This window comes from Nicotiana tomentosiformis, chromosome 1 (assembly GCF_000390325.3).
Source record: "Nicotiana tomentosiformis chromosome 1, ASM39032v3, whole genome shotgun sequence".
NCBI classification, from domain to species: Eukaryota; Viridiplantae; Streptophyta; class Magnoliopsida; order Solanales; family Solanaceae; genus Nicotiana; species Nicotiana tomentosiformis.
The window spans coordinates 8,379,188-8,523,366 of record NC_090812.1 but is presented as its reverse complement, the minus strand read 5'-3'; the positions used below and the strand labels follow the sequence as shown (position 1 = coordinate 8,523,366).

Sequence of the window (144,179 nt, the reverse complement as noted above, 5' to 3'; positions counted from 1 at the left end):
TAGTCTCTCTAGCCACTTCATTTTCTGAGATTTCTTCTAACTCAACTGTTTCAGATGTTTGTATACTAATGCTGGTTTGTTCTATTTCAAGCTTGTCTTTGTACATCATATTCATTAAATGTGACATTCCTATGTCTTAGGATCTTTCTATTCTGATCATCCCAAAGTCGATAACCAAAATTATCATCACCATAGACAATAAAGAAATATTTCTTGGCCTTAGGATCAAGCTTATCTCTATCATTAGAGTTTACATGCACATAAGTAACACAACCAAAAAATTTCAGATGTGAGAGAGTTACCTCCTTTCCTGTCCATATCTCCTCAGGAATTTCAAAATCCAACGGTACAGAGGGTCCCATGTTTATGAGGTAAGCTATCGTGTTAAAAGCGTCAGCCCAAAAATACTTCGGCAATCCAGAATGTATTCTCATACTTTTGGTTGGTTCATTCAGGGTTCTGTTCATCCTCTTAGCAACGCCATTTTGTTCCAGTATTCCAGGAACTGTCTTGATCATTCTGATCCCATTCTCAGAGCAAAATGCTTTAAACTCTTGACTATCATACTCTCCTCCATTGTTAGACTTCAGACATTTTAATTTTAGACTTCTCTAATTTTCAACTTCAGATTTCCATCTTTTAAAGGTAACAAACACATCAGATTTATTTTTCAGAAAATAAACCCATACCTTTCTTATGGAATCATCAATGAAGGTGACATAATAGCGTGAGCCTCCCAGAGAAGTTACAGGTGCTGGTCCCCACACATCTGTATGCACTAGTTCCAACTTCTCTTTCTTTGGCGTCCTTCCTGCCTTTGAGAAACTAACTCTTTTTTGTTTCCCGTAAATGCAATCTTCGCACAAACCTAATTCAACATGTTTTAGGTTTGACAACTTTTCTTTGGATGCCAACAACTTCATTCCCTTCTCACTCATATGCCCGAGCCTCCGGTGCCATAATGTTATATCATGACCATGATCAACTATTGCTATAGTATCTCACTGTATTGCAGTTGCATACAGTGTTCCCTTCTTGAAGCCCCGTGCCACAACCAAATTTTCTTTGGTTATCTTCCACTATCCGTTATCGAATATGGTTGTATATCATTCACTGTCAATTTGACCCATATATATCAGATTTTTTTTAAGGCCAGGAACATGTCGGACATTTTGCCATTTCCATAGCGTGCTTTGTGAAATCTTTATATGAACGTCACCTTTCTCGATAATGTCAAGAGATTCGCCGTCTGCTAGATAAACTTTCCCAAATTTTCCAGCAATATAATTATGCAATAATTTTTTACATGATGTAAAGTGAAAGGATGCACCTGAGTCGAGAATCCAAGATTCGACTGGACTGACTGCACAACAAATTAGTGCATCATCGACTTGTTCAACAATTGCATTTGCTGAATTATCATCCTTGTATTGATCGTTCTTCTTCTTCTTTGGATCTCTACACTGACTACTGTAGTGACCCTTTTTGTCGCAATTCCAACACATAATATCTTTGCGATTTTTGTATGGCCCTTTTCTCCTTGACTTTGATCTGCCACGACCATGACTTTGTCCTCTTTGGCTTCCTCTCCCCCTACTTTCGGTATTCAAAGAAAATCTTGGGGAATCACTTGATTCTCTTCGGCGAATATCTTCGCTTAGAACCAAGTCTCTAATATCATTCAATTTGAGTTTGGTACTTCCCGATGAACTGCTAACTACAGTTATTATTGCAGACCAACTCTCCGGTAGAGATAATAGTAGAATCAATGCCCTGACTTCATCATCGAATGTTATATTAATATAAGTCAACTGAGTTAATATTACATTAAACTCATTGATATGTTCCGTAATAAATCCACCTTCTGTCATCTTTAAGTTGAACAATCGACACATCAATTAGACTTTATTTGAAGCAGATGGCTTCTCGTACATATTTGATAACGCCTTCATCAACCAACAATGGTCTTCTAATTAATGATGTTAAACGCCACATTTCGTGTTAGCGTCAAATGAATCACATCAAGAGCTTGGTGATCAATAGATCCCAATCCGCTTTGGCCATATTCTCTGGTTTTACCTCGGTCAAAGGTAAGTGTAATTTTTTCTGGTACAAATAATCCTCTATTTGCACTTTTTAGAATCCAAAATATTTACCATTGAACTTGCCAATCTTAACTTTTCCTTCTTCCGATGCCATTTTTCACAAAAATAATTTATGTGAATAGTGTCTGTGAATAGTAATGATTATCAATAATGTCGCACTATTCTTGTGAATAGTAACTGCACCGATACCGTACTTTTTTTACTAGGATTACACTGTCTATACTCTGATACCAGTTATTGGGAAACGTGTCAGGATAATAGAAGAGAAAAATATTTGAAAGAGAAGCAATAAATTGCACAAGACAAGACAAAACAAGATTTACGTGGTTCGGCAATTTTGCCTACTCCACGACCACACAAAGAATAACTCTTTATTAATTGAAAAGAAAAAGAAGAAGTTGATGGATGATTTGCAAACGAAAATGCATACCCCTTTTATAGGCATTTGAATGCCCTGCCGAGATAAGCGCTTACATCATAGGAATACCGATGTAAGCGCTTACCTCATACGGATGCCGATGTAAGCGCTTACCTCATATGAATGCCGATGTAAGCTCATACATCATAAGCCGATGTAAGCGCTTACATCATAAGTTCATCTCTTTTTGATTTTTTTTTCTTTTGTTTTGTCTACTTTTCTTTCTTTCACATACAATAACAGGTTTGCTACTATCAAGCCTGACATTGACAACTAGTAATATAATGATATTTGACATGGCTTACATCTTCGGAAAATTTTTCTTTTACTCTAGATTATTCCTCTTTTTCCAAAAATGATTTAAGCTGACTGAACGAGGAACTAAAGATATTAAATTATTTTAGATCATTTCAAATAGAACGATGAAAAACCAGAATTACATTGGATGTTTTATTCCTTATTCCAAACTAAGTAACGCGGGTCTTTTTATTTTGGAAAACCACTTAATAATTACAAGTTCACATATTTTAGTATTCGGAGGTAAATAAATTTCAACAAAGACGTGGGAACAGTTTTCAAATAAGATCCTAAGATAACTGGATCTTAAGGGAAATGCAGAGTCCAAACTATCATTAATATGAGTATTATTATGATAAAATATGTACTTTTTTTATTAAATTTTAAGAAAAGTGCACAGTCCATTGTAGATAAGTAAGAGTTAAGGGAGGGAGTATTTATGTGGCTATAGAACCAAGATCGTTCACCTTGCCTAATTCTGAAACATGCCCTCTTTTATTATTGTCTGGCATTTTTTTATATGGCCTAGCCCCTTCCAGTTTGACTTGCACGTTATTTAAATTTATGTCTTTTCGTTTTTTGTTTTAGGTGCATTGGCCTTAATTACACAAACAAACCACTATGGCAGCAACTAGTGACTAACATAATCACTATATGGCGTACCCAAGATTTTGAAGAAGAATTACCGTCCAATTATCACAATTCGTCTTGTAAGTGAATTTTAGCATAGGATTGTACATAGTTTTTGGTTTTGTGTAATTACCTTTTACACTCCAAAAATAAATTGTAAAGCAGTGTTGAATTAGCTGTTCACCCCTGCACCCGCATTTAGCCCCAGTTATTTATGTATATGACTCTCCTTCCTCATTCCGTAGAATATGCTCCTAACAACATGTCTAAACTTATCCCGGGATATGTCTTTATATTTATGTGCGCATAATTATAGACTAAACTCATGAATATTGGAAAATAGGGGACCGTGATTCATACAAAGAGGGAATCTTCATGTTGTAGGGGGAGGGGCACGTCATATGTATATGTTATTTTCTTCTGATTGAGCAGGCCTAATTAGAACATTTTAGGTCCAAGCTAAGCATAGCTAAACTTAGACTTAAAATAGTCTGCCAACACAAGGAGTTCCACAGGATAGACAAACTCTTAAGCTGAACCACTTAGTAAACTATACAAGAAAAATAATTTAAAAAGTAGTAATTTATCCAACTAGTAATTATAACTGGTGAGCTTAATCATCTGGGGGTTGGATCGGCTAGGCAAAAGTTGGTCAAGATATTTAGTCCAATAAAGACATAGAGCCTCAGGTCCAGACTGTGTTCTGTGAATTTTTTGGATGAAATACATACAGTAAGTGCATCTTAGGTAGAGAACCTGAAAGTGATGAATCTACCCCCTCTTATCGAGATGATTTAAAACACTATGCCTTAAAAATACACTTGACTAAAACCAGCTGGGCTAAGCAGTTTTGGCCTTAAAAAAACTGTTTTGCATTTAGACTCGAGTAAGCAAGGCACATTTGCAGCTGTTAAATGGACCTTGGGCCTAACTCAACCCCAAAAGCTAGCTCAAGAGGTGAGGATTGCCCAAGTCCGTATAAGGAGACCACCCATCCCCTTCATTGTCGATGTGGGACTCAACACCCCTTCTCACGCCCAGGACTGGACATCTGGAGCGTGGACAATTATGGGGGCCCAACATCAAAAAATCGGGATGGGTCCTGTTCTGATACTATGTTAGATTCATGCGCAGAAGAAGAGAGTAGAGGATTCATAATTGGAAAAATAGCTCAATTGATTAATTGGGCATAAACAACCGACTATATACAACTGTAATTAACAATTAGGTACTAAGTCTCTAAATTAACTCTAACATACCATAACTTTTAATATGTACACTTAGGCCCCATAGCTCTAACTAACTAACTAACTTCTATATACACTAAACATTTCTTCCTTACAATGGTAGATGATTACACTAGAGCAACTTGGATCTTTCTAATGCAGTTGAAAAGTGAAACCATTATTTTCTTGAAGCAGTTCTTCTGTATGGTTAAGACACAGTTCAACACATGCATTAAAGTGATTAGAACAGACAATGGTAGAGAGTTTTTTAATCATCAGTGGAGTGAGTTCTTGCAGGGTCATGGAGTAATCCATCAGAGTAGCTGTGTGCACACCCCACAACAAAATGGGGTGGCTGAGAGAAAACACAGGCACATCTTAGACACTGCTAGAGCACTGAAATTCCAAGCTGGGATACCAAGAAAATTTTGGGGAGTATGTGTTCAAACAACTGTTTATTTTATAAATAGACTTCCTACTAGAGTAATAGGTGGGAAAAGGCCTTTTGAATTATTGTATGGCATGCCACGTTCACTAGCACATCTCAGAACCTTTGGATGCCTATGTTATGCTACAAATGTGGTTAAGGAAGACAAGTTTGGGCCAAGAGCTAAAGAAGCTGTCCTAATGGGATACTCTACTACTCAGAAGGGGTATAAATTATTTGACAGGACTACTAACTCTTTCTTTGTTAGCAAGAATGTCTTGTTCAGGGAATTTGTGTTTCCTTTCATCACATCACATCATCAACAAGTTTCAAAACCCATTGCAGATGTTTTTGAATCCCAACAACAAGGAGAAATGCATACCATGGAGTCAGCAGGATCAATAGATATCACTGAATCAATAAATATCACTGAATCTGAAGGGCATGCAGATGCAGATTCACCTGGCACAACAAATCAAGATACACAAGATCAAGTAGCATCTGATTCAGATACTTATGAAGATGTAGCTGATGACCCATTAGAAGTACCAGCTCCAACAACTGATCATACAATTGCACCAGATACAGCTTCTCAGGCAGGTACACCAGGCAGGGCTTCTCCAACATTGCAAGAACAGACTGATTCAGCACTACTTCCTACTATGCTCACCAGACAATCAACTAGAACCAAAAATCCTCCAATCTGTATGCAAGACTATGTTGTTGGCACCAAACAAGACTCATATTGTCTTTATCCTATTTCCAACTTCTTGTCTTATGACCGTGTCACAAAGAAGTACAAGGACTACATAAGGGCATTCTCCATAACCAAAGAGCCACAAAACTTCAGAGAAGCAGTGCAGGATGATACGTGGATCCAGGCCATGAAACAAGAGATTGAAGCATTTGAGGACAACAAGACATGGGAAGTAGTGGACTTGCCTCCTAGGAAATCACCTATAGGGTTAAAATGGGTCTACAAGATCAAGGACAAAGCCAAAGGAGAGGTGGAAAGATTTAAGGATCGCTTGGTTGCTAAGGGATATAGTCAACAAGAGGGACTAGACTATCATTAAACTTTTTCACCAGTGGCAAAGATGATGACAGTCCGGTCAATAATAACATTAGCTGCTTCTAAAGATTGGGGCATTTATCAAATAGATGTATTCAATGCTTTCTTACAAAGAGAACTAAATGAGGAAGTATATATGGACTTGCCTCAATGTTTTCAAAGAGGAGAAAAAGGTCTGTAGGCTGTTGAAATCCCTATATGAACTCAAAAAAGCATCACGGCAGTGGAATCTTAAATTTACAGAGGCCTTAGTACAGGCTTCAGCCAAAGTATTTATGACTACTCCTTGTTCACTAAGAAGTCTGAGAATGAGATTGTCATTATCCTAATCTATGTGAATGATTTACTATTAACTGGAAGTAGTATAGAGCTCATTAATGAAGCCAAATCAGTACTGCATCAGAAATTTAAGGTGAAAGATTTAGGTGAACTAAGATACTTTTTGGGAATTGAAGTTTTGAGGTCTCAGCAAGGAATCCTTCTTAATCAGAGAAAATACACCCTGGAGCTCATCTCAGAGATGAGCTTAAGTGGAGCAAAACCTGCTATTACACCCCTAGAACACAATCAGAAGCTTACTTCACTTGAGTATGATAAGGGGATTGGAAGTAAAGTATCTGATCCTTTGATAGATGTCACAAACTATCAAAAGCTGATTGGAAAACTCCTGTACCGTACAGTCACTAGACCAGACATCAGTTATGCAGTACAAATTTTGAGTCAATTCATGCAGACTCCAAAAATATCCCATATGGATGCAGCCATTCGTGTAGTAAGATACCTAAAACAGGCACCAGGTATGGGAGTGATTATGAGAAGAGGACCAGCTGATGCCTTGATTGACTTCTGTGATTTAGACTGGGAAACATGTCCAATAAGTAAAAGGTCTGTTAGTGGTTATCTTGTTAAGTTTGGCGTTTCCCTAATTTCTTGGAGGTCGAAGAAGCAACACACAGTCTTTCGAAGAAGTGCTGAAGATGAATAAAGAAGTATGGCATCTGCAGTAGCTGAGATAGTATGGTTGAGAGGGATGTTTGCAGAATCAGGGTCTCTAATTCATCAACCAGTTATCCTATTTTCCGACAATAAAGCAGCAATCCAAATAGCTGCTAATCCCATCTTTCATGAGCGCTCAAAGCACATTGAAATGGATTGTCACTTCATCAGGGAGAAGCTCAAATAAGGGATCCTGCAAACATAATACATTTCTTCAAGAAATCAACAAGCAGACATACTCACTAAATGATTGGCCTCACCTCAACATCAGTTTCTACTTGGCAAGCTTGGTGTGTTAAACACTTTACACCCTTCAGCTTGATGGGGAGTATTGGCAAATATAGAAGTTAGTTAGTTGGTTAGAGTTATGAGGCCTAAGTGTACATATTAGAAGTTGTGGTATGTTAGAGTTAATTTAGAAACTTACTACCTAATTGTTAATTACAGTTGTATATAGTCGGATGTTTATGCCCAGTTAATCAATTGAGCTATTTTCCCAATTATGAATCCTCTACTCTCTTCTTCTGTGCATGAATCTAACAATATTGTTTATTATCATGTGTAGCAACTTTATAAGGTCCCCATACATCCATGTGAACTAGTTGAAATAGTTTTGTACTTAGGTACTCACTAACAGGAAAAACCAATCTACATTGTTTAGCAAAGGGACAAATGGAATACTTATTATGTATTGTATTGTCTACTTTATTATGCAAGAAATAAATATGTTGCATCACTGGTAATGCAGGATGTCCTAATCTACTGTGCCAAAGATCCCCTGAAACTTCATTCTTTTGCAATGTGCTGATAAGAGCAACTGCTAACTGTCATGTTCCTCTTCCCCTCAGCAAATAAAGTCCACCAGTTTCCTTAACAATTCCCTTCACCCTACCACTATAAAGATCCTGAAATACACACAGTTTGGGCAGGAAAAAAACACCACATTGTAAGTCCATGGTTAGTTTTGAGACTGATATTAGGTTGAACTTAAAGTAAGGAACATACAACACATTTTCTAGTTTGTTATTTGCTGATAATTGTGTGCTACAAATGTGAATAACATCAGTATTGGTTCCATTTGGCAGTCTCACTTTCTCTATTTTATAACTGTCCACACTCTTAACATCATTCAGTAATCCTAGTGAGGATGCTATGTGATGTGTGGCCCTTGAATCCACTATCCAGCTATCACTATAGATATTTGATGCAAGAGACACAATGTTACCTGCCATGTTGGCTTGTGTTTGATTGTAATTGTATGCATCCTTGTTGAGCAAGTGCATAATCTGTTGATATTGTGCCTCAGTGAAGAAAAAATCTCCTCCTTTAAGCTGTGATGTTCTCTGAGAATTAGAGGTTGTTGCTGGCCCTTCTACAGTGTTAGCTGCAGTAAAAGGCCCTTTAGGTCTATAATCTCTCCCTTGATGCCTTTTCTTTCCTCTGAAATCTTCAGGATATCCAATAATTTTGAAGTAATTTTCTTTAATGTGGCATTTCATGTGGTAGTGTTCGCATTGTAGGAATTGTTTCTTTCCCCTAAATCCTTGACCTCTTCCTGTTTGCATTGCCATAGGATCTACCTTCTCTGCCATTGCACTACCACCCAAGGATTGTTGACTTTCATCTTGTGTGATCATAGCATATGCTTAATTAAGAGTAGGCTCAGTTGTTTTCATTAATATCTGCCTTCTAGCTTGATCATATGTATCATTCAAGCCATCCAAAAACTGCATCAATCTTTGTTGATGTAAGTGCACTATATACTCCTTCGATTTCACACATCCACAGTTTGGAGATGGTACCAACACATCATACTCTGCCCATAGCTCCTTCAATTTTGTGAATTACACAGCTACAAAGTCAGATCCCTGTGACAGTCATGAAATTCCTCTGTGGAATTGAAAAATTCTCATTCGATTCACCTTATCAAAACGTTCCTTGAGATCCTACCACACAGCATGTGCATCTGATGCATAAATGATTCCACTCAATAGATCCTTCGAGACAAAGTTCATAATCCACGAATGCACTATTGCATTGCATGTCTCCCATTCCTCATGGAGATCAGCTTCAAATGATGCCTTAATGCATGTTCATACCAAAACATGCTGAAGTTTTGTCCTGCATTCAACAGTTTTGTCATGAGCTTTTTCCTAAACTTCAGTATAAACAAGTTGTAGCTAAAGCTTAGGACAAACATGCTGAAATTTTGTTTTATGCTGAAGTTTTTTAGTTCCAAACAAGCTGAAGTTGTTTAGTTTATTTTCTAACACTTCAGGACAAACATGCTGAATTTTTGTAGTATTATTCTGTTATTTTCTGAGTTTAAAGAGAATTAGTAATAAAACAACGCACAAAAAGATTAAAACAAAAACATAATATTTCATTAAACAAAATAAACAGAAATTAAAATTACATAAAAACAGAAATAAGATAATAACCCTTTAAATAAAAGGATTGTACAAAAATTACTAAAACATGCTGAAGTTATTTAGTTCATTTGCTAAAAGTTCATACCAAAACATGCTGAAGTTTTGTCCTGCATTCAACAGTTTTGTCATGAGCTTTTGTCACGACCCAAACATTCCTCCGAGACATGTCGTGACGACACCTAGTATGTACGACTAGGTAAGCCTAACAGATTGCGAAAATATCAATAATGGAAGCAAAACTAAATAACTAACTGCATTAGATACTGAATTACAAATAATAATGCCGCTCGGCATATACAATAACCAAAACACTAGACATACACGGTTTTCCAAAATCCGGAATATCGTGAATCACAAACTACAGAAGGAAACCTAGTATCTCTATACATTAGAGTCTAACAAAAGAAATACAGAAGATAATGGACATGTGAAAGAGTAAAAAGGGACTCCGAGGTCTGCAGACGCGACAGATGTACCTTGAAGTATCCAAAGTTGTCTCGACTTACTATAATGCGGCTGGTAAGAAGTACCTGGATCTGCACACGAAAACATGTGTAGAAGAGTAGCATGAGTACACCACAATTGGTACCAAGTAAGTGCCAAGCCTAACCTCGGTCGAGTAGTGACGAGGTCAGGTCATATAATAATATAATAAGAGACTGGAATTTAAACAAATAGAACATAGCAAAGTAGCAACTTAGAACACATGGATAAACAACAGGGAGTCTATCATGACCCGGAATTTTCATCGTCGGGGCCGTGATGGCGCCTAACATTTCACTTGCTAGGCAAGCCAACGTTAGAGAATCATTAAGCCACTTCTTATACATTTCAGTAAATCACAACAAATAAGCTATAACGAGTTTAAAATGAGTGCGAAAATACATAATAGCCTCAATATATATTTATATATACTACTACCCGGATCTGGAGTCACAATTCACGAACTTCTAAGATTTTTCTATAAGTAAATGTCTAAAAGAAATACAACTGTTTTTGAAAGGAAAGAAACAGTAAAATGCAATGGCTAGAAGGGGACTCCATAGTCTGCCGACGTCGGCAGATCTACCTTGGGTCTCTTGTCGGATGAATCCAGCAGCTAACCTCACGATCAACTCAGACCAGCACCAAAATCTGCACAGGAAGTGCAGAATGCAGTATCAGTACAACCGACCCCATGTACTGGTAAGTGCCGAGCCTAACCTCGACGAAGTAGTGACGAGGCTAAGGCGGGTCACTCACACTACAACCTGTACACAGTATATATAATAAAAGCAGAATAGGAAATGCAGAATAAAAGAAAGTAGTAAATTGCAAAAAATACAACAACTTCCGGAGATATATCAAGAGTGTTCAGAAATTATATCCTTAAGTGCAAAAGAGAATACCGTAAGGCTAACACAACTAAGGGAAACATACATACATAGGTTGTTGCGGAGCGCAACCCGATCCCACCATATCACAACAACACAGTCATAGTTCACCCTTATTCCACCAAACAATCCACCCTTATTACACCTGTTGCGGCATGCAACCCATTCCCACCGTACAGTATAAATTCACCCTTATTCCACCTCAATATTCCACCCTTATTCCTCCTGTTGTGGCGTGCAACCCGATCACACCATATCAATATTAATTACTTAGTATGTACAGAAACTTCACAATTTAAATCACATAAACCCTTCATAATACTTAAACTCCAAACTGAAACAAATAGGAAACTTGTACACCATGAAATTTCACATAAGTAATACTACACAACGAGACCAATTCAGAATCTACAACAGAAAGGTACCGATAAACTAGCTTAAGTAAGTAACATGAGATAATAAAACTATGGAAGAACTAATATCATTAACCGGAGGAAACAATGTCAAACACGTAGCAATTCGGCATGGAAACACAAGTAGAGTATGTAACAATTATGACATGGAAAGAGACAATATGAGAAAAATGGGAGAAATAGGGAAAATAGATAAATTGGTGGCGCATAAGTACTCGTCACCTCACATATACGCCGCAAACATGAATTTCACATAGCAAATAGTCCGAGGGTTCCTAATTCCCTTAAGTCAAGGTTAGACACAATACTTACCTCGCTCTAAAGGCCACTCAATGCTCAATTACCTCTTTTCCTCTAGAATCCACCTCTAAACCACTCGTATCTATCCACAAACGACTCAATAATATCAAATATTGCAAAAACAAATCAATTACAATGCATAAATTTAGATTCCCCAAACTTTCTCCCAAAAAGTCAAAAATCGACCCCGGGCCTGCTTGGTCAAAACTCGAGGTTCGGAGCAAATTCCATTCACCCATTCACCCCCGAGCTCGATTATATAATTTATTTCGAATTCCGACCTCAATTCGAGGTCTAAATTCCAATTATGCAAAAATCCCTAATTCTACCCAAACCCCTAATTTTCACCATGAAAAACCTAAATTTTAGGTTGAAAACTCATGAAAGGTAATGGTAATTGTAATTGAAAAAAGTAGGTTAGAATCACTTACCAACGAATTGGGAAGAAAATCTTATGGAAAAATCGCCTCTAGGTCTTTAGTTTTAAACTTTTTGAAAGAATGGCAAGAATCCCGTAATTGGGACTGTTTTATCACTGGGCGTCAGTGTTCATCATGTTCGCGTGAACACTGACACATTTGCGAAGAGCAGAGCCCTAGTGGCTTACGCGATCGCGGGAGAAACCATGCATTCGCGAAGGTATAGCCCCCCTCACTTTTGCGTTCACAAGACAGGGCTCGCGTTCGCATAATGTCACCTTAAGCCCCCTGCCTGGCCTAGCTAAAGCTACGTGTTCGCGTAAAGAAAAACCCCCAATGCTCCGCGTTCGTGACCATGGTCTCGCATTCGCGTAGTGAAAAATCCTCCCTCAACCCAGATCCCCTTCGCAATCGCGAAGCACAACGCACCAGAACACTAGCTGCAGCAAAACACCAGATTTTTCTAAGTCAAATTCACCCCGTAGCCTATCTGAAACTTACCCGAGCCCTCAGGGCTCCAAACCAAACATGCACACAAGTCCTAAAATATCATACGAACTCGCTCGTGATCAAAATACCAAAATAACGTCTAGAACTACAAATCGGACACCACATCAAAGGAAATTTTCAAAAAGACTTTAAAACTTTTATTTTCACAACCGAATCACGTCAAATCAACTCCGTTTCTCACCAAATTCGACAGAAAAGTCATAAATATTATAGTGGACTTGTACCGGGCTCCGAAATCAAAATACAGACCCGGTATCAATAAATACAAACATTATTCAATTCTTAAATATCTTAAATCTTTCAAACTTTCAATTTTCAACAAAAATCAATAACTCGGGCTAGGGACCTCCGAATTCGATTCCGGACATACGCCTAGGTCCCAAAATATGATACGGACCCACCGGGACCGTCAAAATATGAATCCAGGTCCGTTTGCTCAAAATGTTGACCGAAGTCAACTTAAATGAATTTCTAAGACAAAAATTCTTATTTTTATCAGTTTTTAACATATAAGCTTTTCCGAAGAACGCCTGGACTGTGCATGCAAATCGAGGAAGGCTAAAATGAGATTTTTGAGATCTCGAAACACAAAATTAGGTTCTAAAATATAAGATGACCTATCGGGTCATCACATTCTCCACCTCTAAAATAACAGTTCGTCCTCGAACGGACATAGAAAAGTACCTGAAGTGGTGAAAAAATATGGATATCTACTCCGCATATCTGACTCGGACTCCCAAGTAGCTGCCTCAACGGGCTGACCTCTCCACTGCACTCGAACTGAAGGATAACTCTTAGAACTAAACTGTCGAATCTGCCGGGCTAGAATAGCCACCGGCTCCTCCTCGTAAGTCAAATCCTTATCCAACTGTACAGAGCTAAAATCTAACACGTGGGACGGATTGCCATGATACTTTCAGAGCATGGACATATGGAACACCGGATGAACTGATGATAACCTCGATGGCAACGCAAGCTTGTAAGCCACCTCTCCCTCTCTCTCAAGAATCTCAAAAGGTCCGATATACCTAAGGCTCAGCTTGCCCTTTTTTCCGAACCTCATGACACCCTTCCTGGGTGATACGTGGAGCAACACTCTCTCCCCGACCATGAATGCAACATCACGAACTCTACGGTCGGCATAACTCTTCTGCCTAGACTGAGCTGTGCGAAGTCGATCCTGAATAATCTTGAATTTATCCAAGGCATCCTGTACTAGATCTATACCCAATAACTGAGCCTCCCCGTGCTCGAACCACCCAACTGGCGACTGACACCGCCTACCATATAATGCCTCATAGGGAGCCATATGAATGCTTGACTGGTAGCTGTTATTGTAGGCGAACTCTGCAAGGGGCAAGAACTGATCCCACGATCCTCCAAAGTCTATAACACATGCACGGAGCATATCCTCCAAGATCTGAATAGTGCGCTCGAACTGTCCGTCCGTCTGAGGATTAAACGTTGTGCTCAACTCAACCCGCGTGCCCAACTCATGCTGTACTGCCCTCCATAAGTGCGAGGTGAACTGCGTACCTCGATCAAAAATGATAGACATGGGCACACCGTGAAGACGGACAATCTCGCGGATGTAAATCTCTGCCAACCTCTCCGAAAAATAGGTAACTGCCACATGAATGAAATGCGCTGACTTAGTCAGCATGTCCACAATGAACCAAACAGCATCGAACTTCCTCTGAGTTTGTGGGAGTCTAACAACAAAGTCCATAGTAATACACTCCCACTTCCACTCAGGAATCTTTATCTGCTGAAGCAAACCACCGGGTCTCTGATGCTCATACTTCACTTGCTGACAATCCAGGCACCGAGCTACATAAGCAACTATATCCTTCTTCATCATCCTCCACCAATAATGCTGCCGCAATTCCTGATACATCTTGGCGGCACCAGGAGAATAGAATACCGGGAACTGTGGGCCTCCTCAAGAATCAACTCATGAAGTCCATCCACATTAGGCACACAAACACGTCCTTGCATCCTCAAGACTCTGCCATCTCCAACAGTAACTTGTTTGGTACCATCGTGCCGCACTGTGTCCATAAGGACCAATAAATGAGGGTCGTCATACTACCGATCTCTAATATGCTCAAACAAAAAAGATCGAGCGACTATACAAGCTAGAACACGATTGTGCTCTAAAATATCCAACCTCACAAAATGGTTGGCCAAAGTCTGAACATCTGATGCAAGCGGTCTCTCACCGACTGGAATGAACGCAAGGCTGCCCATACTTGCTGCCTTTCTACTAAAAGCATCGGCCACCACATTGGCCTTCCAGGGATGATAAACGATGGTGATATCATAGTCTTTCAATAGCTCCAACCACCTCCTCTGCCTCATATTGAGATCCTTTTGCTTGAACAAATACTGAAGGCTCCGATGATCGGTGAAGACCTCACACGACACGCCGTAAAGATAGTGCCTCCAAATCTTCAGTGCATGAATAATGGTTGCCAACTCTAAGTTATAGACATGGTAATTCTTCTCATGAACCTTCAACTGCCATGACGCATACGTAATCACCCTGCCCTCCTGCATCAATACCGTATCGAGCCCAACACGGGACGCATCAAAAAATAGCGTATAAGATCCTGAACCTATGGGCAACACCAACACCGGCCCTGTAGTCAAAGCAGTCTTGAGCTTCTGAAAGCTTGCCTCACACTCGTCTGACCATCTGAACGGGGCACCCTTCTCCGCCAAACCCAAGAAACTCCCGATCTCCGTAGATGAAGTGGGTCTAGGCCAATTCTGAACTACCTCAATCTTCTTAGGATCTAGCTGAATGCCCTCTTCTGATACAACATGCCCTAAGAAAGTGACTGAATCAAACCAAAACTTGCACTTTGAAAATTTAGCATATAACTAGCTGGCTCTTAGAGTGTGAAGTACAATCCTGAGATGTTGTTCATGCTCTTCTCGACTGCGGGAGTAGATCAAGATATCATCAATAAATACGATCACAAAGGAGTACAAATAAGGCTTGAACACTCGGTTCATCAAATCCATGAATGTTGCTGGGGCATTTGTCAACCCAAAGGACATCACCAGAAACTCATAATGCCCGTACCGAGTCCGAAAAGCTGTCTTAGGGACATCGGATGCCCTAATCCTCAACTGATGGTAGCCATATCTCAAATCAATCTTCGAAAACACCTTGGCACCCTGAAGCTAATCAAATAAATTATCAATTCTCGGCAATGGATACTTGTTCTTGATGGTAACTTTGTTCAACTGCCAATAATCTATACACATCCTCATCGATCTATCTTTCTTCTTCACAAACAACACAGGTGCACCCCAGGGCCAGATACTAGGTCTAATGAAGCGCTTATCAAGCAAATCTTGCAATTATTCCTTCAATTCTTTCAACTCTAGCGGGGCCATACGGTATGGTAGAATGGAAATGGGATGGGTGCTCGGAGCCAAGTCAATACAGAAATCAATATCCCTGTCGGGTGGCATCCCCGACAGGTCTACAGGAAAAACCTCTGGAAACTCACAAACAACTGGCACTAAATCCATGGAAGGAACTTCCGCACTGGAATCGCGAACATAAGCCAAATACGCTAGACACCCCTTCTCGACCATACATCGAGCCTTCATATAAGAGATTACCCTGCTGGTAGAATGGCCAAGAGTCCCTCTCTACTCTAATCGAGGCAACCTCAGCAAGGCTAAGGTCATTGTCTTGGCGTGGCAATCCAATATAGCATGATAAGGTGACAGCCAATCCATACCCAAAATGTCATCAAAATTGACCATATCGAGAAGTAAAAGATCTACACGAGTCTCAAGACCCCCAATGGTGACCACACATGAATGATAAACATGAACTATAACAATAGCATCCCCCACAGGTGTGGACACATACACCGGAGCACTCAAAAAATCACGAGGCACAATCAAATATGAAGCAAAATAGGATGACACATAGGAGTAAGTAGATCCCAGATGAAATAAAACTGAAGCATCTCTACTGTAAACTAAAACAATACCTATAATAACAACATCAGATGACTCAGCCTCAGGCCTAGCTAGAAAAGCATAACATCAGGGCTGGGCCCCATCACTCTGAACCACGTCCCTGGGATGGCCTCTAGCTGGCTGGACTCCACCTCTAACGACCTGACCTCCACCTCTAACAGTCTGGCCTCTACCTCTGGCTGCCTGACCCCTGTCTCTGGCTGGCTGAGCAGGCGATGCAGCAACTGGTGTCGGAACCATGGCACGAGAACCCTGGTGCTGTGGACGCCCAATAATCTCAGACAGGTCCTCCTGATATGCCCATAACCACCACACTCGAAACATCCATCCTGGTACTATGGTTGTGGAAACTGAGACTGACTCAAACGGGCCGGATAACCACGGTAATAACTCTGAATAGGAGGTGCACTGATAGGAGCTAGTGGTGCACTGTAGGTTAGCTGTCCAGAATGAGGCACATAAGGACCACGACTCCCTGAAGCACTGTGGGATGCCTAAAGCGCTGAATGAAACTGCCTGGGAGGATGGCCTCTACCAAAAGTACCCCTGCCTCTAGATAAGGCACATCTGAACCCACCGGAATGATGAGGTCTCTTGTCATACCCCTAACCTCCTTGTGCAAGAACCATCTCGACTCGCCTGGCGACATTGGCAGTCGCCTGAAAAACAATCTTACTCCCCGTCTCCTTAGCCATATGAAATCTGATAGGCTGAGCAAGTCCGTCAATAAACCTCCTCACCCTCTCTCTCTCTCTCTCTGTGGGAAGTAGAAGAAGAGTAGGACGGGCCAAATCCACAAAACGGGTCTCATACTGAGTAAAAGTCATACTGCCCTGCTAGAGACGCTCGAACTGACGGCGATGCTCCTCTCTCAGTGTGATAGGCAGAAACTTCTCTAGGAAGAGCTGAGAGAACTGGTCCCAAGTAAGAGTAGGCGACCCAGCTGGTCTGGTCTACAAATAATCCCTCCACTAGTTCATGCTGAAACATGTTGAAGTTATTTAGTTCATTTGCTAAAAGTTCATACCAAAACATGTTGAAGTTTTGTCTTGCATTCAATAGTTTTGTCATGAGCTTTTTTTGAAACTTCAGTATAAACAAGTTGAAGTTTTTTAGTTCATTTTCTAAAACTTCAGACTAAATATGCTTAAGTTTTTGTCCTGCAGTATGTAATTTTCTAATGAATATTTTCTGAACTTCATACTTAAATTTTTTTGTTCATTTTCCTAACACTTGACACTGAACATGTTGAAGTTTTCATTCTGCAGGATGAGTTCGATTTGCCTTGTTATTACTTTCAATGGGAGGTGGACTTTTGATTACAAATACTTGGATCATGATACAAAACTTGTTCTGCTTAATAAACAAGTATCATTCAATACTTTCCTGAAGAAAATTAGTGAAGTTACAAATTTTGATTCAACCAAATATTCACTAAAAATATGATTTGATATCAAACTAAATACAAGTAAAGGGATGCTTGTAACTTCAGATGAAGAACTCAGAACATGTATACATTTGTTAACAATTGATTCAGCCTTCAAAAATTGCCATTTTGTCATTGAAAAAATACAACTACTTTCTGACAGTATAGCTACATCAGACTCTGCAACATTCAAACCATCTCTTGCACATACAATAGATTCAGGACAACTTGTTGATTATCAACATGAACTAGAGCAGCCAATAATGGAAGTAGACAATGAGCGACAACCTTCTAACATTACAGCTGCTTCATAATATGGAATGCTGCAAGAATTACCTACCGCTACCATAAATTCATACCACTTTGGTGAGGCCTAAGAAGAAGAAGGACAACTGATAATGCAAATAGACAACCAACACATAATCCAACAAAGTTTTTTGTTATCTCCTGCAATGACAAGCAACAACGAAGATGAAGAAAATACAGAAATTATACCGATAACATAAGATACAATTCAAGAAATTACTGAAACTTCTACTGCTTCTAAGAAATCAAGAAAAAGTGTGAGGAGAAAGCTGAAAGAATCTCCACTATGTAAAATACTTAGGCACGATGCATTGCCTGATGAAGTAAAAGTAGGATCAATTTTTGAGAACAAAAAGAGCATGACTAAATTTTTCCGCAGCTTGGAGATAAACTAAAAAGTTGAATTCACCGTTGTTAGATCATGTTCAAAGAGATACGAGCTGAAATGCATCGTGGAGAAATGTGGTTGGAATGTACGTGCTACCAGAATAAAATATTCCACACTTTTCAGGATGATAAAATTTCATAACAACCATGATTGCTTGGTTGATGCAAAAAAATCAGATCAGAAGCATGCTACATCAATTTTAAAAGTGAGCAAATTTTAGAACATGTTCGGGATAAAAAGATTGAGGTTACACCATCCTTTGTACAAAGTGAAATGAAAAAGAAATTTAGAATTGACATTGGATATCACAAGGCATGGCGCGCAATTCAAAAAGTTATTGCTTGCATAAGAGGAACAGCGGAAGAGAACTACCAAATTCTTCCTTCATACCTATACATGATGGTGCATAGAAACCCAGGGACGTACACTAGCATAAAGAGAGATGAGCAGAATCGGTAAGCAAAAAAATAGTAACCATCAGTCTGAAGTTTCAAATGTTCCTATTTGAAAACTTCACACCTTATGATTTATTTTTTTGTGTTTCACCTGTACATGTTTGCTTACATGTCCTTTGCTCCTGCGACATTAATAGCTAGTTGATGTTACTGTAAACCAGTGATTGCAGTTGATGCAATATTTTTAAAGTTAAAATATCGTGGTGTTCTATTTGTTGTTGTATCAAAGAATGCAAACAATCAAATCTTTCCTCTATCTTTTGGTGTAGCAGATTCAGAAAATAATGATGCATACATTTGGTTCTTCGGGAAAATGAGAAAAGTAATTGAAAGTCCGCCATGAACTGATTTTCTTATCAGATAGAAACCAATCGATCGCAAATGAGATTAGACAAATTTATCCCGAAGCTCACCATAGTATATGCCTCTATCACTTTGAGAAGAATTTAAAGCAAAGATATGCAAAAAGCACTGCAAGGTCATATAGATGTGAAGATTTTAATCAATTAATGTCCCAAATCAAAAGTGTTGAAAAAAAACATACAATTACATAATGGAAGAGTCGCCAGAGAGATGGGCTCGATCGTGGTTCCCACGGCGACGTTATGATATGCTGACAATAAACATGATAGAACTAATAAATTTCGTGTTACTAAAAGCGAGAGAGATGCCTGTTTTAAGAATGTTAGATTTCATCCAAGAAAAGTTGGGAGAGTGGTTTTACGAACAGAGAAAAAAAGTACATGAAACTTTTCACAAAACATCAATATGGGCAGAAGAAGAGATGAATAAGAGGATGGACTTGGCTTACAAAATATTTGTAAGTATATTTATTAAGTTCAGAATTTACCAATGCATAATCACTTCAGCTTTTAATGTCTGCTGCAGTGATTTACTGCTTACATATAAAAAACTTCATACTTTTTCTTATTTAAGCAATAATACACTAATATAGTTTTTTTACTTTTTTTATTCCTTCTTAGGTGTTCAACCTTGATTCAATGTTGTTTAGAATAAATAATGAAGGAATGGAATTCATTGTGGACTTAAAGAAGAGAACTTGTGACTGCTTGGAATTCCAACTTGATGAATTGCCCTGTCCATACGCAATTGCTGCTATCAATAAGAGATATTTGCAAAAATATGATTACTGCTCAAAATGGTATTCAAGGAAAATATGGTTCAAAACATATGAAGGACATGGTTCAAAATAAAATAGCGCTTCAGAATCTTGCTCTCTCATTTAATTGGGTTTTCAACATTATGTGTTGTGATCCTCAAACCACACATAATATGAAAGTCTTCAAGGCTGAACGACACATCACAACCAAAAATCTTGAAACTAATAGAATCTCGATCATTGGTGAATACACGAGAAAGAATCAAACAATGAACCAACTTCATGCTGCAATGAAAGTTCCTCATAGCCATAATATACCGAAATGTACCATTATTCAACTTCTCATGTTGTGCAGCGGTCAAGAAAGTTCCAATTAAACCCTTCAAATCATGGTTCCCCTTCCATTAAGCACGACAATTAAACCAATCTCGAAACTCATAATATCGCTCCCCTGATTTTGTAGGTACATAAACAAGGACTGGAGGAGCTTTGCGTATTCTAGGTGCTTTAGGATCTTTAGGTGCTTTGGATCTCCCAGATGTCATCTGTTCAAAAACATTACAGGTGGAAAAAATAACTTCGGAACATTTTCAAAAAAATCATTAAAAATTTTAGCACAATTTGGCTTAAGATATATTTTAAAGCCCTCTAACTTCAGAGAAATACAGAATAAAACTTCAGCTCTAAGAATGATGAAGTTCAGCAATTACAGAAAAAAAACTTCAGCCAAAATATGTTGTAGTTACAAATAATTTCAGAACATTATCAAAAAAACCTTTAATAACTTCAACACAATTTGGCTTAAGTTATATTTTAAAAGCCCTCTAACTTCACAGAAATACAAAACAAAACTTCAACTCTAATAATGCTGAAGTTCAGAAAATACAGAACAAAACTTCAGCTCTAAGAATGCTGAAGTGCAGCAATTACAGAACAAAAATTTTAGCCAAAACATGTTGTAGTTACAAATAATTTCAGAACATTATCAAAAAAACCTTTAATAACTTCAGCACAATTTGTCTTAAGTTATATTTTAAAAGCCATCTAACTTCACAGAAATACAGAACAAAACTTCAGCTCTAATAATGCTGAAATTCAGAAAATACAGAACAAAAACTTTAGCTTTAAGAATGCTGAATTTCAGCACTTACAGAACAAAAACTTCAGCCAAAACATTATTTGTTGTGATCCTCAAACTGCACATAATGTGAGTCTTCAAGGCTGAAAGACGCATCACGGCCAAAAATCTTGAAACTAATGGAATCTCGATCATTGGTGAATACACGAGAAAGAATCAAACAATGAACCAACTTCATGCTGCAATGAAAATTCTTCATTGCCATAATATACTGAAATGTACCATTATTCAGCTTCTCCTGTTGTGCAGCAGTCAAGAAAGTTTCAATTAAACCGTTCAAATCATGGTTCCCCTTACAGGTGAAAAAAATAACTTCAGAACATTTTCAAAAAAATCATTAAAAACTTCAGCACAATTTGGCTTAAGATATATTTTAAAGCCCTCTAACTTCAGACAAATACATAACAAAACTCCAGCTTTTAGAATGCTGAATTTAGCACTTACAGAATAAAAATTTCAGCCAAAACATGTTGTAGTTACAAATAACTTCAGAATATTATCAAAAAAAAACTTTTAAAAACTTCAGCACAATTTGACTTAAGTTATATTTTAAAAGCCCTCTAACTTCACAGAAATACAGAACAAAACTTCAGCTCTAAAAATGCTGAAGTTCAGAAAATACAGAACAAAACTTCAGCTCTAAGAATGCTGAAGTGCAGCAATTACAGAATAAAAACTTCAGCCAAAACATGTTGTAGTTACAAATAACTTCAGAACACTATTAAAAAACCTTTAAAAACTTCAGCACAATTTGGCTTAAGTTATATTTTAAAAGCCCTCTAACTTCACAGAAATACAGAACAAAACTTTAGCTCTAATAATGCTGAAATTTAGAAAATACAGAACAAAAACTTCAGCTTTAAGAATGCTGAAGTTCAACACTTATAGAAAAAAAATTTCAGCCAAAACATGCTGTAGTTACAAATAACTTCAGAACGTTATAAAAAAAACCTTAAAAAACTCCAGTACAATTTGGCTTAAGTTATATTTTAAAAGCCCTCTAATTTCACAAAAATACAGAACAAAACTTAAGCTCTAATAATGCTGAAGTTCAAAAAATACAGAACAAAAACTTCAGCTCTAAGATTGCTGAAGTTCAGCAATTACAGAACAAAAACATCAGCCAAAATATGCTGTAGTTTTTTTACACATACAAAACACAAAATTCAACTCCAATAATGCTGAAGTTTATCAAAAACAAAATAAAAACTGCAGACAAAACATGCTTTACTTATACAAAACACAAAAAAAAAAATTCAACTTTATACTTTAATAGCATCATCTATTTAAGTCTCAAAATTTTTAAAAATTTCAACGTCTCTAAAAATCACTGAAGAATATATAGAACTTTCATCAAAAATACAAACACAGTTTCAAAAAACCTAAAAACACTAATCGTAAAAGTAAAACCTACAAAACGAATGCACTAATCAAAGTAAAACCCTAGAAAACTACTTTAGCACAAATAAAAAAAGAAAAACGATTCAACTAAGATTACTCTCAACAAAAAACCCAGAAATTAAAAACTAATCCTAAATTGTAACCCCATTCAAAGTTAATGAAATGTCCAAAAGCAACCATTAAAATCGTACTTGTGATTATACTTAATGTTGTTGGGGAAGAAACAATTGCAAAATAAAAAAGAATGCAATGCCTAAAACCGTTTGATTTCAGAGAAGAAGAAATCAAAATCGCGAAGGAGAGAGAGACAGAGGCAAGAGACAATATGCCGTATACTTGGAGAGAAAGTAGTCTTTTAATAAAGAAGGGCAAAATAATCTTTCTAAAATGCTTTTAACAAAAAAAAACGGGTACGGCTGCAAACAGAAAAACAAAGCGGGTACAAGTTAAAAAGGGGCGACCAAATAGGGCGCCCCATGTAATTTTTACAGTAAGCAAGACAGGCCAGTCTGGCTTAGGTAAAAATCTCTAAACTGAAATGACAAGTTGCTCTCTGATCCAGTCCATAAAAATACTTAGACCGAAATTAATTTTGATAACACTATGGGTTGAGTAAGGTAACTAAGGTTGTCTATCAGAGATTTCATGCCAATTCAAGTAGAAATTCAAGACTGCATTGGACTTTGAAGTTAGACACCACATCTCATAAAGATAATCGAGTATTGAGTTCTGACTTGGTAGTTTCTACTCCTGCACAACAGTTCAAACATGAAAAGCAGAACACCTCTTGAAGTTTCTGTATACAGTCTAGTTCTGACTTGGATTAAAATCTCGACAAGAGTACATCCAACAATGAATCCTCTTCCAAGTCCTGTCATTTGTAATACCTATTGTACCAGTGCCGAGTTCTTGGCTTGGGCCAGGGCTTGGCATCGACAAATTTCAGAACGATGAAGAAGTTCTAGGAAACTTCAGAACCTCTGTAGATGTCTCTTCTGATCTATGAGCATAGCTGGCCCAAACAGACGTCAGTTTTTCCAATACCCGTGGCATTCTTCAGAAAACCTTAGTAGTTCTATCTCATTTTCGTCATCTTTGAAACCAATCAACTGAATTGACTTTAGATGTGATTCCAAGCACACAATGCTTTCATCAGGATCAAGCATCTGCAAATTCTCAATCCAGTCTCCATTCTAGCAGACAGTTCAGAGTTAGAAGAGAAACCACTTCATCGAGCACAGTAAACACTTAAATTGAAACAGCAAAATAAAAATAAGCAATCATTCAGCAGCATAAGCAACCATTTCCACCATTACAAGTGAAAGTGCCAGAAAACATTCACTTTTAAAATGATTTGCACCATTTCCTTCTCTTTGTTCTATTTTCCACTTGCGTTACTGATGCATTAGAAGTTCTAGTAAACTGTTGATATTTCAGAGTATAGCACCTACTATACAAACCAAGTCACTCCCTTCAATCAACATCTTCGTCATTTCAGGTAATCTAAAACAGCAATCCCCTCATTAAGCCAAGTGATACTTATGCTCTCATGAATACATTTGAAACACACATCGCCCAAGTTCTATCGTTGATCTAATTTTAGAATCTTTCAGAGTCAATCATGAATCTTTTTTCTGTACACGGGAAGTGAATTCATTTGGGTAAACTCTCTTTGCAATAAAGCTTAGCTTAGGACAAAAATTAGATTAATATGCTGGCAATTTTCAGGGCCAAGCTACTGTTCAGGACCAGATTTGCAAATTTCTCCTTCATTAATCAACTCAATGCTCCCTAAAGTTGTATCATCATCTCAGTTCTCTCAGAGATTCCCCACATCAATTCACAGCTCAAATCTATTTCCACCATTAAGTTCCATGCAACAGATATGAACAAGTTCAATGGCATTAGCAATAGGTGATACTTGCCAACTCATAGAGTGAATGTTAAAAGTTAAAAGTGATCATTAGTTAGATCTTATCCCTTTCATTATGGCATGTTTATCATTTTGTCGAGTGGAATTTCGCTTGTACAATTCTTTTACTTGAATATAGGTTTATAGTTTAGCATTATTGTAATGACATTGAAGGGGAACCTTGGAATAATAGCAATATTATCAAAAGGCGAAAAACGCAAAAAAGCTCTAAGATCTGTTGGAGCTTTAAGCGCAAAGCGCAAATAAAGCATGGACTTTAATGAAGAAAGGCGCAAATGGAGAAAAACTACAAATATGTATGTATAATCCAAGACTAATATCTATAAGAATGAATACCAAATATATGGACAAGGAAATTGAAGAAAATTTACGATAAAGTGAAATATCAATTGTTTAGTACGGCGTTTTTAGGATAACGCTCATTGACAAAGAAAAGTACGCCTTAGAGCCTTGATGACAACACTAAAGCGCCCGCGAAGCGCTCAACATGTTTTGAGTCTCGCTTCAGGGCTTAAACGTTGCCTACATCACACCCTTTGGGGTGCGGCCTTTTTACGGGCCTTGCGTGAATGCTGGATGCTCGTGCACCTGGCTGCCTCCTTATTATTGGTGCAATTATATGTCAAATTTTCCTAGGAAAGTACAGTTACAAAACTTACAAGTACTTCCAACCGACTAGCATATAAAAGAAACGGAATTGGAACAGAAGAATCAGTGGAAAAGATGACGGGCATTACCTCATCAGACCACAATTTAAGAACCTCCAGATTAGGAGAATACTTGAGCAATAATATCATAACTTGCATGAAATCTTCATCAACATCCACGTACAGCTTTAAGGACTTCAGCTTATAAAAAGAGATGGGAGAGAGTTTTACTTTGCCAGCCGCTTCGTAAAGACCCTACACCAGCAAAAGAAGAAGAAATGAGAGAGTTTTCTATAACTAATTGTGAAATTCTTTAGTAAAACGATTAAAGCTATAAACAAGCTCTCATAATGATTTAGAGATACTTAGACTGTATACTTTTTCTTGATAAGTACTTAGAGTGCATATACAGTCTAAGTATTCAAACAATGTACATACTTTATATATTTGTAATAGTTCTATTTCTGTTTTATGCTTAACCTAAAGAGAGAACTTTACCCAAATAGTCGGCTTGCATAGCTTCAAACTGATGTAGAATTTTCTTCACGTGAGCCGCCCATATCGATAAAGAAGATGCGAACGTCTTCTATTGACGAGAGATTTTCGAAGATTATATCCTTTGGCATTGGAGCTTGATATTTGAAGAACTTGAGATTGGGGCAACAAATTTTGACTTCACAATTGCGATAACTCTCCACATAATGATTGTCATTTGCTAAAGTAAAATAAATAAGAGGTGTATCCGTTGTGAATAAAATCCAACAAGATCAAAGTGCAAGTAAGGCATAGCAGTCCACATATATTTCCATCTTTTAGACAATAAACTCAACTGAACCACATCAAAAATAAAGAGAGATGAAAGGATGTTGTGCAGTATATCATCTGGCAATGAGCTTAATCTATCAATCCCTTTACTTGTACTGCTGCAAATATTAGGTTTTCTGGTTGATGTTTCCATTATATTTTTCGATTAAAAAGCAAAAAAATACCAACAAATTACCTTGCCTCAGACATTTGAAAAAGAGAACTTTCCTAAATGCCATTACACAGTATGTTCTAGTGGGAATTATAGACCTAGCATTGATATCTGAGATTATGCACAACTAATAGGCATTTCTAGCTGAAACTTGGAGCCTACAAGGTTGGAACCTAACCTTTAGAAGATTTCTCAATGACTGGGAAGTGAGTAGAGTGACTGATTTCTTCAGTCTTCTACAGAACTTCAGGGGAACTACTGAACAAGAAGACAAGCTGGTGTGGGTCAGAAGCAACAATGATATCTTTATAGTAAAGTCAGCATACAGGATTTTAAACAGATGTGACCAGTACTATGGCCTCTGGCATTGGAAACATATTTGGAAGGCAAAAGTTCCCCTAAAGGTGACAATGTTTTGCTGGTTAGTAGTCAAACAGGCTGTTCTAACTCATGAAAATTTGATGAAGAGAGGAATACAACTATGCTCAAGATGTTTTTTGTGCGGCAATGAGAATGAGACAATCAGCCATCTGTTCATTCACTGCCAGGTGACTAGCAGATTGTGGCAGTTGTTCATGAGCATGAAAGGCCTAAGCTGGACAATGCCTAGGAGAACTGACGAGATGATGGCAAGTTGGAATGGCTCCGGGATAATCACAGGCCAAAAGAAGTGGTGGAACATTGTCCCAGCAAGTATTTGGTGGACCATTTGGAAGGAAAGAAACTCTAGATGTTTTGAAGATGTGGCAAGCCCTGAACAAAGGATTAAGATGAATTGTATATTTTTGTTTTATTTTTGGTGTAAAGAAGCACTTGTACAAGATGTAGAATCTCTAGTAGATCTCATAGGCTCCTTGTAGCTGTTACAAGATTGGTTTTTGTCTATTTTGGGTCTGTACTTGTTACTCCTTAGCACAATCTTTGTGCTAGGGACTAATTTTATCAATATATTGGAAACCGTTACCTTTTCAAAAAAAAAAAAATGTTCTGTATGAAGATTTTATTGAATTCATCCTTTATGTCACTTAAGTTTTACTAACTTCTCAATAAAACATATGCTGATATCCTTAATCGAATGGGAAAAAAGAGGTAAACGCTGATACCATGAAGCTAAGGACGGGCCAATTTTGATGACGAATGCCCACACCAATTTGATGTTTCTGGTTCTGTATCTTCTCTATAAATACTAATTTTTATAAATTGATAGATCTGCCTTTTTGCCAGTTCACCTAAATTTACCTGCTTTCATATATAAAGAAATTTAATCCCCCCCATTTTGTGAACTAAATTGATTTTTTTTTTTGTGCCATTGAGCACTCCTTTTTTAAGAACAATATTTCTTTGACTATGAAGAATTTTCGCAATACAATTTGTGGGAAAAATGATTAATCCTTCCATTGGCATAGTGCCGCGAATACTTCCGAATTACAATAACCAGAGATATATATTAATAAGATGGAGTAGTTGTTAAGACATTCCTCCTAAGTTTTCACCACACAAAGTGCTTTGATTGAACTATAATTTGACAACATAAACATTTGAAATGATGCACAACCAGTAGAATGAATGTCCTATATAGAGATTTTTTTTATGAAGAATGTCCTATATGGAGATTTTAACATCTTGACCACCTTCCTACTATTGTTTCATATTACTTTGATGAACTGGTCTTAGCTACCTTAAGAAATTAAATGTGGTCGTTGGCCGAAGCACAAATATATCAACATATAGAAATAATAGTAAAAAGCAATTAGCAGCACATACCTTTATTGCATACCGAATGACTCGAACAGCAAAGCAAAGAGGCTAAGCTTCAATACGGACGAATGGTGCAATGGAAAAGCCCCTGAGGATGACAAATATAATGTCAAAGCTTCCAAAAGCACCCATCTCAAAATCCAATATAAAGGTGAAAAGAACTAATTTTAAAGTAGCTAAATAATTAACAATTTTGATATTCTTCTGTGCCTAAAAGAAAAAAATAATTACGAATGAAAATTTAAAATACCTAAAAGGTACACAACAAAGCACTAAATCCAAGAGAAACCGTCAAAGAAAGAGATTAAGCAAGTAAACATTTACTAACCTCCGATTGTCTTCTTTCAATATCTCATCAGTATCAAGATTTTTATCACTGTGATCATCCTCTTCACAGCACAGCCATGAAATTGCAAAACTAAAAAGTATTCAGAGAACCAGAGAAAGTACCTAAAGAAAAAACAACGAAGAGAAAGTACGAAGACAACCCAAAATATTACAAAAGGAAAAAAAAAGAAGAGAAGATTATCTGGGATTTTTTTTTAAAAAAAGAAGTAAAGCGCTAGAGCACAAAAATACTAGTTTGTTAACCCCTTTACATCAAAACATCAGGGAACTAACAAAATTAAAAAATTGATCAAAACTAATTACAGGAGTTAAGTTAGTCCGGCAAAAAATGTTAAGTAGACATCTAGCTTAAGAGAGTGAGTTGGAGTTGAGATACCGTCAAAACTTCTACGATTTCTTTCATTCCACAAGCACCAAAAAATAACTGCAGGGATCATCACCCATATCTTCTTGATGGTCTTTTCAACTCTCCATAGGCTCCAGCTTGCATATGCTTCACCAACATGTTGTGGCATGACCCATTGAATGCCAAAGAGAGAACAGAACATATTCCATAGTTCCTTGGCCACTCTACAATGAAAAAACAGATGGCTGACTGACTCGGAGCTGCTTTGACACATATAGCATCTATTAACTAATTTAAAACCCCTTCTGTTGAGATTGTCTTGTGTTAAGCATGCTTCCTTAAGAGCAATCCAGCTGAAGCAGATGACCTTTGTAGGCAGTTTGGTCTTCCAGATTTACTTCCAAGTCCAGGAATCAATTATTTGATTCTGAGAACTTAATAGTTAGTAGCATTGCTTCACATTGAAAAGGTTGTTGTCTCCCCAGCTCAGTCTGTCAGCTTTGGTTTCATCAATGGTGCACCTCTCCATACTAGCTAGTAATTCCAACACGCTATCTATCTCCCAATCCTGAACATATCTTCTGAATAATACATTCCAACTGTTTCCATATCTGTTTTGAGCAATAGAGGAATTCTTATCTTGGACAATCTGGAATAAATTTGGGTAGATCTCCACGAGTGGAATACTGTTTAACCATTTATCCTTCCAGAAACTAATGTTCAAACCATTCCCAGCCTTGAAAGATACTTGCTCAAAGAATTCATTTCCCAACTTGCTGATGTGCTGCTAAGGACCAACCCCATAAAAGCCTCTCTTGATCTTGTCTAGCTTCTTAAGTACCTTGCTAGGGATGAGGAATAATGACATGTAGTAAGTGGGGATGCTATCAAGGACACTATTGATGAGAGTTAGTCTCACTCTCATGAAAAGATACTGCATCTGCCAAGCTGCCAGTCTCTTTTCAAACTTTTCAATGATCCCATTCCAGATTTCAATGTTCTTGTATTTGGCACCAAGGCGGAGACCTAGATAGGTGGTAGGGAATGACCCAATTGTACAACCCATAATGTTGGACAGTTCTTCTAGGTTAGGCACATCATTGACCGGGTACATGGCACTTTTCAACATGTTGATGTGTAAACATGATAGTGCTTCAAAGAGGTGTCACGACCCGAAATCTCACCCGTCGTGATGGCTCCTATCTCAATACTAGGCAAGCCGACAACATCAATAACCCATAATTTTTTATAAATACGGAAAACATAATAATTAAGTTTAAGAGAAAATCCCACAAATAATGGATATAAATACACTCCCAAAATCCTGTGTCACTGAGTACATGAGCATCTATACATTACAAGTCTGGACAACACGGTCTATAATAGTTTGAGACCAAATACATTAAACAAGGAGATAGGGAAGAAGAGACAAGGTCTGCAAAATACGTCAGCTACCTCTGAATCTCCGGAAAATTAACTTTGCGAAAGAATCAACACCCACTGTGTTCGGGGTCCACTTGGATCTACACACGAAGTGCAGGGTGTAGTATGAGTTATGGGTATTTAACGGGCGGGCTGGGATGGGCTGGACAAAAAAAAAATCAGCCCGTCTGTTTAACGTTGCGGGCTGTTAGCGGGCTGTACTTTTTCGGATTTTTTTTATCCGTCCGGGTTCGGGCTGGACCAGGCCGTGCAATTTTATTTTAAAAGTAAATTTTATTTTTCTTATTCAATGTTATTGATACTTAAGTGTTTGCAAACTTTTATGGCTTAGAATTAAACTTTGAAGTTTAAAGTTTTAAATTTGAAATTTGAATTTTACAATTTTAAAATTAAAATTTGAAAGTAAGTGGCTACAAAAAATTATTTAATAAGACCAATAGACAATATGTAAGGATCAAGTTCCGAAGACTTTCATTTGATATTTTTATTGAATAATATATAATACTTCAAATTAAGTTGCAAGTTCTTTTTTGATTTTGTTATTTCTGAACTTGCAAATTAAAAGTTTACAACAATTATAAAAAAAAAAAATAGTACATCACATGCTTTGCATCATTTTTGTAAGTTCATCCATTACAACATGAGGTTCTTGGTTTCCGGCATTGGTTGAATCAGAACCATAAACCATTAGATCTCCAATTTCTTGGTCCTCCGCTTCATCGACCTCGTCATACTCTTGATTTCGCCGTTCTGATTTTATCCAATCTCTGAAGCACACTAGAATTTCCAAAGCGCTACTGCCCAATGAATGACGGGTATCTCCTAGTTGCTGTCTTGCTTGGCTAAATGCGCTCTCTGATGCGACTATTGAAATCGACACATTTAGCACGTCTCGAGCCATGGCCGAAAGAATAAGAAATTGATTTGAGCTGTTCCTCCACTAACCCAGTGGTAGAAATTCCTTTGTGCGGGGCTCTGCTGACTTTTGCAAGTAGAATTGAAGTTCATCAATATTTCTGCTACTGGTTTGTTGATGCCCCCCTAGTGTAGACCAAATCAAATAATCTTCAACACCATCATTATCATCCAAAGCACTGGTCCCAGATGTTGAAACTGAACTTGAAGGAATATTTGCATCTACAACAGAAGAAGCATCAACAATGTTAGCATAATAATTAAATAATATTTCAAAATATTTGTGTAGATCAGAAATACAAGTGTCAATATCAGGAGTTTCAGTTGGTTCAATATCCATATAAGAATATAAAGCAGTGATTAATTGGCGACAAGTGGCCATTTTGATAGAAGGGTTTAAAATAGCACAAATTAGGTAAATAGGGGGAATTTGGTAAAAATATTTTTTAAACTTATCTAGCATATATTCAACAACAGAAGTATATCCTTCTTTCTTCTTCAAATTATGTAGTAAAAGAGAAATTTCAGTAATATGAACTAAACCATTTGCAATAGTAGGATAATAAGCTCCAGAAAACTCAAGTGTAGCCACATAAAATTTTTGTAAAAACTTTACAACATCTTCAATGACATCCCAAGTTCTAGATGTTAACAAACAGCTAGGATCGGTACAATGAGAATTAACAACTTCAGTTATAGACATTCTATATTTATAATAATATTTTAAGAATAAATAAGTATAATTTCACCTAATAACTATTTCTTCAGGCATGAGTCTTGGTTTTAGTCCATAGTGTACACATTTTTCTTTAAATGCATTTAATCTAGCACTTCTATTATTTTCTTGAATTACACCAACAACTCTTCTAACTAAAGTGATATCATCTCTAAATAATTCAAGGCCACTCTTCACAATCAAACTATAAATATGACATGCACATCTAACATAAAATATTTCAGGAAGTGGTGGGTGTAGATACAATTTTAATATTATAATAGCAACATTATTGTTAGAAGCATTATCAAATGACACACACAAAACTTTTTCGGCAAGATTATAAAATATAACAACTTCATGGATAGTATTACTTATAAATGCACCAGTATGACTTTGATCTTCATCATATTTAAAAGCAATAATACGTTTTTGCATACAAAAATTATCATCTATCCAATGACATGTAACAATCAAATAATCATTACCATTTACAGCATGACCAATATCAGAAGTAAGAGAAATTCTACAAGAAAGACTGGCGAACAAATAACGTATATATGTCTGATATTGTCTAAAAAGCCTAAAGATATCATCTCTACAAGTACTTCTAGGAATACCTTTAAACAAAGGATTATAAATTCTTTGAATATAAGTAACAAGATATGGTGAAGCACGTATATATGTCTGATATTGTCCAAAAAGCCTAAAGATATCAGCTCTACAAGTACTTCTAGGAATACCTTTAAACAAAGGGTTATAAATTCTTTGAATATAAGTAACAAGATATGGTGAAGCAGCAAAACTAAAAGGTAAACAACCTAAAACAATCATTTTAGCTAATTCTTCCCGATCTTTTTTAATATCATATTTACCCATTAACCCTCCAGTACCCGGGTTAAGTTTTTGTTGCCCATCTTTCTCATCTACTCCCCAATCAAGAGGGTGGTTGTCTACCATGTGCCTACGAAGTTGACCCATTCTCCCTCCCTTATCTGTCTCATATTTATAAATATCCTTACAAATTCTACATCTTACATAATTTTTATCTTCTTCAAGTCTGTCAAAAAAATTCCAACACTTACTTCTTAATCTTCGATTCTTCTTAATAGGGAGGGGAGGCCTACTTGTATTACCACGACTTCCACCCCTAATATTTTGAGTTTGACTAGCATTACCAGGGGTAGCTGGTGGTGTTTCAAGATTATCAGGTGATGGAATATCATCTAAATTATCATCTAAATCATCATCTATACCATAATTTTCTTGAAGTCGCTCATAATCTACATTTAAATTTTCAAGTGAACTTTCAGAAATATGTGTAAAGCTACTAGAAGAACAAGTACCACCTCTTGATCTTTTGGAAGTTTTCTTACTACCACCTCTGCTAGTGCACGCTTTTTTGGCTGCTCTAAATATATCCATTATGTAAATTAAATTAATAATTCTATATAATAAAATAAGTGTACACCAAAGAAGAGAAAGATATGGAATGAGTGTACCGGGATGCCAGATGCCGCACTAAATTTAATATCAAAAATCAAACTTCAATTGATAGATCGATACTTGATAGTTGATACCACACTTCACTTGAATACTTTATATTTGATAACAATAATTTTGGAATGGCTAAACTAAATATTTGATGAAACTTGAAATAATAAGTAATTGAGAATTTAAGAACAATAATCAATAATATCAAGAGAGAATTAGAGTAGTAAGAGAGTGAATTGCGAGGAAAAATGAAGAAGAAGGGGGGCTATTTATAGTTTTTAAAAGGTTAAAATTATAATTTATCAAATATTAGGGGTGTGAGGGCTATTTTCTTAAGGGGGTAGGCCGAAATAGCCATTTCTGCACAAAAGGGTCGTTGGCCAACAGTCATATTTTGAATTTGACAGTTGGCAACGGTAAAAAAAAAAAAACCCGTTAAAAACCCGTTAACGGGTTAATGGGATTAGCGGGTTCCGGTGCACCGGTATCAAAAAACTGTTCATTTAAAACCCGCTCCCCGCCCAACCCGTCCCAGCTCGCCCCCCACGCTACAGTACCGGGCTGACCCGGGCTTAACCAGATTGTAAACGGGCCAGCCCGTCCCGATTAATAGGTATAGTATGAGTACAACCAACTTAGTAAGTAACATTAATAAATAAGAACTGAGTGTAGCGAGGAGCTTCACAGCTAAGTCCAAATACAATAATTTCCAACATAAAAGGGTAGACATACTCTCAAGTTCAACATTTAAAATTCCAAAGTAACTTCATATCAACTTTGGACTGAAATAGAAGATAATGTCTTTCAAAAATTTCCAAAACAGTGATATATGACAGGTGAAATGCAGCAATAATGAAATCAATGCATTCTCTCAGAGAACAATCACTCAGTCCTTCCATTCACTCCAACCTCACAGTCACTACATGCACTCATTCCTCTCAATCACTCGGCACTCGCACTCAGTAGGTACCTGCGCTCACTAGGGGGTGTACAGACTCCGGAGGGGTTCCTTCAGCCCAAGCACCATAACAAGCCAATCATGGCATAAATTAATAAAACATGTTGCGGCGTGCAACACGATCCCATAAATATCCTCACAATTAGGCGCTCGGCCTCACTTAGTTATCAACCTCTCCAGTCTCTCGGGCTCTCAGAAATCATGATAAGCAGCCCAACAACAATGATATGATGCATCAATAATGAACAAGAGAGACTGAAATGTAATATGCAAGTAAAATAGTGACTGGGTACAAAATAGTAATGTAACAGATAATTCAACATGTACACGATCTTTTTGGGTCCCAGCAGTGTCAATACATGTTAATTCAACATGTACATGTTATGTATACATTTTTCTTATTCAATGTTATTGATACTTAAGTGTTTGCAAACTTTTATGGCTTAGAATTAAACTTTGAAGTTTAAAGTTTTAAATTTGAAATTTGAATTTTACAATTTTAAAATTAAAATTTGAAAGTAAGTGGCTACAAAAAATTATTTAATAAGACCAATAGACAATATGTAAGGATCAAGTTCCGAAGACTTTCATTTGATATTTTTATTGAATAATATATAATACTTCAAATTAAGTTGCAAGTTCTTTTTTGATTTTGTTATTTCTGAACTTGCAAATTAAAAGTTTACAACAATTATAAAAAAAAAAAATAGTACATCACATGCTTTGCATCATTTTTGTAAGTTCATCCATTACAACATGAGGTTCTTGGTTTCCGGCATTGGTTGAATCAGAACCATAAACCATTAGATCTCCAATTTCTTGGTCCTCCGCTTCATCGACCTCGTCATACTCTTGATTTCGCCGTTCTGATTTTATCCAATCTCTGAAGCACACTAGAATTTCCAAAGCGCTACTGCCCAATGAATAACGGGTATCTCCTAGTTGCTGTCTTGCTTGGCTAAATGCGCTCTCTGATGCGACTGTTGAAATCGACACATTTAGCACGTCTCGAGCCATGGCCGAAAGAATAAGAAATTGATTTGAGCTGTTCCTCCACTAACCCAGTGGTAGAAATTCCTTTGTGCGGGGCTCTGCTGACTTTTGCAAGTAGAATTGAAGTTCATCAATATTTCTGCTACTGGTTTGTTGATGCCCCCCTAGTGTAGACCAAATCAAATAATCTTCAACACCATCATTATCATCCAAAGCACTGGTCCCAGATGTTGAAACTGAACTTGAAGGAATATTTGCATCTACAACAGAAGAAGCATCAACAATGTTAGCATAATAATTAAATAATATTTCAAAATATTTGTGTAGATCAGAAATACAAGTGTCAATATCAGGAGTTTCAGTTGGTTCAATATCCATATAAGAATATAAAGCAGTGATTAATTGGCGACAAGTGGCCATTTTGATAGAAGGGTTTAAAATAGCACAAATTAGGTAAATAGGGGGAATTTGGTAAAAATATTTTTTAAACTTATCTAGCATATATTCAACAACAGAAGTATATCCTTCTTTCTTCTTCAAATTATGTAGTAAAAGAGAAATTTCAGTAATATGAACTAAACCATTAGCAATAGTAGGATAATAAGCTCCAGAAAACTCAAGTGTAGCCACATAAAATTTTTGTAAAAACTTTACAACATCTTCAATGACATCCCAAGTTCTAGATGTTAACAAACAGCTAGGATCGGTACAATGAGAATTAACAACTTCAGTTATAGACATTCTATATTTATAATAATATTTTAAGAATAAATAAGTATAATTTCACCTAATAACTATTTCTTCAGGCATGAGTCTTGGTTTTAGTCCATAGTGTACACATTTTTCTTTAAATGCATTTAATCTAGCACTTCTATTATTTTCTTGAATTACACCAACAACTCTTCTAACTAAAGTGATATCATCTCTAAATAATTCAAGGCCACTCTTCACAATCAAACTATAAATATGACATGCACATCTAACATAAAATATTTCAGGAAGTGGTGGGTGTAGATACAATTTTAATATTATAATAGCAACATTATTGTTAGAAGCATTATCAAATGACACACACAAAACTTTTTCGGCAAGATTATAAAATATAACAACTTCATGGATAGTATTACTTATAAATGCACCAGTATGACTTTGATCTTCATCATATTTAAAAGCAATAATACGTTTTTGCATACAAAAATTATCATCTATCCAATGACATGTAACAATCAAATAATCATTACCATTTACAGCATGACCAATATCAGAAGTAAGAGAAATTCTACAAGAAAGACTGGCGAACAAATAACGTATATATGTCTGATATTGTCTAAAAAGCCTAAAGATATCAGCTCTACAAGTACTTCTAGGAATACCTTTAAACAAAGGATTATAAATTCTTTGAATATAAGTAACAAGATATGGTGAAGCACGTATATATGTCTGATATTGTCCAAAAAGCCTAAAGATATCAGCTCTACAAGTACTTCTAGGAATACCTTTAAACAAAGGGTTATAAATTCTTTGAATATAAGTAACAAGATATGGTGAAGCAGCAAAACTAAAAGGTAAACAACCTAAAACAATCATTTTAGCTAATTCTTCCCGATCTTTTTTAATATCATATTTACCCATTAACCCTCCAGTACCCGGGTTAAGTTTTTGTTGCCCATCTTTCTCATCTACTCCCCAATCAAGAGGGTGGTTGTCTACCATGTGCCTACGAAGTTGACCCATTCTCCCTCCCTTATCTGTCTCATATTTATAAATATCCTTACAAATTCTACATCTTACATAATTTTTATCTTCTTCAAGTCTGTCAAAAAAATTCCAACACTTACTTCTTAATCTTCGATTCTTCTTAATAGGGAGGGGAGGCCTACTTGTATTACCACGACTTCCACCCCTAATATTTTGAGTTTGACTAGCATTATCAGGGGTAGCTGGTGGTGTTTCAAGATTATCAGGTGATGGAATATCATCTAAATTATCATCTAAATCATCATCTATACCATAATTTTCTTGAAGTCGCTCATAATCTACATTTAAATTTTCAAGTGAACTTTCAGAAATATGTGTAAAGCTACTAGAAGAACAAGTACCACCTCTTGATCTTTTGGAAGTTTTCTTACTACCACCTCTGCTAGTGCACGCTTTTTTGGCTGCTCTAAATATATCCATTATGTAAATTAAATTAATAATTCTATATAATAAAATAAGTGTACACCAAAGAAGAGAAAGATATGGAATGAGTGTACCGGGATGCCAGATGCCGCACTAAATTTAATATCAAAAATCAAACTTCAATTGATAGATCGATACTTGATAGTTGATACCACACTTCACTTGAATACTTTATATTTGATAACAATAATTTTGGAATGGCTAAACTAAATATTTGATGAAACTTGAAATAATAAGTAATTGAGAATTTAAGAACAATAATCAATAATATCAAGAGAGAATTAGAGTAGTAAGAGAGTGAATTGCGAGGAAAAATGAAGAAGAAGGGGGGCTATTTATAGTTTTTAAAAGGTTAAAATTATAATTTATCAAATATTAGGGGTGTGAGGGCTATTTTCTTAAGGGGGTAGGCCGAAATAGCCATTTCTGCAAAAAAGGGTCGTTGGCCAACAGTCATATTTTGAATTTGACAGTTGGCAACGGTAAAAAAAAAAAACCCGTTAAAAACCCGTTAACGGGTTAATGGGATTAGCGGGTTCCGGTGCACCGGTATCAAAAAACTGTTCATTTAAAACCCGCTCCCCGCCCAACCCGTCCCAGCTCGCCCCCCACGCTACAGTACCGGGCTGACCCGGGCTTAACCAGATTGTAAACGGGCCAGCCCGTCCCGATTAATAGGTATAGTATGAGTACAACCAACTTAGTAAGTAACATTAATAAATAAGAACTGAGTGTAGCGAGGAGCTTCACAGCTAAGTCCAAATACAATAATTTCCAACATAAAAGGGTAGACATACTCTCAAGTTCAACATTTAAAATTCCAAAGTAACTTCATATCAACTTTGGACTGAAATAGAAGATAATGTCTTTCAAAAATTTCCAAAACAGTGATATATGACAGGTGAAATGCAGCAATAATGAAATCAATGCATTCTCTCAGAGAACAATCACTCAGTCCTTCCATTCACTCCAACCTCACAGTCACTACATGCACTCATTCCTCTCAATCACTCGGCACTCGCACTCAGTAGGTACCTGCGCTCACTAGGGGGTGTACAGACTCCGGAGGGGTTCCTTCAGCCCAAGCACCATAACAAGCCAATCATGGCATAAATTAATAAAACATGTTGCGGCGTGCAACACGATCCCATAAATATCCTCACAATTAGGCGCTCGGCCTCACTTAGTTATCAACCTCTCCAGTCTCTCGGGCTCTCAGAAATCATGATAAGCAGCCCAACAACAATGATATGATGCATCAATAATGAACAAGAGAGACTGAAATGTAATATGCAAGTAAAATAGTGACTGGGTACAAAATAGTAATGTAACAGATAATTCAACATGTACACGATCTTTTTGGGTCCCAGCAGTGTCAATACATGGTTTAAACATAATTTATAGCTCAATTTTCCTAATACGTGAAAAAATATACGGGTAACAATAATTTATTCAACTACACAGATCCATGGAATTGACCAAGGCACAATTCCTACGGTGCACGCCCACACGCCCGTCACCTAGCATGTGCGTCACCTCAAAACCAATCACATAACACATAAACCGGGGTTTCATACCCTCAGGACCAAATTTAGAACTGTTACTTACCTCAAAACCGCATAATTGCTTACTCCACTATGCCCTTGCCTCTTGAATTGGTCTCCAAACGTCCCAAATCTAACCACAAGCAGTACAATACATTCAATATAGGCTAAAGGAATTAATTCCACAAGAAAATATGAAATTATAGCCAAAAATCCGAAATTGGCTCAAACCCGGTCCCACGTCTCGAAATCCGACATAAGTCACAAAACCCAAAAGCCCATTCACTAACGAGTCTAACCATACCAAATTTACACAAATCCGATAACAAAATCCCATTCAAAACCTTAAAATTCTAGTCCAAGAACTCTTCCTCATTTTCCCAAATTTTCATCTCAAAACACTAATTAAATGATGAAAATAATGATATATTTGTGTATATTGACCAAATCCGAGTTACAATTACCCCGATGTTTTTCCTTGAAAATCTCTCAAAAATCGCCTCTTCCCAAGCTCAAATTTGTAAAAAATGGAAAATGGGATGAAGCCCCCATTTTATAACTTAAAGTTTCTGTTCATGCGATGCCCTCGATTTCCTGCCCTCGATTTCCTGACCTCGATTTCCAGCCTCGATTTTCCAACCTCGATTTTTCCAACCTCGATTTTTGTCAAGCCTCGATTATTTTCCTGCAGAAAAATTCCAGTAACTGTTTAAGTCCAAATTTTGATCTGTTAACCATCCGAAACTCACCCAAGGTCCTCGGGACCTTAACCGAATACACCAACAAGTCCTAAAACATCATACAAACTTAGTTGAAACCTCAAATCAGATAAAACAACGCTAAAACCACGAATCATACCCCAATTCAAGCTTAAGGAACTTAAGAATTTCCAAACTTATACATTCGATGCCGAAACCTATCAAATCAATTCCGACTGACCTCAAATTTTGCACACAAGTCATAAATGACATAACAGATCTATGAAAGTTTTCAGAATTGGATTCCGATCCCGATATCAAAAAGTCAACTCCCCGGTCAAACTTCCCAAAAATTCAACTTTCGCCATTTCAAGCTAAATTTCACTACGGACTTCCAAATAATTTTCCGTACACGCTCCTAAGTCCAAAATCACCATACAGAGCTATTGGAATCATCAAAATTCTTTTCCCAGGTCGTTTACATATAAGTCAATATTCGGTCACTATTTCAACTTAAACTTTAAACCTTGGAACTAAGTGTTCCAATTCATTCCAATACCTCACCGGACCCAAAACAATTACCCCGACAAGTCATATAACAATTGTAAAGCACAAATTGAGTAGTAAATAGGGGAAACGGGGTGGTAGTACTCAAAATGACCGGCCAGGTCATTACATTCTCCCCACTTAAATATGCGTTCGTCCTCGAACGTGCCAAGTGTTATTTCCAAGCCATCACATCACTATTCCATCTTACCATGCACATACTCGGGGTGTGATCCCACGCCACCCTATTCCATATAGGCCTGACAATACTATGTAATTGAAGATCATTACTTCAACCTTAGCCCATAAACCTTGGAACTCAATTTCCAACATTCAGAATTTCTTTTCAAGACCCGAATCTCACATCTATACACTGTATAAGTTTGAACCAGATATATCAAGCCATAACCATAACCTCAGATATAATCACATAACATACTACATAAGTCACATACTCGCAGCACCATTCCCGATCACAGTAATTACTCAAAACTAACCTGGTACTAGTACTAAACCCCATATAAACCAAAATCTCGTTCCAAAACCTTCGTACACTGCTGATAATGAACGAAACATGCGGAATCTCATGACACCTTACCAGATCAACAATTCATGGAGCTCTCTCATCCCAACCAGAACCATAATCACTTTATAAGCCGACTTTCAATATTATCCTTCAGAATATACCGTAATCAAACATGATAGTACCCATTTCAAGTCCAATGACCTTATATTATTAAACAAAACTATCCCACTAACATGCCACACCAATACAACTCAACCCACAACTGCGCAACCTTGTACCCAAAATGGAAGATGTCTCAAAGTAGAGATACGTATTGCAAGTTCAACAAGCACCACCACAACTGCAATGCTATAAGCTCATTATATATAGTAGAACCAAGACACACGAATTTAATAAGAGTAAACAGCTCTTCTAGAGCTCATATTATCATCACTCGCACGGACAACTCACATGCTATAGTATCAATATCTGGACCCGCACGAATAACTCACGTGCCAATAATATAATCCATCTAGCATGGTCACAAGCCCCCAGTCCAAGCATATCATACCAGAATAATCAAATAAATATACATGTATATGATAAATGAATTAAGATTCTCATGCTCTTGGACTGGTATAAATAACACGCCATAGAGTAGGCAGGTGCAAAGTGTGCTATCACTACTCATATCGGCAAGTTAACGCATAAATAGTAACTAACCAATTTATTCAGGGAATTAGCCTCTTTGTAACCTCAAGTTTAGTCCAGATAGTTATCGACAAAGGTACGAATACGAGAAATATTATAACTTTACGCTTAACAGTCAACTCTAGGCATATCTTTGCCTAAGCATTCTTCCAAGTATGAATACTTGCCCCGATGCCCGCATATGGATCAAACCTCCCATATGTACGCACTCATGGCGCATAACTATCACAAATAATTAATGCAATTAGTGCCTCTATGGAGTTTAAATAAAATACTCACCTCAACCAGGTCGCAACCCTGAAACAATTTGCTTCTGAGAACTCCCAGTCCCCCAAATTCATAGAACACATGAACCACCATAACTGATCACAGCTCCAGCACTCGAATGACTATCACATCCTTCATGCACAATCATCCCACTAGGAATACTTCCAAAATTCTTCTATGCCACATAACAATAGTTGGAATATCAGCAGTCTATCACCCAGGTGAGTACCGCAATACCGATGAACATCCATAAGTAAAAACACAATGCGCCTTCTGAAATACGCACCCTTCTCAGGGATTACCGAGCAGTTATAATATAAATCTAAATATTTGAAACTGACCATTCTGTCAGAAGAATCTAAATACGCACCCTTATCAGAATTCGTGACCTTCCCTTCAAGAATAAATTGCCACCTTGTACATGTAAATCTTAATCCCGCACAACACACCACATCTATCATGCCATCATGTGACAAGCATAAGAATCTCATTATCAACTCTGAGTCACCAGCAAATTACATACCTGGTCAGTTAGAAACCTCCCTCTTGCTTCATTCCAGGAGAAAATCATAATACGCAACACGTTCCCCACAGCGGTAAAAAATATCCGGCTCAAACCATGGTAGAAACCATCAAGAACACTTTGAAACCCATTTGCACATAACCAAACTATCAGAACTGAATTCCTCTAACTTGACCAAGCCATGCAGGTCACCAAACCCAAGAATATTGCCACCAAAACATCTGTAAAGTCTCACCACATCATAATTACCCAAAAGAACCGAGCATACCATTACCATATTGGTCTAATTTACTACCAGTTGTCCTATTTACTTCGAGTTTCTTTTGAATTACCCTCAAGTCGACATTTCTCCATGTCAGAACACAACGATCCTTACCCAAAGCTCACTACAAGACATCCTAACATAAAACCATACCGCCCTAAGGCCCATAAGCCACTATATTCTTCTTAAGCACCCCCATAAGTACCATAACTGAAACGCCCACTCTGAAAATACCTTATGTGAATTTAAAATTGTTCTTTTACCTTTCTTATACTGGAATATAGAATCCATAGTCATACAAAATTACCGCAAGTCCCGACACCATCAAATGTAAATCTCTGATTCTATCCATACACAAATCCGAAAAAATTCTCGATTGCTATATATAAATCTCGAACCCATTAGAACCTTCTAGAGAGTCATCCACTCTGCTCAAATCTAAATTGTACCGCCCAAATGAGATGAAAGACACGTGCTCCCTTAACTTAACAACACTCAAAGAGGTAACTCTGCCTTAACACCATCAATCAATTCATACTCCGTGCGTACTACATCAAACAATAGCAACTCGATCATCCAATGGTTTTCATATACTCATAAAGTGCAATATAATTTGTATCCAGGAATTTCTTTACTCGAGGCATCCTCGATCTCAATCTCTGCAAGTCATAACCGATTCACATGTATACCTCCAACCGAAACCAATACAACACATAACCATGAAATCAAATCGTCAATAACAGGCTCCCCCACTTGGCTGAAATCCATAGAACAAAACATTCCATAACTCACAATATCCATACTCTATTACTTCCATAATACTGCAGTCAGTTCAACAAAAATTCTTCACAAGCTCAGGTAACACAAAACCATAAAATACCTCAATTCATCTGCTAAGCTCGCCTTCATTCTCGTGACAGTCAAGTCAACTTTCTCAACCATATTCAAATTTAAATCTCAACACATACACTCCGCTAGTAGAAAAAAACTCTCCACTTGACATTATAAGGATCACACATCCATAAATTACCCCGCATGTGAGAACCCGCTTACTCGGCCTCAAACTGGCATCTTTCTATACCCTTTTACAGCCACAACTACTATGTAATCGCTTAACCTTTTTGAGTCTTAACTCATTGACAAGACATGAGAATTTAATCTGTCCCATAATTTATCAGCGTGAAAGATCCTTCAATACACTCACAATTCGAGACTATACGTAAAATCAAGACAGAAATCAAGTACCCAATAGCAAACTCTTGAGTCACAAGTAAGCTTCATTCGTCACATTCAACCCATTTGAAAACATCCCGCAGTCACGTCATACTTACCATATAGCCATTCAACCGCTCATCGAGCCATAAATTCCACTCATAGGGACACTACCAGACATATGAGTCCAAATGTACAAGTTCACACAACTGAAGCTACCGATCTTAAGCTGCGGTCTAACCCTGGCCTCAAGTCCTCCAAACTGGCCCATCACCAAAACAAAGAACACATATCACGAACCTCATTCATGGAATCACAAGTCGGTGATGCACAACTGATATCGAGCGCTCATATGCGCACACGAATGCATGGAAGGAATTCAAAGAGTTATGTTTCAAGCTGAATCAGTTTTGTAGGATAGAATACAAGAAAGTGAAATTTCCAAAGGGTTCAGCAGCCTCTCGAAGATAAGTATAAACGTCTCCGTACCAATCCACAAGAATACTAAACCTACTCATGACTCGTGAGACCTATGTAACCTAGAGCTCTAATACCAACTTGTCACGACCCGAAATCTCACCCGTCGTGATGGCGCCTATCTCAATAATAGGCGAGCCGACAACATCAATAACCCACAATTTCTTGTAAATACGGAAAATATAATAATAATGTTTAAGAGAAAATCCCACAAATACCGAATATAAATACACACCCAAAACCCTGTGTCACTGAGTACATGAGCATCTATACATTACAAGTCTGGACAACATAGTCTATAATAGTCTGAGACCAAATACAGTAAACAAGGAGATATGGAAGGAAAGACAATGTCTGCGAAATACGGCAGCTACCTCTGGATCTCAGAAAAATCAACTGTGCGAAAGAATCAATACCCACTGTGTCTGGGGTCCACCTGGATCTGCACACGAAGTGAAGGGTATAGTATTAGTACAACCAACTTAGTAAGTAACAATAATAAATATGAACTGAGAGTAGTGAGGAGCTTCACATCTAAGTCCAAATACAATAATTTTCAACATAAAAGGGTAGGCATGCTCTCAAGTTCAACATTTAAAATTTCAAAGTAATTTAATATCAACTTTGGACTGAAATAGAAGATAATGTCTTTCAGAAATTTCCAAAACAGTGATATATGATAGCTGAAATGCAGGAATAATGAAATCAATGCATCCTCTCAAAATAACAGTCACTCAGTCCTCCCATTCACTCCAACCTTACAGTCACTCTTTCATCACAATCACTCATTCCTCACAGGCACTCATTCCTCTCAATCACTGGGCACTCACACTCAGTAGGTACCTGCGCTCACTGAGGTGTGTGTACAAACTCCGAAGAGGCTCCTTCAACCCGAGCGCTATAACAAGCCAATCATGGCATAAATCAATAAAACATGTTGTGACGTGCAGCCCAATCCCATAAATATCCTCACAATTAGGCCCTCGGCCTCACTCAGTCATCAACCTCTCCAGTCTCTCGGGCTCTCAGAAATCATGATAAGCAGCCCAACACCAATGATATGATGCATCAATAATGAACAAGAGATACTGAGATGTAATTTACTGAGATGTAAAATCGTGACTGAGTACAAAATAGTAATTTAACAGATAATTCAACATGTACACGACCTCTGTGGGTCCCAACAGTGTCAACACATGGTTTAAACATGATTTATAGTTCAAGTTTCCTAATACGTGAAAAAATGTACGCGTAACAACAATTTATTCACCTACACATATCCATGGAATTGACCAAGTCACAATTCCTATGGTGCACGCCCACACGCCCGTCACCTAGCATATGCGTCACCTCAAAACCAATCACATAACACATAATCCGGGGTTTCATACCCTCAGGGCCAAATTTAGAACTGTTACTTACCTCAAAACCGCATAATTTCTTACTCCACTATGCCCTTGCCTAGTGAATTGGTCTCCAAACGTCCTGAATCTAGCCACAAGCAGTACAATACATTCAATATAGGCTAAAGGAATCAATTCCACAAGAAAATACGAAATTATAGCCAAAAATTCGAAATCGGCTCAAACCCGACCCCCGGGCCAACATCTCAAAATTCGACAAAAGTCACAAAACCCGAAAGTCTATTCACTCACGAGTCTAACCATACCAAATTTACTCAAATCCGATAATAAAAGCTCATTCAAAACCTTAAAATTCTAGTCCAAGAACTCTTCCTCATTTTACCCAAATTTCCATCTCAAAACACTAATTAAATGATGAAAGCAATGATATATTCGTGTATATTGACCAAATCCGAGTTAGAATCACTTACCCCAATATTTTTCCTTGAAAATCTCTCAAAAATTACCTCTTCCCAAGCTCCAATTTGTCAAAAATGGAAAATGAGACGAAGCCCAGTTTTATAACTTAAAGTTTCTATCGAGGCGCTGCCCTCGGTTTCCTACCCTAGATTTCCTAACCTCAATTTCCTGACCTCGATTCCTTGACCTCGATTTTCTGACCTCGATTTCCAGCCTCGATATTTCCAGCCTCAATTTTCCAGCCTCGATTTTTCCAGTCTCGATTTTTTCCAGCCTCAATTTTTCCAGCCTCGATTTTCTAGCCTCTATTTTTTTCCAGCAGAAAAATTCCAGCAATTGTTAAGTCCAAATTTTGATCCGTTAACCATCCGAAACTCACCCGAGGCTCTCGGGACCTCAACCAAATACATCAACAAGTCCTAAAACATCATACGAACTTAGTTGAAACCTCAAATCACATAAAACAATGTTAAAACTACAAATCATACCCCAATTCAAGCTTAAGAAACCTAAGAATTTCCAACTTCTACATTCAATGCCAAAACCTATCAAATCAATTCCGATTGACCTCAAATTTTGCACACAAGTCATAAATGACATAACGGATCTATGAAAATTTTCAGAATTAGATTCTGACCCCGATATCAAAAAGTCAACTCCTCGGTCAAACTTCTTAAAAATTCAACTTTCGCCATTTCAAGCTAAATTTCACTACGGACTTCCAAATAATTTTTCGGACATACTCCTAAGTCCAAAATCACAATACGGAGCTATTGGAATCATCAAAACTCTATTCCGGGGTCGTTTACACATATGTCAATATGCTGTCACTATTTCAACTTAAACTTTAAACCTTGGAACTAAGTATTCTAATTCATTCCAAAACCTCACCGGACCCAAATCAATTACCCCGACAAGTTATATAACAACTGTAAAGCACAAATTGAGCAGTAAATAGGGGAAATAGGGTGGTAATACTCAAAAAGACCGGCCAGGTCGTTACAAGAGGAGAAATGTCAAATTCAAATACAGTAGTTGTGATGTAATAGGCTCACAAAAGATGAGTGTATCATCTTCATATATCAAGTGTGACCCTGTGACTGAGTTCCTGATTTTAGTACCCACATTGAAGCCATGAATCCACTGCAACTGATTTGCCTTATCCAGCATTTTGCTCAGTCCTTCCATTGCTAAAATAAACAAAAATGGGAGAGGGGATCTCCTTGCCTGATCCCTTTTCGAGGAGAGAAGGAAACCCACTGGACCCCTATTGACTCACTGAGTATTTCACAGTTAAGATGTTGAATCTAATCCATCTTATCCATCTGTCTCTGAATCCCATTTTCCTAATAATAGAGATGAGATAGGACCAGTTTAGCTGGTCAAATACCTTTTCTATGTCAAGCTTGCACATCACACCAGGTTCACGACTTTTAATCCTCCAGTCAAGGGTTTCATTGGCAATCAATGATGCGTCTATGATTTGCCTGTGTTTTATGAAGGCATTTTGATGGGTAGAGACCAGCTTGCCAATATTCTTCTTCAGTCTCTCTGCTAGAAGCTTCGAGATAATTTTGTACACACTTCCGATGAGGTTAATTGGCCTATAATTTCTCAACTCCATGACTCCTTTCTTCTTGGGAATTAGTGCAATGAATGAGGCATTGCATGATTTAGTAATATGGCAGTGTTGGCAGAAGTGGTTGAGAGCTCCCAATAATTCTGGCTTGGTAAAGTCCCATGCTTTTTGAAAGAAAGCCATGGTAAACCCATCTGGACCTGGAGCTTTATCTGGGGCACAAGACTGGATAACAGTATGGACTTCTTCTTCATCGAAAACTGCTTCTAACATTTCGTTGTCAACTGCTGAAATTCTGGCCACCTCCTCAAAATTAGTTGTAGGTCTCCAAACTTCATTTTCAGTATACAGGTTTTGGTAGTAATTGAGGATTTCTTCCTTGATCAACTCCTTGTCATCAATTACTTCACTGCCCACCCTGAGCTTGTCTATAGTGTTGTGTCTTCTATTTGAATTGGCCAATTTTTGGAAGTATTTAGTGTCCGTGTCTCCTTCTTTGAGCCACCGACATCTAGACTTTTGTCTCCGCGAAATCTCCTCAGCTTTGGCCAAGTTGTGCAGCTCCAATTTCAAACTCAGAATCCTTTGTTTTTCAGATTGTGTAAAGACTCTGTTTTCTATAGCCTGCTCTAGGACTGAAAGTTCATCAAGTGCTTTGCCTCTTCTGTCATCCATTCTGCCATAAACCTCTCTGTTCCATTGCATATATCCTTTTTCAGGTTCCTCAATTTTTGGACGAGAATAAAATCAGGCGAGCCACCAATCATGTAGTTCTGCCACCATTCCTTTATCATATCAATGAACCCATCTTGCTGCAGCCACATGTTCTCGAACTTAAAGTAGGATGTTGTTGCTTCCCACTCACCACACTCTAGTAGTAATGGCTTGTGATTAGAGAGAACCCTTGGAAGTGTTATGTCACAACCCAAAACTCATTAAAGGTCGTGATGGCGCCTAACACCATTGTGAGGCAAGCCAACCTTGACTAATTAATTTAATTACCTATTTTAGTATTTTTGAAATCACAATTTCCTCAATTAAATAGTAAAGATAGAACTCAAAGAGTAAGTTATAAATAATTTAGCAACTAAATTACTAAACAACCCATAACCACTCCCAAAACCCGGTGTCACAAGTGAATGAGCATTTACTAGGAATATAAAATAAAATATAGCAACTGTCCGGAATATAAATTAGACAGAAAAAATATAAATAACTCTGAAGGAGACTCTACTGGATGCGGATCATAATATAGAATGTAACTCGCCTAAATCTCCGTATTAACCACACCTCTGCGCCCACAAGGCCTCTAGACATATACGTACCTGCACAAAAAATGTGCAACAAGTGTAGCATGGGTACGTAAACCACGTGTACCCAATAAGTATCAAGCTTAATCTCGAAGCGGTAGAGACGAGATGACCGACTTTGACACTCACTAAGAGTCAACAATAATAAATGGAATAAATTATAATTATTCAAATCAGCATGATTCACAGAGTTAACAATAATTTTATTCAATTAGCAGAAATAATAAAAATCCTTCAAATGCAATAATTTTCCCAGGCAAAAGGGACTTCAGTACAAATAATGTATCGAGTATGTAAGGAATGAAAATCAGTAAACAATAGACATGAGAAACATGGAGTAAAAGACTCAACATGTAAGTCTGAACAACTCTGTGAATCATTAATATTATGATGTCATGCATATGCATATAAATGCCATACCATGCATGGGTATATGCGTTCATAACATCATCAAGTCTCTGATGGCAACCCATCATATCATCTCGGCCACTGTGGGCAAATCATCAATGTATACCAGCTGATCAGGTGGTGGTGCATCTATAACATCGTAATTTTTTCCCCATATACATATATATACATACATATATACGTATATAACGCCATCTGATCATAGGTCAATGTACATGTATAAATGAATACAATGCATGAGAAGTATGTCAATAAAATCTCTTGGAATGTCATAAGACCATTATGCCTTTGAGTAATATCATGAAACAAACTTTATCAACTTACGTATTTTCTGAGACCCATGAACAAATGATAGAATAATAGGATACATGGGGAATCAAGAACATAGGCATCTCTAGCATTTTTATAAATAGAGTCATTTATGGAAGTTGTGCATTTGATCGTTTCGTTTGTATCGTATGGATCATGCCAAAAGGAAAGAAGGAATATCCTTAACATACCCGAGTCAATTCTCTTAACAATTCTTCTAACACACGCCAACCGCAACGAAACACGTAACATCGAGATCGAAATAGAGAATAATCCGTATGATGTTCTTGAGAAAGATTATACCGGGCTCCCTTAGAATTGCAAAATCACACGTTGCTAAGATGCTAAGAAATTTCGTTTGAATTTGCTTCAAGAGGATCACGTAACAACCATATGAATCCTTGAATGAAATGGGATGAACCTTAATCCCTCACATTGTAGAGACAATCCATCTTCTTAAGTGATTTAGAAGAATTTTTTTAAAACTTTGGTGGATATGGGCCCCACTAGGTGATGACCTAGCCACCAAACCCTCTTAAATGTGCCACCTTGCAACATTATTTATGAGTCACTAATAAGAATAATGGGCTGCCACGTTAGCCTCCCTAAGACTTATCCAAATATTTACCCCATTTCCTTAATCAACTCATTAATTCCCCACTAATCCAATAATTATCCACTTAATTCCTTATTTACATGGTAATCTCCACTAAAAATCAATAATTATCCAATTATCCACATAATTTAAGAATTACCTCAACTTAGTTAAAATACTACTCACTTTTAATACACTTTATATACCTTACTATCATGATCATATGGTATCTTGTATGGTACTAGTCCATAAATATCGGGTATTATAGCTTAGACCGTATTCTTTTCTCAAAATGTCAAACTTCGACGAAATTTATTTTCTTTGATTTGCTTACCCTCTCACCTTCACGAATTTAATCATCACTTATTTGAAATAGCATAATGCTTATAATCTTAAAATAATCTCATTTTCGAGCTTTCATCAATTTACTTATGGCGTACTTTTACGTACGAAAATATGGGGTGTAACATCATTCCCCCCTTTGGAACATTCGTCCTCGAATATTGACCGATGCACTTATCATTCTCGCTTGCGAATACTTTAATACTATTCTTGCCATTTAGGCAACTGTTCTTTGAATAAATCCAAAGGCCAGGGCATTCCCTCCTTTAGGCGTCTTTCTCACACCACGGTCTGTAGTCAGAATTCTTCCAATCTTGTAACTGTTGCTATCTTTTATCATGCATCCCGTACTACTCTGACTTTGTAAGTGCGCCTATGCAAATCTTCTCTTCTTTTTCCTCCAGCTTTTAGCCAATCCCTAGGCCTCATTTTGTGAACATATACAAAGCTTAATAAGATGTCCCTCTGGGCATCTATAAGTACAATGAAGTTCTTCACTCGATACTTTGTTGAACTTACGAATATTGTTATATCTTATTTCATAGACCCGATTATCCATTCGTATTACTATACTGCATCTAGGTAGGTCATATTATACCATAACTCTTACTTCGATTTATTATTATTGGGGTCTGCTACTAAACTCCAGGTTACTCTTTCGCTGCTTATCATATATGTATAAATCTAAGTCCTTTAATGTTTCCTCATTTCTGTTCATCTTAAGAATGACGACCTAATCTCATCTCATATTTTGTGACTTTTGTCCATCCATTGTTGATTCACCTCAATATTGATCTACAATATACCACTAATAACTTGAAACTTCTTACATAATACCTTGCCATTAGGGCTTACGATGCATCGAGGAATATTTGAAGTGATTTTCCTGATCCACTTAGCGGCGATACTGTACTTCAATAACCGTATTTTATAGCATCCCAATGTGATTCACTTACATGGGTATTTTAATCCCGTACAATTCATGAAATCCTCTTCAAATCATTACTCAATCGAAGGCCCAATCGTCATCCTTTATCTATCACAATTACACCCTCATTGCACTATCAGGGGGGCATTCCATCTCTTCCAAATGCCATTAGTCTTAGACTTCTTTAAGTTCATTTAGGCTATACTGAGCTTTCTATAACTTAAAGAAATCATCAGTTCTCTTGTTTTCGTAGGTTTAATCCTGAGGACTTATCCATTCTCGTCACCTTCTCGCTTGCCCTTTCTTATCCTTATTCATGTCTTCCTAAAACCTTGTCGCTTTACCATACTTTAGCTTGCGACCTACACATATCTATTTATACTACTCGCAACATTCCTTCAACTTGCTTGCATCATAGGTTTCCTTATGTCATCCTGAAATATCAAGCGAGATATCACATCATCTCTAACTCTTCTTTACTCTCTTAATTAGACCTCTTAATACTTAGAAACCATAGGTTGGAAGATATGCCACTGACGACGCCGCTACCATTCCTGGATACTGAATCCCAGCGCTTCTAACCTTCTATCTGTAGTATGGATTATTCGCAACCTTCTGCATTTGAGTATCTTATACGTTGTTCACCTTTACCTTACTTACCTTAAAATCTCGCATCACGTCTTCTATCTCTTTCATGACCTCGCTTTAACACATGTATAATTCACATCCACAACTTGAAGCTCTATTATAATACTTGCACCTCTGGTGCATACACAATCTGGTGAGAGCTTCATGTTGACTTCTTATGAGGCTGGTACTCTTCTGACTGGCTTTATCGTAGAGCCATTATAGAATATGGCTATTGTACTATCTCTATTGTACCTATGATATTTAAGAGTGATCCTGTAATATTCTCAATCGTGAGGTCTATAATTTCCTGGGTCCAATAATCAGACTCCTGATTTACTTAGTTGGTGTAACTCTTTAGTTTCCGCTTCCCTCTGATCAACATTTATGTAGGCTTAAGCTATCTTCCGATCTGCGTCTTATGGTATGAGTTATTACTTTAGCCTTTCATAGACGCTATGGAATATCCATGATACAATCTTCTGACAATTCAATCCTTTGTCTATGCTCTAGGCTCAATTCCTTCTTTTAAGTTATACCAGAGTCTTCTACGGCTGTATGAATGTCAATATATATGCTGCATGGATAATACTCCAAAATTTTAAGTTCGTTCATAACGTAACTAACTCTGGATCATTGATTGAATACTTCCTTTCGTTCCATCTCGGCTTTTTTTAAACGTAAGCAATTACTTTTCCTGGTCTTTCTGCCCCCTTGTTGCGTGCATACTTAGTTTATCTTAGTTCCCACGCATGCCGGAGTTTTCATGCAACTCATATGATCTTGAATCCTACTTTTGATTTTTACTTCCCATTCATTAGCCACGGCAGGTGTCACTTTCTTATGGAGTGCATACAATGTTGTTGTGAGACTGTTGTTACAAGACCATTTCCTCTTTAGGTTACTGAGCTTAGTTTGAAGCCTTCTTCCTTATTTCCTCAGCTAGACTTTCGTTGTAGTATTTAGGGAGGACCCTCTGACTCCTGTAAAGCTCCACGCCTTTGTACTTGTAGGGTTGCTTCTGAGCTGATATTTTGGTTGTCTTCCCAGTGGCACTCTCTTTTATCTCCGTAACACTCATACAGTACCTTTATTTACCCCAACTCCTATCTGAATATTTCTCAAGGATCACGATGTCATATCTGCGAGACTGAATTCCCCATGTTGGGGTTCACTATGTTTATCTTGCATGATCTATTGATTTGTCTGTAACCTCATGTCTAGCCATAACTAGGCTCTTCCTGAATCAACTACCAACTACTCGTTGGCCCATTCTCATATCAATATTCCACAAAATCTTTCTTGGGTTATTTCCTTTGTCTTAACTTACCTTTCGCACTGGTTCCTTATTTATTAATAACATCTCGGGCAGGAACCCTTACTTCCTCTCCTTGATGTCATGCTTACATAATATTCTGGAATCGTAGCACATCTATAGGATTTGAATATGTGCAATCTCATCCCCTTTTCATTTTTGTCGCACTCTTCCTTTACCATTCCATAGTTACTAGAATTACTTAATTCTGACTTAATGCCACATAACTCCATACTCCCCCTTTAGTGGAGTACTAAGATTTAGTGCTACGATGATCTACGTATAGATGTTTTACCTTTTCATCTTTGGCGTCTTTTCACATCATCGATGAGCCTTACTCACCTTGCGGTAATCCTTCTGTGCCAAGGATAACAGAATTCCTTACTCACGAGGGCGACACTTAGTGTAACTGGCACATATAGTCCCTTAAGCTTAACTTTGCTCACATTGCTTGCTTTAGGGAAAGCGTCTTCCTGAATGACCTTTAAAGGGTATTCTTCTGTCGTTTACCCTATTATCACCGGGACGCAATCTCAGAAATTCTCATGATGCCGACTATTACTCAGTCCCTAGTTCATGTTTAGTTTATCTTGTTCATCAGTCCATGCTGATTTCTTATTACTCTAGGGTCTAACTTTTCCTTTTGGTAATCTCGTTGGAGTCACGAGCTTATTTCTCGAAATGAGGATATGACTTTATGGCCTATATTCTTTTGTTGTTTCAAGGCCTGTCACCTCTCATCTTTTCCTTCACTTGACTATAGACTCTGTAATACTGTCATCTTTTTGATCTACCGTTGTCATCCATATATAATGCTTCATTAACTCTCTTCTTATTTCCCTGACAACATCTCCGTCGTTCACTTTATTCTGAAAAGTCGAACAAACCATTCTTTTTCTTTTAGCTCCCCTTTGCTCCATCCACTGGCTCTTTGAATTGCCTAACATTCTCTATCTACTAGGGACGGGAGCCACACTAAGGTAATATTTATCCCTTCAAGTCTTCCAGTGCCTGTCTTTATAGTACTCATATCTAGTTGTACTATTTTAGAGTGCACCATCTGGGTGTATCACAAGGAGATCTATTAGCACATTTGCAATATCCTTCGGAATGTCAGCTAACGCTAACAATCCATCCAATATTTTGGGTTACTTTAACCCTAGTTGGATCCTGATATCCCATCATTCTCTTAAACTATATCTGTTGGCTCCCATGGAGCATAACTGAGATGGGTGTGACTAATTATACATACCTCTATTACAATTGAAGGTAACTCAAAAATGCTCATATTTCTCTACTTAAATTGTAAATACTGTTAATCTTCATTCACTGGGTACCTCGTACCCTTCTTCACCTTGCTTCTTTTACTTGCTGAAACTTGTGTCTACCTTCTGATTCTCTTATTCCTTTTTACCGTAAGAGTGGATAAACATTCTTGCCTTAGGGATCCTTATCTAGAAGCTTACATGTCTTAGTACACACATGATCTGCTGAATACCTCATATTTATCCATCATAAGCATGATGCAAAAATCGAGTTCCTCTGACTCAACTCTTCCACAACTATATCTCTTACCAACTGTCTTTCTGAATGCAGACATCGTCGTATTATGAATAAGATAGAGCTTAGGAAATTGAGTTCTTACAACTGAGCTCTAGAGTAAGAAGAAAGAGTGACAGTCCTAAATGCCCTGTAGCCTCCTGCTTATAGGTATGGTGCACAACACACCCATAAACAAGACTCTACTAGACACGGCTTGTAGACTCCCTAGGACAGAACTGCTCTGATACCACTTTTGTCACGACCCAAACCGATGGGCCGTGACGGGTACCCGGTACCTTACTTAGCCGAGTACCAACGTAACGTATCTTTTCATATCATACTATCATAGGAAAATGAGACGGAAAAGCTGTCGTGAGATAACTAGAATAAAATATATATTACCAACTTATACATAAGACATATGGCCTATAAGGCCAACATGATCATTTATAAACTCAAAACATAGGCCGACAAGGCCATACAAGTATCCGTACACATGACATCTATCTACAAGCCTCTAAGAATACCTAATTGTCATAAAGGTCAGGACAGATCCCCGCCATACCAATCAATACATATCATAATGATACTAACCAAATAGCAACTCCGGAGCAAATGGAGCGCACCAACATCTTCCGCTGAGCTGATAGCCTACTTGGAGGGCTCTCAACCTGTCTATCGGGACCTGTGGGCATGAAACGCAGTGTCCCCAGGCAAAAGGGACTTCAGTATAAATAATGTACCGAGTATGTAAGGAATAAAAATCAGTAAACAATAGACATGAGAAACATGGAGTAAAAGACTTAACATGTAAGTCTGAACAACTCTGTGAATCATTAATATTATGATGTCATGCATATGCGTATAAATGTCATACCATGCATGGGTATATGCGTTCATAACATCATCAAGCCTCTGAAGGCATCCCATCATATCATCTTGGCCACTGTGGGAAAATCATCAACGTATACCAGCTGCTCAGGTGGTGGTGCGTATATAACGCCGTAACCTTTTTTCCATATCCCATACACATATATATACATACATATATGCGTATATAATGCCATTTGGTCATGGGTCAATGTACATATATAAATGAATACAATGCATGAGAAGTATGTCAATAAAATCTCTTGGAATGTCATAAGACCATTATGCCTTTGATTAATATCATGAAACAAACTTTATCAACTTACGTATTTTCTGAGACCCATGAACAAATGATAGAATAATAGGATACACGGGGAATCAAGAACATAGGCATCTCTAGCATTTCTATAAATAGAGTCATTTATAGAAGTTGTGCATTTGCTCGTTTCGTTTGTATCGTATGGATCATGCCAAAAGGAAAGAAGGAATAGCCTTAACATACCCGAGTCAATTCTCTTGACAATTCTTCTAACACACGCCAACCACGACGAAACACGTAACAACGAGATCAAAATAGGGAATAATTCGTATAATGTTCTTGAGAAAGATTATACTGGGGTCCCTTAGAATTGTAAAATCACACATTGCTAAGATGCTAAGAAATTTTGTTTGAATTTGCTTCAAGAGAATCACGTATCAACCATATGAATCCTTGAATGAAATGGGCTGAACCTTAATCCATCATATTGTAGAGACAATCCATCTCCTTAAGTGATTTAGAAGGATTTTTTAAAAAACTTTGGTGGATGTGGTCCCCACTAGGTGATGACCTGGCCACCAAACCCTCTTAAATGTGCCACCTTGCAACATTATTTATGAGCCACTAATAAGAATAGTGGGCTGCCACGTTAGCCTCCCTAAGACTTATCCAAATCTTCACCCTATTTCCTTAATCAACTCATTAATCTCCCACTAATCCAATAATTATCCACTTAATTCCTTAATTACATGGTAATCTCTACTAAAAATCAATAATTACCCAATTATCCACATAATTTAAGAATTATCTCAACTTACTTAAAATACCACTCACTTTTAATACACTTTATACACCTTACTATCATGGCCATATGGTACTTTATATGGTACTAGTCTATAAATACCGGGTATTTTAGCTCAGACCGTATTATTTTCTCAAAATATCAAACTTCGACGAAATTTATTTTCTTTGATTTGCTTACCCTCTCACATTCACGAATTTACTCATCACTTATTTGAAATAGCATAACGCTCATAATCTCAAAATAATCTCATTTTCGAGCTTTCATCAATTTACTTATGGCGTACTTTTACGTACGAAAGCATGGGGTGTAACAGGTGATTACTTAGTTGAACACTTCCAACTAAGCTAGAAAATGATTCCATAGGTTCATTGCATCCTTTACTTTCATTTCTAAGAACACTATTTATCTTTCCCTCATTTTCTCAAGAACACTATTCATGCCATGAACTAGGGTTTTTGAAATCAATTATCCAACCATAACAACTTGAAACAAATATTAAAATTACTCTCACCGACTCATAAGAAATGAGTTTGAAATATTAGTATTAACTTCTTGAAGCTTTTTCTTAAAATTTCAGTGTTTGGGAAATTTGGTGTTCTTGAACAACTTGAAAGATTTTTAGGGATTTCAAAGATTGAAGGATGTTAATACTAGTGTTAATAGGATGTTATTAACTTAAAATATCCAAAAATAAAACTCACCTTGTATTCTTAAGTAGTCCCCAAGGTCGAATCCACCATGAAAGAACCAATCCCTAGCTCAAGAAAATCCCCAAAAATGGCTGCTGTCCGTGACTGCCTTATATAGGCACAGGTGCTTCAGCGAGTTGTACTTTGCGCTGTGCAGGTTGTACCTCGTATTACAAGTTTTCCCGTGCTGGACACCTTTTACTAAAACGTCCATAACTCCTTGTAGAAATATCCAAATGATGAGCGGTTTAAAGAGTTAGAAACTAGACTTGAATATCTTTAATTGGATAGGTTGTCCACCATACAACTCCTTATATATATATATATATATATATATATATATATATATAGGCATACTCGTCCAAAGTTAGCTTTTGTGTGTACTCATTTGGAACTTTAGTCTATCATGTAATTTCCAACTTGACTTAGACTTAGGGCTCTCCTTAGACCCCACATCACTTATAATATGACTCGTACACTTATTAACATACGAACCTGCTGGAACCTTCAAATCCCGATTCCGAGGTCATTTACTCAAAAAATCCAACCTTAGTCAATTCTTCCAACTTAAACCTTTCGAAATGAGAATTTTCTTTCCAAATCAACTCCGAACTTCCCGAAATTAAAAATCCGACCATGCATACAAGTCATAATACCTAAAGTGAAGCTACTCAGAGCCTCAAACCGTCGGCCGAAGCGCTAGGGCTCAAAAAGACCGGTCGGGTCGTTACATTCTCTCCCAGTTAAACATATGTTCGTCCTCGAACGTGCTAAGGACTACTATGGAGTTGTCTGAAATCATTGTTTAACACATCGTGCACCTACCCGTGCTACCATAACTTAGTTGAGCTCACCAGTTTGAGCCAGTCTGAAGATTCTCTCTTTTTTTTTTAGTCAAATAAGCCTTAGAGCTTAATTCCAACATCTGGTATTCTCCGCCAGGCCTGTTTCCATCATCCGAACACCGTATCAATCACTACACGATGAACAAATATATGATTGCATACCTTTGCTAAATCCACACCATGCACCGCATAATTCACATAACCATAATAACATCCTCTGATAACAATAGCCGAAATTCCACAAATCTGATGCCCACAACACACCTCATGACACATATAAGTCATGCTCCAACTCTTGAAATGCTGTCACGATGAAAGAGATGTGTAGAAATTCATAACCAACTGCCGAATTAACAAATCATGGAGTCTATCCTCCTGACAAGGACCATCACCTCATTCTGAACTGAATAGTGATATTTGTTCTTTAATATACCTTATATAAATCTGATTGCACTGATTTCAAGTTCAGTAGTCTCGTCTCACCCAGTATAAGCTACACATGCAATAAGACACTTCAAACACTAACCAAGATCTCGTATGATGCTAACAATGCGCCAACTGGCTACAAACTCGAATATGATACATAAGGAAAAATGAACTCTGGAAAGAGCTACTCAACTCGCATAACTAATTTAACAACTGAAAAGATGTCATAAATCTTTCTCAGAAAATGCGGACAAAACACACAGGAATAGATGTAGGGAACTGTGCTCAACATCACGCTATTTCGGCGTGCAACCCAATTCACATATGATACCCGTGGCGGCGTGCCACCCGATCCAACCATGTTACCCATGGCGGCGTGCTACCCAATCCACACTTAATAATCTAAGTAAAACACACCTCGAACCGTAATGCTTATACTCACGAATGCATGAATTTTAACCATAAGCACGCCAAGTACATAATACGAATCCTGGGGGGACGGGTAGCGTCATACGCTATAAAACTCAAACACAACTAAGGTGCGATATATGATCTGCATCTCGAGAGCCACCCTGCTTACATAATACCACCGTTGTGCGGGACCTCAGCACATTGTACAAATAATCAAGCCATCCCACAGCCAACACGACACTATAAAGTACCACATGAAATAGCTGGCAATGAAATTAACATCCCACGCCTGAATATTTTTCCATAATGAATGTTATGCTGCATGAACACACCCAGGCTGGTGTAGAGTACACATCTTTATTTGGACCCATCAACAGACCTCAAACCGATTTTTTTTTATCATATCACGTTTGGGTAAATAATCTCTCCAGGATCCACAATGACCCTTTTTCCTATGACACGCAAGAACAATCATTGAATTCGAAACAAACTTTCACAATTCTCAACCAACTGAATAGAGCGCCCTTCAGGTATAATTTCTCAAATTAGCGATAGTACCACAATATCCATGCTTGGTCTCAATCACTGATCAATTAAGTGACTATAGGTCATACTCATACAATTTTCCCGTGGAATACGCTCCCACGACCTTCCACACCAGATAACAAGTCTGCACATCCATACCACCGGCCACACAAATGCTGTAGAGCAAAATTAGAAATCTGCAAATCAATACACAAAGCCTTTCACACAAGGAACCGATCTTAGCTGATGCTAAAAATAATACCAGCTTACTCTAAACATTTGAATCCTTCCCTGCTCGTCCGAGCTCGTGAAATCCCTGTCAACACCGAACTGCAACCTCGATCCTCAACTTCCAATTTCCATACCACTCACCGCACTTATCATGCCGCTACGCGATAAATACACGTATTCACCATAACCCTTGAATTACTAGTAGAATTAAACACTTCACTGGCTAGAACTTTCCACTTAGCATCATTTTAGAAGGGCCAATGCAACTCGCAACCGAATTTCCCCAAATAGTATAAAAAGACACAACCTCAAACTGTGATCTCAACCGTCATAACTCTTCTGGACTCCATTATACAACAAAGCCATTTGAATCAACTACCTCCAAATAAATCAAATTACGTCGGTCGTCAAGCCTCGCACGTACCGCTACAACTACCTGTATAACTTAACACACTGAAGGAACTCATCATCGCCACCATCATGCCAATTCAACCATTGCTAACCGATCTGATTTCTTCTAATTTACTCTTGACTTGCCCTAGGAATAATAATAGCTTCATTCAAAATATCATGAACCCAAATCCGCACTCATCTTGAGTGACCTCATTTCATGAGACCACATTTTCTCCAAAACCCACGAACCATCTCATACCCTCCTTATGCGCATATTCGCATCTTCAACTGGTACACCTATTTTGGAAAATCCCTCTTTGAATCCGAAGTTATTTTCTTCCATTCCTCCAATGCTATACTGCAACCCGAAGATAACGTAGAACACTCCAAGCCCCTTTTCATAATCTACTGCAAAAGCTCGATACTTAACCATACTACAGACTCGAAATCCTTAGGCACCACACTTTAACTTTTGAATCCACTAGGACCGTTGTTGAGAGTCACCCATTCCGACCTGGTCCCGAATATAATCAATTCCAAGGCTCTGCTAGCAATTGAATACTCTCTCAAAGAAGCACCCAGACGAATCACCTTCCTTGTACATCACATCAACACGAAGCATAGAATTTGAGTCTTCCCAAAGCCTGAACATGAATCGATAAGGCCAAATATGGCACACATTCCCAAAATCCTTTGCTCAAATTACTATTGATGTTTTATTTCCTTAGTTGTAATGACCCACCAATACACCGATAACCAGAAACCTTACAAATAGACAACCATGCAATTCAATTATAGACGGTAGGGCTCTCCCACTTAGCTTGAAGCTACAATTACATAACTCTGGAACCCACCAAGACTCCTTATCCCCCATTGACGCAATATCGCATAATTGACCCACCAATTTCCTCGAACATTTTGAATCACTAGCCACATTCACATACTTGACCTCTTACTGGATAATCAGTAAAATTCTTCGTAGAGGCTCCATCAACACCCCGAAAATCGCTAATCTGCTTACGAAAGATATCCCACCTGTGGAAATTCCATGCCGACATCCTCCAACAATGCTGCACCGAGTACTATTACCACGAAACCAATAAACCATCTTGAGCTCGTGCTCGTTCACCAGTTGTATAAGTTCGTTCACTCCACGTTGACATCTACTAAAGGTGCGACAATATATTCCAATCCAAAGTCATGTTGTATCCTGCTTCCTATTAAACAACTCTCTCCTGTCACACCCAATCTTCCTCAATATAGTAGCCAATATTCCAAATTAACCCCGTAAACCTAGTCACTATCCACCATGAATACCAAATTACTTCAAACTTTCCCCAACGTGTGTAGCTATCCTACCACAGAACCCATATGTTACTCTGCCACTCTCCCACTTTGGTCAAACCCTCTCCTTTAAGAAACTACTCGACTTCTGTTTCTCACACTTGGCCTTCTAGGAACTTAACCACCACAAAATCCATCTCTGTAGCACTTGAACAAATAGAGCGCTATCAGCTTTAAACCTCTCCGAAGATCATCCTTCTCGAGCCATCAAGACTAGGAACACCGATTCAATCCTGAACCACTGCACACCGCGATTTCTGACAACTGCTTCCCCGACACCAATTCCTAACACCCCGCCGTAAAGGCGAGTTGAAGAAAATCATAACACCGGCGAACCTTAACGCATTTAACAAGGCTATGACACCACATCACAATTGAGAACTCTACCATGCTCAAAAATATCAAGCCTCATTACTCCATCAACCCTAAACCTGAACATTCATAGTACAATTACATTTCCTTTGTTGGGATTAAATGCTGAACCCCTACATCATGTACTGAGAAAAACCTTCTTTCAAGTTGTTCACTGCGTCGGCACATAAACGAGCACCCCGCCATTACATCAATTCTGTGAGATAATAACTCATGAACATCGTAGCAACCTGTGCATAACCTCAAAACCATCTGAAATATAGCTACTAAGCTGGAATGACAGAATATCGTTCTGCAAGGCGACGACAATAGCCCAATCAATTACGCAGGGAGAAACATCCTGCACCACATCTGTAGTACCATTACAATTAATCAATTCCCGATTTATAACAAGCATTTTACGTCGCACAAGATTGAATAGGAAAGAAACAAAGGCATAAGCCTCAAAGGAATTAAATCGCACGATGAGGAATCAAGGAGGGAAGTGCTCCTAACAGTCCTGTAGCCTCTCGAAGATAGGTACAGATGTCTCCGTACCGATCCGTAAGACTCTACTAGACTTGCTCATGACTCGTGAGACCTAAGTGAATCTAGTACTCTGATACCATTTTGTCACGACCCAAAACCCATTAAAGATCGTGATGGCACCTAACACTGTTGTCAGGCAAGCCAACTTTGTCTAATTAATTTAATTACCCATTTTAGTATTTTTGAAATCAAAATTTCCTCAATTAAATAGTAAAGATAGAACTCATAGAGTAAGTGATAAATAATTTAGCAACTAAATTACTAAACAACCCATAACCACTCCCAAAACCCGGTGTCACAAGTGCATGAGCATTTACTAGGAATATAAAATAAAATACAGCAACTGTCCGGAATACAAATTAGATAAGAAAAATATAAATAATTCTGAAGGAGAGTCTACTGGATGCAGATCGTAATATAAAATGCAGCTCACCTAAATCTCCGTATCAACCACACATCTGCGCCCACAAGGTCGCTAGACATATACGTACCTGCACAAAAAATGTGCAACAAATCTAGCATGAGTACGTAAACAATGTGTACCCAGTAAGTATCAAGCCTAATCTCGAAGCGGTAGAGACGAGATGGCCGACTTTGACACTCACTAAGGGTCAACAATAATAAATGGAATAAATTATAATTATTCAAATCAGCATGATTCACAGAGTTAACAATAATTTTATTCAATTAGTAGAAATAATAAAAATCCTTCAAATGCAACAATTTCTAATCTATTAATTAAATCCTTCAATTTCAATAAAATTTTCAATTTATCAAATAACTTTACAAGCTGCAATTCAGTTTCAATAAATTTCAATTTATCAAATAGCTTTACAAGCTGCAATAAACTGTCCAAGTATCGTGTAATTATTTTTATTATTAAGCATGATTTCTGTCGAGGTCGTACGGCCCGATCCAGAGTGTCGTGTAAACTGTCGAGGGACGTGCGACACGATCCATAGATGCATCTATCCTGCCGAGGCGTTCGGCCTGCTGCACAAGAAAGGGGAATATTTTCTTATGTATCTCCGGAAAGAGAGTATATTTATTATAAAATCAATTCGAGAGGATGAATAATTTCTCTTAACAATTAATTAATTTAAACAGAAAATCAAGCATATGAGATTTCCATCCTTTAATATTTTTTTTTGTCTAACAATTCACAATATATATATATACAAGGCCCGCGTGCTGTGCATCTCTGGTGTTCTGCTCGTGGGGAGAGGAATGCGGGAAAGTGGGGTCCTCTCACCTGTGCTCACTTCTGTTTTAGAAGTCAGATTGGATTTCCAATTGGTGCTCTAAAAAATGCACAGGTTTTGGAAAAGTTGACGATTGTTTGGGACGAGTATGCTTCTAATTCAGAAAAGGTATCAGATGAGGTTTTGTAGTTTCCCAGAACTTCTTCACACGTTTTTCTGACATTTCGTGATGCCAAGCCCAAGCCAAGTTCTCCTAACTGGTACACTAGATATTAAAAATGACTCGACTTGGGAGATCATTATTCTATTGTTGGATGTGCTTTTATTGAAATTGCTATTAAAGATCCAAGTCAGCCAGACTATATAAGAAATTACATGAATCCTTGATGTTTAATGGAACTTCTATTACTATATGGCTGTTTTGCGTATATGTTTGAACTGCTATAGAGTAACTAGGAAAGTCATGTCTTATTTCTACTGCAAGGTAAACAGAATGAGGTCAACTTCATTTACAAGTGTCAAAGAAACAATTATAATGCTTCAGCAAAACCAATGTTTTTGCAACCACTTCTTATTCTCACACTGTTTGGTCTGCAATCAATATGGACTTCCTAGAAACACTTCATGTTTAAAGGGAATGAAGTCGTTTGGGTCATATTTGATAAGCTCAGCAACTATGCTTTCTTGTCCCTTGCTGTCACGATCCAATTTCACATATAGGTCGTGATGGCGCCCAACACTACAGGTAGGCAAGCCAACTAATAATTTAACATACCTCAATTATTTTCAGAATAATTTTTTAAGTAATTTTTATTATTTTACTAGCAATATTAAAGAAAATATAAAAGATACCGATTAATTTAAATTCAAGATAAATAATCAACTCCCAATTCTACCAATGTGTGTGCCAAGACCTGGTGTCACAAGTGTATGATCATCTAGTAGATTATACAAAACTTCAAATACTGTCTGAAATAAAATAGACAGAATGTAAATACAAGAAGAGACACTGGTAGCTGCAGAACGACTCAGAAAGGCAGCTCACCACTATGCCTCTAGATGACGTGTGTGTAAGATAATAGGTCCTCCACTAGTACTTGCCTCAGGTCCTGCACAAAAAATGCAGCAAGTGTAGTATGAGTATGTAAACAACGTGTACCTAGTAAGTATCAAGCCTAATCTCGAAGTGGTAGAGACGAGATGACCGACTTTGACACTCACTATGGGTCAATAATAATAATTGAAATAAAACTAGAATATCTAAATCAACATGATTCACAGAGTTAACAATAATTTATTTAACCAGCAGAAATAATTAAATTCCTTCAAATGCAATAATTTCTAAATTATTAATTAAATTCACAAACTGCAATTTTAAATGCCAAGGTATCGTATAATTATCATTATTAGGCACAATTTTTGCTGAGGTCGTACGGCCCGATCCAGAGTGTCATGTACACTGCCGAGGGACGTGCGATACGATCCATAGATGCATCTATCCTGCCGAGGCGTTCGGCCCGCTCCACAAGAAAGGACATTTTCTTATGTACCTCCGGAAGGAGAGTATATTTATTATAAGATAAATTCGGGAGGATGAATAATTTTTTTTAATAATTAATTAATTTAAACAAGAAATTAAGCATATGAGATATCATCTTTTAATATTTTTATCTAACAATTCACAATATATATATATATATATATATGAAATAATTTTAATTAAGTAAAGAATACAACTTGCACAAGTAATTCATGCTTTTGAGTCCTAAACTACTCGGACTTTAGCATTAATAGTAGCTACGCACGGACTCTCGTCACCTCGTGCATACGTAACCCCCCACAATTAGCAATAATTATTAATTTAATTACCTATGGGGTAATTTTCCCCTCACAAAATTAGACAAGATACTTACCTCAATTTGCTCAAATTTAATCCACTAGAAGGCCTTTTCCACGATTATCCAACTTTTTGTGGCTCGAATCTAGCTTAAATAATTCGATACAATCACTAAAATTTATAGGAATCAATTTTATAAGAAAATACTATATTTTTCAATGAAAATCTGAAATTAACTCAAAAATAGCCCGTGGGGCCCACATCTCGGAATCCGGCGAAAGTTACGAAATATTAACGGCCATTCAACCACGAGTCTACCCATACCAAAATTACTAAATTTCAATAACAATTCGGCCCTCAAATCCTCAAATCTATCCAAGAGGATTTTCAAATTTTTCCAACTCAATTCACCAATTAAATGATAAAAACAGTGATGGATTCGGGTAATTTAACCAATATTGAGTTAAGAACACTTACCCTGTTGTTTTCTCTGAAAATTCCCCCAAAACCATCCAAATCCGAGCTCCAAATCGTTAAAAATGAAAAAAATTCAGAAATTAAACTCTCTGCCCAGTGATTTCTTCTACGCGATCGCGTAGCACAAAATTTTCTGCCCAGAAAATAACCCTACGCGATCGCGAAGCACAGTCTTCGCAAGCTTACGCGATCACGATCCTCCTCACGCGATCACGAAGCATTAAGCGCGTGGTCCAGCTTCTGCTTCGTTTCCTCTTCGCGAACGCGGTCTTAGCCACGTGTTCGCATAGCACGGCTTGCCAAATCTACACGATCGCGGACTCACCCACGCGATCGCATAGCACAAAATTTTAGCTGCCCAATTAACCTACGCGATCGCATACCTTCTCACGCGATCGCGTAGAAGGAAACCAGAACCTGCAGAAACCAGAACTTCAGCTATCAAGCCAAGTCCAAAAATGATTCGTTAAGCATCTGAAACTCACCCGAGCCCCTCGGGACCTCAACCAATTATACCAACAAGTCCTAACACATCATACGAACTTAGTCGAGTTCTCAATTCACATCCAACAACACTAAAAACATGAATCACACATAGATTCAAGCCTAATGAACTTTGAAACTTTCAATTTCTACAAACGACGCCAGAACCTATCAATTCAAGTCCGATTGACCTCAAATTTTGCACGCAAGTCATAAATGAAATAACAGAGCTATGAAAATTTTTGGAACTGAATTCCGACTTCTATATCAAAAAGTCAACACTCCGGTCATACTTTCAAACTTAAATTCGTGTTTTAGCCATTTCAAGCCTAATTTAACTACGGACTTCCAAATAAAATTCTGAATACGCTCCTAAGTCCAAAATTATCATACGGAGCTATTGGAATCATCAAATCCCAATTCCAGGATCCTTTTTTCAAAATGTTGATCGAAGTCAAACTTAGCACTCTAAGGCCAACTTAAGGAACCAAGTGTTCCGATTTTAACCCGAACACTTCCAAGTCCCGAACCAATCATCCCCGCAAGTCATAAATTATTAAAAACACATACAGAAAGTTTTATTTAGGGGAACATGATTTTAAAAGTCAAAATGACCTATTGGGTCATTACACTTACCCATCCTTATACTGCACACCCACTAGCTCAAATATTCATGGACAACGTCTTTAGCTATATGGAATGCTTGCTATTATTGTAAGTGGTAAAGATCCAATTTTCATGATCAGCTCAATCTGGCAAGAGTGTTTTTGCTCTCCCTGCTCATCTAATTAATCTGATTTAGCTCATCCACTATTTTCTCATTACTGAGGCTGTCCGACACAGGAGAATAATCAAGAAAGGCAAAAGGCAGTGGCCCACTCCTCATCAAATGGACAAAATTTCCTACTGATCCTGCTGCCACTTGAAAAGTTGTTTTGAGTTATGAGCTAGTTTTCCTTCGTTCTCCAAAGTCGAGAGCCTAAATGTGGTTTTTTTTGCCATTTAGGACGAAAATAAGTATAAAAAAAAGAGTGACTTATCTATGTATAACGCTCTTTTAAAGAGCGTTATATATTAATGGACATTTTGGACGTTAAGGTATAGCGTTCTTTAAAAAAGCGTTATACATCTATAACGTTGTTATTAAAGGCGTTATATGTATAGCGCTTTTTTAAAGAGCGCTATACCTGTTTTGTGGGTCCACCAATAAGTCTCCTCCATTTAACTCACATAACAATAAGAGCGCTATACCTAAAACAATTCAGCCCCCCGAGCTAGGCATTGCCTTATTTATAGGCGTTAGGATTTTACAAAAATTCATTCAAAAATATTCGTAACTCCTGTTAAAATTTTTCTTCTTGTTAAATTCTCAAGCATTTTTTCATAATGTCTGAAAAGCGAAAAGTAAGGGTTTCATTATATTTGGGGGGGAGGGGGAGGTGAGGTTATGGTAGCGAATAACACTGTGAGCTATAGTTTATCTCCACAGTGTCATGTTAAGTTTCCACTTACAATGGTGTACGATACATTGGTATCGTTGTTATGTAAAATAATGAGTGTGAGAAAATGTTCGGTGAACCTTAAAGTAACCAGAAGATATCTGTATTCCGTCACTCCGCAAGGGGTTGCTTGTTACGCTGAGTTGAACATCGATGATGATGAAACTTTGAGAGATTTTTTGAGGACTCCGGATGAATACCGGGAATTTCTTGTGATAAAAATGTTGGAAATATACGTCAAGGTCGAAGACGTTCGCAATAATGAGGTTGAGCATAGTAGGGATAACCCTCAGTCGTCGGGTGGTTATCCTGGAGCAGTTTTTGCCGAACAGGTTCCGGATGAAAGAGTTTGGCCTGATTTAAACTTATCGCTACGGGCGAATGAGGAGCGAGGAAATAATTTTTAATTTTCCTTAGTGTTACGATGTATATTTTGTTTTGTACTAAATTTGTATTAACACTCATATATTCCACAGGGGGTACCGGCCAAATATGACTTTTACAAGTTATGAACCCACGCCCAGTTGGAATATGTGTAGTTCTAGTGTGTTGGATCATGGTGGTCCATCCGGGAGTCATCACAAACATGATAATGTCCATCAAGGAATGTCAACACATTACGACTTGTAAGTGAAGTGATACAGCTATATGAAAAGTATTTATTAATTTGAGTAGCTTATTATTTTGTTGTTTGTGCAATGAAAACGAGCAAGTTGAACCACCTGTCCTGACTCAATTGCCCGAAGACGACATATTAAATCGGGATCAGGCAGATGCACAGAGTGAGGAAGAGAACAGTGATTATGACAATAATGCCGATAATTTTGGTGACGACACACCCTTCCCTCGTGAGGATGGTGATGAGGAGGAAGAGAATGAAGGACTTGATTTGACGAGAGAGTACGCTCCACCCCCGTTAGACCAAGAGTGTACGAGTCCCAAGTGCCATTTCATTCAAGGAAGATTTCCTACCTTGATCATTTTTCAAGTATGCCGGATGTGGATGCTCTCACAAAGGATTTTGATAAAATTCAGACAGCAATGTAGGATGATTCTAGACCAACGGTGCTGACAAAGGGCATGCTTTTTCCTGATAAAGCGCGCCTAAGCAGGGTGGCAAAAATGTACAGCGTAAAAGAGTGTCGTGAGATGACGGTATGGGAGTTAAGTCCGGATGTATACAAAGTTGTTGCCGCAGATGGTTTACGGGTTTTCATTAGATGCTGCGTGCGAGCAAGAAGAACACAGGTCTGTGGAAAGTGGGTAAATATATTCCCACCCACAAATGTTAAATGGACACATTCAATGGGAATCACTACAACTTGGATATTGACTTGATTTCTCTTGTCCTTATTTCACACCTTGACGCGTCCATAAGGTATAAAATCAAAGAATGCATTACATCAGTCTACCAGGAATATGGCCATACCATTACCAAAAGAAAGGCATTTCTCGGGCGCAAACATGCGTTTGAAATTGTTTATGGTAACTGGGATAAGTCATTTGCAGCTCTACCCAGGTGCATGGCCGCACTGCAACACTTTAACCTCGGGGAGGTTGTTGAATGGAAGCTTGAGCGGAGTCCGGAAAGACCAAAATATATATTCAATTATGTGTTCTAGGCATTTAAACCAGCAATTGATAGTTTTCCGCATTGCCGGCCGGTAATATCCATAGAGGTCACTCATGTCTATGGAAAGTATGATATCAAGCTGTTGATCGTCGTTGCAGTAGATGCTAATGGACAAATATTTCCTCTAGCTTTTGCTATTTGTGCCAATGAAATCTAAGAGACGTGGACTCTATTTTTGAACCATTTGAAATAGCACGTTGTCAAACAACGTTCCGTTATTTGTCTAATATCTGATCGGCATGGTGGTATCTTAAGTTCTGTAGGGAATTTTCCTGCATGGCAAGAACCTTATGCCTACCACCGTTACTGTGTGAGGCACCTGAAGGCCAATTTCCAGAAGGCACATCCCAACAAGGATCTACATGATTTGATGTGGATGGCAACAACAGACTACCAAGAGCATAAATTCCGGAGGCACGTGGAATCTATCAGGCAGGAAGACGAGAGAGCCTATCGTTGATTGATGCGACATGAGCTTGACAAGTGGACTTTGCATGCGGATGGTGGAAGAAGATTGGGAATTCCGACTATAAATGTGTTAGAGACTGTCAACGGGTTATTGAAGTCGGTAAGAGGATTGTATGTCACTGCCATGGTGTGCATGCCGTTCAAGCAGATGGCGGAGAGGTTTGTTGAAAGGGTTGCAGCTGCAACGTCATTGATGGAAAGGGGTATTGTATTTATGCCACTGCTGATGAAAAGATTTGAGAAATACAGGCGGCGAACATATTGGCATTCATTTTTACAGTATGATCAGGACAAAAATGTTTTTACAGTGTGAGCTCCCATGTGGGACCTTTAGGTACAAGCTGCGGACGGCCAAACTGGAAAAGTACCCGCTCCGTGGCATGATGCTCCACAATATCGAGGCACATCAGCGGGACGAAAGTGCTCCAAATCAGTCGGTCGGCCGAGCAATAATCGGGCAGGCCACCTATCAAGTCGTCATTGTATGGAGTCCAGATGGACTATTAAATAACAACAGAAAACGTGAGTATGCGTAACACATGTGAAGCTATACTAAGTAAACTTAGGTATACATTTACCTATGCGCCCTCCAGCATATCCAATAAATCCCTACAAAGGGAAAGATTATGCCGAGCCTCGTAGATATGTATGTATCCCCGCCGGAGAACCCACCTCCTAGCTAGAGGGAGAAATGGAGGTGATACATCCGGAGATAATGGTGGTAGAGGTGGCTTCAACTGCAGGAACCGCTTTCAGGCCCAAACCTAACATACAAAGTTGACGTAAAATTTAAGATAAGTTTTTACTAGATATGTTATAATGAATAGAGTATTCGAATATGTTGTCACCTATAGCAGCGGCAAAAATCCACATACGTCATGTTGGGTGCCCATGCTCGCCCGGCACATCTTTCTGTACAAGTAGGCAAGAACAATAACACCCCAGCTGTACTGGGGTAAATCATCTAGCTGTTGAAGATGATGAAGAAATCTCAAGCTGACTAGGTTCCCCAAAGTGTTCGGGAACAAGACCCCTCCAAACATAAGGAGCAACATCAACCTCGTATACCGGTGAATATGCAGATCATCTGTATCGCTAGTGATGTCGGGGTGCAATATCTCCAAATGTTGTTGAATAGCTGTCAAACTCATGCGACTGGCCCCTGAGTGTGCAGTCTCATCCTGTGGCATGAAACCAGTGAGCTGCTGCAGGATGTCCAAATACTGCCCACGCGTCATCTCTCTCATGGCCTGAGGCAGTGCAACAGGCAGTCCATCAACGGCCAACCCATATAAAACCTTCACGTCCAGCAGCGTGATGGTGGCCTCACCAATGGGCAGGTGGAATGTGTGCGTCTCCGGTCGCCACCGCTCTATCAGGGCCATGACCAAAGACCAGTCGAGCTGCAGCCGCCTGATCTCCAAAATCCTGTAGAAGCCCGTAACCTGCAGGTGCTGGACTACACGGGGATGGAGATCTGTGTCCTTCATAAAATCCCACATGTCGTCCACTCTTCTGGCGTGGAGAGTCTAGGCCAGTAACTCTCCCTCCCATACGTGGGCGGACCTGTGATCGCCCTGTAATACTAATAGCTCATCGCAGAAAGGTACGGGATGCATATGCGGCACGTCCATGTCGTATACTGTAACTTAAACAACATTAATTGTATGTTTGTTCTGTAAATTAAATAATTAATTTTTATAGTTATACAATATTTAATTGGACAGAATATATATCTATGGGTTCCAGGCTCGATATTTGAGGCCCAGTAGCACCAAGCTATCCTGAATTCTTGTATGTGTCAATTTTATTATTTTACATATTAGTTTCATAATTTTGTATGTTTGTTTTGTAAATTAAATAATTAATTTTTATAATTATACAATATTTAATTGGACAGAGTATTAACATATGGGTTCCAGGCTCGATATTTGAGGCCCGGTAGCACCAAGCTATCCTGAATTCTTATATGTGTTAGTTTTATTATTTTACATGTTAGTTTCATAATTTTATATGTTTGTTTTATAAATTAAATAATTAATTTTTATAATTATACAATATTTAATTGGACAGAGTATTCACTTATGGGTTTCAGGCTCGATATTTGAGGCCTAGTAGCACCAAGCTATCCTGAATTCTTGTATGTGTTAGTTTTATTATTTTACATGTTAGTTTTATAATTTTATATGTTTGTTTTGTAAATTAAATAATTAATTTTTATAATTATACAATATTTAATTGGACAGAGTATTCACATATGGGTTCCAGGCTCAATATTTGAGGCCCAGTAGCATCAAGCTATCCTTAATTCTTGTATGTGTTAGTTTTATTATTTTACATGTTAGTTTATTTTGGACTTTCAGCATCTCACTTCCACGTGTACACTGAAGATCTTTCCACATGTTTTCTCATAGACATCAATTGTATTTGTAGGTGTTTCCTTTCTTTCAAGAGTTCCTTTCTCTCGGAAATCTCCACTTGCTCTTACATCTCTCTTTGCTCTTGGGTGTAGCTACAAGTGTGTTCCTCTTTTAATTTTTTCCGTGTATGGTCCACATTCAAACATACAGAGGGAGGAGTTTTGGCCGGAGCTGGGAGCAGTGATGGGGCTATGGGGTGAACAATGGGTGATTGGTGATGATTTTAATGTTTGCAGGTTCGAGTATGAACGATTCAACTGTACTAGAAGATCCAGAGCCATGAGGAACTTTTCAGACATTATATTAGACCTTGAATTAATCGATTTACCTCTTCAAGGGGCACAATATACATGGTCAAGGGGAGAGGACTCTCTCCAGGCTTCCAAAATTGATCGGTTTCTAATATCCTCGGAGTGGAATGAAAGTTTCAAAGTTATCAAACAGATAGCACGTAACGACCCGACCGGTCTTTTTGAGCCCTAGCGCGTCGTTCGGTGGTTTAAGGCCCTGAACAACCTCACTTTAGGTATTATGACTTGTACGCGTGGTCGGATTTTTAATTTCGGGAAGTTCGGAGTTGATTTGGACAGAAAATTATCATTTTGAAAGTTTTAAGTTGGAAGAATTGACTAAGGTTGGATTTTTTGAGTAAACGACTTCGGAATCGGGATTTGAAGGTTCCAGCAGGTTCGTATATTAATAAGTGTATGAGTCATATTATAAGTGATGTGGGGTCTAAGGAGAGCCCTAAGTCTAAGTCAAGTTGGAAATTACATGATAGACTAAAGTTCCAAATGAGTACACACAAAACCTAACTTTGGACGAGCATGCCTATATATATATATATATATATATATATATATATATATATATAAGGAGTTGTATGGTGGACAACCTATCCAATTAAAGATATTCGAGTCTAGTTTCTAACGCTTTAAACCGCTCGTCATTTGGATATTTCTACAAGGAGTTATGTACGTTTTAGTAAAAGGTGTCCAGCACGGGAAAACTTGTAATACGAGGTACAACCTGCACAGCGCAAAGTACAACTCGCTGAAGCACTTGTGCCTATATAAGGCAGTCACGGACAGCAGCCATTTTTGGGGATTTTCTTGAGCTAGGGATTAGTTCTTTCATGGTGGATTCGACCTTGGGGACTACTTAAGAATACAAGGTGAGTTTTATTTTTGGATATTTTAAGTTAATAACATCCTATTAACACTAGTATTAACATCCTTCAATCTTTAAAATCCCTAAAAATCTTTCAAGTTGGTCAAGAACACCAAATTTCCCAAACACTGAAATTTTAAGAAAAAGCTTCAAGAAGTTAATACTAATATTTCAAACTCATTTCTTATGAGTCGGTGAGAGTAATTTTAATATTTGTTTCAAGTTGTTATGGTTGGATAATTGATTTTAAAAACCCTAGTTCATGGCATGAATAGTGTTCTTGAGAAAATGAGGGAAAGATAAATAGTGTTCTTAGAAATGAAAGTAAAGGATGCAATGAACCTATGGAATCATTTTCTAGCTTAGTTGGAAGTGTTCAACTAAGTAATCACCAAATTGAATATTTTGGAAATGTTGGTTAAGGAAGACGATGAATAGTAATTTGGCGGTGTTGGAGAATTAATGTAGTATCATTGATGACTTCAAATGGGTATTAAATGATAAGAGTGGAGTTGAATGTGCTAGTAAGTGAACCTATTAGACAATTTGAGCTAGAGGCTTGTAGCCAACTTGTGAGCCATAAATAAAAATTGATAAATATTTTTGAGTCATATTTTGATTGTAATTGTAGATATCAATTTGTTGGTGGCGTATGAGCATTTTACTCAATGTTACGATGTCGAAGGAGGATTAAAAGCTTGTGAATATTAATAAGGCGAAAGCAAGTTTTGGAGCGTTGGCCATCGGTCGAGTTATTTGAAAGGCTTGGGAGTCGGCTATGGAACTTCGGAGCGAGGTAAGTCTCTTGTCTAATCCTGTGAGGGAAAAATTATCCCATAGGTAATTAAAGTAATAATTGTTGGTGCTACGTACGCACGAGGTGACGAGAGTCCGTGTTTAGCTACTATTAATGCTAAAGTCCGGGTAGTTTAGGACTCAAACAATGAATTACTTTTATAAATTGTATTCTTTGTTTAATTAATATTATTTGATATATATATATATATATATATATATATATATATATATATATATATATATCAAGATGTAACCTGTGCGGAGCAAGCCTACACTGGCCTGCAACTGCTTTCTCATTGGCTCCATTAGGGTTCGTAGTCTCATCTTGAAAAGGTTTTTTTCTTTCTCCGGATATACTCTCAACTTTCCCTGCTATCCTATCAATAGGTCAGTCAATATTAGTAGTGGAGGAAGAAGAGTAGTACCCTTTTTTAGTTAGTCTTAATAGTTTAATAATTCAACTAGTGGTCTTCTTGCCTAAAAAAAGGAGTCAGCCCAACATGGGCAATGATAGACAGACCAAAGATTTACGCAGTCGTTGTGTGCTTGCTTTTTGCACCGGCACAACAGAATTTGAAGCTGCTCGGCGTACTAGCCCTATAACGGAGTCAGACCCAACCACACTCTCTTAGTATAAAGCGGAGCAGGACCGTTGGCCTGATCTGACTCCCCACCCAACCGCCCTGGCGTATGTTTCCGAATCAACTGCATCGTAAGTTGCTATAGCTCTTGCCAACTACCCTGGAAATGAAAAAGAAACTCCATCCTCAACCCTTCCAATCCTTAGTTCATGGTGGCAACTTCACCCCGTGCATCCTTTGGTTGTGAGCCCCGCCTAGAGGGAGGCCCTAAGGGAAGGGCGTAGCGTTAAATCTGCCTCGCCTTTCAGAGGTTGTAAGACTATACTGTTATACTGTATTTATCTTCTTGTAATTAGGCTGAGTCAGCATTAGTTAGGTGACATTAATTAGTGTTAGTTTACAAATTAGCTAGTTAATGGAAATTAGTTAGTGGATGTCACATGTATATATTGAACAGTACCGAATACATTGAATTAAAGTTTTTCATTTCACAAATTAAAAAGACTCTCACCAGTTCTCTTTCTCTCTCTACGAGCTCCACCTTCTAGAAGCTACTGAATGCTCCATTGGAGGAGATACAAAGCTTGATCCATATCTGTGATCTTAATATAGTATCAGAGCGGAGGTTCTATCATCGACCACGCCCTTTCTTATTCTGTTGTTTCTAGCCACCGAACAATCTAGGGTTTTTCCTTCATCAATTAGAGTTTAGGGAAAACTTGGATTGCACACATGCAGTGACGATTTGTCGACAAATAGAAGAAATCTCAGCCACACAAAGATCGATTCAACTATCTTCACATAATTTCGATGGCAATCACAGAGCAGACTGAAGAGACAACCACAACGGCGACAACACAGACGGTAATCAACGCAACTAGCCCTCTTTACATACATTCTTCTGATAGTCCTGGTTCGACACTAGTTCCGGCTCCATTTGATGAAATTGGATATCGTTCCTGGAGAAGAAGCGTATTGAGAGCCCTTTCAGTGAAAAACAAATTAGGTTTTATCAACGGGGATAGTAAGAGACCCGATGTAACGTCTCTACATTTTCGTCAGTGGGAAAGGTGTGACGATATGGTCACCTCGTGGATCTTAAATTCTCTATCGAAGGACATCGCTGACAGTGTTGAATATGTAAATGACTTTGTTGAGCTGTGGAAGGAACTGGAGGATCGATATGATCAGAAAAATGGAGCTAAACTGTATCAAATTCAAAAAGAAATCAATGATTTGAGTTAGGGAGTGCTTGATATCACTGGCTACTACACAAAAATGAAGAAGCTCTGGAAAGAATTGAACACTCTTAGCATCAAAACTTATTGCAGTTGTTTGTGTACCTGTGGGGCGAAGGAAAGCATGCATAAGGCAGAGCAAGATAGAAGGTTGATACAATTTCTAATGGGACTCAATAAAGTCTATACGATTTTTCGAGGAAGCATACTCATGATGAATCCTTTGTCGTCCATGGCACAAACATTTGCCCTTCTGATACAAGAGAAAAAGCAAAGGGAGTTTAGGCCAAGAAATCAACTAAATGTTGACTCCACGACATTGAATGTCAATCTAGGAGGAAGAACCTTTAAGACAAACTACTCAACTGGAACTGGAAATCAAATTGCAAATAGCAGACCTCGACCTTTTTATGACTATTGCAAACGACAAGGTCACACCGAAGACAAGTGTTACAAGCTGCATGGATATCCTTAGGGTTTTAATCAAGGGCCACAACAGTACAACCATAGTTCTCAAGGATACAATAACAACACAAGGTTCAACAAAGGAAACAATGCCATGGCAAATGCAGTCACAAACGTAAAAAGAGGAGAGGAGGTGGAACACCAAGGAGAAAATCAAAGCATGAGCTTTTCAAAGGAGCAATATGCACAAATTGTCAGCTTACTACAACATTTTCAGATGGGAAACACTGGAGAGAATTCAGTCAGTGCAAACTTGTCTAATGGAGCATTTGTGAACTTTGCAGGTATGATTGCTTGCACTTCTTCAATTGATTTTGATAATCCATCATGCAAATATTTTAGTGCAAAAGCTGACTTATGGATATTAGATTCTGGGGCATCACACCATATGACTTTTAACAAAACTCACCTGCAAAATATAGTAAGCCTACCATATCCTCTGTTAGTTAAACTTCCAAATGGTTACAAAGTTAAAGTAACTAAAATTGGAGATGTATCCCTAACACCTAAAATTATTCTGTACAAAGTCTTGTTCATTCCATCCTTCATGTTTAATCTAGTGTCTATCAGTTCCCTAGCAGTACATCTCAAATGCATTGCATCTTTCTCTGACACTTCCTGTCTACTGCAGGCCCCTTCACTGAAGAGGGCTCTGGAGATTGGTAAGTTGTATGATGGGTTGTACTTCCTCTATTCTAAGTGCCTCAAGAAAGGTAGTCTTACACCTGAACAAAATTGTGATCTTCCTTGTTTTTTGTTCATGCTGATAATGTGAATACTATACACTGTCTATCCCATTCCTACAGTTCATCTCTTATTGTAAATAATTCCAATTGCAATAATAAAGACAATATTGCTGGTTTGTCTTCTAGTTCATCTCTTAGTGATAATGTAGATATGTTATGGCATTTCAGACTTGGTCATGTACCCTTCAACAAAATGAAAGGGATTCTTACTATACCTGCAACTTTTTCTGCCAAACAACCTTTTATGTGCAACATTTGCCTTATGTCCAGACAATCTAGGCTTCCCTTTCCCTAGAGAACAATTGACACTACTAAATTTTTTGAAATACTCCATGTGGATCTGTGGGGTCCCTATCATGTGGCCACACATAATAACTTCAAATACTTCCTTACCTGGTAGATGATTATAGTAGGTCCACTTGGACACATCTCTTGAGTTGCAAAAGCAATACCCTACAAGTCATAAAGGCTTTTGTAAGTATGGTAGAGAATCAATTCCAAACCACTATTATATGTATAAGGTCTGACAATGGTCTAGAATTTACTAGCAATGAGGCAACCTCCTTTTTTAATCAAAGAGAATAAATCACCAGAAGACATGCCCTTACACACCACAACAAAATAGAATGGTGGAAAGAAAACATAAATATCTCCTTGAAGTTGCCAGGGCACTGCTTTTTCAATCTAAGTTACCATTGAAATATTGGGGAGAATGTATACTTACAACAACCTTCCTCATTAATAGACTCCCAACTACTCATCTAAAGAACAAATGCCCTTTTGAACTCTTGTATACAAAGAAGCCCAACTACTCTCACTTGAGGAGTTTTGGGTGTTTGTGTTACCCCACTGTACCAAAGTCTCTCAGAGACAAACTTAAACCAAGAAGTATGCCACATGTGTTTGTAGGATATCCTTTTGGCACAAAGGGGTATAAGGTGATATGTCTGGCCACTAAGAAAATACATATCTCTAGAGATGTTTCCTTCTATGAGTCAAGTTTTCCTTTCTCTTTCAATCCTAGCGTAAACAACATTCCACCTACCTTCTACAATGCAACACTCACTGACAATCCATCTGATCACACTGATACCTGTATATCTCACATCATTAGTGATCAGAAGAACACCAATTTCCCAAATTCTGATGCATCACCTGTCACCTCCTCACCTATATCTTCCTCATATGAGACACATGTTCTAGTTGAACATTTTTAGGACATGACTTCACCTCAACAATCAATAGAGGAACCACTGGGTTTCTGAAGATATCATAGGGAATACAAACTCACTTCATTTCTGAATGATTATGTTTGCAATATACCAAACCTAAAATTTAACTCTAACTTCTCCTTACATGCCATGTTTTCCCATAATAATCATATTACTTCTGATGCCCTACATCCTGATAGTCAGCACATTATAAAGAACATATGTAATGATAGAGAACCAACTTTATATGAAGAAGCAGCTATGTATCCTGCTTGGCAAAGTGCCATGACACAGGAGTTTGAAGCCCTGTATGCTAATAACACATGGGACCTAGTCCCCTTACCTAAAGGAAAACATGCCATTGGGTGTAGATGGGTGTATAAAGTAAAATATAGAGCAGATGGCTGTGTAGAAAGATTCAAAGCAAGGTTAGTTGTTAAGGGGTATACTCAACAAGCTGGTATAGATTACACAGAGACCTTTTCCCCAGTAGTCAAGATGACCACTGTCAGGTCCCTCATTGCCATCGCAGCAAAGAAAAAATGGGAAATCTCACAACTGGATGCGAACAATGTATTTCTTCATGGAGATTTGCATGGGGAGGTGTATATGCTAGCTCCTCCAGGTCTTGAAATACACTCTCCAGGGTTGGTTTGCAGGTTGAACAAGTCCCTTTATGGACTGAAACAGGCAAGCAGACAATGGTATGATAAGTTGATTGAAGTCCTGTACTCAATGAGGTACACACATTCCATGTATGACTATTCTTTATTCCACAGAAAACAAGGTTCCTCTATTGTCTTTGTAGCAGTATATGTAGATGATGTGTTGCTCACAAGGACTGATTCTGAAGAAATCAACCAACTCAAGGCTTTCCTACATGACAAGTTCAAAATTAAGGACTTGGGGCAGTTACATTACTTCCTGGGACTGGAAATTTTAAAAATCAGATGGTATCATCATTTCACAAAGAAAATTTATTTTGGACTTGTTGAAGGAATATGAGTGTCTCCATTCTCCAGCCTTGACTTCTCCCCTTGATCCTACAGTAAAGCTAAAAGCAAAAGAGGGGGCTCCATTGTCTGATCCTACCTTCTACAGAAAATTAGTTGGAAAATTGAACTTCCTTACTAATACTAGTCTAGACATAGCATATGGGGTCCAACATCTCAGCTAATTTATGCAAGATCCTTGGGAGCCCCACTTACAGACATCCTATCATATGCTGAGGTATCTGAAAGATGATCCTACTCTAGGTCTATATTTCAGCAATGCAGATAATCTTTCACTGGTTGCTTATTGTGACTCTGATTGGGCAGCCTGCCCTGATTCTAGAAGGTCAGTATCTGGTTATGTTGTGTTCTTAGGTGGTAGCCCCATCAGCTCGAAGTCCAAGAAACAGAAAACCATATCCCTCTACTCAGCAGAAACAGAATAGAGAGCCCTTAGAAAAGTTGTTGGTGAACTTGTTTGGCTATCAAGACTACTTAAAGAACTCACTGTGCCATTTTGTTTGACAATACCTGTGCATTGTGATAGCCTCTTTGCTCTGCATATTGCTAGGAACCCTCTGTTCCATGAAAGGACTAAGCACATTGAAGTAGATTGCCATTTCGTGTGTACTAAGCTTCAGGAAGGTCTCATCTCTTTGCACCACATTGGCACTGGACAACAGCTTGCAGATGTGCTTACCAAAGCTTTCACTGGGATTAAGCATTGCTCTGTTCTTGGCAAGTTGGGTGTGATCTCCTCACATCCAACTTGAGGGGGGGTATTAAGACTATACTGTTATACTGTATTTATCTTCTTGTAATTAGGCTGAGTCATCATTAGTTAGGTAACATGGTATCCGAACTGAATTGACTTTAGATGAGATTCCAAGCACACAATGCTTTCATCAGGATCATGCAGCTTCCAATGTTAGCAATAACTTATATTGAAACAACAACAAATAACAATAAGCAATCATTCAGCAGTGTTAGCAACCATTTTCCTCAATTACAAGTGAAAATGTCAAACAAGATTCACTTCCAAAATGTTTTGGACCATTTCCTTCTCTTTGGAATTTTCTTTTCCCCCTAGGCATCACAAATGCATTAAAAGATCCAGTGATCTGTTCATATTTCATAGTATGGTACCTGCTATTCAAACCAAGCTATCCATCTAACGAACATCTTGCTCATCTCAGGTCATCTAAACCAGCAATCCCCTCATTAAGCCAAGTGAATTTATACTAATGCTCCCTTTAGACCACATTGCTTGCGCATGAGAAGATTTGAAACACACATCTCCAAAGTTCTAGCTTCGAATTGAGTTGATTTCAGAATCTGTCAATTATACATCTTTCTTTTACGAGGGAAATGAATCAGGGTGGCCCTTCCCTAAAGTAGGTAATGCAACTGTTTTAGGTTCCACATTTGTGGGGGTCTCATTTTTTGTTAAACCTAATAAGTTATATATAAGTTTTTTAAAAAAAGTTTTCAAGTTAAAATGTTTAATTTTTTTCTTTAACAAATATAGAAAAGAAGGATTTACAATTGCTATGATTTGTGGGGGCTCCATTTTTTGTTACGCATAATAACTCCTGTTACTGTTGAAAGAAGTTTTCCAAAATTAAAAATGATAAAATCTTATCTAAGATCAACCATGTCTCAAAAGAGGTTAAATGATTTAGCTATATTAAAGACTTATTAGGAGAAATTGATTATATAAAAAATTATTACCTAATAACTTTGCATTTAAAAAAAGCTAGAATTATAGATTTCAAATAAAGTACTAATAATAATATTTTTTTTTTAAAAATATTTAAAGCCCCTCATAAAGTTTGGTTTTAGGCCACAAAATTTGTGGGCCCCTCTGAAATGAATTAATATGGGTAAGCTCCCTCTCTGGTAAACCTCAGGGTTTTTTTTTTTTAAAAAAAAATTCTTTCCAAATTAGGAGGATCTATAGTGTTTTCATACTTTTCCTCCAGCGTGACTCAAACCCAGGACTTAACGGTCGTAGGCGGATGTGCTTTTACCAACTGAGCAACCAAAGAATATATGGTTGCTGGCAATTTTTTCAAATCACGGTTCTGTTCAGGGCCACGTTTACAATTTCTCCTTCATTTATTAACTTAATGCTCCTTAAAGTTGTAGCATCATCTCAGTACTTCTTAAACTTTCCCCACACGAATTCACGGTTCAAATCGATTTTTACAATTAAATTCTAGCAGCATAATTGATTAAATCAATGGCATGAGTAAACAGGTGATACTAGCCATTCCCAAGGTGGATGTTAAAAGTTAAAACTCTTGATTAGTCATATCCTCTCTCTTTCATTGTGGCATATTTACCATTTAGGTAAGTGGAATTTTGCTTGTTAGATTCTGCTTTACTCGAATATAGATTCATAGTTTAGCATTGTTGCAATGACAATGCAATTATCAGTGAACTTTTCCTTGGAAAGTTTAGTGACGTCAGTTTTCAAGCCTATATTCACCACCTTCTGCTCTTGAAAGAATCCTTTCATGTTAATCAACTTCTAGTTTTACAAAACTTACAAGTCCTTCCAACCAACTACCATATAAAAGAAAGAGAAAATTTATGCATTTCGGGAAAAAGATGAAGAGCTTTACCTCGGACTTTAATTTTAGAACCTCCAGATTAGGAGAATATTTGAGCAATAATATCATGGCTTGCGTAACATCTTCATCAGCTCCCACTTTCAGTTTTAAGAACTTCAGCTTATAAAAGGAGACAGGAGAGAGTCTTCCTTTGTGATTCGCTTCATACAGACCCTACAGCAGCAAAAAGTAAGAAATAAGAAAGTTTTTTTTTTTTTGATAACTAAGAAAGTAAGAAGTAAGAAATTTATTGGTAAAGAGACTATTATGAAAAGCTGCCGACAAGTTCTCCAAACGACTTAGAAATAATCCATTGTTATAAGAAAAATCAAATTATGGTGGATGTATATTCTTTCTCCGTGATCTTCTCAAATGCTTAATGACATATTCAATGACATATTTCTATGTTTAATGACATATTCAATAACATATTTTTCTTCACTTTTCATGCCTATATAAAGGCCTTGTAATAGATAGGAAAATACACATAATTAAAGAAGAAATAAGAATCTCTCATCTCTTTCTCTCTATATCTCTTAGCTTGTTTTTCCTTGTTCTATATTGTTACTTTGAACTATATTTTATTACACGTTATCAGCACGAAGTCTCTAATCTCAAGGTTGAATTTCACTTCCGGTAAGGTATATTTCGATGATCTATTGTCAAAATTATCCAGATTTTATTCAGAAAGGCATGTTGTGTTACAGACATATCTTTCTGCTACAGCAACAAGTCCGAACTTTAAACCAGATAAGTTTGTACCACTATTTAGAATAAGCAATGGTCTGATTATTAGAAAATTAGTATTTATGTGGCTGCTAAGGATGTCACCTTGTTAAATTTTCATGAACTAAATAAGTAGGTGGCATGCGGTATACTAAATAATTTACAAAATTAAAATTATACTTTATTATGTATGCTTATGGTTTTACCTTATAATACGATTTTAGTATGCCTAGTATAATGCTTATACATTAGTTTACTATCAAATATAATATAATAATAATAATAATAATCATAACTATTTTATTTTGATAAGATAAAATATTAGTACAAGAAGTATGTACTACACCAAATTTTTCATTGATGATAATTCTTATCAAATTAACATGTTGAATCATTTCTATATGGAAAACATATAGTAGTAGATAGTAGACAGAGATTTGTCCACTATTTTTTTTGATTCCATGTTTGACTTAAAGGTTCTGTTATATCTTTTTATTTTTCTAGAGAGCATAATACTTAGTTTCCACAAAAGTATATGGTAAGTAGTAGTACTATTATTCTGTTTGATACATAATTTTTCTTTAATGTTCTGGTCATATCACTTTCATCTTGAAGTAAGTTTATTGCAGCAAAGACCATATGTGAATTTTCAATATTATTTTGTATTTTCATATATCCGTTTGACACTAATTACTTAGCTGATTTGAGTAAATGAAAGTCTATTATTGAGAATTATATCCAAATGACATTATGAAGAGTTTAACTCAAGAGGTAAGCGTTTTCTTCGTATTTGAAATTATTTTTGTCCTTTGCTATTAATGATATCAGCTTCAATGAGTTCAAGTCGCAATGCACCATGAGGGTAAGACATCAAGATCAAGTCCTGATGCTCCATGATGATAAGAGTTAGGTTTGAGTCCCAATTCATTATGGCCTAACATGCCTTTATATTTGTAAGACATTGGGTTTGAGTCCCACTATACCATATTGATGATATAATGATAACTAAAAAATAATAATATATTTTTCATGAAAATGCATGAATATTGTCCCACTTGATTTGCTCCATTCTTAAGTAAATGTGGTAGTAGCGCATAATAAGTCTAAATGAAGACAAGTGGTTGAACAATAAACGTGGGCGTTTCAAAGATCAAAATAATAATAATCATCACTATGATTATAAAAGGAGAACAATAAGGGTTCTTAATGTGAAGGCAATGTTTACCATCAAATTGGTATGAAAAATAATAAAGCATATCGCTGATTATGACCCATTCCTTAAGGAGAATGTGACTTGTGATAAGCATTGAGAATGCAGACCCATTCCTAAAGGTGAATGTGGCAATATGTGATAAAAGTAATGAATAAAGACATGCAATGCATGATTAGATGAATACCACACAACTCACATCTAAGGGAGGTTTGAGTGAAATAAAGAGAATAAATATTATTGTGTGGTTACATGAATATTTCATTGGTCGCGTACATGTGATATGCCAAAAAATATATTTTATTGTGCCTTATAAAAGGTTATTAAAGGCAAAATTAAAGTAAAAAATAATTTTGCTTATGATGATTTTGACCATGACAATTTATTATGATATAATTTTCTCCGTAAAGGAGACATTTACCATATGAATGGTGTGACAAAAGATCTTGCAGTACAAAAGTTGTTAAGAGCTCCGGAAAAATTAATTTGTTACTATCCGAATGAATAAAATTATTCACGACATTGATATTGTAAAGTCTCAAAAGAAACTTTTTGAGTTTCAAATGTATAAGTTAAAGTGGTTGGCATATTGAGACTATAAATGAAAGGAATATTGAATATTTTCATATTTCTATAATCATAACGGGTAAATAAGAAAGGTTACCCGATTTTCTTTCTATTTGTACTACACAAATATAAGCATGATGATGGAATCATATGTCACAAGTAAACTAGAGGTTTACTGAAACAAATATTAGTTGGCATGACCGGTTGACCATCCCGGTTTAATTATGATACGAAAAATTAATTGAGAATTACATTGGCATATATTGAAGAAATAGAAGATTCTTCAAGAATTCCCTTGTGTTGTTTATTCTCATGATATACCAGTTAAGGTTGGGATTGAATCCCTTGATTTCTGGAACAAATAAAAGGTGATAAATATATGGGGCCAGTCACCTGCCATGTGGACCGTTTATTATTATATGATTTTAATAGATGCATCTATTCTATGGTCACATGTGCATTTGTTATCAACTTGCAATTTGGCTTTTACAAGATTGATTGCTCAAATTATTATAGTGCAATTCCAGAATATAAATTATGATGATTTATCTTGATAATACTGGTTTAAATTCAAGTTGGTTTAGCAGAAATTGTATGCCTCCAATTATATCTAAACCATTGATTATAAGAATAAAACTGCCAAAATAAAATTTGGTATGTGATGTATTATTTAATATACAACAGCACTTGTATGCATCTAGCCAAGTTATGATAAGTTCTCCCTATCACAATCGGTTTAGGGTCAGGATCCAAATAATTTCCATCTAGAAATATGAATGTTCTATATGATTTAATTGTTCCACCACAATGCACAAAAATAGATCCCCAAATAAGGCTAGGGATATGTGTAACAATCCGACTTGTCATTTTAAGAATCTATGCCCCATTCATCTACTTAAGGACCCGAGCAACTTCGTAATACGTATTATGATTGCGTGTGCGGTCGTTTTAATTTCGGAAGATTCAGAATTTAAATTGAAAGAACAATTCTCATTTTTGAAGCTTAAATGAAAAGAGTTGACCAGAGTTTAACTTTTGAGCAAACGACTGCGGAATGGAATTTTGATAATTGCAATAGGTCCGTATGATAATTTCGGACTTGGGCATATGTTCGGGTCGAGTATCAGGTGGCCCGGGAGTATTTCGGTGCCTATTACTGAAGGTTGGCATTTTTAATGTTTAAGAATTTTCTAAGTTTGTGTTGAAGTGGATTTTGATGGTATCGATGTCCGTTTGGTATTCCGAGCCTGGGAATAGCTCTGCATGGTGATTCTGGTCTTAGGTGAGCATCCAGATATGGATTGAGAAGTCTGTAGGTCATTTTGGGATAATTTAGCAAAAGTTGGAAATTTGAAGGTTTTTCGAAAGTTTGACCCAGAGTGGACTTTTTGATATCGGGGTCGGATTTCAATTCTGGAAGTGGAAGTAGGCCTGTAATGTCAATTATGACTTGTGTGCAAAATTCGAGATCAATCGGATTTGATTTGATAGGTTACGTCGTCGAATGTAGAACTTTGAAGTTTTAAAGTTCATAAAGCTTGAATTTTTGTGCGATTCGTGATTTTGATGTTGTTTGATATGATATGAGGCCTCGAGCAGGTTCGTGTTATGTATTGGTACTGGTTGGTACGATTGGACGGGGTCCCCGAGGCCTTGGGTTTGATTCAGGGTGGTTCTGGACCAATTTGGGTGTTTTGATGCTGTTGGTTGCTGGTTCTGGTGTTTTCTTCGCATTCGTGAGGAGCCTCTCGCGTTCGTGAAGAAGGATTTTGCCGTTAGGACTTTGTTCTTCGCATTCGCGAAGAGGTTCTCGCGTTCGCGAAGAAGGAAAGTTTGTTGTTCGTCATCTGATTTTGGAGGCTCATATCTCACAATCTATAAGGCAATTGGAGATAATCTAAAAATGAAAGTTGTTGCACTTTCTGTCTAGTTTTCAGAAAGGTAAACTATTTGTCATTTGGATTTGAGTACAAAAAGTTATGGTAGATAAACTATAGGCTGTCCGGGAAGAGTTTGAAAATCTCTGTTGCACATGACTGACTTTGGAAGCTTATATCTCGTAATATATAAGGAATTAGGAGATGAGAAACAAATAAAAGTTATAGTCCTTGGAATCTAGTTTTCAAAAAGTCAAACCATTCATCATTTGGAGTTTTATACAAAAGGTTATGACCATTATACTATAGGCTATCTCAGAAGAGTTTGATAATGACTTTTGAAGAATTGTTCATCGCGAACGCGAGGGGAGTGTCGCGAACGCGAAGAACAAACCCCTGGGCAGCAGAATAAAGTCCAAATTCGTCTCATTCTTCCATTTTTGGACCAAGGAAGCTCGGGTGAGGCGATGTTTCGAGAGTTTTTCAAGGAAAATATTGGGGTAAGAATTTCTAACTTGATTTTGGTTAAATTACATGAATCTATTATTGTTTTTATCACTAAATTAGTGAATTAGGTTGAAAATGGTAGAAATCCTCTAGACTTTAATTTAAGATTTGAAGGGCGATCCGTTATCAAAATTTGATAATTTTGGTATGGTTGAACTCGTATCAGAACGGGTGTTCGGATTTCGTAAAACTTTTGTTAGGTTCCGAGGGGAGGGTCCCGCGATGTCGTTTTAGAATAAAATTTTAAGTTGGTATTTTATTATCCAGAGTTGTTTCCGATAAATTTTAATGAAGTTATACAATTAATTTGTATAGATTTGAGCCGTTCGGAGGTCAATTCAAGCAAGAAGGTTATTTTGGAATATCGGCCTAACTTCAAAAAGGTAAGTATCTTGCCTAACCTCGAGTGGGGGAATTTTCCCTTAGGCATCGAGTCTTATGTGCCATTTGTGAAATGTGAAACGCCGTGTACGCGAGGTGACGAGTACGTACTCGGGCTTATATGTACAAAATATATTGGGTTAATGTCTTAGGCATATTGTATAGTAAATTGGATAACCATTGGCATTTATTAAATTATCTATTTACCATGCCTCAATTCGTGTTTGTTGAATTTATTTTTATATGACAATTTGATGTGATTATTACTTGTATATTTATGTGAATTCCGTGAGTTTGATGATTTGATATTTCTTGGAATTTAATTTTATTATTGATTTTCCATCTGCAAATAATTAATGAAATAAGTTTAAACCGAGGCGTTATATAATTATCAAGAATTTGGATTAGTGAAGGCGTTGCCCTATACTGAGTATTTTCCATCTCTGTTGTTGTTTTGAGGTTTTATACACATAGTGTAAAGTCTTGGGCTATTTGTTGTGAAATTAATTAATTTTGTTATATCTTTGGAATTGGTTGTGGCCATTGGGCAAATTGTGATATGAATTGATTTTTGTTATGTTGCCGTGATAATATTCCGTGTAAATTATTTTGCTATTTGAGTTATTATATTATGTGGGTATAAGGGTGGCATTTCACTGTTGTTATGTGTGTTGGGATATTGTCTGGACGGAGCGATAAGAGTGGCTATAGGAGCGATAAGGGTGGCTATTGATATTGTCAGGTCGGAGGGATAAGGGTGGCTATAGGAGAGATAAAGGTGGCTATTGTCAGGGATGATATGCGATGATGTGGAGTTGTTGCGTTGGTGATTGTTATGTGATGTTGTGATTTTTCTTGTGTTTATTTTTATATCTTGTTTATTTTTATATCTTGTGCCATTGGTCTTGTTGTTAGTAAATTGGTAATAGTGTGATTTATGTTGAAATTGGGGTCTGTGGCCATTGCCAGGCGGATTATGATATGAAATGTAGGTACGAGATGCCGGGAGTAAATAATGATGATATTGGCACGTGAATTATCCATACAGTTGTGAAATGAAATGAGGGCACGAGGTGTCGGAAAAATATGATGATTTAATTATAGGCACGATGTGCCGTGAAAATATGAAAGAGGGTTGAGACCCGTGTTTATGAAAAATATGAAAATGGGCTGAGACCCGTGGTTGAATGATTATGAAATAAAGTGTCATGTGGTGACTTTTTAATTGAAAGAATTATATTCAAAATTTTTATTTGGAAGGATTTTTATTCAAAAAGATTTATTGGAAAGGATTACATTCGAAAGATATTTATTTAAAGAAATTATATTTGAGAGAGATTTATCTAAAGGGAGTATATTTGGAAGATATTTATTTGAAGAAATTATATTTGAAAGAGAGTTATTTGGAAGAATTATATGTGAAAGATATTTATTTGAAAAACTTGAATTAATTGGGCGTACTGATATTTATTATTTGTTGAGTCTCATTAATGGTGTTCTTGTTGCCCTCCTATGCAGATTACTGGTTGATTAGTGTTATCATTATTGTTATTTATTTCCTATTATATTGTATATCATATTGCACAGGTTATTAGACTAGTGAGTGTCTTGACTGTACCTCGTCTCTACTCCATTAAGGTTAGTCTTGATACTTACTGGGTACCGACCGTGGTGTACTCATACTATACTTCTGCATATTTTTGTGCAGGGCCAATTATTGGAGGTATCGTACTCGGACAAAGTTAGAGTGGGATCGCAAGGATTCAAGGTAGAGCTGCTTGGTCTTCGCAGTTCCTTGTAGTCTTTTTATTTTATTGTACTCTTATTTATTATTCAAACAGTATTGAGTATTCGATCCTTGAGATCATTTCATGTATTCAGTTAGAGTTCGTGACTCAGTACTACCAGTCTTGGGAGGTTGTTATAATTATTTCTGCAATCAGTCTTAACATTAGTATTTAATTCATATTTGTTAAAAAAAATGGCTTCGAAATGTAATGGAAATCGATTTACCTAGTCTTATAGACTAGGTGCCATCACGACGCCTGTGGTGAGATTTTGGGTCATGACAAGTTGGTATCAGATCTCTAGGTTCATCGGTTCTACGAGTCATGAACGAGTTTAGTAGAGTCTTGCGGATCGGTACATAGACGTCTGTTCTTATCTTCGAGAGGCTACGGAGCTAGTAGGAAAATTTTTCACTTCTTTCATTCCTTATCGTGCGGTATTTATTCAGCTTGAAGCATATATCTTATGTTCTTTTGCATCCACTCGTGTATGAAATTGCGCACTCGGTATCAATTATGCGTCAATGGTTCGTGATACTACAGAGGGGTTATAAGGGAGCCAGAGTTGCTCAACCATTCCTACAACGTGTCGTCCAGATCTAGGATGCGAAAGTATTGAGAGATCATTCTGGTTGATAAGTATGATATTAAGAAGGTTTAATTAATTGCCTAATCATCACAATCGTGATAGGGTCATGAGGTGGATGTAGATCTGAAGATAGTTGGTGGTATTAGAGACTATCTAGTTTCTATGGGATTTCCATTTAGTGAAAGGTACATACTAGCAGTCAAGGCACACAAGGAAGCAATTTTGTCTGTCACGAGGATGACATGCTGCCCTATAAATGGCTTGATGTGTCTTATGACTGGTGACGTATGAACGGTGAAGGTTAGTATTGTGCATCATCGAACTATGTCCTATGGCTTCGCGCCAAGTGAGGGGAATCCACTATCAACGATCAGATTGCGGGGTCATGTGTTATATCAGTTTTGGTCTAAGATATATATATGTGGTATTGAAAGGTTCTCCAAAACTTGTATATGATTAAGTGCTGAGATTTGTATGGGATGGTGTGAGGACTTCCAGTATTCCCACGTCCTTAATAATTCTATATTTCGGTATCAGCGGGGTCATGGAAACAATTTCAGAATACTTGGAGTGCTCCAGTAAGTTCTTTTAATGCACCACCAGCACGGGGTTCCTACAATGGTTATTCTATTTATCCGGAACAAACTTAGTACGAGCAACCGCGACCGAGGGGTTGTTATGAGTATGGTGATACTAGACACATCATGAGAGATTATCCCAGACTTGGGAGGGGTGGATTTTATCAGAACACTCAGGCTATGGGCCCAATACAGCTACTACCCCACGTGCACAACCGGTTAGAGGTGGAGGACAAACGGGTAGAGGGCGCCCTAGAGGGGGAGGCCCAGCCCGTTGATATATTTGCTATGGTGTGGCTGAGGCCACTACACCAGATAATGTCGTTACAGGTATGGTAATGATTTGTTATAAAAGGGTATTTTCCCTTAATTTTATTCGATTTTGAATATTGAGGCGAGTCCTCTTGTTATGCTCCGCTTATGGGTAAGTTTCATAATTTTGTGACCCACATACATGTTTATTCCTGTTGGGAGGTTTGATAATGTTAGCCCGTGTCTATTATTTTTATTTTTGTACACCATTGAGGGCTATAAGTCTAAACGTGACATTTTATTACTTACTACAGTGGGTTTTGATGTGAATTCGGAATAATTGATTTCAATTTTATGAATTATATGCCCTACCGGGATGAGGGTTCATTATGTGTTGTGAAAACTGTTTACGAAATATATTGAAAAGAAGAAAGAAAGGAAATTAAAAAATTTAGTTGGCACAATGTGCAAAAACTTGTGATTTGGAGTTGAGGACGAGATCCTCGCATTTTTATATGATGTAAAATATTTAAACTGGGCTACAAGCCGCGATGAAAGTTATATAAGGACGAGATCCTTGTGGTGAAATATTTATGAGTTAAATTCTCCCTTTGTGAAATTTAATTTGTACTAAAGTACTAATAGGGAGTCATGCCTGATAGGCTTATGTGATATTTCTTTTATGTGTTTTTGTGCCATAATTGTGCTGTAATTATTGAGTTTTAGACCACGAGGTGAGTGCCCAGGTGGCGTTAAATGCGACTCGTTAATTCGGATAAATAATTATAAGGTCTTCATGCCTTGCGTGTTGCTGTCATTGTTACGAAAAGCTGAAATGAGATTTTGGTGAATATGAGATTAATTGAGAATGTTGAAAATTAATTATAAACAGTTATATTGACCAGAGATGTGGTTATGGACATACGTATGATGTGTGCGTAGGCACGAGTTGCTACAGCCGGCTGAAACTAATATCGTGTGTTGATGTAAGGACTTTGAAATTGATTGGAGTGTAAGGAATTGACTTTAAAGCTTATAAGTATGAATAAAAGAAATAATTTCCACTTAGATGATGTTGTTGGACCCCTATTAAACTTACGGTGATGTAGAATCACCCGTGAGTATGTGTGAAATAATGCACTCAGTAATTTAATGTCATCAGAATAATTTTTGGCATGTTCGAGGACGAACGTATGTTTAAGAGGGGGAGAATGTAACGACCCGACTTGTCATTTTAAGAATCTATACCCCATTCAGCTACTTAAGGTCCCAAGCAACTTTGTAATACGTATTATGACTTGCGTGTGCGATCGTTTTAATTTTGGAAGATTCAGAATTTAAATTGAAAGAACAATTCTCATTTTTGAAGCTTAAATGAAAAGAGTTGACCAGAGTTTGACTTTTGGGAAAACAACTGCGGAATGGAATTTTGATAATTCCAATAGGTCCGTATGATGATTTCAGACTTGGGCGTATGTTCGGGTCGAGTATCAGGTGGCCTGGGAGTATTTCGGCTCCTATTACAGAAGGTTGGCATTTTTAAAGTTTAAGAATTTTCTAAGTTTGGGTTGAAGTGAATTTTGATATTTTCGATGTACGTTTGGGATTCCGAGCCTGGGAATAGCTCTGCATGGTGATTCTGGTCTTAGGTGAGCGTCCAAATGTGGATTGGGAAATCTGTAGGTCATTTCGGGGTCATTTGGCTAAAGTTGGAAATTTGAAGGTTTTTGGAAAGTTTGACTGAGTGAACTTTTTGATATCGGGGTCGGATTCTGATTCTGGAAGTGGGAGTAGGCCCGTAATATCAATTATTACTTGTGTGCAAAATTTTAGATCAATCGGATTTGATTTGATAGGTTTCAGCGTCGAATGTAGAACTTTGAAGTTCTAAAGTTCCTAAAGCTTGAATTTTGGTGCGATTCGTGGTTTTGATATTGTTTGATGTGATATGAGGCCTCGAGCAGGTTCGTGTTATGTATTGGGACTGGTCGGTACAATTGGACTGGGTCCCGAGGGCCTCGGGTTTGATTCGGGGTGGTTCCGGACCAAGTTTGGGTGTTTTGATGTTGCTGGTTGCCGGTTCTCGTGTTGTTCTTCGCGTTCGCGAGGAGCCTCTCTGTAACGACCCGACTTGTCGTTTTAAGAATTTATGCCCCGTTCAGTAACTTAAGGTCTCGAGTAGCTTCGCAATATGTATTATGACCCGCGGGTGTGGTCGAGTTTGAATTACTGAAGATTCGGAATTAAATTAAAAGAACAATCCTTATTTAGAAGGTTAAATGGAAAGAGTTGACCGGAGAGTTGACTTTTGAGCAAACGACTTTGGAAGCTCATATCTCGCAATCTATAAGGAATTTGGAAATGATCCAAAAATAAAAGTTGTAGCTCTTTGTATCTAGTTTTCAGAAAGAACTCTTTGTTATTTGGAGTTGTGTACAAAAAGTTATGGTAGATATACTATAGGCTGTCCGGGAAGAGTTTGGAAATCTCTGTTGCATAGGACTGATATTGGAAGCTTATATCTCGAAATATATAAGGAATTGAGAGATGAGTAACACATGATAATTATAGCCCTTGGAATCTAGTTTTCAGAAAGTTAAACCGTTCATCATTTGGAGTTTTGTACAAAATGTTATGACCATTATACTAGAGGATGTCTCGAAGAGTTGGGGAGTTTGTTCTTCGCGATCGCGATTAGTTTTCCGCGATCGCGAAGAGTAATTTTGGGGCTGAAAAAATTTATGCTTCACAATCACGAATCAGTTTCTGTGATCGCGAAGAGTAAATACCTGGGCAGTAGTTATATTTCGAGGTTTCAGCCATTTTTAACATATTTGGAGCTATGGAGCTCGGATTGAAGCGATTCTTGAGGCGATTTTCACCTTATGGATTGGGGTAAGTGATCTATATCCTAAAGTTACTTCATGATTCTATGGTTATATTCATCATTTATTTTGGATTTAAATGGAAGAAATCAAAAAAATTGTAAAATCTTCCCAAAACAAAAATTTAAGATTTGGAGGTCGAGTTGTTATCGGAATTCGATAAAATTGGTATGGTTGAACTCGTATCGGAATGGGTGTTCATATTTGGTGAAAATTACCTCGGGTTCTGAGAGGCGACCCCTGCGTTGACTTTTGTTGACTTTTTAGAATAAAATTTTAAGTCGACGTATTATTATCCGGAATTATTTTTGATGAATTTTAATGAGGTTGTGCAATTAATTTGGATAGATTTGAGCTGTCCGGAGGTTAATTCAAGCAAGAAGACTATTTTGGAATATCGGCCTAACTTCAAAAAGGTAAGTATCTTGCTTAACCTCGAGTGGGGGAATTATCCCTTAGGCATTGAGTCTTATGTGCCATTTGTGAAATGTGAAAAGCCGTGTACGCGAGGTGACGAGTACATACTCGGGCTTATACGTGAAAAATTCATTGAATTAAAGTCTTAGGCATTATTGTGTAGTAAATTGGGAAATTGTGGAAAATTATTAAATCATCTGTTTGCCATGCCTAAATCCTTATTGTTGAATTTGTTTTTATATGATAATTTGATGTGATTGTTACTTGAAATATTTATGAAATTTCGTGAGTATTGTTGGTTTAATATTTCTTGGAAATTAATTCCAATATGAATTTTCTTATTCAAATAATTAATTTAAGCGAGCTTAAGAATAAGTGTTAATATAACTATCTAAATTTGCATTAATGAAGGTTTTGCTTTATGCTGAGTAATTTATATCTCTATTAATTGTTTTTGGGTGTTATATATACATTGTGTTGAGCCTTGGGCTATTTGTTGTGAAATTAATTGATTTTGTTATATCTTTGGAATTTGGTTATCGCCATTGGGCAAATTGTGATATGAATTAATTTTATTATGTTGCCGTATTAACTTTCTGTGTAAATTGTTGTGTTGTGTGAGTTATTATTTTGGGGAGATAAGGGTGGCATTTCACCGTTGATATTATGTGGGTATAAGGGTGGCATTTCACTGTTTTTATGTTTGTGGGAATATTATCTGGGCGGAGCGATAAGGGTGGCTATAAAAGCGATAAGGGTGGCAATAGGAGTGATAAGGATGGCTATTGATATTGTCTGGGCAGAGCGATAAGGGTGGCTATAGGAGTGATAAGGGTGGCAATAGGAGCGATAAGGGTGGCTATTGTCAGGGACGACATGTGATGATGTCGGGTTATGGTATTGATGATTTTCATGTGATGTTGTGATTTTCTTGTGTTTATTTTTATACCTTGTGCAATTTGTCTCGTTGTTGGTAAATTGATAACAATCTGATTTATGTTGAAATTGAGAGCCTGTGGCTATTGACAGGCGGGTTATAAATTAAAATGTGGGCACGAGGTGCCGTGAGTAAATAATGAGAATATTTGGCACGTGAATTGTCCGTGCAGTTGGGATATGAAATGTGGATACGAGGTGCTGTGATGAAATGACAATGATATTTGGCACGTGAGTTGTCCGTGCAGTTGTGATATGAAATGAGGGCACGAGGTGCCGAGAAAATATGATGATTTAATTATGGGCACGAGGTATCGTGGAAACATGAAAAATGGGCTGAGACCCGTGTTTACGAAAAATATGAAAATGGGCCGAGACCCGTATTTTTATGATTTTGAAATGAGGTGTTACATGGTGAATTTTAATTGAAAGAATTATATTCAAAATATTTATTTGGAAGGATTTTTATTCAAAAAGAATTATATGAAAGAATTGTATTTGAAAGATATTTATGTGAGGAAATTATATTTGAAAAAGACTTTTATTCGTACGAATTATGTGTGAAAGATATTCAATTGAAGAACTTGATTTAACTGGGTGTAAATGTATTTATCAATTGTTGAGCGATATTAATGGTGATTTTATTGTCTTACTGTGCACATCACTGGTTGTTTTATGTTGCCCTTATTGTTATTTGTTTCCTATTATTTTGTATATTATATTGCACAATTTATTAGACTAGTGATTGTCTTGACTGTACCTCGTCTCTACTCCACTGAGGTTAGTCTTGATACTTACTGGGTACCGACCATGGTGTACTCATACTACACTTCTGCACATTTTTGTGCAGAGCCGGGTATTGGAGATATCGGACTTGAGCAGAGTTAAAGCGGGATCGTAAGGATTCAAGGTAGAGCTGCTTAATCGGCGCAGTCCCTTGGAGTCTTTTTATTTCATTGTACTGTTAATTTGTAATCAAATAGTATTGTATATTCGGTCCCCGTGATCATTTTATGTATTCAGTTAGAGTTCGTGACTCAGCACTACCAGTCTTGGAAAGTTGTATATTGTAATTATTTCCGCTGTTAGTTTCGTTAAAAAAAAAGACTCAAAATGTAATTAAAATCGGCTTATCTAGTCTTAGAGACCAGGTGCCATCACGACGCGTGTGGTGGGATTTTGGGTCGTGACAAGTTGGTATCAGAGCTCTAGGTTCATAAGTTCTACGAGTCACGAACGAGTCTAGTAGAGTCTTACGGATCAGTACAGAGACGTCTGTACTTATCTTCGAGCGGCTACAGAACTGTTAGAAAATTTCCAGTTCTTTCATTCTTGTCATGCGGAATTTGTTGAATTTGGAATTTGAACCTTTGTATCCCCATTCTCTCACAAATGGTGAGGATACATGCTACTGGTTAGCTGAGCAGGCATCCGCACATACTGCTAGAGCTGCAAAAGGTCGGGGCCGAGGTAGAGGTCGAGGAAGGGAACGTGCTGCGACTAGAGCACCTGTCAGAACAACAGTTGAGGAGCCACCAGTAGCTCCAGTTGGGGGACAGGTACCAGAAGCACCTGTTGTTACCCCCAGACTTCAGGAGACTTTAGCACAGTTCCTGAGTATGTTTGGTACATTAACTCAGGCAGGATTGATCTCTTTTGCACCAAATATTTCGCATATTGGGGTAGTAGCTCATACTCATATCACAACTCCAGAGGAGCAGGTTCATGTTGGTCAGGTTCCGGGTGTAGTACCGGTACAACCTGTTATTCCAGTTTGGCCTGAGGTCAGGCCCGAGGCATCATAGGAAGAACAAAAGAGACTTGAAAGGTTTAAGAGGTATAGTCCACCTACTTTCAGTGGCACAATTACAGAGGATGCCCAAGGATTTTTAGAAAATTGTCACCGTATTCTCCGCACCATGGGTATTGTAGAGATGAGCGGAGTTGCCTTTACTACATTTCAACTGTTAGGCGCAGCGTATCGGTGGTGGCAAATCTATGAAGAAAGTAGACCACCCGATGCCACACCACCAACTTGGGCTCAATTTTAGAAAATGTTCTTGAAAGAGTTTATTCCCCAGACTCTCAGAGATGCGTGGCGCACAGAGTTTGAATGGTTGCGTCAAGGCACTATGACAGTGTCAGAATATGCTATCAGGTTCAGTGAGTTAGCCCGTCATGCAACGATCTTGGTTCCTACAATCAGCGAGCGGGTTCGCAGATTCATTGAGGGGCTCTATTATGATATTAAAATATGCATGACTCGAGAGTTGCAAACTGATACTCCATTTCAACAAGTAGTGGAGATTTCAAGGAAGATTGAGGGTGTTTTAGGCGAGGAAAGGGAGTATAAGAAGGCCAAAAGGTCTCGAAGATCTGGAGGGTTCAGTGGATTTTACTCTTCAGCTAGAACCTATTATAGCAGAGGCTCGAGCAGTCAGTCAGCTCAGTCCGCACATCAAATTACTCGGGGTGATCCAGTTTACATTGCACCACCGACACGAGATTCTTACAGTGGTTATTCCAGTTATTCAGCACAGACTCAGTACGAGCAGCCGCGACCTCAGAGGGCTTGTTATGAGTGTGGTGATACTAGGCACATCATGAGAGATTGTCCCAGACTTGGGAGGGGTGGATTTCATTAGAACACTCCAGTTACAAGATTTATTCCAGTTGATACTCCACGTGCACAGTCAGCTAGAGGTGGAGGACAGGCGGGTAATGGGCGCCTAAGAGGTGGAGGCCCGACCCGTTGATATAATCACTATGATTTGGCTGGGGCTAATACAACAGATGGTGTCGTTACAGGTACGATCCTGATTTTTATTATAAAGAATAATTTTCCTTAATTTGATTCGGTTCTGAATATTGAGGTGAGTCCTCCTATTATGCTCCACTTATGGGTGAGCTTCGTAAATTTGTGACCTACTTATATGTTTATCCCTGTTGGGAGATTTAAAGATGTGAACCCGTGCCTGTCATTTTATGTTTGTACACCAGTGAGGGATATAAGTCCAAAAGTAATTTTTATTATTCATTATTGTGGGTTTAATATGTTTCGGAATAATTGATTCCAATTTTTATAAATTATATGCCCTACCGGTATGAGGGTTCATTATGTGTTGTGAAAACTATTTATGAAATATATTGAAAAGAAGAAAGAAAGGAAATTGAAAAATTTCAGTTGGCACAAGGTGCAAAATACTTGTGATTTGGAGTTGAGGACGAGATCCTCGCATTTTTATATGATGTAAAATATTTAAACCGGGCTACAAGTCACGGTTGAAGTTATATAAGGACGAGGTCCTTGGGGTGAAATATTTATGAGTTTAAAATTCTCCCTTTGTGAAATTTAATTCGTACAGTAATATTAATAGGGAGTCATGCCTGTTAGGCTTATTTGATAATGCTTGTATATTTTTTATTCATATTCAGCCATTTTCGTGCTGTAAATATTGAGTTTTAACCTATGAGGTGAGTGCCCAGGTGGCATTAAATGTGACTCATTAATCCGAGTAAGTAATCATGAGGTCTTCATGCCTCGCATTCCGTTGTTAGTGTTATGAAAATTCGAAATGAGGTGGGGGTTAATATGAGATTAATTGATGATGCTGGAATTAATTATGAATGACTTTTAAGACCAGAGATGCGGTGATGAGCATACATATGATGTGCTTCATGTCCTGATATCATTGTGATAATGCAGTGTTTGTAACGCTGAGATTGTGTTATTGATATATACATTATGGTATTTTGTTGGGTTGTGGATGTGTTGTTAGGAGTTATTTTGGTGTTACTCTGGCAGGTGGTTAGGCCTAATTACAGAGGAGACTCTGCCGAAATTTCTGAAAAATTTGGGAATTAGAAAAATTTGGGAGATTGAGACGTGCAAAGAAGAAACAAAATTATGTTATGTATTTGAGAGCGAATGATCCTAAGTGGGAAAGAATAAAATACCCCGAAAAAATTTCGAAATATTTCAACACTATCAAGAAAGTTGATGTGTGCGTATGCACGAGTTGCTATAGCTAGTTGAGATTAATACCGTGCGTTGTTGCGAAAATCAGACCTTTTGAAAATGTTTGAAGTGCAAGAAATTGGTCTTAAAATTTACAAATATGGATAAAAGAAATAATCTCAAATGAGATGGTGTTGTCGGGCTTATCTCAAATGCGGTAACGTGAGATCAACCGTGAGTATATGTGTAAAAGTAAAATCATCAATTTGGTAACCTCAGAATAATTCTTAGCACGTTCAAGGACGAACGTTTATTTAAGAGGTGAAGAATGTAACGACACGACTTGTCGTTTTAAGAATTTACGCCGCGTTCAGTGACTTAAGGTCTCGAGCAGCTTCGCAATATGTATTATGACCCGCAGGTGTGGTCGAGTTTGAATTACTAAAGATTCAAAATTAAATTAAAAGAACAATCCTTATTTAGAAGGTTAAATGGAAAGAGTTGACCGGAGAGTTGACTTTTGAGCAAACGACTTCAGAATGGAATTTTGATGATGTAAATAGCTCTGTATGGTAATTATGGACTTAGGAGCATGTCTAAAAATTATTTGGAGGTCTGTAGTGGAATTAGGCTTGAAATGGTGAAAGATGAATTTTTAGAAAGTTTGACCGGGGGGTTAACTTTTTGATATCGGGGTCAAAATCCGATTCTGGAAATTATAATAGCTTCATTATGTCAATTATGATTTGTGTGCAAAACTTGAAGTCATTCCGGATTGATTTTATGTGTTTCGGCACAAGATATAGAATTTGAAAGTTCAAATCCATAGATTTTGATTTTAGGTGTGATTCGTAGTTTTGATATTGTTTGATGTAATTTGAGGCCTCGAGCAGATTCGTGTTATGTATTTGGACTGGTTGGTATGCTCAGATGGGGTACCGAGTGGCTCGGGTGAGTTTCGGGGTGGTTTCAGACCATTTCTAGGTCATTTTTACTTGTTAGTTTTTGGCCACAGAGGTATGCATCGCGATCGCGGACAAACGGTCGCGATCGCGAAGAGTAAGTTTGTTGTTTGGAGACTGTGAATCGCGATCGCGGAAGCCTTTTCACGATCGCGTAGAGGAAACTCCTGCCGCACTGACCCGAATTTGGAATCTCATATCTCGCAATTTATAAGGAATTTGGAGATGATCCAAAAATAAAAGTTGTAGCTCTTTGTGTATAGTTTACAGAAAGATAAAATCTTTGTTATTTGGAGTTGTGTCCAAAAATTATGTTAGATATACTACAGGCTATCCGGGAAGAGTTTAGAAATCTCTGTTACATAGGGCTAAATTTGGAAGCTTATATCTCGAAATATATAAGAAACTGGGAGATGCGCAACAAATAAAAGTTATAGCCCTTGGAATCTAGTTTTTAAAAAGTTAAACAATTCATCATTTGGAGTTTTGTACAAAATGTTATGACCATTATACTAGAGTCTGTCTGGAAGAGTTGAGGAGTTTGTTCTTCGCGATCGCGATTGGTTTTCCGCGATCGCGAAGAGCAATTTTGGGGCTGAAAAATTTTGTTCTTCGCGATCGCAAAGAGTAAATATCTGGGCAATAGTTATATTTCGAGGTTTCAGTCATTTTTAGCATATTTGGAGCTATGGAGCTCGGATTGAAGCGATTCTTGAGGCGATTTTTACCATATGGATTGGGATAAGTGTTCTATATCCTAAAGTGATTATACTTCATGATTCTATGGTTATATTCATCATTTATTTCAGATTTAAATGGAAGAAATCAAAATTTTGCTAAATCTTCCAAAAACGAAAATTTAAGATTTGGAGGTCGAGTTGTTATCGAAATTTGATAAAATTGGTATGGTTGAACTCGTATCGGAATGGGTGTTCGTATTTGGTGAAAATTACCTCGGGTTCCGAGAGGCGAGCCCCGCGTTGACTTTTATTGACTTTTTGGAATAACTTTTTAAGGCGACGTATTATTATCTGGAATTATTTTCGATGAAATTTAATGAGGTTGTGCAATTAATTTGGATAGATTTGAGCTGTCCGAAGGTCAATTCAAGCAAGAAGACTATTTTGGAATATCGGCCTAACTTCAAAAAGGTAAGTGTCTTGCTTAAGCTCGAGTGGGGGAATTACCCCTTAGGCATTGAGTCTTACGTGCCATTTGTGAAATGTGAAAAGCCGTGTACGTGAGGTGACGAGTACGTACTCGGGCTTATACGTGAAAAATTCATTGAATTAAGGTCTTAGTCATTATTGTGTAGTAAAGTGGAAAATTATGGAAAATTATTAAATCATCTGTTTGCCATGCCTAAATTCTTATTGTTGAATTTGTTTTTATATGATAATTTGATGAGATTGTTACTTGAAATATTTATGAAATTTCGTGAGTATTGTTGATTTAATATTTCTTGGAAATTAATTCCAATATGAATTTTCTTAAGCAAATAATTAATTTAAGCGAGCTTAAGAATAAGTGTTAATATAATCATCTAAATTTGCATTAATGAAGGTTTTGCTTTATGCTGAGTAGTTTCTATCTTTATTGATTGGTTTGGGGTGTTATATATATTGTGTTGAGCCTTGGGCTATTTGTTATGAAATTAAATGATTTTATTATATCTTTAAAATTTGGTTGTGGCCATTGGGCAAATTGTGATATGAATTGATTTTATTATGTTGCCGTATTAACTTCCCGTGTAAATTATTGTGTTGTGTGAGTTATTATTTTGGGGAGATAAGGGTGGCATTTCACCGTTGATATTATGTGGGTATAAGGGTGGCAATTCACTGTTATTTTGTTTGTGGGAATATTATCTGGGCGAAGCGATAAGGGTGGCTATAGGAGCGATAAGGGTGGCAATAGGAGCGATAAGGGTGGCTATTGATATTGTCTGGGCAGAGCAATAAGGGTGGCTATAGGAGTGATAAGGGTGGCAATATGAGCGCTAAGGGTGGCTATTGTCAGGGACGACATGTGATGATGTGGGGTTGTGGTGTTGATGATTTTAATGTGATGTTGTGATTTTCTTGTGTTTATTTTTATACCTTGTGCAATTTGTCTCGTTGTTGGTAAATTGATAACAATCTGATTTATGTTGAAATTGAGAGCCTGTGGATATTGACAGGCAGGTTATAAATTGAAATGTGGGCACGAGGTGCCGTGAGTAAATAATGAAAATATTTGGCACGTGAATTGTCCGTGCAGTTGTGATATGAAATGTGGATACGAGGTGCTGTGATGAAATGACAATGATATTTGGCACGTGAGTTGTCCGTGCAGTTGTGATATGAAATGAGGGCACGAGGTGCCGAGGAAATATGATGATTTAATTATGGGCATGAGGTGCCGTGGAAACATGAAAAATGGGCTGAGACCCGTGTTTATGAAAAATATAAAAATGGGCTGAGACCCGTATTTTTATGATTTTGAAATGAGGTGTCACATGGTGACTTTTAATTGAAAGAATTATATTCAAAATATTTATTTGGAAGGATTTTTATTCAAAAAGAATTATATGAAAGAATTGTATTTGAAAGATATTTATTTGAGGAAATTATATTTGAAAAAGAGTTTTATTCGTACGAATTATATGTGAAAGATATTTAATTGAAGAACTTGATTTAACTGGGTGTAAATGTATTTATCAATTGTTGAGCGACATTAATGGTGATTTTATTGTCTTACTGTGCACATCACTGGTTGTTTTATGTTGCCCTTATCGTTATTTATTTTCTATTATTTTGTATATTATATTGCACAGGTTATTAGACTAGTGAGTGTCTTGACTGTACCTCGTCTCTACTCCACTGAGGTTAGTCTTGATACTTACTGGGTACCGACCGTGGTGTACTCATACTATACTTCTGTACATTTTTGTGCAGAGCCAGATATTGGAGATATCGGACTTGAGCAGAATTAAAGCGGGATCGTAAGGATTCAAGGTAGAGCTGCTTAATCGTCGCAGTCCCTTGGAGTCTTTTTATTTCATTGTACTGTTAATTTGTAATCGAATAGTATTGTATATTCGGTCCTCGTGATCATTCCATGTATTCAGTTAGAGTTCGTGACTTAGTATTACCAGTCTTGGGAAGTTGTATATTGTAATTATTTCCGTTGTTAGTTTAAAAAAAAAAGCTTCAAATTATAATTGAAATCGGCTTACCTAGTCTTAGAGACTAGGTGCCATCACGATGCCTGTGGTGGGATTTTGGGTCGTGACACTCTCGCGTTCGCAAAAAAAGATTTTGCTGTTGGGACTTTGTTCTTCGCGTTCGCGAAGAGGTTCTCGCGTTCGCGAAAAGGTTCTCGCGTTCGTGAATAAGGAAAGTTTGTTGTTCGTAGTCTGAATTTGGAGGCTCATATCTCGCAATCTATAAGGCATTTGGAGATGATCCAAAAATAAAATTTGTATCTCTTTGTGTCTAATTTTCAGAAAAGTAAACCATTTGTTATTTGGAGTTGTGTACAAAGAGTTATGGTAGATATACTATAGGATATCCGGGAAGAGTTTGGAAATCTCTGTTGCACATGACTGAATTTGGAAGCTTATATCTCGTAATCTATAAGGAATTGGAAGATAAGAAACAAATGAAAGTTACAGACCTTGGAGTCTAGTTTTCAAAAAGTCAAACCATTCATCATTTAGAGTTTTGTACAAAAGGTTATGACCATTAAACTAGAGGCTATCTGAGAAGAGTTTGAAAATAGCTTCTGAAAAATTTGTTCATCGCAAATGTGAGGGGAGTGTCGCGTACGCGAAGAACTAATCCTTGGACAATAGAATAAAGTCCAAATTCATATCATTATTCCATTTTTGGACCAAGGAAGCTCGGGTGAGGCGATGTTTCAAGAGTTTTTCAAGGAAAATATTGGGGTAAGAATTCCTAACTTGATTTTGGTTAAATTACATGAATATATTGTTGTTTTTATCACTAAATTAGTGAATTGAGTTGAAAATGGTAGAAATCCTCTAGACTCTAATTTAAGATTTGAAGGGCGATCCGCTATCGAAATTTGATAACTTTGGTATGGTTGAATTCGTATCAGAACGGGTGTTCGGATTTCGTAAAACATTTGTCGGGTTTCGAGGGGCGGGCCCCGCGATATATTTTTAGAATAAATTTTTAAGTTGGTGTTTTATTATCCAGAGTTGTTTCCTATGAATTTTAATGAAGTTATACAATTAATTTGAAAAGATTTGAGCCGTCCGGTGGTCAATTCAAGAAAGAAGGCTATTTTGGAATATCGACCTAACTTAAAAAAAGGTAAGTATCTTGTCTAACCTCGAGTGGGGGAATTTTCCCTTAGGCATCGAGTCTTATATGCCATTTGTGAAATGTGAAAAGCCGTGTACGCGAGGTGACGAGTACGTACTCGGGCTTATATGTGAAAAATATATTGGATTAAAGTCTTAGGCATATTGTGTAGTAAATTTGATAACCATTGGCATTTATTAAATCATCTATTTGCCATGCCTCAATTCGCGTTTGTTGAATTTGTCATTATATGACAATTTGATGTGATTATTACTTGTATATTCATGTGAATTATTCATTTGATATTTTTTGGAATTTAATTTTATTATTGATTTTTCATCTGCAAATAATTAATGAAATAAGTTTAAACCGAGGCGTTATATAATTATCAAGAATTTGGATTAATGAAGGTGTTGCCCAATACTGAGTATTTTCCATCTCTGTTATTGTTTTGAGGTTTTATACACATGGTGTGAAGTCTTGGGTTATTTGTTGTGAAATTAATTGATTTTGTTATATCTTTAAAATTTAGTTGTGGCCATTGGGCAAATTGTGATATGAATTGATTTTATTATGTTGCCGTATTAACTTTCCGTGTAATTTGTTGTGTTGTGTGAGTTATTATTTTGGGGAGATAAGGGCTGCATTTCACTGTTGATATTATGTGGGTATAAGGGTGGCATTTCACTGTTGTTATATGTGGGTATAAGGGTGACATTTCACTGTTGTTATGTGTGTTGGGATATTGTATGAGCGGAGCGATAAGGGTGGCTATAGGAGCTATAAGGGTGGCTATTGATATTGTCAGGGCGGAGGGATAAGGGTGGCTATAGGAGAGATAAAGGTGGCTATTGTCAGGGATGATATGTGATGATGTTGAGTTGTTGCGTTGGTGATTGTTATGTGATGTTGTGATTTTTTTTGTGTTTATTTTTATATCTTGTGCCATTGGTCTTGTTGTTGGTAAATTGGTAATAGTCTGATTTATGTTGAAATTGGAGTCTGTGGCCATTGTCAGGCAGATTATGATATGAAATATGGGTACGAGGTGCCGGGAGTAAATAATGATGATATTGGCACGTGAATTGTCCGTGCAGTTGTGATATGAAATGAGGGCACGAGGTGCCGGAGAAATATGATGATTTAATTATAGGCACGAAGTGCCGTGAAAATATGAAAGAGGGCTGAGACCCATGTTTATAAAAAATATGAAAATGGGCTGAGACCCGTGGTTGAATGATTATGAAATGAAGTGTCACGTGTTGACTTTTTAATTGAAAGAATTATATTCAAAATATTTATTTGGAAGGATTTTTATTCAAAAAGATTTATTGGAAAGAATTACATTCGAAAGATATTTATTTAAAGAAATTATATTTGAGAGAGATTTATTTAAAGGAAATATATTTGGAAGATATTTATTTGAAGAAATTATATTTGAAAGAGAGTTATTTGGAAGAATTATATGTGAAAGATATTTATTTGAAAAATTTGAATTAATTGGGTGTACTTATATTTATTATTTGTTGAGTATCATTAATGGTGTTCTTGTTACCCTGCTGTGCAGATTACTGGTTGATTACTGTTATCATTATTGTTATTTGTTTCCTATTATATTGTATATCATATTGCATAGGTTATTAGACTAGTGAGTGTCTTGACTGTACCTCGTCTCTACTCCACTGAGGTTAGTCTTGATACTTACTGGGACTCATACTACACTTCTGTACAATTTTGTGTAGAGCCAGATATTGGAGGTATCGGACTCGGACATAGTTAGAGTGGGATCGTAAGGATTTAAGGTAGAGCTGCTTGGTCGTCGCAGTTCCTTGTAGTCTTTTTATTTTATTGTATTGTTATTTATTATTCAAACAATATTGAGTATTCGATCCTTGAGATCATTTCATGTATTCAGTTAGAGTTCGTGACTCAGTACTACCAGTATTGGGAGGTTGTTGTAATTATTTCCGCTATCAGTTTTAACATTAGTATTTAATTCATATATGTTAAAAAAATGGCTTCGAAATATAATGGAAATCGGCTTACCTAGTCTTATAGACTAGGTGTCATCACGACGCCTGTAGTGAAATTTTGGATCGTGACAATATGTGTTGGTGATCCCAACAATAGGGGGAGAAAATGGGCAGTTGAAAAAGTAATGCATGTAATGAATTATTATGAGTAGATCTAGATACTCGTACGAGAAAATGTGATCTTGAAGTTCAAGTGATAATTTATTTGCAAAATATTGCTAGACATATTTGCTGACCTAAAGCTAAATGTCATATTCATCTACTAATGCTCCAAATAAAATAAAATTTATAATGAATAGAGTCTATGGCATGCATGAAGCATAATAGACTAATCGGTTCCAAACATAAAACTCCTTGAAGAAGGAGAGGAGCAAATGTTCAAGATGGTTATAATAAGGAGGCAAGTGCTCTAGAAGAGTACCACGACATAACACTTCATAAGACCTCATAGGAGAGGCTCAGGTACCTGAAAATAATAACATTAAGAAATCTCAATAAGTTATGTCTTTATTGGGTAATAGTAAAACCGATATAAAATGATCATCGACGATATTATTAATATAATGCAGCGCTCAATATTATTAATATTGACGAGGATCTTGAGCTCAAATCTGTCATAAAATTTGGACAGATAAATGATTGGCCAAATGAAAAATACGCAATGAAAATTGATTTCACCTGAAAAATATGAAGTTGGACGGATAGTCCCAACACCTGAAAGTATAAAGCCAGTGGAGGTATAAATGTGTTCTTGTGCGGAAAAAAAAGTCAGGTCGATAGACATAAAGACGACTTGTGTCACAAGAAGATTTGTAAATATCCTGGCATTGATTATATAGAGACATGTTCTCATGTGGTGGATGTCATTATTTCAGGTTTTAATCTGGCAATACAAGAAAAACGTGATATGCGTATAATGGAAATCATTGAAGGAGTTAAATTGTTCTGAAAAATATTAAGGTTTCCAAGAAATTTATTAAATAAAGCTTCAAAAATCCTTATACGGATTGAAACAATCAGGGCGCATGTGGTATAATCGCCTGAGTGAGTACCTGTTGAAAGAAGGGTACAAGAATGATTCAATTTGTCCTTGTGTCTTTATAAAAATATTTGGATCTAAATTTGTTATAATCGCCGTGTATGTTGATAATTTAAATATCATTGGAACTCCTAGGGTGCTTTCTAAAGTAGTAGACTATTTAAAGAAAGAATTTGAAATGAAAGATCTTGGAAAGATAAAATTTTGTCTTGGTCTACAAATTGAGTATATGAAAGATAGAATTTTTGTCCATCAATCAGCATACACTAAAAAGATTTTAAAGCGATTCTATATGGATAAAGCATATCCATTGAGTACCCCGATAGTTGTGAGATCACTCGATATAAATAAAAATCCATTCCGAACTCATGAAAATAATGAAGAGCTTCTTGGTCCCGAAGTACCATATCTTAGTGTAATTGGTGCAATAATGTATCTTTCTAACATTACAAGGCCTGACATAACCTTTTCAGTTAATATCTTAACAAGATATAGCTCTGCTCCTGCAAGGAGATATTGTAATGGAATCAAACACATATTGCGGTATCTAAGAGGGACTACCGATATGGGATTATTTTATGACAATGATTGCAGCTTCTTGTTGGTTATGCCGATGCTGGGTATTTATCTGACCCACACAAGGCTCGATCTCAAACAGGCTATGTGTTTACATATGGAGGCACTGTCATATCTTGGCGATCGACTAAGCAATCAATCGTGGCCACTTCATCTAATCACACTGAGATAATTGCTATTCATGAAGCAAGTTGAGAATGTGTATGGTTGAGGTCTATAATACATCTTATTCGAGACAAATGTGGTTTGAAGTGTGACAAACTACCCATAATTTTGTACGAAGACAATGCAGCATGCATAACTCAATTGAAGGGAGGATTCATAAAAGGGGATAGGATAAAACACATTTCACCAAAGTTATTTTTCACACATGATCTTCAAACCTATTCCTTTTATACATAACCTAAAGAAAATAGTTAACCGAATAGGAAGCCTCGCATAGCTTCAAAACTGATGTAGAAGGAACCTCCTTGATCATCTTATGCACAAGTATACCAGTTTCTTCAAGTGATTTTAAGAACTTGAGATTGGGGCAACAAATTTTGACTTCACAATCTCCATAACTCTCCAAAATATAATAGTCATTTCCAAAGTAACATAAATAAGAGATGTTGAAGCAATATCAAGTAGTGTCATGGCTCCTAAACTACATTTGTGTAAGATCAATTTTTCGAGGAGATGACACTTTGAGAACAAGCAACTTGTCAATTGCTGGTCTGATAACTCCACGTTCTCAAGATGGAGCAATTTCAGTTGACAAAATCCCAAATGATTAGGCAGTCTGAGTATGTCACCAGACAAGTTTAGCTTTAAAACTTGCAAAGATTCACAAGTTGCAACACAATATGGTAACTCAAATGGCTCATCAAGTTTAGCTCACCAGACATTTGTGGTGCTTTTTGCTGAAGCGATGGTCTATTGGAAACAGCGGGTCTCCCTAAACCCACGCTGTGGAATCTATGTGAAAAGGTTTTCCCGCCTTCGAAAGAAAAATGCGAAGATTTTCCCGCCTTCCAAAGAAAAATGTAAAGATTTTTACCAAAAGCTAAAGTCGAAAAAATAGCATTTGAAGCTAAAATTGAGGAAAACATTATCAAAGTGTGTGAAAGATAAAATTTGGGAGCAACAACAATCTAATCCTTATGTCCCAATTCATCATATTGACATGAAAAGAATTAAAATTTATAATATTTTTTGTATAGTTTTGAATATTTAATTTTTAATAGTAAAATATTAAGTTGACCTAATTCAATTTAGCTTCAAAGATTAATAAAACTGACAGAAGTAAAAAAGTGTCACATAAATTGGGACAAGGACTAGCTAGTGTTTACAAATATTGTAATACGCTATATGCAAATATTGAAATTCATATATTATTCATGTCTCAGCCTGTCTCATATTTTTTTTTTGTTATTGTTGTGAAAATAGGAGAAATTTATTCATTACTAAGTACTAACATTACACAAGGGTGTTATCCCATTGGGATCAACACGCATTACAGTAGTAGGCAGGGGTGTACAAAGCGGAAAAAAAATCGCACGAAATCGATTAAAAAATTCGATTAGGTTTGGTACTGAGTAAAACAAAATTCGAACTAAACCTATATTTAAATATATAATTTTTATATATACTTTTTAGATTTTTATAGAATTTTCTTTACAAAAATTCTAGAAATATTTGAAATTCTCTTATGGGATGTAATATTTAATATAATATAAAGTACTCCATTTTTATTAACATTAAGTAATGAGTTATATGATCACTTTCTTATCACGTATTACTGAAATGCGTCAATCTTTTCGTTCTTCCCTGTTCATATGTCAATATTTATTATATTCTTATATCTTTTTCAAATTTGAAGTGGTAGTTCGACAATCTAAAATTAAATAAAACGTATCATTAATTAGGTATCATATTGATTTTTATGTTTAATTAATAAATTCGTTTAACCTTGAAAGTATATATCAACGAAAAATTATTGTAAGACGACTAAAAAAGTAACTACCATGTGTTATTAACAAAACTTCTCCATAAAATTATTGTAATAGAGCATATATTTGTTATTTTTTTTAATTTTTACAAAACATATATTTACTTATAAAAAAAATTAATAAAGTAAGATTGAAATAATATTCATATTAAAAAAATTCCGAAAACCCCGAAAAAGACCGATAAAATCGAACCGATCCAAACCGATATAGTTGGTTTGGTTTGATTTTAATAAAAATCGAACCAACCCCGATCCATGTACACCTAGCAGTTGGATAACTAGAGCTAGTAGATATACGCCTAGTAGTAATAACTCCATTCCTGTCTTGTTGAAGTAGTTTTTGGACTGGAACTGGAGGTGCTAATAAGACGACTACTTGATTAACGTTGGCTTGCTTGATTCCTTGGTTAGCCAAAAAGTGTGCAATTTTTGCCTTCATGGAGGCTATGCCGTACCATTGGATTCCCATGTCTCCTTAATAGGAATCTGTAATCATTAACTAAATATTTGAATAGGAATGTCTTTTTTTCCCCTACAATTATTAAATGTATGATTTTTGCAACGTCTGTCTCAATATCGATGGGCGCAAGATGTCTTTCTGTTCCAAGCTATAGCCCTAACTTCAGTGCTTGCAGCTCAGTTTGAGTGGGATTGCATCTAAAGATTTTGCCGTAGGAGAGCCGGTAACTTCTGGGACAATATTGTAGGGAAAAATAATAATCCCGTCCAGAAATAATCTTCACGGCAAATAATAATAACATAAGAAAGTAACAACGACATCAACTTTTTTAATGGGGTAAAATATAATATCCGAGCGAAGCAATATAACCACTATAGTATTACAACTTAGTAATGTCAAGAGACTACTACAATTTTGAAAGAAATAACACTCTTTATTTAAAAACGTCTCACTACAATATTACTCACACTCACTATTTATCTCAGACTACAATCTGTGGATTACTCTCTCTAACTTCTATTGTTTCTCTCTTATTTTGGTGTAATTGAAATGAAGAATGGAGGCCTCTATTTATAGTATGAGATGCCGTCCAACTACTACAAAGAAGATGGCTTGTTGTTGATTTAGTCTTATAATTTTTCAACAAAGTTAGGCACTTCCCATCCCATTTTTCTTCTTTTCATTTTGTTTTCTTCAATATGAGCCCCACAAATCTCTCCCTTAATTTTGATTTTTCTTTTTCATTCCAAGATTTGATCTCAATCTCTAAAAATTCTCAAACTTAAGAGGCTTTGTAAAGATATTTGCAGCATGATCATGAGACTTCACATATTTGAGCTTGACTTCCTTCTTGGCAATGAACTCTCTGATGAAGTGATATCTTGTATCTATATGCTTGCTTCGATCATGATACACCGGATTCTTGGCGAGTGCCTGTACAGATTTGTTATCAATACAAATCTCTGTAGTTTCAATTTATGACAAATTGAGCTCATTCAATAATCTTCTTACCCAAATAGCATGACAAGTACATGATGTTGCTGCTATATATTCGGTTTCACAAGTCGAGAGAGTAACTATGGACTGTTTCTTTGAACTCCAAGAAATAATATAATCACCCAAGAAAAATACAAAGCCAATTGTGCTTTTTCTATCATCAATATCTCCCGCATAATCACTATCACAAAAATCCCATAAGGTTGAAATCATTAGAAGAAGAATAAAATAACCCAAAGTCGATCGTACCTTTTAGGTAACGAAGAATTCTTCTAGTGACCTTCAAGTGAGTGGAGGTAGGAGCTTCCATGAAGCGGCTTAATACTCCAACCGCAAAGAGTATATATGGCCAGGTACAAGTCAAGTACCTCAAACTTCTTACAAGACTTTTAAAAAATGTGGGATCCACTTTTTCTCGTTCATCAAACTTGGATAATTTTGTCCCACTCTCTATCGGTAATATCTTTTTTGTATAGTTTTCTTGAGAGATAAAAATTCCATCCTCCACCTGCTTCACTTCTAGGCCCAGGTAGTATGACATGAGCTCTACGTCTGTCATCTCGAACTCATGAGACATATCTTTCTTAAAAGATTCAAACAAACATGGGTTATTACCCATGAAAATAAGATCATCAACATAAAGACAAACAAGAAATATATCTCCATTAGTATGAACTTTAAGATAAAAAGCATATTCATGGAGACAACGAGTAAACCCATTGTCTTGAAAATACTTGTCGATGTAACTATTCCATCCCCATGGAGCCTGCTTCAATCCATATAAAGCTTTCTTCAACCGCAATACTTTATCTTCATGGTTTTTAACCACAAACCCAATGGTTATTCAACACAGACTTCTTCTTCAAGATAGCCATTCAAGAAGGCTGTCTTGACGTCTAGTTGATGGATCTTCCACTTCATTTGCACCGCCAAAGAGATTAGCAAACGAATCGTCTCCATGCGGGCAACAAGTGCATAGACATCTTCATAGTCAATGCCTTGCCTTTGCTTGTAGCCTTTAGCCACAAGTCGTGCCTTATATCTCTCCACATCTCCATCAACATTCTTCTTTCTCTTGTATACCCATTTCATTCCAATTGCTCGATGACCATTGGAAAGAGTTGTTAACTCCCAAGTGTTGTTCTTCTCTATTGACTCGATCTCCTACTCCATGGCTTGTCTCCACCTTTTGTCTGTAACAGTTTCATCAAAATTTATTGGTTCACTATCAGCAAAGAGACAATATAAAAAATTAAAATTAGTAACTTCTTTCGTGCCATCATAGAGCTCTTGAATGCTCTTTGTCCTTTGCGGTTGCTCATTTGAACTTTGTTAAGAATAAGGAGATGCAACATTGGTTGGAGAAGGAGGTAGAGTTGTATACTACACAAGTTCCACGGTCTCTGGTTCTTCTTCATCGCCAAAGTATGGAAGAAAATCATATGAAATTTCTTCCTGAGCTTCCCAATTCCATGCCAATTATTCATCAAATTCAACATCATGACTCACCACCATCTTGCCGCTACTTGGGTTGTATAGCTTGTAGCCTTTTAAACTCGTATCATAGCCAACAAACACATGCTTGACACTTCGATCGTCAAGCTTCGCTCTCCCTTGATGTGGCACATAAGCATAGGCTATGCTCCCAAAGATTCTCAAGTGCTTGACACTTGGCTTTCTTCCACTCCATGCTTCTTGAGGGGTTTGATCTCTAACATTCTTTGTTGGAGACCTATTGTTCAAATAAACTGCACAAGATACAGCTTCTGCCCAAAATTCCTTGGGCATATTTTTAGCTTTTAACATACATCTAGCCATATTAAGAATCGTTCGATTCTTTCTCTCAGCAAATTCATTTTATTGGGGTGAATAAGGTAATGTTAGAGGGCGACGAATTCCATGAGATTGACAAAAGTCATTAAATTCTTTTGAAGTGAATTCGCCTCCTCTATCGGACCTTAAAGCTTTTATTTTATATCCACTTTCTTTTTCTACAAGTACTTTAAAATTTTTAAAAGCAGCAACAACTTCAGCTTTTTGGTTCAAGAAATAAACTCAAGTCTTTCTACTAAAGTCATCAATGAAGAGTAGAAAGTATTTACTTTTACCAAAGAAAGGTAGATAGTCTTTCTACTAAAGTCATAAATGAAGAGTAGAAAGTATTTACTTTTACCAAAAAAAGGTAGATTTATTGGCCCACACACATTAGTGTGTTTCTCCCAATGATTTGAGTGCTTCAAAATTCAAGTGCCTAAATCGCATGTGCCAACACCATGATTCATCTTGCACATTAGCCTTCAAACACTTTACATCAATTGTTTTAAGATTCAGAGAAAATAATTTATTCTTTTCCATATGCACTTTAGCAATTAGAATTCCACCTGAATCTAAGCCACAAATGCATATTTTTCATGTGGATGTCATATTCCTTTTCAAGAAGTTGGCCCAAACTCAAAATATTACTTTTTAATTTTGGCACATAATAAACATCTTGAATTAGCTTGTGACTACCATCTTTACAGGAGATCAGAATCGTACCTATCCCTTCGATTTGAATCTTTGAGGTATCTCCAAAGGATACATTACCTCTCACCATTTTATTGATCTCCACAAACTTCTCTTTGCATCCACACATATGATTGCTTGCTCCATTGTCCAAATACCACGAGCTGCAATCATCATGTCTTCTTCCTTGAGTGCCATCAACAACGTTGACTCATATTCTTCTTTCTTGTCGTCAACAAGGTTAGATTTTTCTTCAACATTGCTACGACATTCCAAGAATAATAACCAAATTTATGACAGTTATAACACTCAATTTTTGATTTGTCAAACCTTTGTCCATTATTTTCTTGGTAGTAACCACGTCATCTTCCTCCTCTATATCCACGACCATGACCTCTGAATGTCTGGTGGATTTTAACTTCATTGTTGAAGTTGTTACCGTTACTTCTTCCTCTTTCGAGATCGCTACGGCCTCGACCTCGTCTATTCCCTCGATAGCTCTTTTCACCTCCATAATCCTTGAAGGATGCCTGAGTTTTAAGAAGTTTCTCCAATGGCACTTCTTGTCTCCTTTTGATCTTTTCTTCGTGGGCATGTAAAGAGCCCCCCAATTGCTCTACCATCATAAAGTCTAAATCTTTATACTCCTCAATAGCACACACCACAAAATCAATTTTAGGTGTTAAAGTGGAAATGATCTTTTCTACCACACGGACATCTTCTATGTTCTCACCGTATCTTCTTAGTTGATTTACAACAACCTTCAATTTTGAACAATAATCCAAAATGCATTCGGATTCTTTCATTTTAAAAACTTCAAAATCAGCCCTTAGAGTTTGAAGTTTTACCTTCCTCATCTTGTCTACTCCTTGAAGAGAATTTTGTAAAATCCCCAAGCTTCCTTTGAGGTGGTAACATCTGCCACCTTCTCAAACATGGCATCATCCAGACATTGGTGGATGAGCGTGAGGGCTTGTTGATCCTTCTTCCTCATCTTTGCCAAGACCTCTTTTTCATTTTAAGGCAGAGTTTTCTCATTATTGGGTTTTGCATACCCTCTTTCTACGATTTTCCATACATCATGAGAGCCAAGAATGACTTTCATAAGTAGACACCATTTCTTATAATTATCTTTTGTGAGACGGGAGTACTAAAAAGATAGCGGGTCATTATTCGTCATGGCTCTGATACCACGTTGTTGGAAAAAATAATAATCCCGCCCAAGAATAATATCCACGGTAAATAATAATAACACAAGAGAGTAACAACGACACCAACTCTTTTAATGGGGTAAAATACAATACCTAAGCGGAGCAATATAACTACTATAATATTACAACTTAGTAATGTCTAGAGACTACTACAATTTTGAAATAAATAACACTCTTTATTTAAAAATACTTTACTACAATATTACTCACACTCACTATTTATCTCACAGACTACAATCTGTGGATTACTCTCTCTAACTTCTATTGCTTCTCTCTTATTTTGGTGTAATTGAAATGAAGAATGGATGGCTCTATTTATAGTAAGAGATGTCATCTAACTACTACAAAGAAGATGGATTGTTGTTGATTTAGTCTTATAATATTTCAACAAAGTTAGGCACCTCTCATCCCATTTTTCTTCTTTTTATTTTGTTTTCTTCAATATGAACCCCACAAATATTACTCCATTTAAGTTGTTGGCCGTAGGAGAGCCAGTAAACATACAATACAGCAACAGAAAAAAGAACTGCTCAACTATGACCAGTTTGATTGGATTCTCCTCATTCCATATCCTTAATACTCCCTCAATTCCATGTTAATTGACAGGATTTAGAGTATGCGAGTCAAGCTATTTAATTTTTAGTGTGAATATTAACATAAAATTTTTAAGTTTTTTAAATAACTCAACATATCTAGAGATCACATAAAAATTATTATAAATCATAGTAATAGATAATACCTAATTCAAAATATTTAAGAAAAAGAAAAATATCTTTAGCTTAGTAGTAATAATACTACATAAAATGTGGAACAAGTGAAGTACTAATTACCTACTTTCAACATGTTGATCACTTGGCCATTAGGCCTAGGTAAAAAGTTATCGGCTTTTAGGCCAAACCAATTCACCTTATTATGGTGAAATAATTTTATACAGTAAACACATGCATTAAACAATCACGGGCTATCAAATAATATGGTAGGAAAGTCAGTTGTTCACGAAATAAAAATTTAGACAAAGTACAAAAGTAGAAATCTATCCACCAAATTAAAATTTAGACAAATAAGAGAATTTACTCTAGTGTTATCTCTGCTAGAGTTGGAACCTTATTTCATAATATAAGTTGTTACTTCAACTCTCGAATGCTAAGCTAGCGGTTGTGCGTGCCTATAAAGTAAATCTTAAAGAGCTCATTGGGGAAAAAAACTCTTATTTACAAAACTATAATTGTGAGTGTGTGACGATAGGTAACTAATCATCAGATAAAGTAACAAAAGTTAATGGACCATATGATTTCTTCTCTTATGCATCAAGTGCCCAAATATAGTTATATCTATGACTCTACCCAAATAGCTAGAGCTTTAGTTCTTTCTCAAATGTTGACCACTGTAACATCTGATAGGATCAAACCTGTTGTTATACGTGAAAGAAAGAAAAGTAGACAAAATAAAACAAAGAAAAGTCAAAGAGATAAGAAAAATGATAGGTGGAAGAATTCATTTTTAAATTTTTTTTCTTATGACGTAAGTGCTTACGTTGGCAGGGTGAATTCTTTTCTTATGACGTAAGTGCTTACATCGGTAGGTTGAATTTTTTTCTTATGACGTAAATGTTTACGTCGGCAGGACATTCAAATGCCTATAAAATGGGTCTGCATTTTCATTTGCAGATGATCCCTCAACTTCTTCTTTCTCTTCAATTAATAAATAATTATCTTTTGTGTGGCCATGGAATAGGCAAAAATTACCAAGAAAAACTTAATATTTTACAATTAAAAATTATAAAATATTTTCCCAAAAGTTTGTCACCTTTTATAGTAAGAGATGTCATCCAATTACTACAAAAAAGATGGCTTGTTGTTGATTTAGTCCTATAATTTTTCAACAAAGTTAAGCACCTCCCATTTTTTTTCTTCAACAAAGTTAGGCACCTATCCCATTTTTCTTTTCAACAAAGTTGTCAACAAAGTTAGGCACCTCCCATCTCATTTTTCTTTATTTCTTTTTTGTTTTTCTTCAATATGAGCCCCACAAATCTCTCCCTTAATTTTGATTTTTCTTTTTCATTCCAAGACTTGATCTCAATCTCTGAAAATCTTCAAACTTAAAAAGCTTTGTAAAGATATCTGCAGCCTGATCATGAGACTTCACTTATTTGAGTTTGACTTCCTTCTTGACAATGCACTCTCTGATGAAGTGATATCTTGTATCTATATGCTTTCTTCGATCATGATACACCGGATTCTTGGCGAGTGCCTGTGCAGATTTTTTATCAATACAAATCTCTGAAGCTTCAATTTGTGGCAAATTGAGCTCCTTCAATATTCTTCTTAGCCAAATAGCATGACAGGTACATGATGTTGCTGCTATATATTCGTCTTCACAAGTCGAGAGAATAACTATGGACTGTTTCTTTGAACTCCAAGAAATAACATAATCACCCAAGAAAAATACAAAGCCAGTTGTGCTTTTTCTATCATCAATATCTCCCGCATAATTACTATCACAAAATCCCATAAGGTTGAAATCATTAGAAGAAGAATAAAATAACCCAAAGTAGATCATACCTTTTAGGTAACGAAGAATTCTTCTAGTGACCTTCAAGTGAGTGGAGGTAGGAGCTTCCATAAAGTGGCTTACTACTCCAACCGCAAAGAGTATATATGTCCTCGTACAAGTCAAGTACCTCAAACTTCCCACAAGACTTTTGAAAAATGTGGGATCCACTTTTTCTCCTTCATCAAACTTGGATAATTTTGTCCCACTCTCCATCGGTGTGTTCACGGGGTTACAATCGAGCATGTTGAACTTCTTCAATATCTCTTTTGTATAGTTTTCTTGAGAGATAAAAATTTTATCCTTCGCCTGCTTCACTTCTAGGCCCAGGTAATATGACATGAGCCCTACGTCTGTCATCTCGAACTCATGAGACATATCTTTCTTAAAAGATTCAAACAAACATGGGTTATTACCCATAAAAATAAGATCATCAACATAAAGACAAACAAGAAATATATCTCTATTAGTATGAACTTTAAGATAAAGAGCATATTCATGGAGACAACGAGTAAACCCATTGTCTTGAAAATACTTGTCGATGCAACTATTCCATCCCCGTGGAGCCTGCTTCAATCCATATAAAGCTTTCTTCAACCGCAACACTTTATCTTCATGGTTTTTAACCACAAACCTAATGGCTGTTCAACATAGACTTCTTCTTCAAGATAGCCATTCAAGAGGCTGTCTTGACATCTAGTTGATGGATCTTACACTTCATTTGCGCCGCCAAAGAGATCAGCAAACGAATCATCTCCATGCGGGCAACAAGTGCATAAACTTCTTCATAGTCAATGCCTTGCCTTTTCTTGTAGCCTTTAGCCACAAGTCGTGCTTTGTATCTCTCCATATCTCCATCAACATTCTTCTTTCTCTTGTATACCAATTTCACTCCAATTGCTCGATGACCTTTGGGAAGAGTTGTTAACTCTGAAGTGTTGTTCTTCTCTATTGACTCGATCTCCTCTTCCATGGCTTGTCTCCACCTTTTGTCTGTAACAGATTCATCAAAGTTCATTGGTTCACTATCAGCAAAGAGACAATATAAAAAATTAAAATTAGTAACTTCTTTCGTGCCATCATAGAGCTCTTGAATGCTCCTTGTCCTTTGCGGTTGCTCATTTGAACTTTGTTGAGATGAAGGAGATGCAACATTGGTTGGAGAAAGAGGTAGAGTTGTATCCTGCACAAGTTCTAGGGTCTCTGGTTCTTCTTCATCGCCAAAGTATGGAAGAAAATCATATGAACTTTCTTCCTGAGCTTCCCAATTCCATGCCAATTCTTCATCAAATTCAACATCACGACTCACCACCATCTGGCCGCTACTTGGGTTGTATAGCTTGTAACCTTTTGAACTCGTATCATAGCCAACAAACACATGCTTGACACTTCGATCGTCAAGCTTCGCTCTCCTTGATATGGTACATAAACATAGGCTATGCTCCCAAAGATTGTCAACTGCTTGACACTTGGCTTTCTTCCACTCCATGCTTTGTCACGACCCAAAAACCAACTGTCGTGATGGTGCCTATCGTGGTACTAGGCAAGCCACTACTCAACTATCTCAACACAGTAAAAGCTTTAAAATATAGGCGAAAATAATTTAATATTTAAGAAAAGCCCTTTTTAAAACCGAAATAAACCCGCAACACAATACAATCTATCCCAAAACCGAGGTGTCACCGAGTACATGAACATCTATGTCAGAATACAGTCTACTACAATGTCTAAGGAGTAAAAATCGAAGTACAGATAAAGATAAAGAAGGAGAGTCAAGGCCTACGAACGCCATGCAGCTGCCTCGATAGACTCCGAGATCCTATCACCTCAATCACCAGCCACCGTAAGCAGAAGTACCTGGATTTGCACACGAGGTTCATGGTGTAGTGTGAGTACAACTAACTCAGTAAGTAACAAACCCAAACTGTGGGCTGAAAGTAGTGACGAACTCAACTGGTACAGTTCAATACACAAAATACCAGTGCAGAAATGTATACATGCTTTAAAGTTCGGTAGATATCTTTAAACAGTAAAATGGATCAATCTAGATGATATGAAAAAAAATATAACTCCTCAACCTATGCCATGCCTATGCAATACTGTATGTGATGCACCATGCTGACAGCCTTATGTGCTCACACTCTCGAATACTCAACCACTCGGTACTGTATATGGCCAATACAGACTAGGGAAGATCCATCCCGGAACATATACATCACTGACTATAAGTCACCCAGTACCAAGGAAGGCCAATCTAGCCTTGTGGAGAAGATCCATCTCTATATAATATCAACCGCGCCTACTAGGGATGTGTGCAGACTCCGGAGGGGCTCCTTCAATCCAAGCGCTATCATAAATCAGTATAACTACTGCGACGTACATCCCGATCCCATAAATGTCACTCATAATCAGGCACTCGGCCTCACTCAGTCATCAATCTCTCCAGTCTCTCTCTCACGGGCTCACAATGTCATGATACTAGCCCGAAAACAATAATATGATGCATCAATAAATAACAACAGAGACTGCGATGAGATATAAAATAAATGAATATGACTGGGTATGAAATATCAATGAAAACAGTAAGACAACAACTAGAAACGACCATTATGGGTCCAAACAGTACCGGCATAAAGCCTAAACATGATATCAAGCATGAGTGACAACTCAATTACTTTATCACATGATGAATACACGGGTATCAACAAGATAAAACCACTATACGGTGCCATGGAGTCAACCATGTCACAATTCTCACGGAGCACTCCTGCACGCCCGTCACTTGGCATGTGCGTTAACTCAATACCAATCACATAACACATAATTTGGGGTTTCGTACCCTCAGAACCAAGTTTGAAAGTGTTACTTACCTCAATCCGGGCTAAATTCTACTCCAAAATGCCCTTGCCTCTCAAATCAATCTCCAAACATCTCGAATCTAGCCACAAGCACTACAATACAATCAATATAGGCTAAAGGATTTAATTCCACAAGAAAAATATAAAATTATAGCCAAAACCCGAAATCGACCCAAACCTGACCCCTGGGCCCACGTCTCGAAATCTGATAAAAGTCACAAAATCCGAAAGCTCATTCATTCACGAGTCTAACCATACCAAATTCATCAAAATCCGACACCAATTCGCTTATCGCAGGTGCGGAAAACCCATCGCACCTGCGGCTTAACCTCGCATCTGCGCTTCTACGCGCGCCGCAGCTGCGTCCTTCAGCCCACTTCTATGACCATCGCAAGTGCGGGAAAATATTCGCACCTGCAACCTCTGCCCAACTCTTCCTTGGTCTCTTCTGTGATTCATTCCACGCTTCTGTGTGCGCGCACATGTGGTGCCCACTCCGCAGGTGCGGTTATACCAGTAGCAGCAGCACTTCAGCTGCTTCATCAACTCAAAAATCAATCTGTCAACCACCCGAAATCAACCTGAGGCCCCCAAGACCTCAATACAACGCACCAACAAGTCTCATAACATCATACAAACTTAGTCGAATCTTCAAATCACCTCCAATAACATCGAAAACACGAATCACACACGAATTCAAGCCTAAGAAATTTCAAAAATTCCAAACTCTACAAACGACGCCGAAACCTATCAAATCACGTCCGATTTACCTCAAATTTTGAACACAAGTCATAAATGACCCCACGAACCTACTGCAAACTTACGGAATCAGAATCCGACCCCGATGTCTAAAATTCAACCCCCGGTCAAACTTTTCAAAAATTTAACTTTCGCCATTTCAAGCCTATTCCCACTACGGACCTCCAAATAATTTTTCGGACATACTCCAAAGTCAAAAATCACCATACTGAGCTACTAGAATCATCAGAATTTGAATTCGGGGTCGTTTACACATAGATCAACATCTGATCGACTTTTCTAACTTAAGCTTTCCATTTAAGAGACTAAGTATCTCATTTCACATTGAACTCACTCCGGACCCTAACCAACTAACTCGATAAGTCATATAGCAGCTATAAAGCATAAATGGAGTAGTAAATGAGGGAACGGGGCTACAACTCTCGAAATGACCGACCGGGTCGTTACATCCTCCCTCTCTTAAACAAACGTTTATCCTTGAACGGGTCTAGAAACATACATGGAGTCTCAAATAGGTATGGATAATTGCTCTGCATATCCCGCTCGGTCTCCCAAGTAGCCTCCTTCACGGGCTGACCTCTCCACTGCACCTTCACTGAAGCTATATCCTTTGACCTCAACTTCCGAACCTGCCAATCCAAAATAGCCATCGGCTCCGCATCATAAGCCAAATCACCATCCAACTGAACTGTACTGAAATCCAAAACATGAAACGGATCGCCGATATACTTTTGGATCATAGAAATATGAAATACTGGATGCACACTCGATAAGATAGGTGGCAAGGCAAGCTTGTAAGCCACCTCCCCAATCTTCTGAAGTACCTCAAAAGGCCCAATGAACCGAGGGCTCAACTTGCCCTTCTTCCCGAACCTCATAACACCTTTCATGGGAGAAACCTTTAGCAGAACCTTCTCCCCAACCATGTAAGATACATCATGGACTTTTCTGTCAGCATAACTCTTCTGTCTAGAATACGCCGTGAGAAGGCACCCTTGAATCAATTTAACCTTGTCCAATGAATCCTGAACCAAGTCTGTACCCAAAAGTCTAGCCTCACCGGGCTGAAACCAACCCTCTGTATATCTATACTGCCTCCCATACAAAGCCTCATACGGGGCCATCTAGATGCTCGATTGATAACTGTTGTTGTAAGCAAACTCCGCGAGTGGCAGAAACTGATCCCAAGAAACCCCAAAATCAATGACACAAGCGCGTAGTATGTCCTCCAATATCTAAATAGTGCGCTTGGACTGTCCGTCCGTCTGAGCATGAAATGATGTGCTCAAGTCAACCTGGGTGCCTAACTCTCGCTGCACGGCTCCCCAAAACTGTGTGCCTCTATCTGAAATGATGGAAACTGGTATACCGTGAAGGCGAACAATTTCTCGGATGTAAATCTCAGCCAACCGCTCCGAAGAATAGGTAGTACCAACTGGAATGAAGTGCGCGAACTTGGTCAGCCGATCCACAATCACCCAAATAGCATCGAACTTCCTCGAAGTCCGTGGAAGTCCAACTACAAAATCCATGGTGATCCGCTCCCATTTCCACTCTGGAATCTCTAACCTCTGAAGCAATCCACCCGGTCTCTGTTGCTCATACTTCACCTACTGACAGTTAAGGAACCGAGCTACAAATCCCACTACATCCTTCTTCATTCTCCTTCACTAATAGTGCAGCCTCAAGTCCTGATACATCTTTGCGGCACCTGGATGAATGGAGTACCGCGAACTGTGGGCCTCCTCAAGAATCAACTCACGTAGCCCATCCACATTGGGCACACAAATCCGACCATGCATCCTCAATACCCCATCATCCCCAATAGTCACATCTCTGGCATCACCGTTTTGAACTGTGTCCTTAAGGACAAGCAAATGAGGATCATCATACTGGTGCTCTCTGATGCGATCATATAAGGAAGACCGAGAAACCACACAAGCTAGAACCCGGCTGGGCTCCGAAATATCCAATCTCACAAACTAGTTGGCCAAATCCTGAACATCAACTGCAAGAGGTCTCTCCCCAACGTGAATGAATGCAAGACTACCCATACTCACCACCTTTCTACTCAAGGCATCAGCCACCACATTAGCCTTCCCTGGATGATACAAAATGGTGATATCCTAGTCTTTTAGCAGCTCCAACCATCTCCGCTATCTCAAATTTAGATCCTTTTATTTGAACAAGAATTGGAGGCTACGATGATCAGTAAATACCTCACAAGACATACCATAGAGATAATGCCTCCAAATCTTCAATGCATGAACAATGGCAGCCAACTCCAAATCATGAATAGAGTAGTTCTTCTTATGAGGCTTCAACTGGTGCGAAGCATAAGCATTCACTCTACCCTCATGAATCAACGCACACACAATGCTGATCTGAGAAATATCACAATACACTGTATAAGAGCCTGAAGCTGACGGCAAAACTAGAACTGGAGTTGTGGTCAAGGCAGTCTTGAGCTTCTGAAAGCTCTCCTCACACTCATCCGACCACTTGAAAGGAGCACACTTTTGGGTCAATTTGGTCAAGGGCGATGCAATACATGAGAAACCCTCCATAAAGCGATGATAATAACCGGCCAAGCCGAGAAAGCTCTGAATCTCCATAGCTAAGGACGGTCTGGGTCAACTCTAAACCGCCTCTATCTTCTTCGGATCCACCTGAATACCCTCACTGGACACCATGTGTCCTAAGAATGCCACTGAACTGAGCCAAAATTCACACTTGGAGAACTTGGCATAAAGTTTCTCCTCCCTCAGTCGTTGCTACACAATCCTCAAATGCTGGGCATGATCCTCCTGGCTACGAGAGTACACCAGGATGTCATCAATGAATACAATAACAAACGAGTCGAGATACGACTGAAACACACTGTTCATTAGATGCATGAACGTTGCTGGGGCGTTGGTCAGCCCAAAAGACATCACAAGAAACTCATAATGACCATAACGGATCATGAATGCCGTGTTTAGAACATCCGAGTCCCGAATCTTCAACTGGTTATACCCAGACCTCAAATCAATCTTGGAGAACACCCTCGCTCCCTGAAGCTGATCAAACAGATCATTAATACGTGACAAAGGATACTTGTTCTTGATTGTAACTTTGTTCAACTGCCTATATCAATGCACATTCTCATAGTACCGTCATTATTCTTCACAAACAACACCGGTGCACCCTAAGGTGACACACTAGACCTAATAAACCCCTTATCAAGGAGTTCCTGAAGCTGCTCTTTCCATTCCTTCAACTCAGTTGGTGCCATGCGATATGGTGGAATAGAAATGGGCTGAGTGCCCGACACCAAGTCAATATCGAAGTCAATATCCCTATCGGGCGGCATGCCCGTCAAGTCTACAAGAAACATATCCGGAAATTCCTGCACCACCGGAACATAATCAATAGTAAGAGCATCAACACTAACATCCCTCACAAAGGCCAAATAAGATAAACAACCCTTCACAACCATCCACTGGGCCTTCAAATATGGAATCACTCTACTGGGATCATAGTCTGGAGAACCTCTCCACTCAATCCTCGGCAACCCTAGCATTGCCAACGTCACAGTCTTAGCATGACAATCTAGAACAACATGACACGGAGACAACCAATCCATACCAAAGATCACGTCAAAATCAACCATGCTAAGCAATAGGAAATCAACTCTAGTATCCAGACTCCCAATGGTCACTATACATGACCGATATACACGGTCCATAATAATAGTATCGCCCACCAACGTAGAAACATGAACAGATAAAACTAAGAATTCACGGGGCGCATCCAAATGATGAGCGAAATAAGATGATACATATGAATAAGTGGAACCAGGGTCAAATAATACAGAGGCCTCTCTGTGGCAAACTGATACAATACATGTGATCACTGCGTATGAAGCAACATCATCTAGTCTGGCAGGAATAGCATAGAATCGAGCCTGACCGCCGCCTGATCGGCCTCCCCCTCTAGGGCAACCCCTAACTGACTGAGCTCCACCCGGAGTTAGCTGAGTAGGTGGTGAAATAACGGGAGCTGAAGTCATAAGTTGACTCCTCTGCTGAGCTGGACCTCCTGTAAGGCGGGGACAATACCTCTTGATGTGACCCATATCTCCACACCGAAACAACCCATCCCTGCAAATGGCGGTAGAGACTAGAGAGAGCCCCGAGCACCAGAATACCCACTAGAAGAACCCGGATGAGCCCTGAACTAAAGGTGCATGGGATGAACTCTAAGCTGGTAGGGCACTGAGAGATGACTGACCCTAATGATAACTATATGAACCATGGCTGGATGATGCACCACAGTGAACTGGACGACCCGTCTGAGCGTGCATGTAAGGTCGACCTCTACCCTGGTAAAACTGACCCCCTGAAGGAACACCGCTGAAATCACCTGATCTACGAGGCCTTTTGGCCTCCCTCTCACCCCGCTCGTGACTGCAGACCATCTCTATCTGCCAAGCAATGTCGACTACCTCATCAAAAGTAGCACCAGATACCCTCTCTCTAGTCATAAGTAACCATAATTGATATGTGAGGCCATCAATGAACCTACAAATCCTCTCCCTATCAGTGGGACCTAGCCAAACTATATGACGAGCCAACTCAGAAAATCTCATCTCATACTGCGTCACAGACATGCCATCCTGACGAAGCTGCTCAAACTGTCTACGCAGTTCCTCTCTGCGAGACTATAGCATAAACTTTTACAAGAAGAGAACGGAGAACTCCAGCTATGTAAGTGGTGCAGCACCGATCGGTCTGCGCCTCTAATAAGCCTTCCACCATCTGAAGGCATCCCAAGAAAACTAAAAAGTAATGAACGAGACCCCATTGGTCTCCAGAATACCCGCTGTCCGAAGCATCCGCTCACACCTATCCAGAAAACCCTGAGCATATTTTGACTCAGCACCGCTAAATGATGGAGGTAGAAGCCTCCCAAATCTCTCAAGCCTCCTCTGCTCATCGTCTACCATAACGGGGGCTACCGGGGCCTGAGCAGCTACAGCCGGCTGGGCTGGTAATGCCCCCGATATCTAAATTCCCTGCATTACCTGATCTGGAGTACTGGCAACATGGGTATGAGTACCTCCCCCGACCTGAGAAGTGGCAGGTGAGCAAGGCCAGTGCAAACTGTCAGTATCTGGGCCAAAGTCTCCTGAAGGCCTGGAATGACAATGGGCACAGCTGGTGCCTGAGCTGGAGCAACTGGTGGGTCTGCAGGTGCTGCCCTAGTTGTACCTCTACCCCTACCACGACCTCGGCCACTCGCGACCCTAGTTGATGGTACTGGTGGCTATCCATCCCGCCTAGTAGTACATGTCCTCACCATCCGTGAGAGAATAGAATAACAGAAATTCAGTTTCCGGGATAAACAAATTCTCACGACAGATTACAAGAAATTGAAATCTTTCTAAGGGTTTGGCAGCCTCTCGAAGATAAGTACAGATGTCTCTGTACCGATCCGCAAGACTCTACTAAACCTGCTCATGACTCGTGAGACCTATGTAACCTAGGGTCGGATACCAACTTGTCACGACCCAAAAACTAACCGTCGTGATGGCGCCTATCGTGGTACTAGGAAAGCCACTACTCAATAATCTCAACATAGTAAAAGCTTAAAAATATAGGCAGAAACAATTTAATATTTAAGAAAACCCTTTTTAAAACTAAAATAAACCCGCAACACAATACAAACTATCCTAAAACCGGGGTGTCACCGAGTACATGAGCATTTATGTCAGAATGCAGTCTACTACAATGTCTAAGGAGTAAAACCTGAAGTACAAATAAAGATAATGAAGTAGAGTCAAGGCCTGTTAACGCCATGCAGCTACCTCGATAGACTTCGAGATCCTATCACCTCAATCAGCAGTCGCCATAACTAGAAGTACCTGGATCTGCACACGAGGTGCATGGTGTAGTGTGAGTACAACCAACTCAGTAAGTAACAAACCCAAATTGTGGGCTAAAAGTAGTGACGAATTCAACCAGCATAGTTCAATACAGAAAATAACAATGCAGAAATGTAGACATGCTTTCAAGTTCGGTAGATATCTTAAAACAGTAAAATGGGTCAATCTGAATGATATGAAAAACAATATAACTCCCCAACCCCTGCCATGCCAATGCAATGCTGTATGTGATGCACCATGCTGACAGCCTTATGTGCTCACACTATCGAATACTCAACCACTCGGTATTGTATATGACCCATACAGCCCAGGGAAGATCCATCCCGGAACATATACATACTGACTATAAGTCACCCAGTACCGAGGAAGGCCAATCAAGCCATGTGGAGAAGATCTATCTCCAGGTTCACACTCTCAAATAATCAACCACTCGGTACTGTATATGGCCCATACGGCCCAGGGAATATCCATCCCAGAACATATACATCACTGACTATAAGTCACCCATTATCGAGGAAGGCCAATCCAACACTGTGGAGAAGATCCATCTCTATATAATATCAACCGCTCTCACTGGGGTGTGTGCAGACTCCGGAGGGGCTCCTTCATCCGAAGCGCTATCATAAATCAGTATAACCACTGCGACGTATAGCCCGATCCCATAAATGTCACTCATAATCAGGCACTCGGCCTCACTCAGTCATCAATCTATCCGGTCTCTCTCTCACGGGCTCACAATGTCATGATACTAGCCCGAAAACAATAATATGATGCATCAATAAATAACAGTAGAGACTGCGATGAGATATGAAATAAATGAATATGATTGAGTATGAAATATCAATGAAAACAGTAAGACAACAACAAGAAACGACCACTATGGGTCCAAATCAGTACCAACATAAAGCGTAAACATGATATCTAGCATGAGTGACAGCTCAATTACTTTATCACATGATGAATACACGGGTATCAACAAGATAAAACCACTATACGGTTCCATGGAATCAACCAGGTCACAATTCTCACGGTGCACGCCTGCACGCCAGTCACTTGGCATGTGCGTCATCTCAATACCAATCACATAGCACATAATTCGGGATTTCGAACCCTCAAAACCAAGTTTGAAAGTGTTACTTACCTCAATCCAGGCTATATTCTACTCCAAAATGCCCTTGCCTCTCAAATCCGTCTCCAAACGTCCCGAATCTAGCCACAAGCAGTACAATACAATCAATATAGGCTAAAGGAATTAATTCCACAAGAAAAATATAAAATTATAGCCAAAATCCGAAATCGGCCTAAACCCGACCCCCGGGCCCACGTCTAGAAATCTGAAAAAAGTCACAAAATCCGAAAGCTCATTCACTCATGAGTCTAACCATACCAAGTTCATCGAAATGCGACACCAATTGGTCATTCAAATCCACAAAACCAACTCTTTAAATCCCTAGCCTCAAATCCCCAAATTTCACCTCAACACCACACAATCTATGTGGGAAAACAATGGGGAAACAAGATGTATGATAAAAAAAAAAAAAACGAGTACTAGAAGTTTACCTCAATAATCCCCTCAAAAATCCTCTCCAAAATCGCCTAAGTCCGAGTCCAAAATGTTGAAATACGACTAAAATTACGAACCCTTGCTTTTTTAACCTTCTGCACAGGCATTTCGCACCTGCGGCTACAAGACCGCATTTGCGCCTATCATAGGTGCGGAAAACCCATCGCACCTGCGGCTCAATCTCACATCTTCGCACCTACGACCTCTGCCCAACTCTTCCTTGGTCACTTCTACGATTCATTCCACGCTTCTGCATGCGCGCACTTGCAGTGCCCACTCCGCAGGTGCGGTTTTACCAGTAGCAGCAGCACTTCAGCTGCTTCATCAACTCAAAACTCAATCTGTCAACCACCCGAAATCAACCCGAGGCCCCCGGGACCTCAACCAAACACACCAACAAGTCTCATAACATCATACGAACTTAGTCGAATCTTCAAATCACCTCCAACAACATCGAAAACACGAATTACACACGGATGCAAGACTAAGAAACTTCGAAATTTCCAAACTCTACAAACGACGCAGAAACCTATCAAATCACGTCCGATTTACCTCAAATTTTGCACACAGGTCATAAATGACCCCACGAACCTACTACAAACTTCCAGAATCAGAATCCGACCCAGATATCAAAAATTCAACCCCCCGGTCAAACTTCTCAAAAATTCGGCTTTCGCCATTTTAAGCCTACTCCCATTACAGACTTCCAAATAATTTTCTGGACATGCTCCATACAGAGCTACTGGAAATATCAGAATTCGAATCAGGGGTCGTTTACACATAGATCAACATCCGATCAACTTTTCCAACATAAACTTTCCATTTAAGAGGCTAAGTATCTCATTTCACACTGAACTCACTCCAGACCCGAACCAACTAACCCGAAAAGTCATATAACAAATATAAAGCATAAATAGAGTAGTAAATGGGGGAACGGGGCTACAACTCTCGAAATGATCGGCCAGGCATGCTTCTTGAGGGGTTTGATCTCAAACATTCTTTGTTGGAGACCTGTTGTTCAAATAAACTGCACAAGATACAACTTCTGCCCAAAATTCCGTGGGCATATTTTAGCTTTTAACATACATCTAGCCATATTAAGAATCGTTCGATTCTTTCTCTCTGCAACTCCATTTTATTGGGGGTGAATAAGGTACCGTTAGAGGGCGATGAATTTCATGAGATTGACAAAAGTCATTAAAGTATTTTGAAGTGAATTCGCCTCCTCTATCGGACATTAAAATTTTTATTTCATAGTCACTTTCTTTTTCTACAAGTACTTTGAAATTTTTAAAAGCAGCAAAACTTTCAGATTTTTTGTTTAAGAAATAAACTCAAGTCTTTCTACTAAAGCCATCAATGAAGAGTAGAAAGTATTTATTTTTACCAAAGAAAGGTAGATTGATTGGCCCACACACATCAGTGTGAACAAGCTGTAGCGGTTTGGTTGATCTTGACATGGTCTCCTTTGAAAAACTCCTCCTTGCATGTTTTCCAAGAAGACAAGCTTCATACAATTGATTGGGTTGATTGATTGATGGTATCCCATGCACCATGTTCTTTTCTCCGAGTGATTTGAGTGCTTCAAAATTCAAGTGCCCAAATCGCATGTGCCAACATCATGATTCATCTTGCATATTAGCCTTCAAACACTTTGCATCAATTATTTTAATATTCAGAGAAAATAATCTATTCTTTTCCATATGCACTTTAGCAATTAAATTTTTACCTGAATCTCTAAGCCACCGATGCATATTTTTCATGTGGATGTCATATTCCTTTTCAAGAAGTTGGCCCAAACTCAAAATATTACTTTTTAATTTTGGCACATAATAAACATCTTGAATTAGCTTGTGACTACCATCTTTACATGAGATCGGAATCGTACCTATCCTTTCGATTTGAATCTTTGAGGTATCTCCAAAGGATACATTACCTCTCACCGTTTTCTTGATCTCAACAAACTTCTCTTTGCATCCACACATATGATTGCTTGCTCCATTGTCCAAATGTCACGAGCTGCAATCATCCATGTCTTCTTCCTTGAGTGCCATCAACAACGTTGACTCATATTCTTCTTTCTTGTCGTCAATAAGGTTAGCTTTTTCTTCAATATTGCTACGACATTCCAAGAGTAATGACCAAATTTATAACAATTATAACACTCAATTTTTGATTTGTCATACCTTTGTCCATTATTTTCTTGGTAGTAGCCACGTTTGCTTCCTCCTCTATGTCTACGACCACGATCTCTAAATGTCTGGTGGATTTTAACTTCATTGTTAAAGTTGTTACCGTAACTTCTTTCTCTTCCGAGACCGCCACGGCCTCGACCTCATCTATTCCCTCAATAGCTCTTTTCACCTCCATAATCCTTGAAGGATGCCTGAGTTTTAAGAAGTTTCTCCAATGACACTTTTTATCTCCTTTTGATATTTTCTTTGTGGGCATATAAAGAGCCCTCCTGTTGCTCTACCATCATAGAGTCTAAATATTTGGACTCCTCAATAGTATACACCACAAAATTAAATTTAGGTGTTAAAGTGCGAAGGATCTTTTCTACCACACGGACATCTTCTATGTCCTCACCGTATCTTCTTAGTTGATTTACAACAACCTTCACTTTTGAACAATAATCTGAAATGCATTCGAATTCTTTCATTTTTAAAACTTCAAAATCAGCCTTTAGAGTTTGAAGATTTACCTTCCTCACCTTGTTTACTTCTTGAAGAGAATTTTTTAAGATCCCTAAAGCTTCCTTTGAGGTGGTAGCATCTGTCACCTTCTCAAACATGGCATCATCCAGACATTGGTGGATAAGCGTAAGGGCTTGTTGATCCTTCTTTCTCATCTTTGCGAAGACCTCTTTTTCATTTTGAGGTAGAGCTTCCTCGTTATTGGGCTTTGCATACCCTCTGTCTATAATTTTTCATACATCCTGAGAGCCAAGAATGACTTTCATATGTAGACACCATTTTTCATAATTATATTTTGTGAGGCGGTGGTACTAAAAAGATAGCAGACCATTATTCGCCATGGCTTTGATATCACGTTGTTGGGAAAAATAATAATCCCACCCAGGAATAATATCCACGGAAAATAATAATAATACAAGAGAGTAACAACGACACCAACTTTTTTAATGGGGTAAAATACAATACCCGAGCGGAGCAATATAATCACTATAATATTACAACTTAGTAGTATCAAGAGACTACTACAATTTTCAAAGAAATAACACCCTTTATTTAATAATACCTCACTACAATATTACTCACACTCACTATTTATCTCACAAACTACAATATGTCGATTATTCTCTCTAACTTCTATTGCTTCTCTCTTATTTTGGTGTAATTGAAATGAAGAATGGAGGCCTCTATTTATAGTAAGAGATGTTGTCCAACTACTACAAAAAAGATGGCTTGTTGTTGATTTAGTCCTATAATTTTTCAATAAAGTTAGGCACCTCCCATTTCTCTTCTTTTCATTTTGTTTTCTTCAATATGAGCCCCACAAATATTACTCCATTCAAGTTGTTGGCCGTAGGAGAGCCAGTAAACATACAATACAACAACAGAAAAAAGAACTGCTCAACTATGACCAGTTTGATTGGATTCTCCTCATTCCATATCCTTAATACTCCCTCAATTCCATGTTAATTGACGGGATTTAGAGTATGAGAGGCAAGCTATTTAATTTTTAGTGTGAATTTGAACATAAAATTTTTAATTTTTTTAAATAACTCAACATATTTAGAGATCACATAAAAATTATTATAAATCATAGTAATAGATAATACCTAATTCAAAATATTTAAGAAAAAGAAAAATATCTTTAGCTTAGTAGTAATAATACTACATAAAATGTGGAACAAGTGGAGTACTAATTACCTACTTTCAACATGTTGATCACTTGGCCATTAGGCCTAGGTAAAAAGTTATCGGCTTTTAGGCCAAACCAATTCACCTTATTATGGTGAAATAATTTTATACAGTAAACACATGCATTAAACAATCACGGGCTATCAAATAATATGGTGGGAAAGTCAGTTGTTCACGAAATAAAAATTTAGACAAAGTACAAAAGTAGAAATCTATCCACCAAATTAAAATTTAGACAAATAAGAGAATTTACTCTAGTGTTATCTCTGCTAGAGTTGGAACCTTATTTCATAATATAAGTTGTTACTTCAACTCTCGAATGCTAAGCTAGCGGTTGTGCGTGCCTATAAAGTAAATCTTAAAGAGCTCATTGGGGAAAAAACTCTTATTTACAAAACTATAATTGTGAGTGTGTGACGATAGGTAACTAATCATCAGATAAAGTAACAAAAGTTAATGGACCATATGATTTCTTCTCTAATGCATTATATCTACAACTCTACCCAAATAGCTTGAGCTTTAGTTCTTTCTCAAATGTTGACCACCATAACATATGAGAGGACCAAACTTATTGTTATATGTGAAAGAAAGAAAAGTATACAAAATAAAAGAAAGAAAAGTCAAAGAGAGAAGAAAAATAATAGGCGGAAGAATTCATCTTTGAATTCTTTTCTTAGGACGTAAGTGCTTACGTCGGTAGGTTTTTTTTTTTCTTATGACGTAAGTGCTTACATCGGCAGGACATTCAAATGCCTATAAAAGGGGTCTGTATTTTCATTTGCAGATGATCCCTCAACTTCTTCTTTCTCTTCAATTAATAAATAATTATCCTTTGTGTGGCCATGGAGTAGGCAAAAATTGCCGAACCATGTAAATCTTGTCTTGTGCAATTTATTGCTTCTCTTTTAAATATTTTGTTCCTTCTATTAGCCTGACATGCTTCTCAGCAACTGGTATCAGAGTACAGACAGCATAATTATGGTATAAAAGTACGGTATTTGTGCATGTACTATTCACAGAAATAGTGCGACACTATTGATCATCATTATTAACACTACTCATTAATAGTGATAGTACTATTCACCAATAGTTATTGTTGTTTATGTTATATGGTTGGGATATTTTTCTTACACGGAATTGTATTCGTCGTTTCTATTCACATAAATGTTTTTGTGAAAAATGGCATCGGAAGAAGGGACGGTTAAGATTGACAAGTTCAATGGCAAAGATTTTGGATTATGAAAAATACAAATAGAGGATTATTTGTACCAGAAAAAATTATACTTACCTATAACCGAGGTAAAACCAGAGAATATGGCCAAAGCGGATTGGGATCTATTAGATCGCCAAGATCTTGGTGTGATTCGTTTGACGCTAACACGAAATGTGGAATTTAACATCATTAACGAGAAGACCATTATAGGCCCGATGAATACGTTATCAAATATGTACGAGAAGCCATCTACTTCAAATAAAGTCTATTTGATTTTTTCAACTTAAAGATGACAAAGGGTGGATATATCACAGAACAAATCAATGAGTTTAATATAATATTAAATAAGTTAATTTCTGTTAATATTACATTTGATGACAAAGTCGGGGCATTGATTCTACTATCATCTCTACTGGAGAGTTGGTCTACAATGGTAACTGCAGTTAGCAGTTCATCGGGAAGTACCAAACTCAAATTGAATGATATTTGAGACTTGGTTCTAAGCAAAGATATTATCCGAAGAGAATCAAATGATTCCCCAGGATCTGCTTTTAATACCGAAAGTAGGGGGAGAAGCAACCAAAGAGGACAAAGTCATGGTCATGGCAGATCAAAGTCAAAGATAAGAGGGCAATCCAAAAATCACAAGGACATTACTTGTTGGAATTACGATAAAAAGGGTCACTACAGTAGTCAATGTAGAGAACCAAAGAAGAAGAAAGAAGAAAATTCAGCAAATGAAATTGCTGAATAAGTCGGTGATGTACTATTTTGTTGTGCAGACAGTCCAGTCGAATCTTGGATTCTGGACTCAGGTGCATCCTTTCACTCTACATCATGCGTATTGCTGAAAAATTCAAAAAAGTTTATCTAGCAGACGGGAAAGGTGAAGTTCATATAAAGACTTCACAAGGCACGCTATGGAAATTGCAAAATGTCTGACATGTTCCTGGCCTCAAGAAAATATTTGATATCTATGGGTCAGATTGACAGTGAAGGATATACAACAACATTCGGTAACGGATCGTGGAAGATAACCAAAGTAAAATTTGGTTGTGGCGTGAGGCTTCAAGAAGGGAACATTATATGCAACTGCAATACAGAGAGATACTATAGTAACAGTTGATCATGGTCATGATACAACATTGTGGCACCAGAGGTTCGGGCATATGAGTGAAAAAGGAATGAAGTTGTTGGCATCCAAAGAAAAGTTGTCAAACCTAAAACATGTTGAATTAGGTTTGCGCGAAGATTGTATTTACGGAAAACAAAAGAGAGTTAGTTTCTCAAAGGCAGGAAGGACGCCAAAGAAAAAGAAGCTAGAACTAGTACATACAATTATGTGGGGACTAGTTCCTATAACTTCTCTAGGAGGCTCACGTTATTATGTCACCTTCATTGATGATTCCACAAGAAATGTATGGGTTTATTTTTTGAAAAATAAATCTAATGTGTTTGTTACCTTTGAAAGATGGAAAGCTAAAGTTGAAAATCAGGCAAGTCTAAAGTTAAAATGTTTGAAGTCTGACAATGGAGGAGAGTATGATAGTCAAGAGTTTAAAGCATTTTGCTATGAGAATAGGATTAGAATGATCAAGACAGTTCCTGGAACACTGGAAAAAAATGGCGTTGTTGAGAGGATGAACAGAACCCTGAATGAACGAGCTAGAAGTATGAGAATACATTCGGGATTGCTGAAGTATTTTTGGGCCGAGGCTGTTAACACGGCAGGTTGCCTTATAAACAGGGGACCCTCTGTACCGCTGAATTTTGAAATTTCTGAGGAGGTATGGACAGGAAAGGAGATAACTCTCTCACATCTGAAACTTTTTAGTTATGTTGCTTATGTGCATGTAAACTCTAATGATAGAAATAAGCTTGATCCTAAAGCTAAGAAATATTTCTTTATTGGCTATGATGATGATAATTTTGGTTATCGATTTTGGGATGATCAGAATAGAAATATCCTAAAACACATGAATGTCACATTTAATGAAAAGGTGGTGCCATTGAACTTGCCAATCAAATTCATTGTAAGACTCATAATGATCAACTTTAGGAAGATCTCATTCTATTCCGGAAGCTCGTAGCATTGGTCTCGATAAACCCCAATTTAATGCTTCATCTCCCCCAATAATGCCTACACCTTCAACTCGTTAGCGGTCCTTATATATTATATTAACAATCGAAATATGGTCGAAAGAAAAAATCTCTATTTGATAGGGTCTTCTTCCTATACCTATGAATTCCATTGGACCCAGAAATGATACATTGGAAGAATCTGTTGGGTCTTCCAATATCAATAGGTTGATTGTTTTGCTCATGTATCTTCCCAAAGGAAAAAAGATCTCTGAGAGTTGTTTCCTGAATCCGAAATAGAGTACTTGGGTTCTCCCAATAACTAAAAAGTGTAGCATGATTTTTATTGCACTTGCACCTTGAGTCATGTTTTCCTTAATTTTTTCTAAAAGTCAAAGAAATCCTAATCCATCTTCCCTTTTGATTGGGTTTGATTTATCCGTTCAATTTCGATTGAGTCTATCTCCATATGTACAAGGATAAGCTTGAAGTAGAACCAACCAGCACCAGCAAACAAACATATGAAACAGTTGAGTTAATAGAAATCTCACAAAATAAAGTGGCTAGAGGGATTACAAGTGATTCTGAAATTGAAGATGAAGAACTAGAAGTCGAATCTGGGTCAGAACCAGAATCGGAACCAAAGATAGAATCAAATGCATAACCAAACTTGGAGTCAGGACTTGAATAAAATTCGGGACCAGTTACTCTTGAACCTATATTAAGGAGATCTAAAAGAGTCAAGAATGTTCCATATATGTTAACTCCCTCTCTCTCTTCACTATTTACTTATGGCTGATGCTGAAGAAGCAGAGCATTTTGTTGAAGTAATGGAGGTGATATACTCTAATAAGTGGAAGCTAGCCATGAAAGAAAAGATAAATTCTCTTCAAAAGAATAAAACATGGATACTTATAGAGTTACCAAAATGAAAGAAGGCATTGTGAAACAAGTGAGTGTATAGAGTCAAGGAAGAGCATGATGGTAAGAAGAGATACAAAGTATGATTAGTAGTAAAAGACTTTCAGCAAAAGGAAGGAATTGACTACACCGAGATCTTCTCTCCTATAGTCAAATTAACTACTATCAAGTTGGTGCTAAGTATCGTAGCTGCAGAAAATTTGCATTTGAAGTAGCTAGATATTAAAACTGCTTTCTTGCATGGTGACCTTGAAGAAAATATCTACATGAAGCAACCTGAAGATTTTCAAGTTTCCGGTAAAGAAAACCTTGTGTGTAAGTTGAAGAAGAGCTTGTATAGTTTGAAACAAGCTCCCCGGCAATGATACAAGAAATTTGATGGATTCATGCATAACAATGATTTCACACGATGTTAGATAGACCATTGTTGTTATATTAAAAATCTTAATGAATCCTATATCACTTAACTATTGTACATTGATGATATGCTAATTGCAGGATCTAGCATAAATGAGAACAACATGGTTAAGCAATAACTGGCAGAGGAGTTTGAAATGAAAGACTTAGGATCAGCTAAGCAAATGCTTGGGATGAGGATTAGCATAAACAGGTCTGAAGGAACCTTAAAATTGTCTCAAGAAAAATATATACATAAGGTACTAAGCAGGTTCAGTCTTCATGATGCAAAGACGAGAAGCACTCCACTGGGAAGCCATCTCAATCTGTCAAAGAACCAATCACTTAAGACAGATGAAGAAAGGAAGTACATGTCCAAAGTTCCATATGCTTCGGCAGTAGGAAGTTTAATGTATGTTATGATTTACACTAGACCTGACATAGCCTATGCAGTTGGAGTTGTCAGTAGATACATGTCAGATCCAGGAAAGGAGCATTGGGAAGGTGTAAAATGGATATTGCGATATCTCAAAGGCACCTGAGGTATGTCACTTTGTTTTTAAAAAAAAAATTATCTTACAAGATTTTATTGATGCAAATTTAGATGGCGATCTGGATAGTCGAAAAACTACCACATGCTACATGTTTACCTTGGGTGGTACTGCTGTTAGCTAGATGTCCAGACTTCATAAAAGTGTTGCTTTATCTACCACTGAGGCAGAGTACATGGCAATCTCAGAAGCTGGAAAAGAGATGATTTGGCTCAAGAATTTTCTTAAAGAGCTAGGTAAAGAACAAGACAATTGTGATCTTTTCAGCAATAGCTAGAGTGCAATTCATCTTGCCAAGAATCCAGTATTTCATGCAAGATCAAAGCACATCCAATTGAGGTATCATCATATCCGAGAGTTGATAAGTGAAGGAACTCTTTCCCTGCAGAAGATACCAGGATCAAGGAACCCGTCAGACATGATGACCAAAGTTGTCGGTGTTGACAAACTGAGGATGTGCATTGCCTTAGTTAGCCTTCAAGACTGATAGCATGAAGGCGCCACCAGAGAATAGTAAATCTTTTTTTTTTTTAAATTATTTCTTGATGTAACATAGGTTTGAGGAGGAGATTGATAGGAGCAAACCTATTGTTGTATGTAAAAGAAAGAAAAGTTAAAGAGAGATGAAAAATGATAGGCAAAAGAATTCATCTTTGAATTCTTTTCTTATGACGTAAGCGCTTACGTCGGCAAGTTGAATTCTTTTCTTATGACATAAGTGCTTACGTCGGCAGGGCATTCAAATGCGTATAAAAGGGGCCTGCATTTTCATTTGCAGATCATCCATCAATTTCTTCTTTCTCTTTAATTAATAAAGAGCTATTCTTTGTGTAGCCATGAAGTAGGCAAAAATTACTGAACCACGTAAATCTTGTCTTGTCTTGTGCAATTTATTATTTTTCTCTTTTAAACATTTTTCCAGTCTATTAGCTTGACACGCTTCCCAACAACATCAACATGCATGCACAGAGGTCGGATCCAGGATTTGAATTTTATGGGTTTTTACCGTAAACTCAAATTAATATGCAATAATAGTTGGTTTACAGTTAGATATTTATAAATATTTAGTTAATTTCTTAATATAAAGACACGATCTATGCAAAAATTACTGAGTTCTCGAAAACGATATGTAATGCTCTAGATGTGCCACGGTGCATGCAACCCCCAAAATATAAGTTACTGCTCCACTAATAGCATTAGCTCATTTTCAGAGAGTACTAATTTCCATTACTGAAAACGGTAAATTTTCAGTGAATATTTCACCACTTAACTGCGCAATAATTCGAAGAAGAAGATATTTATGGCTAATAGGAGAATTGGTTGCTATCTTGCTTATTTTTCTCCTTAGCAAGCCTCCCGTAGTTTAACGTTTACAATAGTACAATACTACTTGTATAGTTCCATGCCATGTTTAGGCATTGATGAAGCATAACAAACTAAAGTAGAAAAAGTTTGATGATTATGTTCATTTAATTTTAATATGAAGTCCAAATACACGTAATTAAAGAATGTAATACTTATCGTTTACCCCCAAATTTAATAATGTTGAATAATACCCCCCAAAAAAGGTAGCATTTTGATAAATGAAAAGTTAGGATTGTAGAATCAAGATAACATTTACATTACCGTCCTTCCAACGCATGTGTTCTAGAAAGTTACCGTACCTCAAATATCATTGATAATACAAATGGGCAGAAGTAGAATTGTTACTTGGATGAATCTACTAGTTTTTGGTTTAGATTTTGTATTTGTATTAAAAAATTTAAATATATATAAATATTTAACTGTGAACTCAATATATAATTAAAACGAACTATGATTGTAAACTCAATAATAATGAACCTAGTAGTTCGGTGGCAAGTTTTGAACCCATAAACTTCAAATCTTGGTTCTGCCACTGATAATACTAGTGCGTAGTGTCTTTGATTATCTACGTACTAAATGTTATTATTATGTATTCATAAACAAATTCTGGAAACTTAAAACCAAAAAGAAATGTAGAAGAAGCAAAAATAAATATGAGCCCACTGAATTCACAACGTGTCTTTAAGAAACTTAATTCTCTCCTAGTACCCGATATTAAGATTTGTAATGATCTGACCGGTCGTTTTGAGAGTTGTAGCCCCGTTTTCCCATTTACTGCTCATTCTGTGCTTTACAGCTGCTATGTGACTTGTCGGGGTAGTTGGTTCAGGTCCGGAGAGGGTTTCGGAATGAATCGAGACATTTAGTCTCAAGGTTGGAACCTTAAGTTCAAAAGGTTGATCGTATGTTGACTTATGTGTAAACGACTCCAGAATGGAGTTTTGATATTTCTGTTAGCTCTGTTGGATGATTTTGGACTTAGGAGTGTGTCCAGATTGTGATTTGTAGGTCCGTAGTTGAATTAGCTTGAAACGGCGAAAGTTAAAAAATTTTAAGTTTGACGGAGAGTAGACTTTATGGTTACCAGGAGTTAGAGTAGGTCTGTGGTATCATTTGTAACTTGTGTGCAAAATTTGGGGTCAATCAGACGTGATTTGATAGGTTTCGACATCGAATGTAGAAGTTAGAAGTTAAAAAGTTCATTAGGCTTGAATCGATGTGTGATTCGTGGTTTTAGCGTTGTTTGATGTGATTTGCAGGCTCGACTAAGTTCATATCGTATTTTAGGACTTGTTGGTATGTTTGGTTGAGGTTCCAGGGGCCTAGGGGATGATTCGGATCGAAATCGAATTGGATTTTGGAGTTTTGGAGGAGCTGGTGTTGAGTCTGGTGCAACCGCACCTGCGAAGGATAGGCCGCAGGTGCGGAGACGCAGAAGCGGCCATGGGGTCGCAGATGCGGTTCTAGGTGAGTGGAGGTAGTTGCGCAGGTGCGAGGGAAAATACCTCACCTGCGATCACGTAGATGAGGGTGGCTTGTCGCAGAAGCGGAAAAGAACTTGGGGGGTATGGTCCGCAAAAACGGATGGACTTGCGCAGAAGCACACTCGCAGGAGCAGGATTTGGGACTGCAGAAGCGGGATGTCTGGACCTTAAGTGACCTTCGCAGATGCGGATTTGTAACCGCAAATGCGGTGCCGCAGATGCAGCTAAATGGACCGCAGAAGCGGAACCACTAGTAGTGCATATTAAAATGAGGGTTCCGTGATTTTTATCATTTTTAACATTTCAAGCTCGGGATTAGGCGATTTTTGAGAGGATTGTTGAGGGGTTTCTTGAGGTAAGTCACTTGTGGTTAAATTTACTCAATAATTATATTTCCCCATTAATTTTCCCACCTAGATTGTGTGGTTTTGAGGTGTAATTTTGGAGTTTGAGGCCCTCGATTTGGTGAGTTTAAATTGGGGATTTGGGGGTCGATTTGGTGTTGGATTTTGGTAAATTTGGTATGGTTGGACTTGTTTTTGGATGAGCTTCCGAATTTTGTGACTTTTATTGGATTTCGAAACGTGGGCCTGGGGGCCGGCTTTAGAGTGACTTTTTGACTTTTGATTAAGAACTTAGTATTTTCTTATTGAATTGATTCCTTTAGTTCATGTTGATTGTATCGAACTGTTTGTGGCTAGATTCGAGGCATTTGGAGGCCGTTTCGCGAGGCATGGGCTTGTCGGAGTAGGATTTGCACAGTTTGAGGTAAGTAACACTTCTAAAGTTGGTTCTGAGGGTATAAATCCCTGACTTACGTGTTATATGATTGGTATGGAGGTGACGCACATGCTAGGTGATGGGCGTGTGGGCGTTCACAATAGAAATTGTGAATTAATTGTTCCCATGGAGTTGCATAATCAAATAATTATGTCAATACCCACATTTCCTCCACGTGTTAAAGAAATTGAGCTGAGCCTCATGTTAAAATTATGCTTAGGCCATGTGCTGATATATTTGGGACCCATAGAGGTCGTATTACTGTTAAATTACTTGTTTAAAATTACAATTGTGAACTTAGTCACATCTAAAATTTGCATATAATATCTCAGTCTCTATTGCCATCCATTGATACATCATATCATCACGACAGGCTGATTTTCATGACAATTCGAGCCCGAGAGACAGGAGAAATTAATGACCAAGTGAGGTCGAGGGCCTAATTATGAGTGATAATTAGGGGATCGGGCTGCACGCCGCAACATATATTTATTTATTTATGCTTGGACCTGGCTTATTATAGCGCTTGGGCTGAAGGAGCCCCTCCGGAGTCTACACCCCCACAGTGAGCGCAGTGGATATTATATTTGGGATGAAGTTCCCTAGAGATGGAGTTGCCCTATATATTCACATTTGGGATGGAGTTCCCTGGGCATGGAGTTACCCTATACAGTTATATTGAGAGATGGATCTTCCCTGTGCTAGACATGTCCCGTACTGTACTGAGTGATTGAGTACTCTGAGAGTGTGAGTAACGCGAGGCTTCCATTGTAGTATACCATATACAGCATGTGCAGTGTCATGTAGATATAGAAATACCATATCCCTCATATCATTCAGAGTTGATCTATTTTACTTGTATTGAGTTTTTTTTTATCTGCTGAACTTGAAAATATGCCTACATTTTTGTACTGTTAATTATATATTGAACTCTGCCTGCTGAGCTCGTCACTACTTTCAGTACAGAGGTTAGATTGCTACTTATTGAGTTGGTTGTACTTACGCTACACCATGCACCTCATGTGTAGATCCAGGTGCTTCTGGTCATGGCGGTTGCTGATTTGCACAGACCGGACCTTCGGAGATCATCGAGGTAGCTGCTTGGCGTACGCAGGCCTTGACTCTCCTCCCTTATCTTGCAGTTTATTTTTTTAGTTTTACTTTCCAAACAGTGTTCCAGACTATGTTTCCATGTAGATGTTCATGTACTCGGTGACACCCCGATTTTGGGAGAGTTTATGTATTGAGTTATGATCTCCTATCCTATTTTAAGAGATTTGTTATTTATTTAAATTGTTTTGGTATTTTTCAAAGATTCAAAGTGTTGGCAAATGTTGAAAAATATCAGCTTGTCTCGTACTATGATAGGCGCCATCACGACGTGTTGGTATTTGGGTCGTGACAAGTTGGTATCAGAGTCTAGGTTACATAGGTCTCAAGAGTCATAGGCAAGTTTATTAGAGTCTTGCGGATCGGTACGGAGACGTCTGTACTTATCTTCGAGGGGCTGTCGAACCCTTAGGAAACTTCACATTCTTGTATTCTTGTCGTACAGATTTGTTGATTCCGGTCACTAAACTTCTGTTGTTCTATTCTCTCGCAGATGGTGAGGACACATGCTACCAGTCAGGACGGACAACCACCAGTAGCACCGACTAGGGCCATGAGAGGCCGAGGTCGTGGTAGGGGATGCAGTAGGGGCAGAGATACAGCTCGTACAATAGCTAGAACAACACTTGTAGATCCACCAATTGCTCCAGCTCAGGAGCAGGTACAAATTATGGTTGAGCTAGTGGGGCCAGCTCAGGCACCAGTTGTGCCCATTGTGATTCCACGCTTTCAGGAGGCTTTAGCTCAAATTTTGAGTGTGTACACCAGCCTTGCTCAGACAGTTTTCTATTTCGGCCACAACAGCCACTTCTCAGGTCGGGGGAGGTACTCTGACTCCCGCCGCCCGTACTCTAGAGTAGGTGATGCAGGGACTTCAAACACCGAGGGTACCACCAGCCCAGCCGGTTGTAGTTGCTCAAGCCCAGGTAGGTCCTGTTATGACTGATGATGAGCAGAGAAGACTAGAGAGATTTGGGAGACTCCAACCTCTATCATTCAGTAGGGTTGAGTCTGAGGATACCCAGGACTTTTTGGATAGGTGCCAGCGGAATTTTCGCACGGCAAGTATTCTGGAGACCAATGGGGTCTCATTCACTACTTTTCACTTTACTAGGGCTGCCTTCAGATGGTGGGAGGCTTATGCGAGGCGCATGCCGGTCGGTGCAGCACCAATTACATGGCATGAGTTCTTCGTTCTCTTCTTGGAGAAGTTCGTGCCACAGTCTCATAGGGAGGAGTTGCGCAGATAGTTTGAGCAGTTACGTCAGGATGGTATGTCTGTTAAGAAATGAGGTTTTTTGAGTTGGCTCATCATGCAATTTGGTTGGTTCCCATGGATAGTGAAAGGATTAGGAGGTTCA

General features: G+C 37.7%; 3 protein-coding genes and 1 long non-coding RNA gene across 8 annotated transcripts; 1 reads left to right on the top strand and 3 right to left on the bottom strand.

Annotated features, from left to right (window-relative positions):
- Positions 1-23,536: 23,536 nt before the first annotated feature.
- Positions 23,537-108,718, bottom strand: LOC104091156 (uncharacterized). Of its 5 annotated transcripts, XR_004505685.2 has the most exons (6): positions 28,899-29,736; positions 28,503-28,624; positions 28,181-28,262; positions 25,939-26,155; positions 25,531-25,695; positions 23,537-24,053 (listed from the first exon to the last, which is right to left on the bottom strand). XR_004505685.2 is itself a non-coding variant. In XM_070177117.1 (3 exons), exons 1-3 carry the CDS (start codon positions 108,689-108,691, stop codon positions 23,889-23,891), a joined length of 384 nt encoding a protein of 127 aa, XP_070033218.1. In that variant the 5' UTR covers positions 108,692-108,718; the 3' UTR covers positions 23,537-23,888. The 5 variants fall into 5 exon arrangements, 2 of the variants coding, with proteins under 2 accessions (XP_070033218.1, XP_070033214.1); XR_004505684.2 differs by having other exon boundaries at positions 28,503-29,736; XR_001968258.3 differs by lacking the exons at positions 28,181-28,262; positions 28,503-28,624; positions 28,899-29,736 and having other exon boundaries at positions 25,939-26,175.
- On the top strand, positions 26,036-109,083 carry LOC138893267 (uncharacterized). Its single transcript, XR_011408355.1, has 2 exons — positions 26,036-26,176; positions 108,822-109,083. It is a non-coding gene; the product is annotated as an uncharacterized lncRNA (long non-coding RNA).
- A 5,443-nt stretch (positions 109,084-114,526) lies between these two features.
- LOC138899165 (uncharacterized) lies at positions 114,527-115,021 on the bottom strand. Its single transcript, XM_070185311.1, has one exon. It carries the CDS (start codon positions 115,019-115,021, stop codon positions 114,527-114,529), a length of 495 nt encoding a protein of 164 aa, XP_070041412.1.
- An 8,506-nt stretch (positions 115,022-123,527) lies between these two features.
- On the bottom strand, positions 123,528-125,662 carry LOC138899074 (uncharacterized). Its single transcript, XM_070185209.1, has 4 exons — positions 125,251-125,662; positions 124,913-125,136; positions 123,779-123,929; positions 123,528-123,646 (listed from the first exon to the last, which is right to left on the bottom strand). The coding sequence occupies exons 1-4, from the start codon at positions 125,660-125,662 to the stop codon at positions 123,528-123,530; spliced, it is 906 nt and encodes a 301-aa protein (XP_070041310.1).
- Between the last annotated feature and the right edge of the window lie 18,517 nt (positions 125,663-144,179).

What these genes read in the sequence shown, in the direction of transcription:
- LOC104091156 (XM_070177113.1), bottom strand. Translation starts at nt 108,691, where the DNA reads ATGATCAAGGAGGTTCCTTCTACATCAGTTTTGAAGCTATGCGAGGCT. An exon ending in TATGCGAGGCTTCCTATTCG is followed by an intron (nt 25,696 to 108,634) that starts GTTAACTATTTT and finishes TTGCTGGTGTAG; the next exon opens with GGTCTTTACGAAGCGGCTGG. An exon ending in TTAAATTGTGGTCTGATGAG is followed by an intron (nt 24,054 to 25,530) that starts GTAATGCCCGTC and finishes ACTGTCTGCTAG; the next exon opens with AATGGAGACTGGATTGAGAA.
- LOC138899165 (XM_070185311.1), bottom strand. Translation starts at nt 115,021, where the DNA reads ATGAGGAAGGTAAAACTTCAAACTCTAAGGGCTGATTTTGAAGTTTTT.
- LOC138899074 (XM_070185209.1), bottom strand. Translation starts at nt 125,662, where the DNA reads ATGGGTCACATCAAGAGGTATTGTCCCCGCCTTACAGGAGGTCCAGCT. An exon ending in AATTTCCGGATATGTTTCTT is followed by an intron (nt 123,930 to 124,912) that starts GTAGACTTGACG and finishes GATATTTCTCAG; the next exon opens with ATCAGCATTGTGTGTGCGTT. An exon ending in TTGGAGGCATTATCTCTATG is followed by an intron (nt 123,647 to 123,778) that starts GTATGTCTTGTG and finishes TGTATCATCCAG; the next exon opens with GGAAGGCTAATGTGGTGGCT.